This window comes from Scyliorhinus torazame, chromosome 12 (genome assembly GCF_047496885.1).
Source record: "Scyliorhinus torazame isolate Kashiwa2021f chromosome 12, sScyTor2.1, whole genome shotgun sequence".
NCBI classification, from domain to species: domain Eukaryota; kingdom Metazoa; phylum Chordata; class Chondrichthyes; order Carcharhiniformes; family Scyliorhinidae; genus Scyliorhinus; species Scyliorhinus torazame.
In genome coordinates this window covers 191673346-191817524 of record NC_092718.1, presented here as the reverse complement: position 1 = coordinate 191817524, position 144179 = coordinate 191673346, and the positions used below count along the sequence as shown (strand labels likewise).

The 144179-nt window shown below is 47.2% G+C and overlaps 4 protein-coding genes and 1 non-coding gene across 15 annotated transcripts in view; 1 reads left to right on the top strand and 4 right to left on the bottom strand.

Moving 5' to 3' along the window:
• mrm1 (mitochondrial rRNA methyltransferase 1 homolog (S. cerevisiae)) overlaps positions 1-4304 on the bottom strand; it is a 12726-nt gene extending 8422 nt beyond the window's left edge. The window contains exon 1 of one of the 3 annotated variants that reach the window (XM_072469563.1): positions 3735-4304. The gene's annotated coding sequence lies outside the window, so the exon portion shown is untranslated. The other 2 variants (XM_072469561.1, XM_072469562.1) reach the window with 2 other exon arrangements.
• Positions 4305-7578: 3274 nt separating this feature from the next.
• On the bottom strand, positions 7579-12864 carry rpl23a (ribosomal protein L23a). Its single transcript, XM_072469564.1, has 5 exons — positions 12762-12864; positions 11743-11923; positions 10579-10755; positions 8513-8582; positions 7579-7650 (listed from the first exon to the last, which is right to left on the bottom strand). Exons 1-5 carry the CDS (start codon positions 12784-12786, stop codon positions 7636-7638), a joined length of 468 nt encoding a protein of 155 aa, XP_072325665.1. The 5' UTR covers positions 12787-12864; the 3' UTR covers positions 7579-7635.
• On the bottom strand, positions 10903-10973 carry LOC140387588 (small nucleolar RNA Z17). Its single transcript, XR_011933921.1, has one exon. It is a non-coding gene; the product is annotated as a small nucleolar RNA Z17 (small nucleolar RNA).
• Positions 12865-24988: 12124 nt separating the features above from the next.
• On the top strand, positions 24989-106355 carry LOC140386824 (ras-related protein Rab-34-like). 3 transcript variants are annotated; one of them, XM_072469551.1, is made up of 12 exons: positions 24991-25644; positions 30943-31012; positions 39633-39724; positions 62000-62065; positions 62207-62308; positions 76048-76112; positions 79327-79378; positions 81501-81582; positions 90622-90712; positions 92767-92874; positions 93919-94009; positions 101603-106355. In XM_072469551.1, exons 2-11 carry the CDS (start codon positions 30959-30961, stop codon positions 93984-93986), a joined length of 780 nt encoding a protein of 259 aa, XP_072325652.1. In that variant the 5' UTR covers positions 24991-25644; positions 30943-30958; the 3' UTR covers positions 93987-94009; positions 101603-106355. The 3 variants fall into 3 exon arrangements, with proteins under 3 accessions (XP_072325653.1, XP_072325652.1, XP_072325651.1); XM_072469550.1 differs by lacking the exon at positions 101603-106355 and having other exon boundaries at positions 24992-25644; positions 93919-97713; XM_072469552.1 differs by lacking the exons at positions 62000-62065; positions 101603-106355 and having other exon boundaries at positions 24989-25644; positions 93919-97713.
• Positions 101436-132866, bottom strand: LOC140386826 (adenine phosphoribosyltransferase). 7 transcript variants are annotated; one of them, XM_072469558.1, is made up of 6 exons: positions 132785-132866; positions 124551-124674; positions 119461-119554; positions 109387-109533; positions 103779-103874; positions 101436-101615 (listed from the first exon to the last, which is right to left on the bottom strand). In XM_072469558.1, exons 2-6 carry the CDS (start codon positions 124671-124673, stop codon positions 101443-101445), a joined length of 633 nt encoding a protein of 210 aa, XP_072325659.1. In that variant the 5' UTR covers position 124674; positions 132785-132866; the 3' UTR covers positions 101436-101442. The 7 variants fall into 7 exon arrangements, with proteins under 7 accessions (XP_072325659.1, XP_072325660.1, XP_072325656.1 ...); XM_072469559.1 differs by lacking the exon at positions 132785-132866 and adding an exon at positions 132399-132545; XM_072469555.1 differs by lacking the exon at positions 132785-132866 and adding an exon at positions 132343-132462.
• Between the last annotated feature and the right edge of the window lie 11313 nt (positions 132867-144179).

Below are 144179 nucleotides of genomic sequence, written 5' to 3'. Positions count from 1 at the left end.
TGTGGCGACTAGCGGATTTTCACAGTAACTTCATTGCAGTGTTCATGTAAGCCTACCTGTAACACTATTAAAGCTTATTATTATTTGGGGCTGGCATTTCACGCTGCAGATAGGCAGATAGCACGAGTCGCGAAATTCCCTCGCTTGCCGCACCTCTCTTGGGAGAAAGTGCTCTGTGTCGAGGTAGGCTATTTAAAAAGCCCACTCACCTTGTGGTAAACAATAAGCTCCAATGACTTGGGTCCCAATTGTTTCCTTAAATTTTGGATCCACAGGCCCTCACCCCTTATTATCCATCTCATTGACACAGGTAGGCTTTTCTTGATACTTTTAAAGAGCTGGGAATTTAAATAACTTCACAGCTTGACTATTCTACAGAGCTTCTCTGCCCTACACGAGCACTTATGTCTACTCCAAAAAATTGTGAATTATGTACTACAGGATGAGGTACATGCAGCAGCAAAAATGGGGTCCGTTTGAACTCAACAGGACTTCCGAATCCAGGTCCCAGCCACCATTTTATAGGTCCGTAAAATACGGCCCTTTGTGTCCTCATGGCTTACTCTCCAACCTAATTTTCAATCTTCGGCAAACGTGGAAGAATTCAGTTATCACTGCTTCAGTCTGCTGCAGGAAGGTATGAGTGGAGGCTAGACCCTCACAATAGGGTATGGGATGATGAGGAAAAATATAAAAATTAAGTTGTGATAAAAAGAATTTTGACAGGTGGGTCAAGAACAGAAACAGTTAAGGTCAATTGCCTATTTGCTCTTTCAACCACAAAATGGACATGAAGGGAACCAGTGGGAAATATATAAAAGAGACTAACTTGAATTTTAGTGTACCAAGAGTGAATCTTGCATTCCAATTTCCATCACTGAAAGTACACAACACATTAACTTGGTGATCTAAGTGCTTAACTCTAATGGTAAACAATGGGCTCCAGTGCACATTTAAATTATACTGCAACTTCAACCAACAATATAATTTGGTGTCCAGGCTGATGAAATCGTGGAAACAGGCAAAGGTTTTTTTCATTAGAAGAAATTTGAAAAAGCATAACAAAGATTTAAACCCCAGTCCTTCATCAATGGAAATGCATCAGACCCAAGCAGCCTGGGGCTGGGTTTCAGCAGATTGGCTGACGCAGGGCAGTGACCATTGACGTTACTGAGATTCAAACAGGTGTTCTTTGTGATGGAGAAGATATGGGGTTAGAAGCTCAGCTCGGGCAGATCATGCCACAGAAATAGTGAACAGTCTGGTTCAGCCTGAGAGTGCTGAGGGAAAAGGAGGATGGAATTAGTGGCGAGGAAACAGGGTTCGGGAAGACAAGGAAGCTCAAACAGTGGTTTCAATCTTCCCAATGTTTGTAGAAATTCTGGCTCATCCAAAATTTGATGCTGGACAAATAATCTTTGACAGCAGAAGTACTGGGGGGGTTTTGAATGTTTCTAGAGCTGGGTGCCATCAGTATAAACGTGGAAACTGACCTCATGTTATTTGATGATGTCACCAAGGAATACTATATATATATATTTTTTTAATTTAAAGTACCAATTCATTTTTTTCCAATTAAGGGGCAATCTGCACGGCCAATCCATGAGACCCACGCAGACACAGGGAGAATATGCAAACTCCACACAGACAGTGACCCGGTTCCTCGTGAGGCAGCAGTGCTAACCATTACATCACCGTGCCGCCCCAAGAAATAGTAGATGGATAAGGAAAAATGAGATAGATTTGCGGGAGTCCAGAGGAAATAATGTGTGGGAAAGGCTTCGGAAATCAGAAGCACAAGGGGACTGAGGAGTCCTAGTTCAGGATTCTCTTAAGGCTATCATGCAGGTTCAGTTGGCAGTTAGGAAGGCAAATGCAATGTTAGCATTCATGTTGAGAGGGCTAGAATACAAAAGCAGAGATGCACTGTTGAGGCTATACAAGGCTCTGATCAGACCCCATTTGGAATATTGTGAGTAGTTTTGGGCCCCGTATCTACGGAAGGATGTGCTAGACTTGGAGAGGGTCCAGAGGCAATTCTCAAGAATTATCCCCGGAATGAAGGACTTATCATATGAGAGCCGTTGAGGACTCTGGGTCTGTACTTGATGGAGTTTAGAAGGATGAGGAGGGGGGTCTCATTAAAACATACAGAATCCTGTCAGGCCCAGATCAAGTGTACGTGGAGAGAATGTTTCCACTAGTAGGAGAAACTAGAACCGGAGGGCACAGCCTCAGACTGAAGGGACAATTCTTTAAAACAGAGATGAAGAGGAGTTTCTTCAGCCAGAGGGTGGTGAATCTGTGGAACTTTTGCCACAGAAAGGTTGTGGAGGCCAAGACATTGAGTGTCTTTAAGACAGAGATAGATAGGCTCTTGATTATTATGGGGATCGGGGTTTATAGTGAGGTGGGAGAATGGGGATGAGAAACCTATCAGAATGATTGAATGGCAGAGCAGACCCAATGGACCAAATGGCCTAAAATAGCCTAAGAATTCTCTTTTGACCAAATGGCCTAATTCTGTTCCTATGTCTTGTGGTCTTATGGAAGAAGCTATTGCAGGAGATTCTCAGACTAAAACTAGATGGGAAAACTGTAACCAAGAAAGGCCAGTCACACTGAGCTGGTCAACAAAGGATGCAATCTGGAGGTTAGTGTGATCAACCATTCCAAAATCTGAAGTGACTAAGAAGGATGAGGAGAGATAGTACATGCAGCACAGATATTATTTTTACTTTGATCAGGGTTGTTTCAGTGCTGTGACAGGGGCAGAAGCATAACTGGGGAGTTTCAAATAGAATTGCGGGAAAGATGGGTATGGATTTGGGAAATGTTTAGTTAAGAATTCTGAGGAGTAATAGGAGGTTGTGTAGGCGGGGGTGGGAGGGGTGGTCATTAGTACTTATCCAGAATCACAGGCTTGTTACAGCACGGGAGGCCATTTGGCCTGTCATGTCTGCACGGACTATCCAAATGGCCAATTGCCCTCGTAACCAGTAAGCTGCTTCCCCCCCTGCACATTCTTCCTCTCCAGTTAACGGCCTAATATTCTACTGGATGATCGATGGAACCGGCTTCCGCCACCCTCAGGCAGCACATGGACTCCAGATCCTAACCACGCTCTGCGTCTGAAAGCCTTTTTTTCAAATAAATTTTGAGTACCCAATTATTTTCTTCCCAATTGCCATGGGCAATTTAGCATGGCCCATCCATCTACCCTGCACATCTTTGGGTTGTGGGGGTGAGACCACGCAGACATGGGTAGAATGTACAAACTTCAGACAGAAATGACCTCGGGGCGAACCCGGGTCCTCGGTGACGCGAGGCAGCAGTGCTAACCACCGTGCCGCCCCCGTGAAAGCCTTTCTTCGTGCCACTGTCGCGTCTTTCCCCGAGTATCTCAAATCTGCGCCCTCTTGTTCTCGAGCACATATTCTACCCACCTACTCTGTCCAGACCCCTCATGATTTTGAACATCGAATTTTGGCTCACACATGACGTGAAGAATGGCTCTTTGGGCGGGGTGGCAAAGGACAGCTGGCATCTGCAGAACCCCCAAGGAACTGGGGGAGGGGGGGGTGGGGATAGAGAGTTGTTAGTGAGATTACCCACAATGAAAGGTGGGGGAGCAAATTATCGGTGTGCTTTTGATGATACACGGAGGCGGATACATCTGGTGGCGTGGGCAGCTGGATAAGCCGCAATATAAAAATTAAAAGGCCTGAACTTACTATTTAAAATGTTTTGAGTTTGGTGACAAGACTTGATGAGTTTGCTCATCCAGATTTCACTGGGGCCTCGGCTCGTCTCTGGCAACCGGCCGCACACTGACCCTCTGCTCAGAGAAACCACCACATCCCTCCCTCCATCCACCCCGTCCCTGGTCCGGAGGAGGCCTGGGCCCAGGACCCGGTTCCCCGGCAACGCTGCGCGATCGGAAACGGAAATCCCCCCTTCTCCCCCCGGTGCAACTCCGAACTCCTTCCGACCTGAGCTGCCTCAACTCTGACTCCCCTGAGGGCTGGAGGCGTCCTTCCCCTTCTTCAAAACTTTGTTTCGTTCGCCTTTCCGGTTCAAAATTTGAGTCCGCCACATCTCTTGAGGTGTTAAGAGTAAGATTTATTATTTTTGGGTTCCACATCCTCCTGGAACCGAGGCACAATCTGGCCCCTGTCCATCCCGTTTACCTCAATTCGGTTTCAGTACAGCGCCAAAGCAAATAATTATACCCCATCCCCCAGCATGTGTGCAGGTACTGCTGCAGGGAAATGAGTTAAAATCATGTCACAACTAATCACTAACCCCGGCTGGGATCCTACACTTTATCCATTGGCCTGCAGAGTGTGATACAATGTAAGCCTACTTGTGACAATAAAAAAGATTATCTGGCTTTCTTGCACTCGAAACGTTAATTGCTTCTTTCCACATTTGCTACCAAACCCGGAGTATTTCCAGCATTGTGTTATTTCAAATTTCCTGGGTTTTGCTTGTATGGGGGGGGGGGGGGGGGGCAGCACGGTTGCTTCACAGCTCCAGGGTCAAGTTCGATTCCCGGCTTGGGCATTGTCTGTGCGGTCTGCACATTCTCCGTGTCTGCGTGGATTTCCTCTGGGTTCATCCCAGTCCACAAATGTGCAGGTTAGGCGAATTGGCCATTCTAAATTGCCCTTGTGTCCAAAAAGTTTGGGTGAGGTGGAGGCATAGGCTTGGGTGCTCTTTCCAAGGACCAGTGCACTCAATGGGCTGAATGGCCTCCTTCTGCACTGTAAATTCTGATGTATCTGGTGATGACTGGCCTACTATTCCAGGTTCCATTAACAACCCAGCCCTGCATTGGTTTATTTAGTAGTATTGCACAACGGCTGGGTTTTTGGGCCTGCCAAGCTTGGGTATCAATCTCTAAGTCTCCCAAAGTCTTGTTTCGTTGGCTGGTACTCGAGATCTTGTGATAGGACATCACCCGGCCAAGATTTGTTCTCTGTGCCAAACAAGACATCCTTCAGCTCCTTATGTGCAGAACTGTCAGAGGTACACCCATGATAGGTTGTTGTAGGTTAGTTAGCCTCCCTGCAGCCACTTTCCCTCTATGTCACAAATGCACTTCATAGTCCCAAGATCTCTTATTTGAGCCAGAGGAAGTGCCAGCAATGCAAAGCTAGTTCTGGACCACAAAGAGGGAATTTTGGGCATGCCTACACAAATTTAACCACCTGCAGTCACTGGATAAATGCAAATTACTGCAGATGCTGGAATCTGAAACAAGAGAAAATGCTGGAAAATCTCAGCAGCATCTGTAGGGAGAGAAAAGAGCTAACGTTTCAAGTCCAATGACTGTCTCGAAACATTAGCTCTTTTCTCTCCCGACAGATGCTGCCAGACCTGCTGAGATTTTCCAGCATTTTCTCCTGCAGTCACTGGATCCTATATTCACTGAATCTCATACTAATATACAATGATTTGGACAGTTACCTCTTCAATCAGCATGTTCCACAACAATAACCTCCATTTACATTTCCTCCTTAAATCTCAATTTATTCTTCAAGATAATCCTTAAAACCCAATTTTAACCAACCGTTTGGACATTTGACATACTTCATATATGGCTTGCTGTCAAATTTTAATGCTCCTGTGATTCACACTGGGCTGCATTTTACAGGTACAAGTTGTAGAAAAAAAGCATGCCAAGGCACCAGACAAGGAATCATGTTATGTAGTGAAATGCAAATACTCCAGTCCATTTCAAATGAGTGGAACTATTAGACTGCACAAGTAGGTACAACCAATAGGCTTTCCTTTGTTCACTTATTACAATCAAGATAGTGGACCAATACTTTTTTCAATATAATCACCAAAGTAACCTCGACAATGTAATGTGTGTAATACAGAATGAAGTCCATATTAACCAAATTTTTTAAAAAATATTATCTTTGTCACAAGTACACTTATATTGACACTGCAATGAAGTTACTGTGAAAAGCCCCTCGTCACCACACTCCGGCACCTTTTCTGGTACAGAGGGAGAATTCAGAATATCCAATTCATCTAGCAGCACGTCTTTCTGGACTTGCGGGAGGAAAACAGAGTACCTGGAGGAAACCCAGACACAGGGAGTACGTGCAGACTCTGCAGTGACCCAAACCGGGTATTGAACCTGAAGCTGTGAAGCAACAGTGCTACCCACTGTGCTACCATGCCACCCGAGACCTTGATGGGTGGAGCTTTGCCATCTACTTTCCAATGTGATCCCATTTGAACTCCACCACTTTGTCAAGGACAACTGGGGATAGGCAATGGTTGCCCTTGCCAGTGATGCCCACAAAGTCTGTGACATCACATGATCTCATCCACACACTAATAGATGACTTATTTCCAGTCTCACGTGGCAGGCCTGTGGTTTCTTGTATGGATTTGATTAAATAAAGTCAAAGGGTCTTGTAAAGCTAAGGGTTCACTGCATGTTGAGAAGTTTCTGGTCGTCAAATATCTCAGTTCGTCCTCAGGTGAACTTTGAAAGCCGCTCTCTATATTCCGCAACAGATGATTCTGAAGCCTCAACCCTCTTCATTTGCCTCTCCCAGTCACAGTGAGGCCCCTTCCAAACCCCTTCATCTCACTCATTCCCTCGTCAAAGCTTGCAGATAGGGCTCCTCATCATTGCCAGTCAGCTGCGGGATCTCTTCGGCCAGCACCACTTGGATCCACACTGTCAGGGAAGACAAGCCACCTTCATGAGATAGGAGCTCAAGAGGCCAGAGCCTTTTCCAGCACTGGGGTCCAAAGCAACCTGAGCCAGCACAAAGTGACAACGGTTGCCATGGGCAGAATGTATCCATAACCACAGCCAACAGTATCTCCCGCCCACCGGCACATGGAGCTTGAAGCCAAGCAGCAGACTATGTTGGTTTAGGGTTGAATCACTCAGTCAGTAACAGGATCTTGGACTGGGACATATCATAGAGCCAATCTGCACCTGGAAGGAATTTTGCAGGCTGCACAAAGCCTCTAACCATCAGTGGATTATTAAAGAGGGGCCGACGTTGGGGGGGGGGGGGGGGGGGGGGGGGGGGAAAGATTTAAAGCCGAAAATTGAGACTTCTGCCAAATGGGGGAAATTTGTCAGCCCTTGAAATATCTTTAGATCAGTGTCCATTTAATAGAAATGAATTAAAGCTTGCTCATTTAAGTGTTTTAATGGAGTGGCTCAGGCACAACGTGTGGCAGAGGCAACAGAAGACATAGCGACACAGTGGGGCAGTGCATAAAAAGCCAGTGATGGATGAACTTGTTACAGGTGTTAAAAGTTGGGGACAGTTTCAATGAAACCTGGCAATAATAAATGAGCATGTCGGAATACTGACACCAGTTTTGGATAAACTAAGTCTGGTGGGAAACAGGAGCATCAGAATCATTCAACTTGGAAATAACAACATAACAGATAAAGATTCCAGCACAAGGCAGTCTGAGGTTACAGTAGTGATGCTGAGGATACGGAGATCGGGATATGGGATCGGAAGCTCAACCTTGAGGTAAAAAAATATGTTTAGTACTAAACCCAGTGTACACGAGCAAAATAACTCATCTTTCATTTTAAAACTTTATTGCAATATTTATACAGCTCTTCTTGAAATCAGTTTAGATGATGCCAATCTGCAAAACAAGAAAAGACCAGTGAGCAGAAATCTATCGAAGTCGGAGTAAATAAAATATACCATTTCACAATGGCCATGCAAGACAAACATCATCATCCCAGTACTTCTAAGGTGTATACCACAAATCCCATGCATATTAAGTTACCAATCATCAAAATGTCTCTGGGAGGCATTGATAAAAAGAACAGCAACTTTGCACAATCAAGGAGTGAACATCCCTCTGGAGAACAGTCACAAGTGCTGAACTTCTCACAGAAGATGCTGCTGATATACAGGAACAACGGCTGCAGCAGTGGAAAAGCTGAAAAAACAGGTTTAAAACCACGGAGGATGCTTTTAAGGGTTCCATTTCTGTTCAAAGGATTGGGAACAGAAGGGGCTCTTGAAGATGGAAGTTAACCGGAAGGCTTGCTGGTGATAATCTAAGATGGAAAATTCAGGCGGAGCGGAACAATTATTAAAAGGATTGAGTACAGCAGTTGGGAAATCATATTGCAGCTGTATAAAACCTTGGTTAGGCCACATCTTTTCATTAAAACAGTAAAAAATATATACAAGGCCAAACGGTACAAATACTAATTTTATGTTGGAGAAACAGGGTACCCTCCCCTCTGTACCAACGTATGGGGTAGGGTAGGATACTCTGATTATTAACCCAGTTCACAACACAGTTGTACTCCATCCTTGGAGAATACACATCAACTCAGCAAGTCCTCCAGTCAAGTCACCTGTTAACAAGGCTTCTGTGCGAATAGCCAATTGGCAAGGAGCACAGAGCTGTTGGTGCTCCGTGAACCTACCCACAAGTTAGTCAGCAGCTGAGAGTGTGAATAAAACTGTAAAAACATTCAAATTCTTACCTTATTAGCAACATCCAATGCATCATAGTCTGGGGCCAGACGGACGTAGGCTTTCTTCTCACCGTCGGGCCTAAAGAGAGACCAATCGTTTATAAACCAGAGACAAAAGCAGGAGATGAATGCATAGCCCAAAGTTTGTCATTGTGCATCAGCGGTTCCTTTGAATCAATTTCTTCACATTGATCAGGTGAAACAGTTTCATCATTTTGCACAATGACCCAATAGCATCTACTTCCAATTTCACAATTTTAACAGGATCACAATTCAGGTTTGGTCAAGTCATTGTGGCTTCAAATCTGGGCCTTTTTAGCATCTTGCAAAATGTAACCCTTCAATCAGAACTCCTCCTTCACCCCACCCCAAAATTGCATAATACTGGACATATTGTCTTTAAAAATACCATTTCACCAGTACTTCCCTGATGTTCACCAGCACCCCAAAATAAATAATGTTATTTAAACTTCATCAGACGGTCTTTAATATGGACAATTGTCAAAAAAAGACTAGCATAACCTAAAAAATGCTCTTGTAACTTGCAGTGAGAGTGCTGAAAAAGTGGATAACTATATATATTATATATGCAGCATGATCATCCACCCCCCTTTTGTAATTTGTTATCAAGTTGATGGACATATTTCTGAAGCTTTCTTCAGTATCAAGAAGCAAGTGAAATTAAACAGATACACCAGGAATAAGAAGTCATAAAAGTGATCTGCCTCCTCAGGTATCTATCTCATGGCACCATTTTGAAGGAGAGTTATCCCCTGCCTTGGCCCATATTTACCCCTCAACCAATGTCACTAAAAGGTAGCCCGTGTAGACAGTAATCTTTTAGAAATAACCAAATTGACAACACGGTGCACATAATAGAGGAAGTTAATGAGGTGTAACTATCTTTTAAATGCAGCACTAAATAGTTAGTAAATGCCCCTGGTAGACTAATTTTATTTGTGTAATATCAAGTTTTTCTAATATAAAAATTCCATGATTTAATATCAAATGTAATATTTCAGCTTGCTTATACCCCATTTTAATTTTACTCCGAGAAAGCAGGAATCTGAGCAGCAGAGACCACTCCATCAGAGAGCAGTTTTCTTAAAGGTCAGCAGCATGCTTCTGATTGCAAAGTATGAGCCTTTATTTCAATGCTCTGTGGGACCTTGCTGTGCGCACTACCGGTTTCCTACATTGTATTTAAATGCCATCTGTATAGTGCTAGCCTTACTTAATGGTCAAAAGCAATTAGATTCAGATTAAAATCTACTCATTTCTGCACATTGTAACACAAAGCAACACTTCTTTGACATTTGCACATACCTTCCAAGCATGCTGTCCAACTTTGTCTATTACTTTATGGATTACAATCTCCCAACATGAGAAACTTTTGCCAACAAAGTCCATTTCAAACCACCAGAGCTACCAATAATAATCCCGATAGCTGTTCAGCGACTTGGCTCACTCATTACTGTATATTAATTTACTGCGAAGAATTCTCTCAGGGACTTACTAAATATTTCTCACCAAACTGCCAACTAGCTTAGTGCTTCAGCTTAAATTGTTCACTATTTCCAACTGCACATTTTAAAGTTGAAATGGACATGGCATAAACATTTCATCAACCTATTTTACTAAAATCCTAGTGACAATACTAGCAAATATCCCAGTTAGGCAAACTACAAATGGAGGGTCAAGCAGAAAATCCACTAAATGCAGTGCTTAAATACTTTATTGTACGCATTGACTTGAGAATCATGTGTTTTGTCCCACTTTGCCAGGGCAGCACGGTAGCAGTGCTGCCTCACAGCGCCAGGGACCCAGGTGACTGTCCCGTGGACTTTGCACATTCTCCCAGTGTCCGTGTGGGTTTCCTCCCAGTCCAAAGATGTGTCGACTTGATGAGCCAAATGGCCGCCTCCTGCACTGTAAGGATTCTATGATTCTAATTTAAAGACCATTTCCCAAGGACCTATTGTTTAAGTTGGAGATGTTGGGCTATCTTTCACTTCTTTGAAAGCTTTCTGGGTATTTGAAACATTCAGTATTCAATTTCATATTCCATTGCTCACCTGATAAGAGTGTTGACTTTAGCTACATCGATATCGTACAGTTTCTTGACGGCTTGTTTTATCTGATGTTTATTGGCTTTGATGTCAACAATGAAAACTAAGGTATTGTTGTCCTCGATTTTCTTCATCGCAGACTCAGTGGTCAGAGGGAACTTAATGATAGCATAATGGTCCAATCTGTATAAGACATGTAGAAAAGCTTGAATTTTAATACCTGATACATTAGGCAGATAAAAGTTCTCTACTGGAAAAGGAGGACCCAACATTTCAAAAGAAATTACAGAGTGCCAATACCAAACTACATTAACTGTATCTGCAGATTAAGGTGCATCAGTATAAAATTATGATAATCATACATTCTCATGCTTTGATCGCTAAAATACATCATGTGCACCAGATTTCTGCAGATTCTTAACTCAGCAATTTGAATTAATACTCCCATAACTTTGCCATTTTCCCCTTCTGTTCAATGTCTACTTCGGTCTTCCAGCTTAAGTACTAACATGTTAGTGTGCACAAGTAGAATGAGAGTTGTAAAGCACTAACTGCTGATGCAAAATCAAGCCATCAACATCTTACCATGGAAACGTTAAAACGGTAAATTAGTCAAGTTTCTAATGGCTCAGTGAATGAATGTAGTTTAAGGAAAGGACAGTGTCAACAGTTTCATTTCCACCCCCCCCCCCCCCCCCCATTTTAACAGTAGACCCTGGATTTGTACTGAGTTAGGCAATCTTAACTTGAACACAATAATCAGCCCATGTATGCATAAAGAGGAACAAGAACCTTCCCCCATCTGGAACCCACATTAGAAAAGCCATAAAACGATGCACTACATCAGAGGCCGACAGAAAATTTCACAACACGTGGCTGAGGAGTCTATTCTTTGACATGATATACCTTGAACCAACATTTCTCTTGCATCTAATTTTTCCCAGTTTAGATGCAAGTGCATACCCCCCCTCTCCAGAGCATTCCTGACCTGCGTAGTATTTCCAGCTCTTACTTCACATTTCAAACATCTGTAAAATGTTGCTTTTCTCCAGACACTAAATTGCAACTTTTACTCTCTCTGCTTCAAAAAGTGCTCAAAAATATAAGCCCTCGCTACATTAAAAATGAACGAAAGTTTATTTTTAAATGCTCAGCGGTTTGAAAACATACTTGTTCCTCCTGGGAGCACTCTTTCTGGGGTACTTGGGTTGCCTCCTCAGTCGGAGTGTCTTTGGTCTCCTGAAGGTAGGCGTTGTCCTTATTTTCTTCTGCCTGTGACTATGAACTCCCTTCAAAATGGCCTTCTTTGCTTTTAAGGCCTTGGATTTAGCCTCTGTCTTGGCAGGGACAGCTAAAAGAGGAAATGCAATCTTTATTATACCTCCCATGCCTTGACTTTTTTCTTTCCCCCCCTCTCCCCCAGTAAGAACAGAACTATTCCCAAACTCAAAGTTCATTACATGAAAGTTGGCATTCACCACCTTAGTAAATCTTTTTAAAATAAGGGCACAGCTAACTCCGGAATAACCCATGTAAATGTCATTTTAACAAGGATGAGCAGCATGTTTTCAAAACTGCCAGGCGAGAGGACTGGCAACATGGGCTATGGACTGGCAGTCCCACTTTCCACGATTGTTGCTGTATAGGTTCACCGTGCCTCCTAAACCACAAGGAGGAATGGCACAACACATGACCACCAGATAATCCCAGCCAAAATAAAATTGCGTTCCTGTGGAACCTTTTTTAACTTGGAGAGTACCCAATTATTTTTTTCCACCAATTAAGTGTCAATTCACGTGGTCAATCCACCCAACCTGCACATCTTTGGTTTGTGGGGGGGGAAGAGACCCACGCAGACACGGGGATAATGTGCAAACTCCACACGGAATGAACCCGGTCGAGTGCGCCACCCAACCTGGATCCACGAGGTTTCAAACCTGCAGCAGCCGGGCGGAGCTTCAGGCGAGAGGCCCAGAAGCCATGGATCACAGACAATGGCTTGGCCCTCGGGGAGGCCCCGGCCTCAGCAGTACCTGGCCTCCCCCACCACGTAGCTGAGCGGCGGACGCATGCCTACCGCCCCGCAGCTTAAACAGCTCGGCAACTCGAACTCAACAGCCCAACCGCTTGTGAAGCGGCCGCCATCGGGTTTCTTGCCCGAGGTTCCAGATGCCGCCCGCGCACCTCACCTTCCTTCTTCGCCTTCGGAGCCATCTTACGGAAAGAGGGCGAGCGCGGGGCCGCCCGGACTGAAGTGCATGGAGCAGCGAGAGACCTCGCGAGAGTTCTGGAGTCTCCGCCCCCTTTCCGCGCAAGGACCCCTGGGGGTTGTAGTCCTGGTTCTGAGTTAGAGGGGTCGCTTGTGGCTTGCTGACTGAGCCACTTCTGTGGTTATATTACAATCCCTTCACAAGCCTCTCACACGTGCTCTGAAACATTTATCGAACATGATCAGAAGTGCTACTGTACAAATATATAATTATACATATGTATGTATGTTGGCACCCCACAACACAAAGATGTGCAGGGTAGGTAGATTGGCCACTCTTTTGAGGTCCACCAACAACACAGAATGAAAATGAATGAAAATCGCTTATTGTCACAAGTAGGCTTCAATGAAGTTACTGTGAAAAGCCCCTAATCGCCACATTCCGGCGCCTGTACGGGGAGGCTGTTACGGGAATTGAACCGTGCTGCTGGCCTGCCTTGGTCTGCTTTCAAAGCCAGCGATTTAGCCCTGTGCTAAACAGCCCAGAAAGGAAATAAACTCAGGGAAAAAGCAAAAAAGGGCTGCTCCTGTTAAGGGCACTGCCCGAAAATAACAAAGATCACCGGAAACTTAGAAACATCAAATAAGAGTGCAATTAAAGAGGTCAATAAAGCACACCAACCCCTGCGGTGCCCACTGGGCACGGAAGGCCTCAGTGGTGCCTGTGGACACCGCATGCTCCCTTTCTAGGGACACCCAGCCGCAAATGTAGCCGTGGAAGAGGGGCAGACAGTCTGGCCAGATGACCCCCTCAGTCGCCCGCTGCCTGGATCTATAAATGGCGCGCATCGCCAGGCCCAGGAGCAGGTTCACAAGGAGGTCCTCTACTTTCCCTGCCCCCATCCGTACCGGGTGCTCAGATCAGGAGTGTGGGGCTGAAGTGGTTCAATTCCCGTACCAGCCTCCCCGAACAGGCGCCGGAATGTGGCGACTCGGGACTTTTCACAGTAACTTCATTTGAAACCTACTTGTGACAATAAGCAACTTTCATTTCATTTCATTTCATTTCAAGTGCAAACAAAACTCCAGCAAAAGATTGGTTAGAAAACTTAAAAGGGAGTGCAGCCTATAACACGTAATGTAGACATGGTCAACGGACCCCACAAGGCCGCAAAAATTAGCAGATCCGGGTAAAAGACGGGCAGCGCCTGCAGAGGGTGACGAAGACCCTGCAGATCTATGAACAGGAGCTGGAAGTCATAATTCAGGCCGTGCACCTGGTTGAAGAAATGCGTCGCCAGGGCACACTGTCGTGGAGGGGGCTCAGCGTAAAGGTAGCGCTGCACGGTCTGAAGGTCGCCACCTGGGTGCAAAAGCACATCAGCGCCTGGCCGCCCTCCTAAAGCAGGAGACTCAGAACCTCAGCAGCAAACCAGTACAGTCTCTTGTCCCAGAAGAACTCGACATGCATTCTCTGTATCTTCGTGACAAAGTCAGGGGAGGGGTAAAAGTGACCAGCCAGTACCACAACATGGCGGCTTTCAGCTGTTTTTTGACGAGAACCCGACCCCTGTATGACAACACTCGGAGCAGTCCTGTCCAGCATCTCAAGCGAGCGGTGACCTTGCCCTCCATCTCCTGCCAGTTAGCCAGCCAGGATTCCTCAGCCAGGCAAAGGTGGACTCCCAACTAGAGGAGGCTGGTCCTGCTCCAGGCAAAAGGCCTAAGCTCCTCTGGGAGGGAATCCATTTGCCACGGACCGACCAGGAGTCCGGAACACTTGGCTCAGTTGATCCTGCCAGAGGACGCGGCGGAGTACGTAGTCGGGCACTCCCGCATCCTCCGCAGGTCAGCAGGGTCCTTGAATATGAGGAGCACGTCATCAACGTAAGCCGAGAGGACCACCCCAATTCCCGTCCCGCGCAGAAGCAGTCCCGACAACCTCTTCCACAGGAGGCACAGGAAAGGCTCCATGCAAATAGAATAAAGTTGGCCAGACAAAGGGTAGCATTCCTGACGCATTCCTCTCCCAAAGCAAAGGTGCGCCATCAGGAACCCGTTAACTTGAACGAGACACTCTGCGGCAGTGTACAGAAGTCGGATACAGGCGACAAATTGCGTCCCGTACCCAAATGCTTGCAGAGTCCCGAATAAATATTTGTGATCCACCCTGTCGAACCCCATCTCCTGATCAAGGGACAGGAAGGGGCTCGACATACCAGCCCTCTGGGAAAGATGGACCAGGTCCCGGACCAAATGGATGTTGTTGTGGATCGTGAGGCCCGGGTGTAGGACTGGTCAGGGTAGATCATGAGGTCCAGCACGGTGCCAAGGCGCAAACACATCTCCTTGGCGAAAATCTTGTAATCCGTGCTGAGGAGGGAGACCGGAAGCCAGTATTTAAGATGGCGGCGCTCCCCCCTCTTTGGCAGCAGGGAAATAGTGCCTCTTCGCCATGAGAGAGGCATCACCCCGGTCGCGATACTTTCCCCCAGGACCCCCGCATAGTCACTCCCCAGGACGTCTCAGAACGTCCTGAAGAACGCCACGGTCAGCCCGTCCAGCCCTGGGGTTTTGCCCCTGGACATGCTGTCGAGGGCAGCGGTCAGCTCCCCCAGACCTCTTGGGGTATCAAGCCTCCCGGCGCCCTCCGGGCTGACCTGCAACGGCGGCCACAAGCGGGTCCACACATGCGCGTGGCGTCCCACCTAGGCGTGGGCGCCGCCGACATGGGGGAGCCACACAGCGGGCCCGCACGGAGGGAGGTAGGTCCCTCCCAGATCGCGATGGCCCGCCGATCGGTGGCCCCCGATCGCAGGCCTGGCCACTGCTGAGGCGGCCCCCGGAGTCAGATTCCGCCCCCCCCCCCCCCCCCCCCGCCGCCCCCCCCCCCCACCAGGACCGTCACCGCGGCCGCGGGTCCCAGCTCCCGCCGGGTAGTACCACATGTAAACCACGCCGGCGAGAGTTCAGCCGATCGACCGCGGAAAATCGCCGTGGGGCTCTGTTCCAACTTTCCTGACCGGCACCGCGTCGATCACATGCGTGGGACTGGCGGGTCCGTGGACAATCACAGAAGCGCCGTCGTGCTGGATTTCTGGCGTGAACGGCTACTCTCCGCTCCAGTGCCGGGCGCAATTCCACCACGGAGGGTCGGAGAATCCCGCCCAGGGTGTGTTTGTGTTGTTTAATATATTCAACACACTTGTATATTAGTTTGATTACTGTACTGTTACTGGTGCCTTGTCTATACTATTGCTTCTGTACTACTTTAACACTGCAGAAATCTGTATTAGTAGTTGTTAGGCTATGAGAGGAGATCCGACAGCTTACATTTACCACTCTCAGATGGAAGGAGAATGTGATGGGCTTGCAATGTATTTTCTAGTAAATGATCGACCCTAATTAAGGCTGCGCTAGCTAATAAATGTTAGGGAACAAAGATTCGACCCTGCATGTAGAAGCTGAAATCTCTCGGTGGGCATAGTAATTTGGGAAAAACTGGAGATGGACTAATGCATTAAATCGACTGAAAGATAAGATGAAGAGAAATGGAGACCAGCTTAATTGAGAAACACAGAAAAGGGGCACGTTGTACCAGATCTGAGGAGCAAAATGCAAATGTACAGCGACTCAAGGTTAAACACCCCAAGACAATCACTAAATTATAAAAACCCTTTCCAAATCATGAAGGTCCAGCAGGTGGCACTCAAGTCATAAAATTTGATAGTAACTTTATCAGTGATGTCATTTAAATGTAAAAAAAGTCATAAGAAAAAGAGAATAGACATTAAAACAAGCAACATTTTATTTTATGTACCCCTTTTGTAGAGATCTACCATGCGGATTTAGTGGCACTTGCGACACTAAAACTCAGGAGAAATTTGAGTTAAAACTTCTCGGGTGCAAATAAGAATTGTTTATTGCCTCTATTTGATCACAATTGAGAATCACTTAAATCTTATTCTCTAATAAGTCCGGCTAGCAAAAATGACTTCTCGAGAAGCAACTTGTACACAATTTAACTTTCAGAATAATACAGAAATGGTTTCTTGCTTACGGCAAAACAGCTTGCATTTACTTCAAGAGTTAGAGTGGAAAAGTGAAAGTATAGAAGCAGCGAATAGTTTAGATCAAAGTATATATGATTCATGAATAAAGATGGCCGTACGGACCCTCACAGCTATACAAAATCATATCAGTCTTTAGCCATCTATCTACACCCCTATGTAATCCTAATTGGTTTGGGTTAGAATCAAATTAGTTTGATTTGACGGTTAGCTGTCAATCTTCAATGTGCAACATTAGTTTTAAATAATTCATGTCTGAATATTTGTGCATGTTATGGAATGCGATTCTGTGCTGTTATCGCGACTAGTTTAAACAGGTCTTCTGCTGACTTAGCTGTTAGCCACATTGTAGACAATAGCACCTTAATGTTGCTATGGTGCCTGCCCTGTCCTTGGATTGATATCTGGTACGGCTTGTGTTTTAATGTCATACTGTCTTGCAAATGTATTTGCTAACTCAGTGAAAGTGCTGTTTCAATCTATAATGGAATTATGTTGTGTCATGCTGTTTTGTGTCTCTGTTCTGATGAAGCTATATGTTTTTTAAATGATCTGAGGTTATGAGTGTTGAAATACTTAATTTAAAATGGGTATTTAAAACTGGGGCTTAATATTTAAGCTAAATAGCTATCTTTTACCTTCAGGTGTATTAGAAAATAGTTGGTTTCTACACCTTTATTGACTGTATGTTCTCACTGCTGATCGCCAAGAGATCAACAAGGTTTAAATCATGACCTGTTAAAGGGTATCACTTTAAAACAATAACTTCACATTCTAGAATACACAGACACAGCTCTCTGACTAGAGGTGGCTTTGATGAGATTGTGGCAATATGCATTTGCATCAAAAGGTAGGCTACACTCGACACCTTAGTTTCATATTTCCCCAGGGGATGTTTAAAATGAATTGTTACATGTGTGTTAATCAGAGGCAGAATTAAAATGAAACACTTTCTCCGCCGGTGGGATTCTACATTCCGCCGGGAGTGCCCCCAAGCCCACGGGTATCCTGGCGGCATGGGGTGGCCACAATGATAAATCACATTGGCAGATAGTGGGAACGGAGAATCCCACTGCCGGCAAATGTGGGCCTCTGAGAAACACGTGGCTGCCAGACTGGAGAATCCCATCCACCGTGCCTGGGCACAGGGCCCCGACTAATGGTGGGGGCGGGGGGAAACCTGTGATGGGCATAAAACAGGGAGTGAGGGAATAGAACTAAGAGCGAGGGGCAAAATTAGGAGGGGGCAAAACTGGGAGTGAGGAGGAGAAGCTGAGAGTGACGGGGTGAAGCTGGGAATGAGGAGGTGAACCTGGGAATGAGGGGGCAAAGCTAGGAGTGAGGGGGTGAAGCTGGGAGAGAGGAAGAGAAGCTAAGAGTGACGGGGTGAAGCTGGGAACGAGGGGGTGAATCTGGGAACGAGGGGGCAAAGCTAGGAGTGAGGGGGTGAAGCTGGGAGTGAGGAAGAGAAGCTAAGAGTGACGGGGTGAATCTGGGAATGAGGGGGCAAAGCAAGGAGTGAGGGGGTGAAGCTGGGAGTGAGGAGGAGAAGCGGAGAGTGAGAGGGCAAAGCTGGGAGGGGGGTAATGTTGAGAGGAGGGGCAAATCTGGGATATGGAGCAAAACTGGGATGGGGATAAAATCGGGAGCGAGGAGATAAAATTGGAAAAGGTCAGGCAAAATTGGGAGGGGGGAAAATTGGAAAGGCCAAATTGGAAGGGGGTAAAGCTGGAGGGGGGCGGGGGTAGCTGGAGGCAAAGCTGGAGGGTGGCCAAACTGGAGACAGGGCCAAACTGGAGAGGTGGGAAAAGCTGGAGCGGGGGAACAAAGCTGGAGAGGGGAGCAAAACCACAAGGTGTGTTTTTACAATTTAAAAAGCATTTAAGCAGTGATTAATTTGTGTATTTTTGTGGCTTGCGCCTTTGCATTCTTTGGGGCGAGGGTCGACAGGGTCAGGGGGTGCAACGCCATTGGTGGAGGAACATTCGGGAGGCTCCAGAAATTAAGTGATCGCAGGGCCACACAAAGTGTAAGTCCACCACGGTGTTAATAAACCAATGGGAGAGCAGGAATATTGGCTAATCACAGTTTGTGGCACATATCGGATGAAGTTTAATTCCTTTCTCCCAACAAAAACCAGGAAGTTAAAATTGGACATTCATCACTCTGTTTCTGCCTTCCTGGCTATTTTATCACTACTGTACACTTCAACAATTAAGGCACTTTTGTAAGGGACAATGAAAGGAGTCCACACCGAGTTGTAGAGAACACAAAACTGATTTTATTTAACACATTAACTATTATGTATAGCTCCAGTAGTTCCCTTCTGTGACTTCTCTAGTTGGTGCCTAATTTATATTATGGCGCATGAACTGTGTTCAGGTCCCCCACCCCCTTATTGGGGGAGCTCGTATTCTGCAAGCTCCACCGGGTAGTGGATCACCCATACCCCGTGAGACGGATGCGGGCTACAACAGGTGCCCACCTGATTCAGACAGGAGTCTCCTCACGCTATGCAAATTAGAGTCCAGTCATTCTGATGGAACCCCAAGGCCATTTCAGTGGCCTCACTGAGCACAGTGTCCACCATAAATGCCCTCCTCAATAGAAGCAGGTACAGCAGAGGCCAAGGCTCCAATAGACAAGTGAGAAACCAGGACCCTACAAAGAACATTGGGACCTTTCTCACCCAGGCTCATCCCCTTCTAAGGTATTGACACCATTCTAACCTCGCCTGCTGAAAATAGTTACCCAAGGACCAGCTTCTGGCCCACACTCCATATTTGTTTCAGGCAGTCAGCTCACTGTATCCGTATTAATGAGACTCTGCCATTAAGATTTACCTGTGCTCTTACAGCATCTCTTGCATGGCTGGGTGTGGTGCTGTTCCAGAGGTTTGGAATCAAGGCCTTCGGGCCTTATTAGACCTTCGAGAAAGGTGGAAACCAGCCTTCAAGAGATTCCACACAACTCCCACTCCACTCCTCTCTTCTATTTTTTCCTTCTTGCTTATCTCCTCCTGCCCCGCCATCCTCTGTGGCCTCACCCCACTTCCCTCCTGTTGAATAGGCCATCCTGCAATTAAGACTTTACACCACAAACTTTCTGAGAAATTAATGGTTCACAAAAGAAAGTGCAAAAAGGCAGGGTAAATTTCTAGCAAAGCGGAAGGGGAGAGTGGTGGTGAGAGGCGGGGAGAGGGAGGTGGGATGGGAGAGAGCGGGCAGGATGGGGGAGGGGGATAAAGGGCGGGATGGGGAGAGGGGGAGAGATGGATGAGAGGCAAGACAAAGAGACGGGGAGGACGGGGAAGAGGGGGCGGTAGGCAGGAGGGGGGAGGGGGGAGAGAGGCTGGAGGGAGAAGAGGAGGCAGGAGGGGGGAGAGTGGGTGTGGGGATGATGGAGGCAGGGGAGAGGGAGGCAGGAGGAAGGGACAGGGGGAGATGGAGGCAAGACATAAGAGTGAGGTGGGAAAAGAGGGAGGTGGGGGGGGGGTCAGGGGAACGGAATGGGGGGAAAGGGTGGGACTGGGTCACCACTCAGTTCACCACTCAGACTGCGTCGCTCTTGCCTTTCCTGTTGAGAGAGGCATTAATTTGTTTATTTAAATGGGTCAACAGTTCGGTAGAAACAGCAGATTGGGAATGGCAACCGACCGCACTTGGCAACGATAACCTCTAGACTGAAAAGGCGCTATACAAATGCAAGATGAGGCTGCTATGCCGAATAACAGGGGGGGGGGGGGGGGGGAGAACCTATTCGCACATGTTATATTCTTAGTAAAAAAATTGCTTATACAATTCTATTAAGATTTGGTAAATTACTATATGCCTCCCAATACCTGTGTTGAAGGATGTGCATCTCTCTCTCTGGCTGAAATTTTCAGTCCTTGCTGTGATTCCTGGGATCAAACAGGAGGGAGTCCGAGAACAGGGAATGGGAAACAGCTGTGACTCCAGCAGGGCGCTTTACGGGGATTTGGGAGTTTGGGATAAAGTCATTCCTGCACTCGAGAGAAAAAGAGAGAGAGAGAGAAAGGAAGATACCCGGCCACGTTGGGGAGAAGCTTCTTGTACAAGATTAAGCAGCTTCGCCCCTTGGATCTGCATTTAGCAACTGGCTCAGAAACCAGTGCGGAAGATTAGCAATGGGAAGTGGACAGGGAGTCTTCAGGAGGGATTCAGAGGCTTGAATTTTTTGGGAAATACCCAGGAGCTGGACAAGAGTAGAAATAGACAGGGCATCACATTTTAATGAGTAAAATATATTAAAATTTTAATATATGCTTAATTACCTGCATTTAATAAATGAATAAATACATGACCTTGAGGGAATGAAGAAATAAATATCAAAACTGATAATATTTTCTGCATTGTGACCTAGGAAGACAATATGTTCAGGAGCAGCAACAAAACTATTGTTTATGTACATGCTAAGTTTGTATATTTTACAGTTTGAAGTAATGCCTAGTCAATACACCTCGACATGTGTAACAAATGTGTTGCAGCACAGGAAGTTTTTAAAAAATAAATTTAGAGTACCCAATTCATTTTTTCCAATTCAGGGGCAATTTGGCATGGTCAATCCACCTAGCCTGCATATCTTTGGGTTGTGGGAGCGAAACCCACGCTTACACGGAGAGAATGTGCAAATTCGACACAGACAGTGACCCAGAACTGGGATCGAACCTAGGACCTCGGCACTATGAGGCAGCAGTGCTACTCACTGCGCCACCGTGCTGCCCCCGGCGCAGGAAGTTAAGTGTGATACAAACAATGTGAATGCCAGAGTCAAGGCTATTAAGATTGTAAGGGTCCTTCTCCTTTTTTTATTTTTGCCATTATTAGTTTTGACATATGGATGCTTAATGGACATGTAATGGATAATGGGCAGCACAGTAGCACAAGTGGCTAGCACTGTGTCTTCAAAGCACCAGGGTCCCAGGTTCGATACCCCGCTGGGTCACTGTCTGTGCAGAGTCTACACGTTCTCCCCGTGTCTGCGTGGGTTTCCTCTGGGTGCTCCGGTTTCCTCCCACAGTCCAAAGACGTGCCGGTTAGGTGGATTGGCCATGATAAATTGCCCATAGTGACCAAAGAAAAAAGATTAGGAGGGGTTATTGGGTTACGGGAATAGAGTGGAAGTGAGGGCTTAAGTGGGTCGGTGCAGACTCGATGGGCCGAATGGCCTACTTATGCACTGTATCTTCTATGTATCTTTAAGTCAGGCAGCAGTGAGAATCAGGAATTCAAGAAGTTACAACGTAGTATATGGTACTGCTAGCTTTGGACAGCAAGACCCGGACTTTGTGGCACCCGTGAGATGGGGTGGACTCAATTCGATTGGTTGGTTGGTAAGGCCATTTTCTTCCCTGTAACAAGTGGTGATTTGATCCTGCCTGGGTGGGCTGATATCCAGAGCCCTAAGGAAAGCAGAGTTGAAACCTGGAAACACAGGGACAAAGACCTGCTCCCTCTCTGTCTCTTCTCTATCTCTCTCTCTCCAGAAAGTCTGTGAGTTGATGTATTTCTGAACCTACAGAGAACCTGAATGAATCTACAGTGAATACCTCAAACGGAAAGCCTAGATTGAAGGAAGAAAAAACTGCATAGCTGTACACAGAATCTGCATGAATCTACAGTGAAAACCTCAAATTGAAAATCTGGATTGAAGCAAAGGTGCTAGAAACAACCGTCGGAAACAAAGACTCTTATCTTTTGACTTTCATCCTTATTATTTTCACCCCTCTCTCCCTCTTTGCATTTGTCTGCCTTGTGTGTGGCGGGGGGAGGCAAGATAAAGTGGCAGTTTAGGAATGAGATAATTAATCAGTTGTATTTGCTGTATATTTCATTTTAGTTCTTGTTATTAATAAACAATAACTGTGTTTATATCTACAAACCCGGTGACTGTAATTATTGGGCAGCCAAGGGCCGAAGGCTTTCGGTATTTTTTGAAGAATTATTGGTTAATTCACTTGTGTTGCGACTCCGGATCAAATGGGACTGGAATTAACCGCATGCCAGCCCAGGGTGTCGTAACAAGATGTGTGCACTAACATTTTTGAAGTAATTTTTTCATTGTGTATTCAATGAACATTATGGAATTTTGATAGGAAATACACTAGTAATAACCACTTGCAATTTAGAGAACTTTTACTGATTTTTTTTCCTCCATCAGTATCAATGTATGTTGTTTTTGTTTCTCTTCCCACATTTAGAGTTTCCATAGCAAATGTTTCCTGGAACAAGTTGCTAGACTGTCGACAGGGGCTTATAGCTTGAGGGGCGCCACTCCACATCAAGCGTGGCTGACCAGGAGTTTCAAAGTCTCACCTCTTGCCATTGGCGTGTGTTGAAGGATTTTGCAGATTGATACTCAACCTGTCTGGCTGCGTTATGAACCCTTCTTCTTTGGCCATCAAGTCCTGGGGTGGGACTCGAACCCAGAGCTCAGAAGCAAGGATGCTAACCACTGTGTGACAAGACCTCCACAATATATATAGTGATATTTATACATTACACACATGTGCAGGATAAAAACTAGTCATCTGGCCCCATTGGTCAATGGGATTGATTCTGCTCCACAAGAATCTCAATCAGCCTCAATCCTGATGTGGAGATGCTGGCGTTGGACTGGGGTGAGCACAGTGCGAAGTCTTACAACACCAGGTTAAATTCCAACAGGTTTGTTTCGATGTCACTAGCTTTCGGAGTGCTGCTCCTTCCTCAGGTGAGCCTCAATCCTGGCAGGGCGGCCTGGTAGCACAGCGGTCCGGGGTCCCAGGTTCGATTCCCAATTGGGTCGCTGTCTGTGTGGAGTTTGCACGTTCTCCCCATGTCTGCATGGGTTTCCCCTGGGTGCTCCGGTTTCCTCCCATAGTCCAAAGATTTGCAGATTAGGTAGATTGGACATGCTAAATTGCCCTTAGTGTCCAAAAAGGTTGGGTAAGGTTACTGGGATAGGGTGGAGGTGTGGTAGGGAGCTCTTTCCAAGGGCCGGTGCAGACTCAATGGCCCGAATGGCCTCCTTCTGCACTGTAAATGCTATGATTCTATGACCTTGCTTCATCTCATCCTACCATCATGTCTATCTATATCCCTTTGTCCCTCGTGTTTATCTAGCTTTCCTTTAAATACATCTGTGCCATTGGCTTCAACTGCTCTACTTCCTCAATTAGACTTCAGCCGGTAACTCGTTCGCAGGTATCTTTTATTCTGTAGAATACAACAGCTAACATTTTCTATCAAATTCCAGCCTGCAACTCACTCCCAGCTGTTCATTATCCCAGATATAAAACATCCAATCCTCACAATTGCACTCGATCATAAAATATCCCATGAGTTCATCCACTCTCGAATAGGCACCTGTTATATTCTGATTACCTATTGGTTTTACAGAGGAGTTTTCCCATTTCCTCCCAGCTAAACGCTTTTACACAATGCTTACAATGTCATGATATGCAGACATGCGGATAATGATATACAAACAGGCACAGATAGGCAGCTAATGAGCACAGAGAACAGGACATGACCAATGAGCAGGCAGGACACTCAGGGATGGTATCTCACTATAAAAGGCACGAGACACTCACACTCCGCCTCTTTCCACTGATGAACATCTACAGAGTGAATCAGGGTGTATGTACAGTATCACACCTCCAGCACGTGGCTAAGAGCTAGTCTGGTTCAGTCAGACAGAGTACCAACACTTAGATTAGCAGAGAGTCGAACTCATAGAGAACTGTGCTAACTGTGCTACTGGTTCAATAAATCAGATTGAACTAACTTCAAGGTCTGGGGTATCTTTTGGTTAAAGCTGCATCCAGTTGCAGCCTGTGTTATCCCAGAGTACATAACACGACACACAACGCTCTGTCCATTCTTCCAGTGGCAACGAGTTCCCCCTTTGTAAACTTGCATCTGGGTGGCTCTCTGTGTAGAGCTCGCCCCTGTGCACTGTGCAGCAATGATGAGGCTCAGACAGGAACATGCATTGTCATTTCAGAAACCACACAGACCAGTTTATCAACAGTGAAATGCCAGTTCTCCGGCATGGTTTGATTATACAATCAGTACTGGGTCAGTTGGAAACCTCCCCCGTTTCCCGGAACCTAGACATTGCTGTTGACAATACTCGCAAACCAGTCGTTCACCACTCAGACTGCGTCGCTCTTGCCTTTCCTGTTCAGAGAGGCATTAATTCATTTATTTAAACGGGTCAACAGTTCGGTAGAAACAGCAGATTTGGAATGGCAACTGACTGCACTTGGCAACGATAACCTCTAGACTGAAAAGGCGCTATACAAATGCAAGATGAGGCTGCTGATGCCGAATAGCTGAGGGGGGGAGGGGGGGGGGGGGTATCGCACATGTTATATTCTTAGGAAAAAAAAGTTTGCTTATACAATTCTATTAAGATTTGGGAAATTACTACACCTCCCAATACCTGTGTTGAAGGATGTGCATCTCGCTCTCTGGTTGAAGTATTCAGTCCTTGCTGTGATTCCTGGGATCAAGCAGGAGGGAGTCCTAGAACAGGGAATGGGAAACAGCTGCCGACTCCAGCAGGGCGCCTTGCGGGGATTTGGGAATTTGGGATAAAGTCATTCCTGCACTTGAGAGAGAGAGAGAGGGGGAGAAAGGAAGGATACCCGGCCACGTTGGGGAGAATCTTCTCGGACAAGATTAAGCAGCTTCGCCCCTTGGATCTGCATCCAGCAACCGGCTCGGAAACCAACAAAAAACAAGACACTCCTCGGGATCGAGTGTCAGTTTCACGCAAATTAACAAGGTAAAAAAAACAACTCTAAAAGAAACTTTCTTCCAGATTCCTCGTGTGCGCAGCTCGGTCTCTGCCTGGAATGCAGAGAGTAACGTTTATTCCACGATTAACTGCTCTGGAAGGAATTGGAACTGATCTGTGGACTGGATTTTCCTTCAGAAATCAACCTGGAGCAGCGGCTGTATTTATTTATTCAACATATTTTAAAACTTCAGTCAGGCGTCACTTGTAGAGGGAATAAAGGTATGAGGTTGATGTACCTATTTCCCATAAACTGACACAAAGTTGGGGGGGAAATCACAACTCAACGTTGTTATTTTATTTTTTTAAAAACAAAAACTCCACCTTGTTTTTAAACGTTGTTACTTTTTTGTGCTCCGCTGACGGAAGTCTAAAATCAAGAGGGGTGCACGACATTGCTAGAAACTGTAGCCACTTGCTTCCCGTGGGTGCAGTTTACCCCGCACAGACCCACTAACACAAACTTTGTCATAATCGCTCATTGTAACATTTACTTTGGGTTCCTTCCCAGTCTTGAGGAAGTCATATTTTGTAGTTTCCGGAGAGGAGCAGGGATGACGATTTGAGATTGGGCTCTCGTCCACAAGTCTGGAAACCTTTTTTCACTGGGAATATTCAGGAGAAGCGAGACAAAGGGAGGCGATCCGAGGGTGGGTGGGGGGGTGGAGGGAGAGAATGAGGAAATCTGGGGGTGGTGGGGGGCGGAGAATCAATTTAGACCTCAGGTCCCCTCCTGATAATACTGGATAGCAGATCTCAACCCCCCCAATTCTGACTCATTTCTTCCATTTTCCCCGGATAAAACTTCCCCAGGACTATTGGACACCAGTAGAGTGTGCACACAAGGCCACCAGTCTCTCGAAGTCCAAACTTAACAAGACCCTCTGGATAAACAGTTCATAGTTGTGGATTGTTCCATAGAATCTCTACGGTGTAGTAGGAGGCCATTCGGTCCATCGAGTCTGCACCGCCCCTCTGAAAAAGCACCATACCCCACTCCCCCGCACTAACCCCGTAACCCGACCTAACCTGCACGTCCCTGGACACTAAGGGCCAATTTTAGCAAGGCCAATCCACCTAACCTGCACATCTTTGGACTGTGGAGGGAAACCAGAGCACCCGGAGGAAACCCACGCACACACGGGGATAACGTGCAAACTCCACACAGTCGCCCGTATTGAACCCAGGTCCATGGTGCTGTGAGGCAACAGTGCTAACCACTGTGCTGCCGTGCTGTACCAGTGAGTTGAACATCCAATGTTGAACTGCGACCCCCTGTTATGGAAAGCAAGTGTGTCCCAACCTGGGGTGGGAGCTAGGCTGGGGAATGAAGATTATGGCATCCCCAATCCCGTGAGAAAAATAAGTTGAGTGGCTTTGGAGAGAAGGCACTGGTGCACGTACAGCTGCTTTTCCAGTTTGTGCACCCCTTTGGCATCTACTTCGGTTCCTTTGGCATCAGAGACTAACATCCGTCAGCATTCTTTAAAATAAATGAAACAGCAATGTGATAACCAGATAATCTGGTTGTTATGGTGATTGAGGGATAGATATTGGCCAGGAAACTGGGAGAAGTCCCCAACTCTTCTTCAAAATAGTGCCAACTATCTGGTGCTGAGCAGGAAGAAACCCAGCCCACAGTGTGATGCCACAGCTGCCACCAGTAAAAATGGCCACTGCCACCAGTAAAGATGTCAACTGCCACCATTAAAGATGGCCACCGTAAAGATGGCCACTGTCACCAGGAAAGATGGCCACTGCCACCATTAAAGATGGCCACCTTAAAGATAGCCACTGCCACCAGGAAATATGGTCACTGCCAGCAGGAATGATGCTATTGCCTGCAGGAAAGATGGCCACTGCCACCAGGAAAGATGGCCACTGCCACCATTAAAGATGGCCACCGTAAAGATGGCCACTGTCACCAGGAAAGATGGCCACTGCCACCATTAAAGATGGCCACCTTAAAGATAGCCACTGCCACCAGGAAAGATGGTCACTGTCAGCAGGAATGATGCTATTGCCTGCAGGAAAGATGGCCACTGCCACCATGAAAGATGGCCACTGCCACCATTAAAGATGGCCACTGTAAAGATGGCCACTGTCACCAGGAAAGATGGCCACTGCCACCATTAAAGATGGCCACCGTAAAGATGGCCACTGCCACCAGGAAAGATGGCCACTGTCACCAGGAAAGATGGCCACTGCCACCATTAAAGATGGCCACCGTAAAGATGGCCACTGCCACCAGGAAAGATGGCCACTGCCACCATTAAAGATGGCCACTGCCACCAGGAAAGATGGCCACTGCCACCAGGAAAGATAAGCACTGCCCCCAGTAAAAATTGCCACTGTTTTAGTAAAGATGGCTACTGCCATTAGTTAAGATGGCCACTGCCTTCGTGGACTCACTGGCAGGGGGCACCCTGCCCCCCATGCTAGCGCAGGCCACAATCTCACTGATACCCAAAAAAGTTAAAGACCTGACGGAATGTGGATCACACAGACCCATTTCACTGCTGAACGTGGATGCGAAAATATTCGCAAAGGTCCTGGCCAAAACATTGGAGGGCTGCGTACCAGAGGTGGTCGCAGAGGACTTTGTCAAGGGTAGGCAGCTCACAACGAATATCAGGTGGCTGCTGAATGTGATAATGACCCCCCCCCCCCCCCCGAACACCAGAGGTGATCGTCTCCGTGGACGCAGAAAAGGCCTTTGACAGAGTCGAATGGAAGTACCCCCTCGAGGTACTGGAACGGTTTGGACTAGGAGCGGGGTTCACCGCCTGGGTGAGGCTCCTGTACAATGCTCCCAAAGCGAGTGTCCGAACTAACACCACAAACTCTGAGTACTTCCAACTACAGAGAGGAACAAGTCAGGGCTGCCCCTTGTCCCCACTCTTGTTCACGCTAGCGATCGAACCCCTGCGGGACGCAAAAAAGCCGGAAGGGAATCCGGAGAGGACGCAGAGAGCACAGAGTCTCACTCTATGCAGGCGACCTGCTCCTCTATGTCTCGAAGCCACAGGAGGGACTGAAGACAATACTACAAACACTGAAAGAGTTTGGAACCTTCTTGGGCTACAAATGTAACCTGGGCAAAAGTGAGGCGTTCCCTGTGAACCCAAAAGGGGGAGGGACAGAGCTGAAGGGCTCCCATTTAAAACGGCCCAGAACAGATTCCGTTACCTGGGGATCCAAAAAGCCAGAGACTGGACACAGATCCACAAGTGGAACCTGACCAGCCTGGTGGAGGACGTAAGAAAAGACCTTCAACGGTGGGGCTCACTCCCACTCTCCCTGGTGGGGAGAGTGCAGACGATCAAGATGAAGGTACTGCCAAGGTTCCTCTTCCTGTTTAGATCCATTCCGATCTTCATCCCCAAGGCCTTTTTCCAAAACGTAGACAGTCTAATCATGGCGTTTGTGTGTGTGTGGGGGGGGGCGGGCGGGGGGGGGGGGGGGGGGGGGGGTGGTAAGAACCCGAGAATTCCCAAACAGACACTGCAAAGAAGAAAAGTCAGAGGGGGCCTGGCTCTACCGAACCTACAATACCACCACTGGGCAGCAACGGCAGAAAGAGTGAGGGGATGGGTACAATAACCCAACACAGATTGGGTACAAATGGAGGAGGCATCCTGTAAAGGAACGGCCCTCCGGGCCATGGCCACAGCAGCAGTCCCATCCCCCTCAACAAGATACACAACGAGCCCAGTGGTAGCGGCCACTCTGAGAACGTGGACCCAGCTGAGACAACACTTCGGGATAACCAAAATGTCCCTTATGGCCCCCATCTGCGGCAATCATAGATTCCCCCCAGCCATGCTAGACACCGCCTTCAAAAGCTGGAGGCGGGACGGGGGCACACTGACAGTCGGGGACTTCTACGTAGGACGCAGACTGGCGACACTGGACGAACTGATGAGGAAGTGGAAACTAGCAAAAGGACAGGAATTGAGACACCTCCAAATAAAACACTTCCTCCGCAAAGAGACCGTAGGGTACCCCGGGGCCCCAGAAACCACACTACTAGAGGACCTGATAGGCACAAGCAGCGAGAAGGGGGAGCTATGTGGGAAAATATACGGACAGCTACTGGACAGAGCCCGGACACCACTGGACGAGACCAGACAAAAATGGAAGGACGAACTGGGGACAGAGGTAGGATGGGGACTCTGGAGCGAAGCACTGAGCAGGGTGAACTCCACCTCCTCCTGCGCAAGGCTAAGCCTAATGCAGCTCAAAGTGGTGCACAGAGCGCACCTGACCAGAACCCGAATGAGCAGGTTCTTCCCGGAGGTGGAGGACAAATGTGAGCGGCGCCAGAGGGGCCCGGCCAACCCCACCCACATGTTTTGGGCTTGCCCCAAGCTTGCTGAGTTCTGGACTGCCTTCTCCGAGGCAATGTCCAAGGTTGTGGGGGTGAGGATGAAGCCATGCCCAATAGTGGCAATCTTCGGGGTATCGGAGCAGCCAGAGTTACACATGGGGAAGGGGGCCAATGCCCTTGCTTTCGCTTCCCTAATTGCACGCCGGAGAATCCTGCTCGGCTGGCGATCACCCAAAAGCTGCAGACTGGCTCACTGACCTCTCAGAATTTCTCCACCTGGCTATCCAAGGGTCAGAGGAAGGCTTCCTGGATACTTGGGGGCAGCTCATTGGCCTGTTCCAAATCCTGCAACGAGGAGTAAGCTTGGGAAAAAAAAAGATGGCCCCTGCCACGGGTGCACGGTGGCGCAGTGGTTAGCACTGCTGTCTCACAGCACCGAGGACCCGGGTTCGATCCTGGCCCCGGGTCACTGTCCATGTGGAGTTTGCACATTCTCCCCGTGTCTGCGTGGGTCTCACCCCCACAGCCCAAAGATGTGCAGGGTAGGTGGATTGGCCACACAAAATTGCCACTTAATTGGAAAAAAAAGAATTGGGCGGTCTAAATTAAATAAAAAGGATGGTCACTGCCGCCATTAAAGATAGTCATGGGGATTGATCTGCACATGAATTTCTTTTCAGGTCCCCTTGGTGAACCAGATTGACTGGTCTACTTGCCAATGATGCGCCCCATGCACTGTGGGCCTGATGATTCAGAAATTGGCTAATTAGGTTTGCACCAAAGAGTGAACTTCCATTGCCAGACGCATGCATCATTTCTCTCCAAAGAGAGATTAGTAATAGATACCAGAGAAACAATGAGTGCTTTAGCAGAAGATATACCTTACAAACCAGCATTGCGATGCGCTTTTCAATCAGCAAAAAGTCTTCATTTTTAATATCTCATTCCCTCTGCAGAGTGTAGCAGCCAACCATGAGTGTACTTCCACCAGTCAGAAGAGACCGAATCATACCAGATCTACCTTCGGTAAGTTGGACCTCTTGCTCTTGTTTGGACCAACTTTTTGCATTTTTTTCTCAGAACCATTTAGATTTAACAGAACACAACGTAACATATAGCTCACACCTTGTATACACGCAGGGCCGTAGGAATTAGTGATATGAGGATAATAGATAGCTTTCTGATTGGCTAAGCTGCAAATAACCAGATTGTAATATGAAGCAAAGATTCCTGAAATGTACCTTTATACAGATTAGACAACACAGTTTTGTCAGATTTATACAGCAGAGTTGACAGCCTCCCAGTTCATGCAGGAAAGGTGGGAGCTTAGTGATGTGAAATAACAGGGCAATAATGCTAACTGAGATCTGAGACCTTGACAGCAATCACTAGAAATATGTTGTAGGCCCTCGACTATCTGTGAGCTATACCACAATAGGTATACGAATGGAAGCTGGGGTTTGATGATACCATGAACAGGTGAGTGACTCACAATAGTTTATGTACAAACTGAACTTGTGAATATATAACACAGGAGCAGGGGGTGTGGTAGGGGCAGGGTCTGGGTGGCTGGTGTGGATCAGATTGGTGCTAGCACCATGGGTCTTGATCCCCATTCTGGCTGGGATGGACTTTGGGACCTGCTTCCTTGCCCTACCTGTGAAAGAGGTCATGGGGCTGTGGCGAGAACTGGAGACAAATTAATTCAAGTTTGAGAAAAAGATACTTTGGCCATGGCTTTCTGATGTAACACCAATAGTGTCACATCAGATCCAAATGGGTTGTTGCTGGTGTTATTACAAAAAATGTTATTTTCATCTCACGATAGCAATCACAATGGGAAACTGGAGTAAACGTAAGTAAGAATATTGAACAGACCATGTTGGAAAGTGAGTATGTAATGAATGTCTTTGTATGTGATGTCTGCTTGTACATGGCTGAGGGTGATAGCCATAGCTTGCAAAGATGTTCACTATCTATGCTGAAGGATGTATTTGGGTGAGGGATAGAAAGCTCCAAGAGGCGGTACTTTCAGGAGCGGAAGGGAGGAAAAAAAGAGAAATTGAAAACAGAAGAGGCAGATGAGCATGAGCTAAATCTAGCTTTGAAGAGCACTCCCAGTTTATATTTTCCTTCCTGCGTGTCACGTTTCACCACTCTGTTATGGACAGGGAGAGATGGTTCTCTTTTTTTTCACCACCTCTCAAACTGACCAGAGAACTAGTGTATATTTTTAGGGTGCTGCAAGTGTGACTTTAAAGTTATAACATTTACACAATGGTTTCAAAATTATGCTGTCAGTGCGAAAACGTGATGTGTTTGTCTGAATTTCTCCTTAGCCTGTTTAAAATAATTGGTTCCATCTCTGCCACAACAGTTTCAGATGACTGTGCCAGGCATTCATACAATTCTCCCTCACGAAAAGGGCCTTCTTTTTATTTATGCAGAAAAATGGAAATGTTTTTTTATAAAGTAAGAGGGAAATTAAAATGCCACAAGTCTCAGAATAGTGGGTGGCATGGTTGTGATTCCACCTGAAATGGCATCGATAATGCCTGAACATGAATTGGCTATAATGATCGGCAACATCATTTTTACTCCAGTCTCTGTACTAGCGAATTGCTTTTCCAAAATTACTCCAAGCTGTTACTCTTCGGAAAGTTTTTGAAAAGTTGTAACAAAGAGTCTTTTTTGAGATCCTGGTCTAGACTTGCCTTCCGACAAGAAAGCTGTCACTTACCGGAGGGTTAGTTCGTCTGCAGAACTTTAGCTGTCTAGTTAGATCCAAGGTTATTTATTAGTGTGTGGTCTTGGAGTTGCGTATTTCACTCTGAAGTCTACAGGCCAAAACCAGCTAAGCATTACCTGAATGTTTAATTATCCCAAAAAATGTATACCGAATAGAATGTGAATTCATCAGTCTGGAAATCACAGTTGGTTTCCTGCTTAGTGGTTACCCATGAGGCATTATAAGGGTTTTAGGAGAAATTTTGCCTGCCTGTGAACCTTTAACATAATCTTGAACTAGATATATAAAACTATGTGAGCCCTGCCCCCACCTACACAGCTGGCTGTTTTTCGGAGCACTGGATTGTTGAGCAGCATTCAGCTGGATTAAGAAGATATTTAAATGGTAGAGGAGAGCTCAGGCCAGAGGTTGGTGCCAAAAGTGTCAGGTAAAATGGGGGCTGTTTTAAAAAAATAAGCCATTAATTTTAACACCAAAATGCTGGATGTTCTCAACCATGAAATACAGGAAAGGAGTCCCTTAAGAGACTGAGGACACGGTTCTTGAAAAGGACCAATTCAGCGAACATGGGAGCTGATTGCAGTCAGAGTCAATGTTATATGCAGAATTCAATCCAGATGCAAACAGACCAGGAAGAAGGTGGTGAACCGGAAGAAAGCTCCAGAATGATTTTATGTCAGAAGCCTGTCCTTGACATGTATGCCCCTCATAATGTTTTGTATCGACAAATCCTTAATATTCGTGGAAGCTCAGACCCTTTGGTAGTTTTCCATCAAACAGCTGACTGAATGTTTACCGTGCATGGCCGGACTAAAAATCAGACGCATTCAGATGACAATCTATATGACTCAAGATTTAGTCTTGTTATCCTTGTTAGACAATCTTGCTGGGTGCGCTGTGGGACTCCCAGCTAAAGTCCTCCCAAACCTGGCAAAATGCAAAGGTGGCTTTGGATCCCCACACAGACAGTCAGCCAAGGCTGAAATTGAATCCGCGTTGTGGTGTTGGGTGTTCTAACACACAGAAGAGCCAACACAGTTGCATATGGTACAACACTTGTTTATTTAAACTCACTATTTACAACTTGGTCTTTGCACTCTGCACGTGGGGGGCTCCCTGCTTGTGGTGTTTCAACAGCTCTTTCATGCTTCCTTCTCCCCAGACCTACTGACCTCCAGGTGTCGTGCTCGTGCTTTTATGTGGTTGGTGTTCTTGTCTGTGATTGGTTGTGGTGTTGTGTACTCTGATTTGCCTGTTAGTGTGTCCATCATGATGTGTGTGTTTGAATATCATGACATCCCCCCTTTTTACAAAGATATGTGCCTACGTGGTAATAAATATGATCGTGACGTGAGTGCATCTAAGAGTGTGTGTGTGTCGTGTGCAGCATGTGTCTATGACGGAACTATGTACATGGGGCGATGTCGAGTGCGTCACATGAATCCAGTTGTACCATAACATAACAGAAATGCGAACGAGAGAAGAAGAAAAAAAATTTTGAACAGTTGTCCAGTCAGACGACATCTGGAACGATAAACAACAACAGGTTATCATGTAAAATTGTCCAACTTATTAAACATATGAACTGTATTATAAGTCCATTCTAATGGGTTTGCGACGAATTCGGGTTGACCGCCTTAAGGGTGGATCAAGAACCACCGGCTGCTGTGCAGGCATGGCCATGGGTGGCGATGGAAAGGGCGTGATGTGCGGCAGCTCCACAAAGTCATCCTCGGAAGCCTGTTGAGGATCTGGCGTGTTGTGTGGCTGTGAACGTGGAAGTCGGCGAAGGGCGCGCCGATTGCGGCGACGCACGGAACCATCCGGCATGCGAACCAGGAACGAGCGGGGAGCCACTTGTCGGAGGACTTCGGCCGGTGCTGACCAGCCACCATACGGTTGATGGACGCGTACTTTGTCTCCGGAGGACAGGGGGGGCAGGTCCGTCGCTCGTGTGTCGTACCGACCTTTCTGGCGATCACGCTGCAGTTGCATGTCCCGAAGAACCGCCTCATGGTCTGTTGTCGGTGCCAGGACGGAAGGTACCGTCGTCCTGAGGGAGCGACCCATTAGTAGCTGCGCTGGCGAGAGGCCCGTGGATAACGGGGCCGATCGATAGGCCAGCAAGGCAAGGTTAAAGTCCGATCCGGCATCAGCCGCCTTGCACAGGAGCCGCTTTGCGATGTGGACACCCTTTTCAGCCTTCCCGTTCGATTGTGGATGCAGAGGGCTGGATGTCACATGAGTGAAACCATATGCTGCGGCAAAGGACGACCATTCACGGCTGGCAAAACAAGGTCCATTGTCTGACATGACAGTCCTTGGAATGCCATGGCGAGCAAACGTTTCCTTGCAGGCCCCAATGACTGCGGACGACGTCAGATCATGGAGAGGCATGACTTCCGGGTAGTTTGAGAAGTAGTCTATAATAACAATGTAATCTCTGCCGAGCGCGTGAAATAGGTCAACACCCACCTTCGCCCAGGGGGACGTCACCATCTCGTGTGGTAGAAGTGTTTCCGGAGGTTGCGCCGGCTGAAACCTCTGACAGGTTGTGCAGTTGAGCACCATGTTGGCTATGTCTTCATTAATACCCGGCCAATATACCGCCGCCCGGGCCCTTCGTCTGCATTTTTCGACACCCAAGTGGCCTTCGTGTAGTTGACGAAGAATCATCTGGCGCACACTGTGTGGAATGACGATCCTATGCGATTTCATAAGGACCCCGTCTATATTGGTGAGATCATCTCGCACATTGTAAAACTGGGGGCACTGCCCTTTTAGCCACCCTTCCGTCATGTGGCGCATCACTCGCTGCAGCAGAGGGTCAGTCGCCGTCTCTGCGCGTATGTGGGCCAGACAAGGATCATCAGCTGGCATATTTGCTGCTGTCAGAGTCACGTGTGCCTCAATTTGACGCACGAACCCCTCCGCATCTGGTGGTGTGCTCACTGCTCGGGAAAGAGTGTCCGCCACTATGAGTTCCTTCCCCGGAGTGTAGATCAGTTCAAAATCGTACCTCCTGAGTTTGAGTAAGATGCGCTGGAGGCGAGGAGTCATGTCGTTCAGGTCTTTGTTAATGATGTTGACCAGGGGGCGGTGGTCAGTTTCGACCGTGAATCGTGGCAGGCCATACACATAGTCGTGGAACTTGTCCAGTCCAGTTAACAAGCCCAGGCATTCTTTTTCGATTTGCGCGTAGCGCTGTTCGGTAGGGGTCATGGCTCGTGAGGCATACGCAACCGGGGCCCATGATGACGTGCTGTCTTTTTGCAGGAGTACCGCTCCAATACCAGATTGGCTGGCGTCTGTTGAGATCTTTGTAGGGCGAGTCGCGTCAAAGAAGGCCAGCACTGGTGCCGTGACCAGTTTGTGCTTGAGCTCCTCCCATTCCTGCTGATGCGACTGGTGCCAGTTGAATTCCGTCGATTTTTTTACGAGATGGCGCATGTTTGTTGTATGAGAAGCCAGGTTGGGAATGAACTTCCCAAGGAAGTTGACCATGCCCAGGAATCTTAAGACAGCCTTCTTGTCAGCCGGTCGTGGCATGGCTGTGATGGCGCTAACCTTGTCTGCATCGGGACGGACCCCGGACCTTGAGATGTGGTCCCCGAGGAATTTCAGCTCCGTCTGGCCGAAAGCACACTTCGCACGGTTGAGACGCAGGCCATTTTGCCGTATGCGGGTGAAGACACGTCGAAGACGATGCATGTGTTCCTGCGGAGTGGTGGACCAAATGATGATATCGTCCACATATACACGTACCCCTTCGATGCCTTCCATCATCTGCTCCATAATGCGGTGGAATACTTCAGATGCCGAAATGATGCCGAATGGCATCCGGTTGTAGCAGAATCTGCCAAAAGGGGTGTTGAATGTGCATAGTCTTCGGCTGGCCGGGTCCAGTTGGATCTGCCAGAATCCTTTGGACGCATCCAATTTAGTGAATATGTTGGCTCGCGCCATCTCGCTGGTGAGGTCTTCTCGTTTTGGGATGGGATAGTGTTCCCGCATGATGTTGTTGTTCAGATCTTTTGGATCTATACATATACGGAGCTCGCCAGAGGGCTTCTTTACACAGACCATGGAGCTGACCCATGGCGTGGGCTCCGTGACCTTGGATAGGACCCCTTGGTCCTGAAGAATCTGCAGTTGTGCCTTGAGGCGGTCTTTGAGAGGCGCAGGAACCCTGCGAGGTGCGTGAACGACAGGGATGGCGTCCGGTCTGAGTCGAATCTTGTACGTGTGTGGCAATGTCCCCATGCCTTCAAAAACCTCCTGGTTGTGAGCGAGGAGGGAATGGAGATTCGCGTGGAACTCAGCATCCGGGAAGTCGGATATCTCATCTGGAGAGAGAGACATGATGCGCTGTACCAGGTGAAGGACCTTACACGCTTGTGCGCCCAGTAACGAGTCCTTTGATGAGCCCACAACTTCGAAGGGGAGTGTGGCCGTGTACCCCTTGTGAGTCACCTGTAGCTGGCAAGATCCTACGGACGGGATAACGTTCCCGTTATAGTCAACCATCTTAAGCCGGGATGGTGTGATGAGTGGTTTGACCTTCATGGCCTGGACTGCAGAGTAAGCAATCAGGTTGGCGGATGCGCCGGTGTCCAGACGGAAGGCGACGCGCGATCGGTTGACCGTCAGGGTGGCACACCACTCATCGTCTGGATTGATGGCATTGACCTTGTTGACATCAATGACGGCAACTCTGAAGTCATCCTGGTCATCTGCATCACTTAACTGGAAGTCTTGATGCGTGGGCTGGACGGTCCTGACTCGTGTGCGAGGTTGTCGAGGATGCGCCGGATCCATGGGTTGAGCCGCACGACAGCGGGCTGCGTAGTGGCCTATCATGGCACATCTGTTGCACTGTTGGTATTTTGCAGGACATTGCCCTTTTAAGTGTAGACCTCCACACTTGCTGCACGTCATGACGTCACGGCGTTCGTTGCGCCACTGCGCATGCGCAGTGCGATCTTGCGGTGGGCGCGCCTGCGCAGTGCGTCCCTCGTTGTGGCCGTTATTCTTGGCGCGCACCTGCGCGGGAGACCGCGAAAAGCGCGGGAAGCGGCCGCTGTCGTCCGGGCCGTGGGGCGGGAAGAAATCGACGGCCTGGATGCGTTCAACGTCGTGGGCGGCCTGGCTTGCCGATTCGACGGCTGGGGACCCCCTCCGTGCCAACTCGGACGCCTGGAATCGGGCAAAACGGCAGGTCGCATTTTCATGGAGGACACAGGCTTCCACAGCAGACGCTAAGGTGAGGCTCTTTATTTTAAGAAGCTGCTGGCGTAGGCCACTGGAGGCAACGCCAAAAACAATCTGGTCCCTGATCATGGACTCTGTGGTGGTGCCGTAACCGCAGGACTGCGCTAGAATCCGGAGGTGCGTCAAAAAGGGTTGAAAAAGCTCCTCCTTACCTTGCAGGCGTTGCTGAAAGATGTATCTTTCGAAAGTTTCGTTTACTTCAGTTTGAAAGTGCTGGTCCATTTTGAGGATGACCGTGTCATATTTGGCCTGGTTTTCGCCTTCCTCGAACACCAGTGAATTAAAGACATCATTTGGGTGGGGGCCTGCGTAGAAGAGGAGCATTGCAATCTTCGAATCATCCGAGACATTCTGTTTTTCGGTGGCACGGATGTACAGGTCAAATCGCTGCCTGTAGAGCTTCCAGTTGGTGCCTAGGTTCCCCGTGACTTGCATCGGCTGCGGTTTGCCGGTGTGGTCCATGTCCAGAATGGCAGGTTGGTAGGCAGGTATCGATCCACTCCTGTACCATGTGGTGTTGGGTGTTCTAACACACAGAAGAGCCAACACAGTTGCATATGGTACAACACTTGTTTATTTAAACTCACTATTTACAACTTGGTCTTTGCACTCTGCACGTGGGGGGCTCCCTGCTTGTGGTGTTTCAACAGCTCTTTCATGCTTCCTTCTCCCCAGACCTACTGACCTCCAGGTGTCGTGCTCGTGCTTTTTATGTGGTTGGTGTTCTTGTCTGTGATTGGTTGTGGTGTTGTGTACTCTGATTTGCCTGTTAGTGTGTCCATCATGATGTGTGTGTTTGAATATCATGACACGCGTCTCTGGTGCTGGAAGACTTCTTGCCGTGAGGCAGCAGTGTTAACAACTGTGCCACCCTGCCGCCCCCATGTTCGATAACTCGAACATTTTCAATGCTGAGATTGATAGGTTTTAATCAGTTGTGGAATTAAGGGTTATGGAGATAAGGCAAAAAAGTGGACTTAAGTGAGCCTTATTAAATGGTGGAGCAGGTTCAAAGGGCTGAATGGCCTACTCCTGTTCCCATTTCTTATGGTCTTATGGTCTGAAAAGCAGCACCGGCAGTGCAGCCCCCTCTCACTGCTGCACTAGAGTTGATATTTGTGATGAAGTTGAGGAGTGGCACTTGCGACCCGACGCTTGTGACTCAGAGCCGAGAGTGCTCCCAACCGAGCGACCAGGAGCAGAAAATAAATTGCAAATTGCGAATGGGAGGAAAATGATAACTTTCTCCCCATTTTGTCCCTTCTTGCCTGAAGGGGAAAGTATCTATGTTGCAGGTTAACCTTTTGGTGCCATGTACACGTGATCATTCTTCCCATGTGAGCGTAGATTGTGTGTGCCAGTTGTTTGCTCAATTAGATCGGGCTTAAACCTTATCCTATGTTCGCACATTGTCCACACACAAACACAAACCAACTGTCCAGCAGAAGCCACTGGATGGTGATTCAGAACAGAAACCCTGTATGTGTTCCTTTTTAGCCAAGGGGCATTGAACTGTTGCTCGCTTCAGCTGGACAACCTCAGTGCAGACTTGGGATTGAGTTTACTTAAAGTCTGCCTTCCATTTTCACGATATTAATGCGATTTGACACTTGTTTTTTTTTTCAGTGTTTCACAAAAGAAGCTGCTCTCCATACCAAGGACATATTTAATCCCAAAGTGAAACGTGCCTGTCAGGATGACCGGACAGGAACAGTTGGGTAAGCCTCCCCTGAGAATTTCCTCAGGGATATTAATTTTACATCATTGAAGGATACAGCCTGTGAACCTCAGAATGGAAACTAATTACAGCACTGAACTAGGTGGGAACAAATCTGGCTGACTCCAAGCCCTTAGCTTTGAATCTTTAGTAGATCTTCTGTGGCGTTACCCATCTTTTACAAAATCCAGAGGGTTCCGCCATTTTTAAGTATTAAGTAGTATTCTCCTGTCAAGGTGCTGCTGCCCCAACTAATTATTTTCAGTAAACACTTAGTGAGTTCATTCGGATGTTAGGATCACTGAGGGATTCCTCGTCACTTTGGTTGAGAATCAATGTTCCCCTTGGCTCCAAATGTTTTATCTCAGTAACGGATGTAAGCTGAACCAAAAAAAACAAGCATTTATTTCTGCATAATGGCAATAAAACCTGTACCAAAACGTCACCCTGTGACATATATAATTACAATTTGCCAGCATGCCTCACCCAGTCCATGTTTATCGCAATTACAGTGGACTCCTTTTAATTCACACCCGGTCATAAACCAGGTAAAGATCCATGCTTGAGTTCCTCAGGATAAAGGAGATTTGTTTTACATTTCCATATTTCCATTAATGAAGGCCCAAACCAAACTCAAGCTTTGAACAAATGTATTCCCAGGTCGTGGACACCACTGTCAAGATAGGTATTTATTCTCTTCACTAGTTGCTTGAATAGGCTACCTCAGGGCAGTTATGAATCAACCATGTTGGGGTGGATCTGGAGACATATAGAAGCCTGACTGGTTCAGGATGGTTGGGCTTTCCTTTGTTAAAGGGTAAGAGTGGACCAGTGAGGATTTCACAACAATCCAATAACTTGCTGGTCATTTTTGACTGATACCTGATATTTTCCTCACCAAATTTAAATTCTCAAACTGCCACGGTGGAATTTGTACTCATGAAACAAAGGTGGGCGGAAATCAATTGGGCCACTCAATGCCTATGTTTTGGATGCAACATGGCCTTCAAAGACCGTTAACTTTCGGGCGGAACAAGTGAGCACACTTTCAAGTGGAAGTGCACCTCCCAGCAAGTTGGGTAAGGACAAACAAGAGCAGGCGGCACTTACCCCCATCTGAATCAGACATTAGACTCTTTGCAGATGTAAAAGGGCACCTTTGTGACCACTGCAGCAACATTGGTTTGCCCTCGCAAAACCAAACCCCGCCCCCCCCCTCCCACCGAGCCTCGCATTCTTCCATCAAGTCTGCAATCCTGCCCCAGCCCTGTGTTGCCGCATTCAAGTTTGCTTTGTTGTGGGTCTGAGATTAGATTGTCCTTGGTCAAGATTGATAGGCACTGCTGGGGGCAAGGCTTTTGGTAAACCTGACCTTTCATTGAACATTCTACTAACTATACCCAGTACAAGACTTAGTATGAGGCTTCACTTCGAACTATTTCTCAGCGTACTATGTCATATGACCTTGCATCACTGAAGATGTATACCGACTATTTACGTATTTGACATGAAACATTCATACCACATCTCCCCCCCCAAAATCTCCCCTCTATTAAATATATTATTTACATTATCCTACATCTCCCCTCCCACACCCCAAAGTCTCTGCCTTCCACCCTGGTTCACTGAATTAAGAATTGTGATGGTTTCACCAATCTCCCAACCTGGTTCTCAGCCCTCCTGAAGAATGTACAGGATTCAGGTTCTCCCTTGAATTCAGTAGAGTAGTAATAATAATCTTTAGTGTGTGAATCATTAGACACTACTGGCTCTCTGTTCAGGATGCCTTCCTGACTGTCTGGGTAGATAGTCCATTCCATTGATGGCCTTCTTGGAGTTACAAGTGCGCTTTTGTTTCTTCTTACTATCCATCAGTCTTTACAAGATAAGATCTCGATTGTAGAGTTGTTTTTCCAAAAAATCTGGCCTTTGCGATTCTGGCCATGAATCCATACTGATTTCCCTGGCTGGAGTTCTGTTACAGTACGAAGTCTTACAACACCAGGTTAAAGTCCAACAGGTTTGTTTCGATGTCACTAGCTTTCGGAGCGCTGCTCCTTCCTCAGGTGAATGAAGAAATCTGTTCCAGAAACACATATATAGACAAATTCAAAGATGCCAAACAATGCTTGGAATGCGAGCATTAGCAGGTGATTAAATCTTTACAGATCCAGAGATGGGGTAACCCCAGGTTAAAGAGGTGTGAATTGTACCAAGCCAGGACAGTTGGTAGGATTTCGCAGGCCAGATGGTGGGGGATGAATGTAATGCGACATGAATCCCAGGTCCCGGTTGAGGCCGCACTCATGTGTGCGGAACTTGGCTATAAGTTTCTGTTCGGCGATTCTGCGTTGTCGCGGGTCCTGAAGGCCGCCTTGGAGAACGCTTACCCGGAGATCAGAGGCTGAATGCCCTTGACTGCTGAAGTGTTCCCCGACTGGAAGGGAACATTCCTGCCTGGTGATTGTTGCGCGATGTCCGTTCATTCGTTGTCGCAGCGTCTGCATGGTCTCGCCAATGTACCACGCTTCGGGACATCCTTTCCTGCAGCGTATGAGGTAGACAACGTTGGCCGAGTCGCACGAGTATGTACCGCGTACCTGGTGGGTGGTGTTCTCACGTGTAATAGTGGTATCCATGTCGATGATCTGGCACGTCTTGCAGAGATTGCCATGACAGGGTTGTGTGGTGTCGTGGTCACTGTTCTGAAGACTGGGTAGTTTGCTGCAAACAATGGTTCGTTTGAGGTTGCGCGGTTGTTTGAAGGCAAGTAGTGGGGGTGTGGGGATGACCTTGGCAAGATGTTCATCGTCATCAATGACGTGTTGAAGGCTGTGAAGAAGATGACGTAGTTTCTCCGCTCCGGGGACCCGCGACAACGCAGAATCGCCGAGCAGAAACTTATAGCCAAGTTCCGCACACATGAGTGCGGCCTCAACCGGGACCTGGGATTCATGTCGCATTACATTCATCCCCCACCATCTGGCCTGCGAAATCCTACCAACTGTCCTGGCTTGGTACAATTCACACCTCTTTAACCTGGGGTTACCCCATCTCTGGATCTGTAAAGATTTAATCACCTGCTAATGCTCGCATTCCAAGCATTGTTTGGCATCTTTGAATTTGTCTATATATGTGTTTCTGGAACAGATTTCTTCATTCACCTGAGGAAGGAGCAGCGCTCCGAAAGCTAGTGACATCGAAACAAACCTGTTGGACTTTAACCTGGTGTTGTAAGACTTCGTACTGTGCTCACCCCAGTCCAACGCCGGCATCTCCACATCATGGAGTTCTGTTAAGTGGAGCTGATTATAGTTTCTGTTGCTATTTGCATCATGCCTTCTTCCTTACTCGCTCTGTATCTGCTCCTTTGAGACATAGCATAAACATGTGTGAAGTAACAGGAAGTTGAGTCTGTAGTTATCTTTCCATTGGAAGTTCCGACAGGACCAAACCATTCTAGAGTGCTGTGGAATGGTAACTCAACAGTCCCGAGTTGGTGTCGTCATTTTTCTTCAACAAAGCCTTTGCCGTCCTTATTCCTCTTTCAGCTCTCCATTTGCCTTGGGTATCTGGGTGAACTAGTTGGGTGGACAAATGCATTGGCTTCTGTGAACTGCTTAAAACATTTGTTCGCAAACTGTGGGCCATCGTATGAACTGACTAAATCTGGAATGTCAAATGTGGCAAAAATTTAGTTTTAGTAATTTAATGGCTGTTTCTGAGGTTGGACTATGAACATGTTTAGCCTCATCCATCTGGAGTAACAGTCAACAACTAGGAGAAATGTGGTTCCACTTGAGCTCGAAAAGATCCATTCCGAAACATTCCCATGGTCTGGATGGAAACGAGGAGAGCACCATTCTTTCCTTTGCTTCTGGCAATGGATTGCGAGGTGATGCAACTTGAAATCATTTGATCTAAGAATTTTGAGATCCCTGGCTTTCAAACGGAATTTTGTGCTCGAACATGACGACGCTTTGTAATGCTTAGATGTCCCTTGTGTATTTTCTTAAAGATCTTGATTCTGAGCATTCTAGGTATGACCAATCTCTCATCATAAATCAGGAGGTGATCCACGACACTGGGATGCCTTCATTGCTGGAAGTATTGCTTCGGGATGAGGTTGTTTGGAATGTATTCTTGGCATCCTTTGTTTAAATTCATTTGCAGGATGTGGGCGTCGCTTATTAGACCAGCATCTATTGCCCATCCCTTGTCCTCCAGAAGGTGGTGGTGAGTTGCCTTCTTGAACGGCTGCTGTTCTTCAGTGTAGGTTGTAGCCATCTCAGATGGCCACCTGCAAAGGATCATGGGAATTATGGCCAACCCAGGACTCAGACACACTCAGAGCTTGTGTGTGTATTTGCAACCCAGATAGCTAGACGCGATCGAAACCCCCGCTCGTTTGCATTCTAATGGCCCATTTCCCCAGAACAAAAGGACTGTACTCAGGCAACCGATACAGATGCAGACTAACCGGCGCCACTCCCTTTGCTAATAAAGCCCAAACAGCCAAGGTCAATGACCGCTCAGGACATGCCTAGCCATCAAGGCACCCGCCCCTTTATTGGCCAAAATCGAAGGCAGTGATCGAAGCCTGTCGAATTATTGGGTCCAAAGCTAAGGACCGCCCCAAAGAGCGCGAAATCCCAGAGGGAAAAAAAGAGACATAGCCATGTGTTCGGTCTATCTTGGCCCCGGCCTATGCCTAAAACCAAGTGTAGCACTACGACCAGAAGACAAGTTCAAGACCAACGATCGCTACCAGAAGGATGAGCCCAGCAGAAGCGAAGCCACTTCTTCTACCCAGCCACGCAAGATCCGAACAAAGGCCTTGTTCATCTGCATAGAGCCGGTTGCCCTGAAGTTAAGTATAGGTTATTGTAGTTGTTTGGTGTAGTTTAACTTGTAGTGTTTTGTGTTGCATGTCGAAGTAATCCTTGTGTGTAAATAAACCATCTTTTATCATTAATAACTGCCATATCTAGTTAATTTGGCAACATTATTGGTGACTCCGGTGCCAATTGGCAATATTATTGGTGACGCTGGTGGGATAGTACTCCACTCATTAAAAAGAGCAACAAGTTACACCCACTATGCTGTTAGGGAGGGAGCTCTCAGATTTTGGCCCAGTGACAGTGAAGGACCGGCGATATATTTCCAAGTCAGGGCGGTGAGTGACTTGGAGGGGAACCTCCAAGTGGTGGGGTTCCCAGGTCTCTGCTGCTCTTGTCCTTCTAGATGGTAGTGGTCATGGGTTTGGAAGGTGTTGTCTAAGGAATGTTGGTGAGTTACTGCGGTGCATCAAGTAGATTGTATACAAGGCTGCCACTGTTCGTCGGTGGTGGATGGTTTGAATGTTTGTGGAAGGAGGAGCAATCATCTATTAATGTGGCTAGTTTAGTTCAGTTTCTGATCAATGGTAACTCCAAGTATGTTGAGTGTGGGGGATTCAGCAATGGTAATGACATTGAATATCAAGGGGCGATGGAGATCCTCTTTTGTAGGAGATGGTCATTGCCTGGCACTTGTGTGGCGCAAATTTAACTTGCCACTTGTCAGCCCAAGCCTGGATATTGTCCAGGTCTTGCTGCATTTGGACATGGACTGCTTCATTAGCTGAGGAGTCGCGAATGGTGCTGAACATTGTGCAGACATTTGTAAACATCTCCACTTCTGACCTTATGATGGAAGGCAGGTCATTAATAAAGCAGCTGAAGATGGTGGGGCCTAGGATACTACCTTGGAGAACTCCTGCAGTTATGACCTGGAGCTGAGATGATTGACCTCCAACCACCTCAACCATTTTCCTTTCTGCCAGGTATGACTGCAACCAGCGGAGAGTTTTCCCCCGATTCCCATTGATTCCAGCTTAGCTCGGGCTCCTTGATGCCTACTCGGTCAAATGCTGCCTTGATGTCAAGGGCAGTCACTCTCACCTCTGAGATTCAGCTCTTTTGTCCATATTTGAACCAAGGTTGTAATAAGGTCAGGAGCTGAGTGACCCTGGTGGAACCCAAACTGAGCGTCCGTGAGCTGGTTATTGCCGAGTAAGTGCCACTTGATAGCACTGTTGAGGAATCCTTCCGTCACTTTGCTGATGATGAAGAGAAGACTGGATCGCCATTGCCGCAGCCTGCAAGGCAGCCACCTTGCTGTGCACCCCACTGACCACCCACCTTGGCCTCTGGTTCTGCAGAGTGATGCCAGCCGTACGGTTTCCCCACCCCACAATCTCGGTACCCCAACCCCCATGCCACCAACCCCCCTCACCTTAACATAAGAACATAAGAACTAGGAACAGGAGTAGGCCATCTGGCCCCTCGAGCCTGCTCCTCCATTTAATGAGATCATGGCTGATCTTTGTGGACTCAGCTCCACTCTCTGGCCCGTACACCATATCCCCGAATCCCTTTATTCTTTAGAAAGGCATCTATCTTTTTCTTAAAAACGTTTAAAGAAGGAGCCTCAACTGCTTCACTGGGCAAGGAATTCCAGAGATTCCCAACCCTTTGGGTGAAGAAGTTCCTCCTACACTCCGTCCTAAATCTACCTCCCCTTATTTTGAGGCTACGCCCCCTAGTTTTGCTTTCCCCGACCAGTGGAAACAACCTGCCCGCATCTATCCTATCTATTCCCTTCATAATTTTATATGTCTCAATAAGATCCCCCCGCATCCTTCTAAACTCCAATGAGTACAGTCCCAGTCTACTCAACCTCTCGTCATAATCTAATCCCCTCAACTCTGGGATCAACCTAGTGAATCTCCTCTGCACTCCCTCCAGTGCCAATATGTCCTTTCTCAGGTAAGGAGACCAAAACTGAACACAATACTCCAGATGCGGCCTCACCAACACCCTATACAATTGCAGCATAACCTCACTAGTCTTGAACTCCATCCCTCTAGCAATGAAAGACAAAACTCGATTAGCCTTCTTAATCACCTGCTGCACCTGCACACCAACTTTTTGTGACTCATGCACCAGCACACCCAGGTCCCTCTGCACAGCAGCATGTTTTAACATCTTATCGTTTAAATAATAATCCATTCTGCTGTTATTCCTCCCAAAATGGATAGCCTCACACTTGGCAACATTGAATTCCATCTGCCAGACCCTAGCCCATTCACCTAACCTATCCAAATCCTTCTGCAGACTTCCGGTATCCTCTGCCTTGGGCCCGCACCGCACTCTCCACCCGCATCCAACCCTCCGTTATACCCGCCCCTCCCCATCGCCCCCCCCCCCCCCCCCCCCCCCCAAAACCTGCCGCCGCCTACCGACGAGGCTTCAGGCTGTCCACCCAGGGCAACAACCACTGTAGCCCATACTGGATGGGTGCTACGAAACATACCTCTGTCAAGGGCAGAGGCAACCATCAGTACCCTTGGCAGGGACAGGCACCAGGGCCAGAGGCCCTCACGGTGTCAGGCACTGATGGGGCCAGGGGTAGCCCGTTGGACATGGTTGGGCACAGGCATACGCACCTTACCAACATGTCGGCCTTTCACCTCCTCCAAATGACGGATATTAGAATTCAACCAGCATGGTGGCCTTGCTCCTAGCTGCCGCAGCCCTGTGGATGCCCTGCGGCTGTATGAGCTGGAGCTGCTCAAGGAGCAGGAATCTGCAGCAGCGAAGCCTGTAGCAGCGGAGCCCGCCCTAGAGGAATGGGAGGCAGCCGCTCGGGGTGTAGATCCAACCGCCCAACAGCTATTTCCAGTGGTTTGTAGTTAAGATCAGGCCCAAAATTTGAAGACTGCAGTAAGATCAGTGAAACACTGTAAATTGGGTTCTGCTTTGCCAACATTAAAGGACCTGACTTACTCTCAGGAGAGGTGAACCAGAATTGAGATTGCCATGGTATACTGATGATACCTCTAATACAGTTTTTCAAGGAGAACTTAGCAGACCCTTTTACATTGAATTGAATTGTTGGTTTCTGAAGTGCTGACTTACCGGTCCCGCAAAATGTACTCAAACCAACCATTGGGAAGACCTTGGGGAGGGGGTGGTGGAATCTTACACTTACAACGCCCCCCCCCCCCCCAACCTCCTCCCCCGGCTTGGCAATGAGTCATCCAGACACAAAACCTTAGCTCTGTTTGTCATGATATGCAGACATGCGGATAATGATATACAGGCAGGCAGCTAATGAACACAGAGAACAGCACATGACCAATGAGCAGGCAGGACACTCAGGGGTGATATCTCACTATAAAAGTCACACTCCGCCTCTTTCCACTGATGAGCATCTACAGAGTGAATCAGGGTGTATGTCCAGTATCACACCTCCAGCACGTGGCTAAGAGCTAGTCTGGTTCAGTCAGACAGAGTAACCACACTTAGGTTAGCAGAGAGTTGAACTCATAGAGAACTGTGCTAACTGTGCTACTGGTTCAATAAATCAGATTGAACTAACTTCAAGATCTGGAGTATATTTTGGTTAAAGCTGCATCCAGTTGCAGCCTGTGTTATCCCAGAGTACGTAATACAACATGCTACCAGGAGACTGCTTAATCTAGGTGGTTTACTTCAGTCCGTTCTGTGACAACCAGTGAATGTATCCAGACACCATGGGGAAGATTCAGGCTCCTCACCAGGTCAGGACCTCCGGCAATCTCAGTGCCAACTGGCGGACATTCAAGCAAATGTTTCTGCTGTACATCGAAGCTCCAGACCTCATGTGTGCGTCTGATGCAAGGAAGATCACGCTTCTCCTCTCAACAGCGGGTGATCAGGCCATCAAACTCTTCAACTCTTTTCACTTCATCGAAGGCCAGGACAAGACAAAGTTTCAGACCATCCTGGACAAGTTTGACAGTCACTGTGAAGTGGACACCAATGAAATCTTCGAGCGCTACATATTCAAACAACGTCTACAAGGTAAAGATGAATCTTTCAACTCCTTCTTAACTAACCTCCACCTGCTAGCGCTGTACTGTAACTTTGGTGATATTGCTGACTCCATGACCAGGGACCAAATTGTTTTTGGAGTTCACTCTGATCCTCTGAGAGAGCAGCTACAGAAAATCAAGCATATGACCCTGCCAGTCGCGATTGAAACATGCACAGTGCATGAGCACGCCAAAAATTGCTATGCCCAGTACAAATCGGCTGAAAATGAGAAACTTGCCCCCCACGAGGCAGAGAGTGTGCAGGCCATCTCCCGGATGCAGCGCCTCAGCATTGATGAAAGCGCCCATTTTGCGCGCTTTTCCCGGGGCCCCACGCATGCACGGTGCGAATGGGATAACGAAGCGGCCGACACCCGCACTGCGCATGTGCGACGACGCGCGGAGCGTCAGGACGCCGACGTCATGACGTGCTCAAACTGCGGCAACGCCCACTTAAAGAAACACTGCCCTGCAAGAGGCAGGTGCTGTTTAAACTGCGGGAAGCCTGGACACTATGCAGCCTTGTGCAGGTCTGCACCACCAGTCAGGGGCCAACTCTCCCAATTCCGACGACGGCGCGTTCAAAGTGTGCAACAACGATTACAGGATTCTGATCCTGGCAGCACAACGGATCCAGAGGAAGAATGCCTGGACTCCGCCTACTGTGTGGGCATCATTACCAAATGTGAATATGCCACAACCAACTCATCACAAATTCAATCCGTCCTCGCTGTGGATTCTGCAGACGAATGGCGTGCAGTGATGCAGGCCAACCACTGCTCCATCCAGTTTAAGCTGGACACAGGTGCTTCTGCCAACCTCCTCTCACAGGCAGATTTCAAATGCATCAAAAAGCCCCCCAAGGTCCTTCCAGCAGTCTGCAGGCTCCTGGACTACAATGGAAATGCCATTACGGCACTGGGATCCTGCCATCTACTCGTCTCCAACCGGAGCACCCATGCATGGTTATGTTTTGAAATTGTCAAGCCAGACAGGGCATCCCTACTTGGCGTGGATGCCTGCAAGCAGGTGAACCTCGCGCAGCGGGTTTACACAACGACATGCTCCCACGTGGATCTTCAGGCCGGCATTGACGACATCCTCGCTCAGTATCCGGATCTGTTCGACGAGATGGGCACGTTGCCATATCGATACAAGATTCTGCTACGACCTGATGCCAAGCCAGTGGTCCACACACCACGCCGGGTCCCGGCTCCGCTGAGGGAGCGCCTGAAGGCACAGCTCAAGGATCCTCAGCAACAGGGCATCATTTCCAAGATAACCGAACCGACTGACTGGGTCAGCTCGACGGTATGTGTTAGAAAGCCTTTGTGAGACCTACGCATCTGCATTGATCCCAAGGATCTCAATAAGAATATAATGCGTGAACACTACCCCATCCCGAAGTGGGAGGAACTCACCAGTGAGATGGCACACGTACGTTTTTTCACCAAGTTAGATGCGTCACATGGATTTTGGCAAATCCAGCTGGATGAGTCCAGCAGAAGGCTCTGCACCTTCAACACACCGTTTGGCAGATACTGCTATAATTGCATGCCGTTTGGCATTGTCTCGGCATCAGAGATCTTCCATCGCATCATGGAGCAGATGATGGTGGGCATTGAAGGGATTCGTGTGTATGTGGACAACATCATCATATGGTCCACGACCCCTGAAGAGCATGTTTCCCGTCTGCAGCAGGTATTCCGCCGTGTCCATGCCAATGGCCTGAAGCTGAACAGGTCCAAATGTTGCTTTGGCATGTCGACACTCAAGTTCCTGGGTGACCAGATCTCTCAGCAGGGCATGCGCCAGGACACAGACAAGGTCAAGGCCATCGAAGCCATGAACGTCTCTGAAGACAAGAAGGTGGTGCTGCGCTTCCCGGGCATGGTCAATTTTCTGGGCAAGTTCATCCCAAACCTGGCCTCACACACCATGGCCCTATGAAACCTGGTGAAACTGTCCACTGCCTTTGAGTGGAAGGCAGCACATCAGGCAGAGTGGTTGGAGCTGAAAGCCAAGCTCACCATTGCACTCGTCTTGGCATTTTTCGACCCAGACAGGGAGACGAAGATCTCGACAGTTACGAGCCAGGATGGCATCGGTGCAGTGCTGCTTCAACACGCTAAAACTTCATCCTGGGCACCGGTTGCTTACGCATCAAGGGCAATGACACCCACCGAACAAAGGTATGCACAAATCGAGAAGGAATGCCTGGGTCTTCTCACTGGCATTCTCAAGTTTCACGACTATGTCTACGGCCTGCTGACATTCACTGTCGCGACGGATCATAGGCCTCTGGTCCACATTATCCACAAGAACCTGAACGACATGACACCTCGGTTGCAGCGCAACCTCCTCAAACCCAGAAGGTACGACTTTGACTTAGTGTACACGCCTGGCGAGGAGCTCATCATCGCTGATGCATTGTCCCACTCCATCACATAGCCTAGTGAACCGTTGGAAATCATCCAGCAGATTGAATCACAGGTGCAGCTGTGTGCTAGCACCCTCCCGGCGTCTGATGAGAAGGTGGTTCGTATCTGTGAGGAGACAGCCAAAGACCCCCTCTTGCAGCGTGTCATGCACCACCTCGCCAATGGCTGGCAGAAAGGGCAGTGCTCTCAATGTTACAATGTAAAGGATGACCTGACGGTGATTGATGGTATCCTCCTCAAGCTGGACCGGATTGTCATTCCACTCAGTCTCCAGAGCTTGGTGTTCTGCCAAATCCATGAGGGACACCTGGGTGTCGAGAAGTGTAGACGCAGAGCCAGGCAGGCTGTCTACTGGCCTGGTATTAGCCAGGACATCTCGAACATGGTCCTCAACTGTGCGACCTGTGTCAACGCTTCCAGCCAGCGCAGAGCAAGGAGACGCTCCAGCAGCGTGAAATCGAGACCTCCCCATGGTCCAAGGTTGGCATCGATCTCTTTCGTGCGAATGGTCGTGACTACCTGTTGATTATTGACTATTTCTCCAATTACCCTGAAGTCGTGAAGCTCTCAGACCTCACATCTCGGACCGTCATCAAGGCCTGTAAGGAGACGTTCTCCAGGCATGGTATCCCACTCACTGTCATGAGTGACAATGGCCCGTGCTTCAACAGCCATGAGTGGTCTATGTTTGCCAAGTCATACCATTTCAAACATGTCACACCATCCGCAGTCCAATGGGAAGGTTGAAAAAGGGGTGCACATTGTGAAACAGCTCATCTGCACAGCCGCGGATTCTGCTTCTGGCATCTACCTCACGCTGCTTGCGTACAGGGCGACCCCCTGTCCACTGGCATGTCGCCGGCCCAACTCCTAATGAACAGGGACCTGCGGATGACACTTCCAGCCATACACTTGCCCAAACTGGATCACCTCGCGGTGCTGCAGAAGGTGCAGCAGCTCCGAAACCAGCAAAAGCAGGGCTATGATGCTCATGCCACCATTTTCCCATGTTATCCCCGGCAGACACTGTCAGGATTAAGATACCGGATGGTGGCTGGTCTGCTCCAGCTGTCGTTGTTCGACAGGCTGCACCCCGCTCGTATGTTGTACGTATGGCTGATGGTTCTGTTGTGCGATGAAACAGACGGGCACTGCGCAAAGTTGCCTGCCCGCAACCACTTTTGTCTCCGTTTCCGTCCGTTGTTTTGCCACCTCCTGATACCTCGAACTACGAGGACACCAGTCAGGCTTCCATCCCGCCTGTCAAGGTGCCATCGTCCCCACCACCACCTCTCCGGCGGTCGACAAGGATCAGACGCAAGCCCCAGAGACTGGACTTATGAACATTTATTTTGTTTGCTATGTTCTGTTTTCTCACATTAGACAGCTGTCTTCACATGTAAATACGTTCACATATGCCGCCGCTTGTAAATTTGTTAATATATGCCACCACATGTAAGTATGTTCCCATATGCCAACAAAAAAAAGGGGAGATGTCATGATATGCAGACATGCAGATAATGATATACAGACAGGCACAGACAGGCAGCTAATGAACAGAGAGATCAGCACATGACCAATGAGCAGGCAGGACACTCAGGGGTGGTATCTCACTATAAAAGGCACGAGGCACTCACACTCCGCCTCTTTCCACTGATGAACATCTACAGAGTGAGTCAGGGTGTATTTACAATATCACACCTCCAGCACGTGGCTAAGAGCTAGTCTGGTTCAGTCAGACAGAGTAACCACACTTAGGTTAGCAGAGAGTCGAACTCATAGAACACTGTGCTAACTTTGCTACTTTGTTCAATAAATCAGATTGAACTAACTTCAAGGTCTGGAGTATATTTTGGTTAAAGCTGCATCCAGTTGCAGCCTGTGTTATCCCAGAGTACAGAACACAACACCGTTCTCTCTCCACAGGTGCTGTCAGATCTGCTGAGATTGTCCAGCATTTGCTCTTTTTGTTTTACGAAGAGCTACAAGTCCTTTGACCTGTCCTGGCTGCTATTGTGTTCGAATCCCATCCCTCATGTTCAGGAAGGATTCCATCACAACAGCAGCAATAAAAGAAAATAACAGTACATGCCCCAACACATGTTCGCTTTAAAGACAGGAATCACAGCTTTTGTTCCTGATTACAGATCTTGCCCCGAGCCACAGTCTACCTGTGAAGTCTGTTGGTGGTATCTTGCTGTTCTAGCTGCAGAGGGAGGAAAATGGCCCTTTGAGATGCCTCTCTGAGCTGTGCAAATCCATCCGATTGAATTTCAAATGCTGCCACCAACTTCAACAGTTAGGTAAAAGCTGCAAAAAACATTTTTTTAATGTTCATTTGCTGCGCCTGCCAGACTTTTAGTTGAGGCAACAAAATGAAAAAGAGTTTGCTACAGTTTCCCATTGACATGTTTTAAACAGTTTCAAACATGCAGTCTGGACCTCCCATATATGTCATCCATTGGCAAGGTTTTTGAATTTGGGCCAAAGGAAACAGCTTGTGGCAAGTGGTAATGGCCAAGTTGGGCCAGTGGCTGGCTTGAAGACAGTGACGCTGACTGAGAGATTTTCTGAGGGAGTTAAATCTTCACCGGAAAAAGCTGAATGCCTATAAAGTTAAATCAGTAATGGACAGAGATCAGAAATGGCTTTTCTCACTGGGCCTCCTGTTCGTGAAATTGGGAACAATTCAGTGTTGAAGTGTTTTTATACTGAAAGAGGGATTTTTTTTTTGAGAAAGGCTGTGACAGAAATTCTTGGTTGTTTCCTACATCCTTCGACCGAAAGGCATTCACTTAATTGCCAGTGACTGAGGCGTGAAAAACAGCAGCAAAAGAACAAAGGAGAGTCCTGACTTATGACTGAAATTACACTGTTTTTGTTTTACGAAGAGCTACAAGTCCTTTGACCTGTCCTGGCTGCTATTGTGTTCGAATCCCATCCCTCATGTTCAGGAAGGATTCCATCACAACAGCAGCAATAAAAGAAAATAACAGTACATGCCCCAACACATGTTCGCTTTAAAGACAGGAATCACAGCTTTTGTTCCTGATTACAGATCTTGCCCCGAGCCACAGTCTACCTGTGAAGTCTGTTGGTGGTATCTTGCTGTTCTAGCTGCAGAGGGAGGAAAATGGCCCTTTGAGATGCCTCTCTGAGCTGTGCAAATCCATCTGATTGAATTTCAAATGCTGCCACCAACTTCAACAGTTAGGTAAAAGCTTTTTTCTGTCACAGCCTTTTTTTTGAGAAAGGCTGTGACAGAAATTCTTGGTTGTTTCCTATATCCTTCTACCGAAAGGCATTCACTTAATTGCCAGTGACTGAGGCGTGAAAAACAGCAGCAAAAGAACAAAGGAGTGTCCTGACTTATGACTGAAATTACAGTTTTCTAGTCGACAACTGTGTCATCATTTGATTCCATCAGTGGAGATTTTTTTAAACTTTCCAACCTAAGTGATCACGTGTCTACTGGAGTGAGCTAACTGATCAGGAATGTGGCAATGTTGGAGGTCCTGGCAACAGCTTTGAACAACTGAGAAGCAGGAATGTGTGGAGGGGCCTTTTATTACGAATTACTTGTACTCCACTGCCCAAGGGTTTGAGAACACTCGAGTGTGTGTCTCAGAAAAACTAAAATAAATTAGATATTATTGTGGGAGGCCAGTAACTCTTCATGACATCTTAACCCCGGTGACAGCTAGGAAGCCCCAAGAGTTAATATTTTGAGGTTTAGATTTCTCAACCCTTCCAGTGCACTCCCCTCCAAATCTGGCAAAAATATGGTGGACGGGGCAGAAGGTAGACCAGAAACTGGATAATCCAGGTCCCATCCCGTACTGGATGTTACCACCAAGCATTAGTATGTGTTAGGTCTCTTCGTTTCCACAGAGAGTTGAGCCCAGTTGTCAAGTTTCAGTGGCTTTATTCAGCACCCAAAGGTGCGGCACAGTTACACTTCTTCTATTCCCAAGGCAAGAGAGAGAGCTTTCACATCACTGGTCTTAACCCGATTGGTGCGTTTAAATTGCACTGTTAGGCCCCGATTGGTCTTCACTGGGGCTGGGGCTGAGGTTGTCCCTGATTGGTGTCAGGAGCGCATCCTCCGTGGTATGACATTAGATGTCGGTGTCACGTGGACCACGGGGCCGAAATTGGGAGGTGGCGCCGGCTATTTTTATTGGGCGCAGAAGAAAGGGGTGCCGGCAGCCATTCCATGGGAAGATGTTCCCCGACTTCCCGACTGAGGATCGGGGGCTGGCAGAGGAGGAGGTCAGCCAATATTGCCACCAACAAAGGTGGCGCTGGCGCTAACTGCGCATTCTCCATCTGTATGACCGATGATACAAATCGGACACGGACTCCCCCACAGTCTTGGTCTAGGATTTCATTGGCAGTGGGTAATATGACCAATGAAAAGAGGTTCAGGAGCCCATTTTCTAAGCCAAGTTTTGTTTAGAAGAGTGCAACTGACTATCGATAATTCAGTTTGTCTGCTACACAGCTCAGTAAACTAACTCAGGAAACTAACTCAGGGCATTGCAGATCCATGGTGATCTCGACCATCGGCTTAGGGCCTCCTCGTCCTGTAAAGCAAAGGTAGGGAACGCTCCTGGTATTCGCGTTGTATGTCGGATTTGAGTTCATACGCCAGAAATGAAGAGGACAAGAGAAGTGTCTTCCCAATGCCGGCCAGTCTCTCTGAAATATGCTCTGGATTTTTTATTACATTAAAACCACTGTAGACCGAGGCTGTTAAACTTTCAGCATCTTAGAAAAGAGTGAATAAACCAACACTGACATAGCAAACACGAGCAGCTGTTCACACTTGGTTTAGCCCAAGTAGCCATTTGCCCTGAGTGCATGTTTACACATGCCTGCGAGCAGGTGATGGGGGTGGGTGTTAATGTTCTAACAATACTTCAGGAATTTCCCCATCGAGCATTCTGCTTGTTTTAACTATTAACTGATGTCTGTATGTATGGCAGGCACCAGTTGCAGGTGAGAGAATTTTAAAGATCCAGCCCATGTGCAAAAATTTGCTGACAAAAGTTACCCTGAAATAGGCCCCTCTCTCCAGTGCTGTTGTTGCCCTATTGTTGATGGCAAGAATCTCAGCCACTGCTTTACAGCAGAAAGGAAGTTTCAACAACATAGGAATTCTCCCTGTGTATAACAGCTGGAATCCCTTTCATTAGTAACAATACTAAAGTATATTGACACTAAAAGGAGAGGGTAGCGGAAAGGGGAATGAGCGGGTAATGAAGGGAAGAGCAAAAGCAAAGATGAAGAACAATGAAGCTGTGGAAATGGAGAGAGAAGGAAATGAAGGCGAGAGAGAAAGGGAGTAAGGATAATGAAAGATATAGCATAATGAACAAGAGAGGGTAAGGAAGGAGAATGGAGGGCAAGGAGGGAGAGAGAGAGGGCAATGAAGGAGGGAAAGGAAGAGAGGGCAATGAAGGAGGGATAGGGAGAGAGGGAGGGCAATTAATGAAGGAGGGCAATAATGGTGGGAGGGAAAGGGATAGAAAGGGCAATGAAGGAAGGAAGGAAACAGTGAGGATAAGAGGATAATGAAGGACAGTATATTTAACAAGGGAGGGCAATGAAGGAGAGATTCGGGAAAGAGAGAAGGCAATGAAGGATAGAGGAAGAAAGGATAATGAAAGAGAGAGGAATGGAAGAGGCGATGAAGGGGATAAAGAGAGAAATGACTGGCAGTGCAGAAGAAAGAAGAGATGGTAATGAAGGCAAATATGTAGTGCAGAGGTAATTTCCCTTCAAGTGTCTGTATGTGTGAAGAACCTGTAGCAGACATGATGGGGGATTTTCTGCAGGCATTTGCCATGGGCAAAAATGGTGATGTTGGCGGAAAATCTGAAACCTGTTAAACAGAAAGGGTGGGAACCTCATTTAAGTCTATTTTAATAAATTTACATGTTCTTAAAAGGGCACTTGGTCCCCACACGTAAAGAATTCCGTCGGCGAGGTTTACAACAAGTATTTTAAAACGTGGAGCAGTCGAGGGGAAACTTCCGGGAGTGCATAGGTAAGTATAACGGGCAGGCCCTCTGGGAGGGGGGGGGGGGGTCCATTTGGTGGTGGAGGGGGGTGGGGGTGGGGGGGGGATGTTCCCCTTACATGTGTGCCGGGGGGCTGAGGGTGGTTTGCCCCGGCGCCTGTGAGTAGCGTCCCATTGTTTGCAGGAGGATGGGGGAGCGGAGTTTGCTCCAGTGCTCCGGGTGGGGGGGGGGGGGGGGGGGGGGGGGGGGGGAGAGCTCAAGAGGAGCTCTCCGTATCTGTGGGGGAGGAGGTGATTTGTTTTAGCACAGATCGGACGCCATCATCTCTGTGAAGCTGCCGTTGGCTCTATCAGTCCCCGCCCCACCAGTGTGACGGTGAGAATCACATCCCCAGATTATGTTTACCCCCAGTGCCCGAGAATCTGGAGAGAAAACTCGGCTGTGCAGCTGGAGAGCTACATGCTTTTCTCGCCTCGCCTCAGCCAACATCCCGCGCACAGCACCCAAAATCCTGCCTGATATCAGATCCATCAGTGATTTTTTTCTTCCCCCTATTTTACAGCATTTCAATTTAGCTTGTGTGGTTAAGTGGGTTACAAAATCCATACAGAATTTTGGGGCTGATTTTCCTGTTCAGAAGCCTGGGAAACGCTAAGTTCCGTGTGTGAGGGAGGTGAAAAAGAGGAGGAGACTCACGAAGGCTGGATGAGAAAGACATGCAGGAGGCACAACGCACCAGACATCTTTCACTAGCCAGCTGGTGATGAAAGAGGCTGGAGCACCCATTTTAAGAGATCCCAAAATGTGACAACAGTTGCACTTCCCTCCCCTCGGGTTGGAGCAAACAAAATGGAACCCCATTTTATGGAAAAGAACCATTGTGTTTCCAAAGCCCTGTAGTTATCACATAGGCTTTTTTCCCAACTCCCCAGAGGCCTTGAGGCCTTCTGGTTGCTATTCCTGTGCTGTAGTTGGACGTTTTCACAATTGGCGACCATTCATCGTCCTGTAGGTTTCTCATGCCTGTAGAAGAGGTTGTGGCCCCAATTTTAAGGTGAGACAGAGGAACTGGTGGTTAAAACGCAGAAAGCCCCAAAAATGTAGAGTCATTGACAATGTTAACGACAGGACCTCATTTAAATATTTTTGTAATAATTCAAGGATAGATGGCCACCAAGTTTCGTAACTAAACAAACTATTTCTTATATGGAATAAACTATGCGCAGAGTGCAGGAAATGTACTGCCGACTAGCTGGGAGAACCTGCCTTCAGCTCCAGGAATAGAGCTCTCCGAACCCGATTGGCCAGATCACATGCCCTCCCTCCCACCGCCTGAAACGGTGGCTCACTATTACAAATTTCTTCTTCCATTTTTCAACAGGAAGGCAACCAGATTAACAGGTTGGTGACTAGAGGAAATAGGAAGACAACCAAGTCCATGTCTAAAATACAACACATTGGTACACCACGTACAAGCTGTGGCTGCTGCATCATGGTGATTCAATCAAAAATGGCAGAGCATTCGCGTAGCACGCGAAGGGTTGTGGGATAAATGCCCACATTCTCCATTTTGATTTAGAATAATAATAATCTTTATTAGTGTCACAAATAGGCTTACATTAACACTGCACTGAAGTTACTGTGAAAATCCCCCTCGTCTCCATATTCCGGTACCTGCTCAAGCACACTGAGGGAGAATTCAGAATGCCCAATTCACCCAACATGAACGTCTTTCGGGATTTGTGGGAGGAAACCGGAGCAAACCCACGCAGACACGGGGAGAACGTGCAGACTCCACACAGACAGTGATCCAAGCCGGGAATCAAACCTGGGACCCTGGCGCTGTGAAGCAACAGTGCTACCCACTGTGCTACCATGCCGACATATCTGAACATTCCCATAATGTCACACCTATGTCTATAGTTTTCTCCAGCCCGACAACCCTCTGAGATACCTGCACTCATTTAGTTCTGTCCTCTTGAGCATCCCCAGTTTTAATCATCCTGTACAGTGTCTGTGCCTGCAGCTGCCTTAGACCTAAAATCTGCTTCCTCCCTAAACCTCTCTGCCTCTCCATCTCTTTTTTTCCCCTTGAAACCAATCTCTTTGACCAAGCTTTTGGTCATCTACCCTGGTATTTCCTAACGTGACTCGATGTCTAATTTTGCTCTATAGTGTTCCTGTAAAGTGCCTTGGGATATTTTATTATCTTAAAGGCACTATAAATTTATGTTGCTGTTGTTGAAAAATAGCACAAGTCTGGGACAAATCGAGAATAGTTAATGCTGTGTGAACTGACAATTGACAGATTCATACATCAGCCTGCTAGTTATGACAGGACAGTGTTTGAATCTTGGTAAAAGTCGGCAACTTCCATGTTAATCAGATCATTAGAGGTATAATTACAACGGTGATTACTAATTAGGAAATGAAAAATCATGTTCATATTTTGTAAATTACAGAAGTAACGCGCTAAATGCAGGAAGTATTGTTTACCAAGCTCCATTTGTAGAGAAATTGGTTTGGATTATACACACTGCGTCTATTTGCTCAACATTAAGGATCTTGCATTATGTTGTTGAAGTTTGATTAATGCTTGGTTGCTAAGATAGCTCTGTGTACATGCACTACTATTGATGACAAGCTGTAAATGTGCTACTGTTAGGTGTAGCTAGGTAACAGGGGCTTGGTAATGTAAGCCCAGGAGCTGCTGTCAAATTGGGCAAAGGTTAAAAATGAAGAGGCAAGTAAGTGCGTGTTATATTTTTGAAAAAAGAAACAAAAGTGATGGATGCATTTCTGACCCACAGGTCGCACACAGCTGACTGCACACTGAAAGTAAACATGCTGATCTTTACTGGGGCTGGCTACTTTTGCATCACAACTGGTTGTGTGAGACTTTGCACATCAGGTCCCTGTGCGACAACCACAGATCTCACCCAATAGGAAGACAGCTTTACCCGGGTTCGAATCCCGGCCCTGGGTCACTGTCCGTGTGGAGTTTGCACATTCTCCCCATGTCTGCGTGGGTTTCAACCCCACAACTCAAAGATGTGCAGGTTAGGTGGATTGGCCACGCTAAATTGCCCCTTAATTGGAAAAAAAATAATTAGGATCTCAAAATTTATTTTTTAAAAAAGGAAGACAGCTTTAGGCATTGAATCAGAGAACAATGACGTGTAGATTCCCGTGGTCAATTTTGTGACATTGTAATTTAATTTGTGTAGCTTTCACTCATTCGCTCTTTCTAATTGAGACGAGTTTCTGCAAAACTTTTATGATTTGCTGGGAATGTTAAACAGAAAGAAGGTGGCCATTAGAGCGGTTATTAAATGTTTCTTTTCATCTGTCCAGGAACTTTCCTGAGATCTTACTCCTGAGGTGGTGTCAAGTATATGCAATCAGCATTTATGTATTTCGTGTAAAAACTCAACATCTGCAATTTCCTCACTCTCATCAGAGAATATCCTCAGAAGAACTTACTTTCCAACCAGTTTGGTGGGCCCTGTCTTAGTAAATCACCAGGCCAGGCTTATTATTCATGGGCTGCTAATTTTTGGTAACCCATCCGGAACCAGCAGTAAACACTTCCAGATCATAAGCAGAATCTTCCAGCTGTGGAATGAAGCTCCTTCGATTCTGTCTCAGCTCCAGAAGAATACCACTTATCAGATCAGTGTGAGGTTTTCCATTTCTTAAGCCAACTATCCTTAGGACCTCTCCCAGTGAGACTAACAATGTTGTGGAATTTGGTATCAAATTATATTTGTTGTTGAGCTACATGAGCCTAGTTTCTAACAATGATTCATCACATATTTATGCAATTTAAAATAGAAGTTGGAGCTGCATGCGCCCCTGTGGAAAATTCTAGCAAACAGGTCAAAGTTCCCTGAACGTGCACAGAGAGAGATGATCAAATGCTGGCTTTTAATTTATATTTATTCTACCAGAGGTGAAAGACTTTTTTTGTGTGTGATTGCTCATTTATCTTATATAAAATATGAACTACAGGCTGTTGTTAAGAAATAAAAGCATTGGATATTGTGATTAATTCAGTGAAGGATGGAACTGGAGCCGTGTCTTTAGACACTTTTATTTACAGAGACACATATTACATATCTCATGATCTAATGACTGAAGTTTTTAGCCTGATCCTACATGTATGAATACAGGCGAATACCCAGTAACTGCTCACCACCTCTATTCAAGTAAGCACCCGATTAATAAACAGTTAACTTTTGGTGTCGGGGGCAGGGCTCAAGCAGTCCTTAGTCTTGCCCAAGGTTAAGTGAATAAATACACAGCATTGATGAATATAAATGCTGGTAAAAGGAAGGAGACATTTGTAACTTAATGCATTGTTTATGCTCTTAAATTATATATGCAAAATGTGCTGTATACCCTCTTAAACTATATATGCAAGGTCCACATTGACACTTTTAAGGCCTATCCTCAGACATACTCTCACATGGAGGCACTGAGGGCCACGTGTTTCCTCACAGGGAGAAAATGAGTGGTGCACCTTGGTTCATACATGCCTCATTCTACAAACTGGTCATAGGGCAGCATGGGTCCAGGCCTGCTTTCCCTTGGGGAATAAGAGTGGGCTGCAGAAGCAGATTGAAATCGCCTTCTGAATATTAATGAACACACTAATTAATGTGTTCACACAAAGTATTTGCGTCCACTAATTTAATGAAAACATTATTCCCTTATTTTGCAATGGATCACGACCTCAGTTAAAATAGCGAGTAAAGAAACTGCGTAAGAATGTGGTAAAGTGTTCCTTTCAAATATCGGCAGCCTTATGAGAGAGGAAAATTTGCTTCTGTCAAATATAAAAGAAATGAATAAATGCACTTTTCCCTCTTTTCTAAGAGATGTGCAAAATAAATCTATTTTAATTTTAGGTTGAAGATCTCCAAGATTATTGTAGTTGGGGACCTGTCAGTCGGAAAAACATGTTTAATCAACCGGTAAGTACAGTCCGAAATGGACATACACCTGCTAATGAAAAACACTGGTGAAGGTAGCAAAAGAGCCGGATGTGATATCCCGCATGGGAGTCTGAGATCACATGTATTTCACAACAACCTGTTCGTTCATTTGCCCTTCAGGTTCTGTAAGGACACCTTTGACAAGAATTACAAGGCGACAATCGGGGTGGATTTTGAGATGGAGAGGTTTGAAGTCCTAGGAGTTCCCTTCAGTTTGCAGCTGTAAGTCTCAAGCAAGAGAAGCCACCTGTGAATATTGAGCCATATCTTGTTTGATTGTTGCAAAGTATTTGTACTGGTCCACCGCACTTGGATTTAGTAACTCTTTACAAATATAAATGTTATGCCAGGAGAACATAGATGAGCTGGTGGAGTAGGGCAGACCCATGGCAGATGAAATTTAATGCAGAGAAGTGTTAAGTGCTTTAGAAGGAAGACTGAGAGGCAATATAAACTAAATGGTACAATTTTAAAGGGGATGTAGGAAGGGATACAACAGGGTGACCATACATAGATCTTTGAAGATGACGGAATAGATTGATAAGGCTCATTAGAAAAACATAGGGGATTCTTGGCTTTGCAAATAGATGCATAGTACAAAAGCAAGGAAGCTTTTCAGAACATTTCTAAGTCACGAGTTAGGTCTCCGTTGGAGTATGTGTCGAATTCTGGGCACCATAATTTAGGAAGGATGTCAGAGAGTTGGAGAGGATGCAGATGAGATTTACTAAAATATAATCAGGGATTAGAGACTTCAGTTATGTGGAAGGACGAGAGAAGTTGGGATCCTTCTCCTTCAGGCATAAAAGATTAAGGGGACATTTAATAAAGGTGGCCAAAATTATGATGGGCTTTGATAAGAGTTCAATGGGAGAATCTATCTCTACTGGCAGTAAGATCAATAACCAGAGGACAACAGATTTAAGGCAAGTGGTAAAAGAACCAAAGGCTTTGTCTTTGTACACAGAAGGTTGTTTTAATCTCGATTGCACTGCCTGAAAGAGTGGTAGAGGCAGATTCAACAGCAACTTTCAGAAAGGAATTGAATGAGCATTTGTAAAAGAAAAGAAATTGCAGCTTGGAGGATAGGGCAGGGGAATAGGTCTAATTGGATAGCTATTTCAAAGAGAGAGCACAATCACAATGGGCTGAATGGCCTCCTTGTGTACTCTATAATTCTACGAGTCATGCAGTCTGAATGCTCATAGGTGGATCATTGAGCAAAGTTGAGAGGCCCTGAGTTGAAATTCAGGCAGATTCAGACGCCCTGTCTAGGTAGATTCTGCCAGTAACATCAATTGGCGGGTAGTGGCAAAACACTGGACAGAAGGTGTGCATAACTAAAGCTGATCAGGGTCTGCAGTGAGCTGCGGGAAAGATTACAGCCCTCACTGCGCCTGCCTTCAAGGCTGAATGAAGCGTGCGATCGGGAAAGCAGAGGAGATAAGATGATTGTTTTTGACATGTCATATCTTCATCTCTGTCAAATCTGTTAGCAACAAACAATGGGCCGGTACCGGAGATTGGGCGGGGGCGGGAATCGGGCCGCGCCGGTTGGCGGGACCCCCCGCTCAATTCTCCGGCCCAGATGGGCCGAAGTCCCGCCCAGAAATTGACTGTCCCGCCGGCGTAAATCAAAGCTGGTATTTACCGGCGGGACCAGGCGGCGGTGGCGGGCACCGGAGTCCTGGGGGGAGCGCGGGGTGATCTGACCCCGGGGGGTGCCCCCAGGGTGGCCTGGCCTGCGATCGGGGCCCACCGATCCGCGGGCGGGCCTGTGCCGTGGGGGCACTCTTTCCCTTCCGCCTCCGCCACGGCCTCCACCATGGCGGAGGCGGAAGAGACTCTCCCTACTGCGCATGGGCGGGAAACTGTCGGCGGCCGCTGACGCTCCCGCACATGCACCGCATTTCCGCGCCAGCTGGTGGGACAACAAACGCCATTTCCGCCAGCTGGCGGGGCAACAAACGCCATTTCCGCCAGCTGGCGGGGCGGAAATCCCTGCGGCGCCGGCCTAGCCCCTCAATGTTGGGGCTCGGCCCCCAAAGATGCGGAGCATTCCGCACCTTTGGGCCGGCGCGATGCCCGTCTGATTGGCGCCGTTTTTGGCGCCAGTCGGCGGACATCGCGCCGTTGGGGGAGAATTTCGCCCACCGTCCATGTTCACGGCAGCATGGTAGCACAGTGCTTAGCACAGTTGCTTCACAGCTCCAGGGTTCCAGGTTCGATTCTGGCTTGGGTCACTGTCTGTGCGGAGTCTGCACATTCTCCCTGTGTCTGCATGGGTTTCCTCCGGGTGCTTTCCCACCCACAGTCCAAAGATGTGCAGGTTAGGTGGATTGGCTATGCTGAATTGCCTGCCATTAGTGTCGAAAAACAGTGAGGTGGGATTACGGGGATAGGGTGGAGGTGTGAGGATAGGGTGGAGGTATGGGCTTAGGTAGGGGCTCTTCCCAAGGGCCGGTGCAGAATCGATGAGCCGAATGGTCTCCTTCTGCACTGTAAATTCTATGATTCAGGGTTCAAGCCGGTTGGCCTTTGGTGTTGTGTTGCCTAATTGTTTGTGTAATCTATGGGCGGGATCATCCCTTCCCCCAGCCGCGCATTTCTTGATGGTGCGCTGCTCGCTAGTGGCAGATTCTCTACTCCCACCACTTCATAGATTATCATAGAAACCGGAGCACCCGGAGGAAACCCACGCACACACGGGGAGGATGTGCAGACTCCGCACAGACAGTGACCCAAGCCGGAATCGAACCTGGGACCCTGGAGCTGTGAAGCAATTGTGCTAACCACCATGCTACCGTGCTGCCCACTTGTCAATGGGATTTCCCATTGAAGCCATCCCCTGCCCACCAGGAAACCCACAGGTGGGCGTGCACTGCCAGTGGAAAAGGAGGATCCCAACAGCCGGAGAATTCCGGCCCATATCTGTATGGAATCTGACTCAGAGCTGCTCCTTGCGCCCAGCTGTTTGGGTAGCATCATAGGTTTTTGTGCTCATTGAGCTGGAAGACCAACAGTTTGGTCCTGGTCTTTGCAAGTTGGCTCACCTTAGCCAAGCCAGTGCCAGGGGTGCTGCAATCTCTCGAAGTCCCGACAATTAGAGAAAGGAAACGTGGCCTGAATTCCCAATCCTGAACGGTCCTCCTATTTTGAATCAAACAAAATAAACTAAATCAAGTGAACTGAAGGGCAACCTGATTGGTACTCAGTGATCCAAATAGTTCAGTGATCACGTGTCAGTGTTAGTAACCCCTGATCGGCGTTTCGTGATTCTGATTGGTATTTGTTGACCCATGATTTATATATCATGACTGCTAATAGTCAGTGACTGCAGATGAGTAATTGGTAATTCCAGTGACCTCTGATCAACACATACTGACGTCTAATTGGTGTTCATTGATCTCTGATTGGCACTCTGTGACAGCACATCAGTATTCAGTCATTTGCCTGTGCCAACTCTGCTGGAAGTGTTCTGTGAGGGCATAATGGTGTCAAAATTAGGTTCATCTGTGAGGCACCAGAGAGTGACATTACGCCAAAACTATATGTATGTAGGGTGGCAGATATGGTTAGAATTTCATAGAATTTACAGTGCAGAAGGAGGCCATTCGGCCCATCGAGTCTGCACCGGCTCTTGGAAAGAGCACCCTACCCAAGGTCAACACCTCCACCCTATCCCCATAACCCAGTAACCCCACCCAACACTAAGGGCAATTTTGGACACTAAGGGCAATTTATCATGGCCAATCCACCTAACCTGCACATCTTTGGACTGTGGGAGGAAACCGGAGCATCCGGAGGAAACCCACGCACAGACGGGGAGGATGTGCAGACTCCGCACAGACAGTGACCCAAGCCGGAATCGAACCTGGGACCCTGGAGCTGTGAAGCAATTGTGCTAACCACCATGCACTGCTGATTCACAGCGCCAGGGACTCGGGTTCAATTACTGCCTTGGGCAACCATCTGTGCGGAGTCTGCACGTTCTCACCCCGGCTGCATGGGTTTCCTCCAGGTGCTTCGGTTTCCTCCCACAGTCCAAAGATGTCCAGGTTAGGTGGATAGGCCATACGAAATTGCCCCTTAGTGTCCAAAGGTTAGATGGGGTTACGGGCAGGGTAGTGGGTATAGGTAGGGTGCTCTTTCAGAGGGTCGGTGCAGACCCAATGGGCTGAATGGCTTCCTTCTGCACTGTAGGGTTTCTGTGATTCTCTATAGTCCACTTGATTGATGAACCTAAGAGTACCATGTTGTATGGAACTAAACTCTAGCAAAAGAAGAAATATATTTAAAATGAAAGGTTTTTTATCTGAAAGCCATGAAGTAATTGGGTAGGCCTAAACTGCAATACCAAACATAAATGTTCCTAAAGTTTCAGTACTTGATCTAAAATCAGTCTCTTGCCCAGTCCTTCATAGGAGGTCTTGTGGTTCAATGGGTGGTGCCCTGCCTCTGAGCCAGGAGCTCTGGTTTCGAGTCACACCTCAAAACGTGATGGCCAAGAAAGGTGCGTTCATAACGTGGCCAAACAGGTTGAGTGTCAATCTGCAAAATCCTTCCAACACACGCCAATGGCTGACGGTAAGGACGGGAGAGACCCCTGGTGAGCCATTCCTGCTACGGCGGGGCGCCCCTCAAGCTAGCGACCTGTTTCAGGTAAAACCTCGCTATAAGAACAAATGAAAGTTTGCCTCGTACACCACTAGACGTGGGAAGAGTCACAACAAATGGCCAATCCTTCATGCAACACGAAATCGCAGTGCTGCTCGAATCCTATTTTTTAAAATGTCTTTGGGCTCTGGGTTTTACACTCCAGGGGCGAGATTCTCCGGCCCCCCACCGGGTCGGAGAATCGCCGTGGGCTGTCGTGAATCCCGCCCCCGCTGCCCGCCGAATTCTCCAAAGGGAGAAAAGTCGGCGGGGCGTCAATCGCACCGCACACCTCGGAGAATGGTACGGGTGGGCGCAAGGCAATGGATTTCGGGGCTGCCGATATTCTCCCGTCCGGATGGGCCGAAGTCCCGCCGACGTGATCATGGGTCACGTCGGCGTAAATCAAACCACCTATTAATTGGCGTCAATCAGTGCTCATGGTTGACGCCGACCAGCGTGGAGGTGGGTGACGGCCTGGGGGGTTGGCCGCTGGAGAGGCGATGGTGTGGCCGCAGTCTGTATGTGTGGGGGAGAGGTGTGTGTAGGGTTGTGTGTGCGGCGGGGGGGGGGGGGGGGGGGGGGTGTGGTTAGAGTGGGCTGAGCTCCGGGGGAGGCGGGTGAGTGCCGGGGACGGGAGGATGACTGCCAGGGAGGGGGAACGGGGGGTCCATGCCGGGGAGGGGGACGGGGGGTCTGTGCCGAGGAGTGGGGGGGGTCCGGGATGGGGGGGGGGGATCTGTGCCGGGGAGGGACGTGGGGGGGAGGGGGCCGTGCCAGGGAGGGGGGGTGCGAAGGAAAGTAAGTTGGTCCACCTGGCCAGGTGCCAGCCTCCAACAGTCGGACCCATGCGGTCCATGCCACCTGGCTGGGGGGGGAGGAGGGGGTATGGGCAATGAGGACATGTCGTCGTTCCCCCCGCACAGGCCGTCATGTTTTCAGATCATCCAGCGATGCTGGCCGCCGTGGCAGCAGCCGCTAATGTCCATGTTGCCCTGGATGAGGAGGAGGATGAGGAGCGTGCCAGAGAGGCGGCGCAGGCTGCCGCAGAGGGGCAGGCGGCAGCCGACCAGGCTGGGGGGACACCTGACCGACAGGACGAGGAGGGGGAGGAGGACGTCGCGGCCCCACGGCAAAGGAGGCACCCAAGGACGCCCCGTGTGTACCGGCCCCGGCTGTCATACCAGGACCTCACGGACCGGGAATGCAGTAGGAGACTCCGGATGAGCCGGGAAACTGTGGCACACATCTGCCACCTGCTGGCACACCTGTCACCGCGTGGTACTGGCGGGGGACACCCTCTCCCCATGTCCGTCAAGGTTACGGTGGCCCTGAACCTTTATGCAACGGGGTCATTCCAGGCACCGAGCGGGGATCTGTCCGGCATATCGCAGACATCGGTGCACCGGTGCATCCGGGCAGTGACAGACGCCCTATATGCCATTGCGCACCGCTACATCCGCTTCCCTGTGGACCGGGCCAGCCAAGATGCCCGGGCCGTGGGCTTCTCTGCCGTGGCCGGGTTCCCCATGGTCCAGGGCGTGATTGATGGGATGCACGTCGCCGTGCGGCCACCTGCAGATAACAGGGCCGTGTTCACCAATAGGAAGGTGACCTATTCGATGAACATACAGGTGGTCTGCGACCACCGCATGATGATCCTGCACGTCTGAGCCCGTTACCCGGGCAGTGTACACGACTCATACGTGTTGTCGCGGTCATACATCCCCGGCATGTACGAGGGACGCCATCTCCGGCTGAGGGGCTGGTTGCTGGGCGACAGGAGCTACCCATTGCGATCGTGGCTGATGACGCCTATACGGAGACCACGCAATGAGGCGGAGAACTGCTACAATGATGCCCATGTAGCGACAAGAGGAGTGATAGAGAGGTGCTTTGGCGTGCTGAAGATGCGTTTCAGGTGCCTGGACCTCTCTGGGCCAGTATCGGTCAGATAGGGTCGGCTGCATCATTGTGGTGTGCTGCGTCCTGCACAATATAGCACAGCAGAGGGGCGCTGTGCTGCAGGCAGAGGACGGCGGAGTGGAGGAGCAGCAGGAAGAGGCGCAGTCCTCCCCAGATGAGGAGGATGGGGGCAATGGTCAGGGCAGACGGGGTAGACACAGGCGGGTGGCTGTCCACCGTTACCGGCTGGCCCAGCGGGCACGGGGCAGACTGATAGCCGCCCGCTTCACTGACTAGATGGGCGTGGGAATCGGGTAGTATGGCCACAGACCGCACCCCCCCCACCCATCCACCCAGCCAGCACCCTCACCCCCCTCCCCAACCCCACCCACCCCACCCGCATGCACACCACCCCCCCATTGCCGATCCACCTGCGGCACAACGGCCGGGCTCACACAGTTGCCGGTGGACGCGTGTCTATTGCAGGCCATGGAGGATGATGACAACCCGCCCTGCGATGAGCTCCTGGCTGCACATCGTTGGACCATGTCTGACCCATGGCCACAGTACCACCATCCACCCGGAACATCCCTGCATGCGGCTGTGACACTGCAGCGCACTGTCCCGTCCTCTGCCCGGGGGATGTTGATGGCGGCCCAGGGGGAAGGGGGCAGACTCACCTGGGGCTGAGGTAAGACCACCCCTCACACACACACTTGCGCTCAACGTACATGACACCCCCCGCACGCTTTGGACAGAGCACAAAAACAGCTTCTGTAGGTGTAACATTGACTTTAATAACCAAAGGAGTTCATGCACGTGCCCTAGCCCCTAAAACTCATCTGTGCCCTGCAACCGTGCCAACTTACTCAGTGTCTAATTGTTTGGCCTTACGGGCCCTTTGACTACGCCTAGGTGGTTCCCCAGACGGTACAGCAGAACTGGAGGTGGACTCCTGTGATTCCTGCCGTCTGACACGGGATCCCTTTGGCGGCCGTTTCCTGGGGCGTCCTGGCCTAGATGTGCCAGGCTGCGGCCCGGGCGACTGGGATGGCGAGCTGCCAGCCTGTCCTGCCCGTTGCCCACCCGATGCACCTGGGATGGAAGGGGGGGAGCCCGAGGTGTTGAGGTGTTCCGGGACCTCCCCTACAATGGGACCCGGAACAAGCCCCAGCACCTCCTCCTCCCACGGGGTGCCCGATGGCCCCCAGGCCTCTACATGGGTGGGGGATGCGAACGGACTGGCCATCTGACGCCCCCCCGACATCTGGCGCTGCCAGTCCTGGAGGCCTGTGCTGGTATCGACAAGGGTCTGCAGGTTTGCAGCCATGGAGCTCAGGGAGTTGGCAATCCCTGTCTGTGACTGTGTGACGCCGGCTAGCACATGGGCAATGGCGCCGATGCCCTCAGCGATGGCCTGCTGAGACTGGGCCATGGCCTGCTGAGACTGGGCCATGGCCTGCAGACACTGTGCCACGGAGCTGAGCCCCTCTGCCATCTGCCGCTGGCGCTGGCTCATGGCCTCCTGTGAGACGGCAGCCATGTCCTGGGCCATAGACAGCGCCTGCACGGAAAACCCCAGGCCTCGCAAACCGTTCCCCGTGTCTGACACCATCGCACCCATTGCCTCCACCGCGGACGCCACCCGTGCGGTGTCGGCCTGGGTGGCACACATGACCGGCACCACTGCCAGCTCCTGGACGCGGGTGGACTCCTCCACCTGCGACTGCAGCCGTCACAAGCTGGCTGTCACCCTCTTCGCTCGTCTCAGGTTCGGTGGTTGCATTGGACCTATGGGTGGGTGTGGTAACTCCAGGAACCCGGGATCCATCTGGGCGGCAGATGTTCGCTTGCGCCGGGCTGCCCTCCGACCGCCCGGCCCCTCTGCTGCTCCTACCTCCACCTGCTGTACTGGGACGGCTGTGTTGTGCGCACCAGTGAATGTACCAGACGCCTCATCACTAAAGTGCCCAACCGAGGTGAGCATCTCTGCGATGGTGGAGGGTGTTGGTGACAGCAGTGGCGTTGTGTCGTGCGCATCGTCCGACTCTGAGTCCATGGCACTTTGGGGTGGCGGTTCGTCTCCGCCCATCCAATCTGTGTCACTGTCCTGTATTTCAGTTTCCTGGGTAGGGGTGTCCTGGGTAGGGGTGTCCTGGGTTGTGGTTTCGTGGCTCGGCTGTGACATGGGCCTGTGGCTGCCCCCCTTGTCGCTGGGTGGCACACGCCTGCGTCGCCGCACCCGCATGAGACGGGGCGCCGTCTCCCTGTTGCTCCAGGTCTCTCCGTCTCCGAGGGGCATCGTACGGGTGTCGCATGCCAGAAGGTCCGGGTCTCTCCGTCTCCCATGGTCTCCGAGGGGCATCATGCGGGCGGTCTGCATCTGCGGGGATGGGTGCCTCGACGTTTGCTCCTGCGATACACAATGAAGCATGCATGGTTAGGCACGCAGGCAGTGATCAGGTGATATGGGGGAGGGGGGATATGGGGGAGGGGGGATATGGGGATGGGCTGTCGGTGGCTCACTTGCTGGTGGGCCCCCGACCTCTGCATCAGCAACCTCCCGGTCCTCAGGTCCGCCAGCCAGTTCCAGGGCCCTTTCCTCGTGTTCGGTCAGTGGCCTCTCATCAGCGGGGCCTCCTCTAGTCCTCACATGCTCCCTATTGTTGTGTGCGCGCTGCTCCTGTGGGGGGTGGTGGCAGGGGTAAAAGGCAACAGTGTTAGACAGGTATATGAATGCACGCCATCGGTTGCGCGTGTATTGCAGAGGTTAAGGTTAGGGCTGGATTCACTTGGGGAAATGGGGGAAGGCGGATATGGGGAAGGGGGATATGGGGGAGGGGGGATATGGGGGATATGGGGATATAGGGGAGAGGGGATATGGGGAGGGGGGATATGGGGGAGGGGGTGGGGGGGGGGGGGGGCTCACCCTGTCTGCCCTGACGAGGTTGTTCGCCTTCTTGTGGCACTGGGTGCCTGTCCGTGGTGTCAGGGCCACAGCGCTGACGGCCTCTGCCACCTCTCTCCACAGACACCGGCTGTGGCGTGGGGCGACTCTGCAGCCGTGTCCGGGATACAGGGCCTCCCTCCTCTGCTCCACTGCGTCCAGGAGCGCCTCAATGTCGCGGGACTGGAACCTCGGGGCTGAGCAGCGGGCGGCCATCCGGTCAGGTCTTCTGGTCGGGTGGGGGAGCAGCGTGTCTTTTGAGCCGTCACGCCGTGCGGCGTGTCTGATGCCGCACGGCGTGAACCACGTGAGCCAGCGCGGATAGCGTCACGTCATTGCTAGCCCATTCCGGGCCAGAGACTTAGCGACGTTTGGGGCGGTGTGATGCAGGTGGGATTTGCGCCGTTTTTGACGACGGTCGGCGGACATCGCGCCGATAACGGAGAATTTCGCCCCAGGTTCCTGCCATTTAATTTAGTCATGGGGTGGAGGTAGCCCTGAGGTAGGAGATTTGGAGGCAGGAGGCAAGAAGAAATTCAAAAAGTTGTACCTTGGGTTGGCATCCCAACACATTCCTGCCTGCGCGTGCTTTTGCAAGCTAAACATGGCAGTGGTGTTAGTAACCCCTGATCAGCATTTAGTGATTCTGATTGATATTCGTTGACCCATGATCACGCCCATCAGTGGTGTGCAAATAATTAGGTTAATTTACATGCAATTTTGAACAGTTGAACAGAATAATCTTGAGAATGGTGCATGGGCCTCCCCTCTGGGTCGGCTCTCTGGGTAGGTGGAAGGAGGCAGCCTCACAGTCCGAGGTGAAGCTTTCGTAAAAGTTCAGGCTATGGAGGAACCTCCTTGTCGATCCATGTTTCGCCCTAGGCAGCACTGCCACTGGCCTCTCAGTGGGGGCTGTCTAACCCTAACACTTCACTGAAGACACTAATGATATCCTGCGCTCCTGCCTGAGGAACCTACCCACTGCTCTTAATTAGGTGGTGAACACCAAAGTGGCCTCCCAATTGGCCGTTTCTTGTCAGATTTCTCCTCTCAGGTACCATATGACCCTTTTTTTTAAAAAATATTTTTTATTAAGGTTTTTTAACAACACAACTTTTTTCCCCTTACAAACAATCACCCCCCCCCCCCCCCCCCCCCCCCGGTAACAAAATAGCGCAAATTCTCCCTGAGCAAGATATATACATGGCAAGATGGTATATTTACATAGCTTTATACACTGGCTCTTGGCCACGCGTACCGTTTCCCCACACCCTCCATGCTATCTCCCGCTCGTCCATCGCCTCAAACAGTCTCTCGTTGCCCCCCCCCCCCCAGGGTTGCTGCTGCAGCTGAATGACCTTCTTCTAACGCTCCGCGAGATATTCTAGGAACGGTTGCCACTGCCTGTAGAACCCCTGTGCAGACCCTCTCAATGCGAACTTAATTCTCTCCAATTTTATGAACCCCGCCATGTCATTAATCCAGGCCTCCAGGCTAGGGGGCTTCGCCTCCTTCCACAATAGCAAGACCCTTCGCCGGGCTACTAGGGACGCAAAGGCCAGAATTCCGGCCTCTTTCGCCTCCTGCACTCCCGGCTCATCCACCACTCCAAATATTGCGAGCCCCCAGCTTGGCTTGACCCGGACTTTCACCACCTGGGATATTACTCCCGCCACTCCTCTCCAGAACCCCTCCAATGCCGGGCATGACCAAAACATATGGACATGGTTCGCCGGGCTCCCTGAACATCTTTCACATCTATCCTCTACCCCAAAGACCCTACTCAGCCTCGCCCTCGTCAGATGCGCTCTGTGAACCACCTGAAACTGTATCAGACTGAGCCTGGCACACGAGGAGGAGGTATTAACCCTACCCAGGGCGTCGGCCCATAGCCCTTCCTCAATCTCCTCCCCCAGCTCCTCCTCCCATTTACCTTTCAGTTCTTCTACTAGCGCTTCCACCTCTTCTTTCATCTCTTGGTATATTTCCGACACCTTGCCCTCCCCGACCCATACCCCCGAGATCACCCTATCTTGAACTTCTTGTGCCAGGAGCAACGGAAATTCCCTCACCTGTCGCCTCACAAAAGCCCTCACCTGCATATATCTAAATGCATTTCCCGGGGGTAACTCAAATTTCTCCTCCAGTGTCCCAAGGCTCGCAAATGTCCCGTCAATGAACAGGTCCCCCATTCTTCTTATCCTCGCCCGATGCCAGCCTTGGAACCCCCCCGTCCATCTTCCCCGGGACAAACCGGTGGTTACCCCTGATCGGGGACCACACCGATGCTCCCATTGCACCCCTGTGTCTTCTCCACTGGCCCCAGATCTTTAGTGTTGCTGCCACCACCGAACTTGTGGTGTATTTTGTCGGCGAGAGCGGCAGCGGTGCCGTTACCAACGCCCCCAGGTTCGTTCCTTTACAGGACGCCATCTCCATCCTCTTCCATGTCGCCCCCTCTCCCTCCATAACCCACTTACGGACCATCGCCACATTTGCTGCCCAGTAGTAACTCTCTAGGTTTGGCAAAGCCAACCCTCCTCGGTCCCTGTTGCGTTCCAAGAACCCTCTCCTAACCCTCGGGGTCTTATTTGCCCACACATACCCCATGATACTCCTACCTACTCTCTTGAAAAAGCCCTTGGTGATCACGATGGGGAGGCACTGAAACACGAACAAAAACCTCGGAAGGACCACCATTTTGACCGACTGCACCCTACCCACCAACGAGAGCGGGAGCATGTCCCATCTTTTAAAATCCTCCTCCATTTGCTCCACCACCCTCGTCAAATTCAGTTTATGTAGGGCCCCCCAACTTCTGGCTATCTGGATCCCCAGATACCGAAAACTCCTCTCCGCCCTCCTCAGCGGTAGGTCCCCTATCCCTCTTTCTTGGTCCCCTGCCTGTAATACAAAAAGCTCACTCTTCTCTACATTAAGCTTGTAGCCCGAGAACTCTCCAAACTCCTTCAGAGTCTGCATGACCTCCACCATCCCCTCCATTGGGTCCGTCACGTATAGCAGCAGGTCATCAGCATATAGCGATACCCGATGCTCCTCTCCCCCGCGGACTATCCCCCTCCATTTCTGAGACTCCCTAAGTGATATGGCCAAGGGTTCGATCGCCAATGCAAACAAGAGGGGGGACAGAGGGCACCCCTGTCTCGTCCCTCGGTACAGCCGAAAGTACTCCGACCTCCGCCGGTTTGTCACTACGCTCGCCACCGGGGCGCTGTTCAGGAGCTTAACCCATCTAATAAACCCTCCCCCGAACCCAAACCTGCGCAATACCTCCCAGAGGTACTCCCACTCTACTCGGTCAAAGGCTTTTTCCGCGTCCATAGCTGCCACTATCTCCGCCTCTCCCTCCTCCGATGTCATCGGTACCTTATGACCCTTGAGAGGTCAGGACTCAGAAATGGACCGATGCCTGAAAATATTCAAAAAACAGATGATTCTGGCCATGGTGTACATCCCCAAACGATATAATTGCAAATCAGCCCGAATGACGGCCTCCAGTATACTGGTTCTTTTGGAACATTGAATAAAACTAGAGACTTTTCTGAATCTGGGGAAAGGGAGATCATGCGATTAGGAGAAAGCAGACTGAGGGTGTGGAAAAAGAGATAAATACTCTTTCCAGTCGGGAGTATGGAAGTAAGAAATACCTTGTCCCCAGAGAGACAAATGTATTGTGGAGAAAATATTTATTCCCTCAAAGCTGCTCTCAGGGCATTGCCACACCTGTGTCAGGTATGTTGGCATCCATGTTGAATGTAGCTGGGAGTGTCTGTGTAGAAGGGGTTGGATTTTATGGGGTGCTGTGGTTCTTGCACCCCTGGCTATTAAGTGTGGGGGTGCCTGAGCACGATCGCCCTCTAGAGGTAGGGGATCTCTGTTAAAAGGTCGGCCAGTAAAGCACCAACCAGAGAGGAACCCGGCAAGGATCTATCGGGCAGTGTATATACCATATTGTAAATAAAACTTTGTTCTTTATTTTACTGGGTACGGACTCACTGTGTCCTTATTGATGTAGTACAGGCTCGAAGGGCTGAATGGACTACTCCTGTTCCTATGTTCCTGGAGTACATAATTGTAGGAAAGGTCCAGCACGGAGTAATCCGCCTTTTACTTTCTATCCGCGAGGAGCTGAGGACACAGAGATATAATTGAAAAGAGAAAAGGCGAAGAGAGGCATTTGGGAGAGAAAAGGAGAGAGAAAAAGCGAAACAAAAAAAGCGAGGATGATACACACAATCTCATGTTGAAAGAGAGCCAGATAACCGGTTATATGAAGTGACAAATTTTTAAAACTTGTGTGCCTCACTGTGGGACATCAGTTAGTTTGTCATGCGTGAGGGATTAAGATTTTATGAAGGAACACTGAACTTCAATACAGGTGACTTTTTCCAATATAAATTACAATAATATTTCTGTGCATATTTCCTAACAGGTGGGACACGGCAGGACAGGAGAGATTCAAATGTATCGCATCCACATACTACAGGGGAGCACAAGGTACAAGTTTCAATCCTCAGGTATCTGTTAATAATGCTGTTTTATTGTCCAACACATAATGCAACGTCAGGGTAGCTTACTGAGGGAGTGCTGGTGTGGTGCCGGCCTGACCTGTCTGTTCAACTGAACGTAAAAGACGCGGCAGCTCTATTTAAAGAAAAGCTATCAGCTGATTTCCTGGCCAATGCCTGACGTCAGTAAAGCAAACTAATTATCTGCATTCACTTCCTTCGCTGGTTCTAAGATGTCGCAGAATAGCTGCTATGTTGCTTGTGGGGCATTAGTCACTGAACGTACAAGTAATTCATTCTGTGAAGCATCTTGAGACATTTCAACACAAGAAGAGGCTGCATATGTGTTTTTTTATTGCACATATTCTAATTTTGGTTTCGCATTTGACTATTTTGGGCAAGAGACCAGAGCACCCCATAAGTTTCACAATTCTGGGCCTAGTCAATGGGTCATGAGCTGCCCTACCATATCCGACCCTGAACACATGTCCTCCCCAGTTGAATCCCCGGGGGATTCACCCCAACGCTCCTTTCACCTCACCCCCATGGAACTCCTCTGACCCGTCCCCTCCCCCAGAACGTCCCCCCACCCCCATGCGGACTCCTCCACCTGAATCGCCCTAACACCCACCCATCCCCCGAATCTTATCCATTTACCATATAAATTTACCTTCTCAAAGACCCTTAAACATACCTGCGTTATGGCAGCTGGTGACAAAAAGGGTGTGTGGCTTCCTTTCCTTCGACAGAGTGCCCTTTGATGCGAGGCCTCAGGAGTGCGCTGCACTCCTCTGATCTCGCCCGGCCTAAGTTGGAAGGTGGGGTGAGGCACGATTTCAGGTAAGAAACAGGGGTCGGAGTGACAGTCGGATGCTGATTACCAGTCCGAGGAAGTTCAAGCCTCTTATGCCCATGAAACACCTGTCAGTTGGAAAGTTGTAATGCACCTCTGGAGCTTGGGAGTAATGAGACGGTCTTCCTACAAGACACTTCTACACACCTAGGCCACTCCCCCAGTCGGCAGTCGGACAGGAGGAAACAAAAAATCCCTTCATCTCCGTCTTAAAAGGGAGATCACTCATTTTAAACTGTGTCTCCTAGTTCTACTCTTCCCCACAAGAGGAAACTACCCCGAGTATCCACTCTGCCAAGTCCCCTCAGGGTCTTGTATTTTTCAATAGATCACCTATCATTCTTTTAAACTCCAATGCTAAAGGCCTGTTCAGCCTTTCTTCATCAGATAAGTCCTTCATTCCAGGGATGGATTGAGTGAACGTTCTCTGAACTGCTTCGAATGCGATTACATCATTTTTCAAAGAAGGAGACCAAAACTATACACAGTACTCCAGATGTGGGGTTGGACTTTACTTGCCCCCACCAGGTGTTTTTCGGCGGGGGTGGCATGTAAAATGGGTAGGTTTTTTAGACTTGTTATTAAGCCTATTGACATGAATAAATATGCTGCTGATTGCTGTAGGAGTGAGCAGGCCATTTTAAATTAATTTCAAACAGTACAATCTCCCATAAAATTCAGCTTCTGGTCTCATCAGTGCCCTGTACAAGCTGCAGTAAAACCTCCTTACTTTTATATTCCATTTCTCTGGCAAAAAACACCAAAATTCCATTTGCCTTCCTAACCACTTGCAGTGCCTGCATACGTACTTTTTTGTGATTCATTTACCAGGACTCCCAGATCCATCCGTACCACTGAGTTCTGCAATCTCTCTAGGTGGGATAACTGGGTTATGGGGATAGGGTGGAGGTGTGGGCTTAAGAAGGGTGCTCTTTCTAAGGTCTAGTGCTGGTTCAATGGGCCGAATGGCCTCCTTCTGAACTGTAAATTTTATGATTCTATGTTTCTCTCTGTTTATATAGTACACTGTTTCTTGATTCTTCCTGTTGTTATGGGTCAGGGTTTAGAGAATCCCAAAGTGTATCATGGAGTTCACCTGACCCACAACTTTTAGTAGATTGTGGTATGGGGAGTACACGTCTCACTCTACAGGTGTGGTACAGCAGAAATGTACCAATATTTTTAAAAACAAAACAAAGTTTATTCTATGAACTCAAGTTTACACAGAGGGTAGTGGGTGCCTGGAACTCGCTACCGGAGGAGGTGGTGGAAGCAGGGATGATAGTGACATTTAAGGGCATCATGACAAATACATGAATAGGATGGGAATAGAGGGATACGGACCCAGGGAGTGTAGAAGATTGTAGTTTAGTCGGGCAGCATGGTCGGCACGGGCTTGGAGGGCCGAAGGGCCTGTTCCTGTGCTGTACTTTTCTTTGTTCTTTGTTCTTTAACCTTTTTAAAACAAACAGTGAATATCTTAGCAACCATTAATTTAAAGATAACCCCAAAGAATACAACACTAAGTAATCTGTATGCTGTCCTTTTAACACCCAAAAGACTTAACAAACCTTTAAACAGAAGCACATCAGGGTTTAAATTCAATACTGAAAACATTTATAATTCTGAATTCACCAAATGCTTAAGAGATAGTCCTACATGGCAGAGAACAGCAGTACAGCTGCTTTGTCTGACTCCAGCTGCAACACACTGAAAAACAAAAACAAAAAGACAGACACACCCAAGCTTTTCTCAAAGTGAAACTAAAAAGCAGAACCAGAGCTTAGCTCCACCCACACTCTGACATCACTGCAGTAACATGAGCAGCTAACCATTTCTTAAAGCGACATTCGCATGACACTGTCAAAATGGGCAAGTGCACATTATACTCCATCTGACAATTTTTTCCCCACTCACAACTTATCCACATTCCCTTGCAGACTCTTTACCTCCTCTTGACATCTTATTTTCCAACAATGTTGGTGTCCTCAGCTACCATATAATTGGTGCTTTCACCCAAATCACTGATGTAGATTGTTATAAATAGACAAAGCTGAATTAGAAATATTTTTCAATTAGACTGCTATTTTTAGATCCCAACTAGAATCATAGAAAGGTTACAGCACAGGAGGAGGCCATTTGACCCATCTTGTCCATGCCAGCCCGAGGACACTCCGATGCCCTTTCTAATCCCACCTTCCTGCACCTGGTCTATAGCCCTGTTTCTTACAGCACTTAATAGAATTGTAGAAAAGTTACAGCACAGAATCTAGGTTATTTGTTTTAATATCTGCTAACCACTCCATTTGCAATTATAGAAAATAATATTTGTAATGTGTTATTTTTTCAGCAATAATAATTGTATTTGATGTCAATGACATAGCATCACTGGACCATGTAAAGTAAGTAACAAATTGAGGATTTTCCTTTACCTATCATTTTCATAAACTTTCAAAATGATCCATAAGACCATAAGACCATAGGAGCAGAATTAGGCCACTCGGCCCATCGAGTCTGCTCCGCCATTCAATCATGGCTGATATTTTCTCATCCCCATTCTCCTGCCTTCTCCCCATAACCCACACTATTACTTCTAATAAGTCTATCTTCCTTTCATATTTGGATTGTTGGACCTGTGATAATCAAAGGTCAGTCTGTTGCGCTTATTTTAATGGTAGTGAGGAAGACATTGTGATTTCCCAATCTCCACCAGATCGATAGGGTGGTACATAGCACCAGATGCTCAAGGCTCCTCCATGGGGAGGACGGTTATTATTGGTTGTATTGAAAATCACAATGCTTCAAAGGAATTCAATAGGCAGTAAATTGGTTTGGAACACCCCCGGACTTGTGAAAAGCTCTTGTACTGTTTTTACTTCAATACAAAGGGACAAAAGTAAATGCGAAAGCAGGAAAAAGGAAAGACAAAAAATAAATATTTTTCCCATTACTTCATGAAGAAGGGATTTTGTATGCAGTGATTGAGTTCTCTTTGTTCATAGGATCCAAGCTGGTTAATGAAACAGAAACCAAGACACAAAGCTTATTGCCGCGATTTAACCGAATTGCAATACAGTCCCATGTCTAGCTCTTTTAGCCAGGTGTTTCCCGGTGTCGCAGCATCGGGAAAGACCATGCTATTGAACGGGGCTCTGTTGCAATTCAGGGCCTCAGTTGAGAACGCCCTGCCGAGGCCGTACCTAGTCCTGTTTCCTGAATTGAGGAACTCTGCTTGCCAGAACCCCTCTGTGCAGGAGATCGGCGAGCTCTCGAGCCCCCCGTCGCAGCTCCATGACCCCCCAACTCACCTATAAGGGGGTCCTCGGGCCCCCCTCCCCGCACCACAGGCACAAGCACAATGCCAGCCTGGCACCTTGGCGCTGCCCACCTGACAGTGCCCCTACCTGTCTGGTAGTGCCAAGATGCGCAGGTGGCACCAGCAGTGCCTGGGTGCCACCATGCTCAGAAGCCAATCACCCTGGGGCCTCCGATCACCTGGGAGACCCCCCCCCCAAAGTGCCGTTCCACCCTGTCCCCATTTGTGGGGACCACTACTCAATGGCGCTTGCCTATGGTCTCCAAGGCGAAGGAGTTAGATCCCAATACCTCTGATAGATCAGGCAAGCTGCATATTGTAGTGAGACTAACTATCGGCCATCCATAATTACCTTTGAACCGAGTATTTTGCTAGACTATTTCAGGGGACAGTTAAGAGTCAACCACATTATTGTGAGTCTGGAGTTGCATGTAGGTCAGACCAGGTAAGGACAACATATTTCCTCCCTGAAGGGCCTTAGTGGGCCTAATGAATTTTTTCAACAACCCATCGTTTCATGGTCATTGTTAATGAGATTAGTATTTTGTTCCAGATTTATTAATTAATTGAATTTAAGGTGCAGCACGGTGGCTCAGTGGTTAGCACTGCAGTCTCACCTGGCACCGAGGTCCTAGATTCGATCCCGGCTCTGGGTCACTGTCCGTGTGGAGTTTGCACATTCTCACGTGCTTCCATGGGTTTCGCCCCTACAACACAAAGATGTGCAAGGTAGGTGGATTGAACACGCTAAGTTGCCCCTTACTTGGAAAAAATGAATTGGGTACTCTAAATTTATTTTTAAAAAATTAATTGAATTTAAATTCCTCCAGCTGCTGAAATTGGGGTTGGAATGTTAGTCAGGCCTCTGAACCTCTGTAATAAAGACAGAAGGTGCTGGAAAAACACTGCAGGTCTGGAGCATCTGTGGCGAGTGGAACAAAGTTAACATTTTGTACTGGACTGGTGATCCAGGAGAAGAGTAATATTGGATCCAAAAGGTTCGAATATTCAAAACATTTTTGGTCGAGCTGTTTCATGAAGAATGCCACATGGTTTCCACAGAAATAAATGATGCAACAAGATAGATATTTGAACACATCGAACTAGTTTTCATATTAATAGCTCAAGTTTAGCGATGAGGCAGAGTTATTTGTGGTTCTAACCTGTATCTTTTTAATAAGTGTCTCTGTGCTCTTTTTTCCCCTCAGACAATGGTTAAGAGATGCCCTTAAGGAAAATGATCCTACCTCGGTACTGCTGTTCTTAGTTGGAACTAAGAAAGACCTTAGTGTAAGTAGCAACTGCCTCTAATTAGCAGACAATTCATTCAAATTGAGAGGATTCCAGTGTTCTGAAACTCGCATTTTGAAAGTTAGGAGACAGACTTAAGAGCCCAGGAACAGGAGAAAACCATTCTGCTCCAGTCTACCTATTATTTGGCTCATGCCTGATCTGTCCTCCATTAGCCACCTTTCCTTGTCACCCTTGCTTAACCAACATCTATCAATCTCCCTCTTCAAACTTTCAGTTAACACAACACCCGCACAACTTTGGGGAAGAGAATTTTGCATTTTAGTTACGCTTGTGTGTCATTGGTCCTTCTAGTTTTCGATCCACAATTATTTTATACTACTTTTACATTTATGATTTTTGATCTTCTCATCCTGCCTTGCTTATTCAAAGTGGTACTTAAGGATTGGCTTCAGGAGTGTGTTAAGCTAGGAGGAGCAGGATTACTCTGTGAGGCCCCACCAGGAAATCCTCTGCCCCACACACCCTTTCCTCACAATCGGATCCTAGACCAGAATTGATTTGGTATTGTAAAACAAAACTTTATTATTAACACAGTATTAAAATCTTTAACTTTATGCCCGAAAATAGCTTTTAATTACCCTGGAACAATACTATTCAATACAGTAAATACAAAAAATAAATTTTGAAAAACATACAGCTCTCAATCCATCCCAATAACACAGAGTAATACTTGCTTTCTAGAATAGATCTGGCTCCTGTTAGAACCCCTGCAGACTCTGGCTGGATGACTTCATAAAAGCTGTTTCAACTGGTTTGTTTCAGCTTCCCCCTGTCCTCAGACAAGTGTATGCTGCTTTAAATACTATTTTTTTAAACTATCCGACTGTGAGAGCAAAAGACCTTTCTTGTGGTCTAAAGGGTTAGCCAGATCAGAACTCAACTGCAAAACAAGATTCTTTTAAAAACATGACTACTGCAGTCAAACACACTCTAACCGCAGGCTTTTAATCCTTAAATTGCCAAATGTTTATAATCCAATGTACCTAAAATCTTACTTTCGTCACAGTTCCATGGCCACTTACCTAAAGTGAGGAAACACGTCTACATGTTCCCAGGTACGGGATCTCGTCCACAAGATTTTAACAGCACCGGCAGTTGATGGCTTCTCCGCCACGTTAATTGGGAAGCCACAAAGGGGTATGCTAAAGAAAGTCGAATTTAGAATTGGCCAAATCTGCCAGTTGGTCTGACCACTCGATAGGTCTTTTTCCAGCCAGAGCAGTAAGATTGATCCCCCTTTGACACAATGGGCAGAATTCTCCGAACCCACCCATCGCAGGTTTGGTGGCGGGAGGGCTGGCACAGAGAATCTGTCAGGAGCCAAAAAGTTGGAAACCCGCCAGCATAAAATCATGTAACTCTTCCACTAGTAAGTCGGTCATCCCACTGGCAGGTGGCGCAAATTCCATTTGCATTTGTTTGCATATCATGAATGCTTATTAACACAGCTGCCCACTGGCATCCTGTCAGGCCTACCAATCCTATGTTGCGCTAGTTGAAAATCATGTTGCCGTCAAATCTGATTGATAAAGAGTGGTGTGCACAAGATGGTGCTCTGTTGGGATGAGACTTTGAGGTGAGTGCAACAAAGCCTATCTGCCATAGTGCTGCGCTGCTCCTGATGTGCTGTCCACCACTGTGCCAGGGCAGACAAGTTCCTGTCCACCATCTCCATGCCGAGCTGGACTTCATGAACAGCACCGTGCTCCGAGACACATGGACCATCCTGAGTCACCGTCTCGGTTCGCCGCCTGGGGTTGGGGAGCATAGGGGTCTCTCTCCCCCCCCCCCCCCCCCCCCCCCCCACTTAGTGCCACACACCAGTGTCTTTCTGCACAGCACTATGCAGTGGGACTCATGCAGCCTCTGCAACAAAGGTCCGAAGTCCAACCAGGGTGGAGTGCGAGTTGTGGTTGGGGGTGGGTGACCTGTGGCCTGATGAAGTCGAGGGAGACAATGTGGAAGGAGAGTTGTGCAATTGAGGGATAGAGTGAGGGCTCCTGATGGCAGGCAGAGGGGCAGGGAGTGGATGAAGAAGACAAACATAAGAACTAGTAACAGGTGTAGGCCATCTGGCCCCTCGACCCTGCTCCGCCATTCAAAGAGATCATGGCTGATCTTTTGTGGACTCAGCTGCACTTTCCCATACGAACATCATAACCCTTTATTCTTCAAAAAACATCTATCTTTATCTTAAAAGCATTTAATGCAGGAGCCTTAACTGCTTCACTGGGCAGGGAATTCCATAGATCCACAATCCTTTTGGTGAAGAAGTTCCTCCTAAGCTCAGTCCTAAATCTACTTCCCCTTATTTTGAGACTATGCCCCCTAGTTCTGCTTTCACCCACCAGTGGAAACAACCTGCCCGCGTCTATCCTATCTATTCCTTTCATAATTTTATATGTTTCTGTAAGATGCCCCCCCCCCCCCGCATTCTTCTAAATTCCAATGAGTACAGTCCCAGTCTACTCAACCTCTCCTCGTAATCCAACCCTTCAGCTCTGGCATTAACCCAGTGAATCTCCTCTGCACACCCTCCAGCACCAGTACGTCCTTTCTCAGGTAAGGAGACCAAAACTGAACACAATACTCCAGGTGTGGCCTCACTAATACCTTATACAATTGCAGCACAACCTCCCTAGTCTTAAACTCCATCCCTCTAATAATGAAGGATAAAACTCCATTCACCTTCTTAATCACCTGTTGCACCTGTAAACCAACCTTTTGCGACTCATGCACGAGCACACCCAGGTCCCCCTGCACAGCAGCATGTTTTAATATTTTATCATTTAAATAATAATCCCTATTGCTGTTATTCCTACCAAAATGGATACCCTCACATTTGTCAACATTGTATTCCATCTGCCAGACCCTAACCCATTCACTTAACCTATCCAAATCCCTCTGCAGACTTCCAGTATCCTCTGCATTTTTTGCTTTACCACTCATCTTGGTGTCGTCTGCAAACTTGGACACATTGCACTTGGTCCCCAACTCCAAATCATCTCTATTTTAAAAAATATTTTTTATTCTCCTCCTTTTTCACATTTTCTCCCAAATTTACACCCACCAACAATAAACAATAATCAGTAACAAATATGTCAATCCCCATATCAATAACAACAATCCTATGCTCCCACCAAACCCAAACATTAGCCCGCATGTTCACACAAACAAATGACAAAAAGGAATTAGGAATCACCCATAGTCGCCATTAACACACACAGCCCCCCTCCCCCCAACCTTCCCACCCACCTGCCCCAACTAATGTTCGATGTTATCCAGTTCTTGAAAGTGCATAATGAATAATGCCCATGAATTGTAGAACCCCTCCATCCTTCCCCTCAGTTCAAACTTAACCTTCTCAAGAGTCAAGAATTCCAACAAGTCTCCCCCGCCCCCCCCCCCCCCCCCCCCCACGCCAGTGCACAGGGTGGAGAGGATGCTCTCCATTCCATCAGGATCTGCCTTCGGGCAATCAACGAGGCGAAGGCTACAACATCTGCCTCCGCACCTGTTTCCAACTCTGGCTGGTCCGACACCCCGAATATGGCCTCCCGGGGGCCCGGGTCCAGTTTCACGTGCACCACTTTAGAAATTACCCTAAAAACCTCCTTCCAGTAATCCTCCATCTTTGGACAGGACCAAAACATATGAGCGTGATTAGCGGACCCTCCCCGCAACGTTCACACACATTGTCTACCCCTTCAAAGAATCGGCTCATCCTCGCCCTCGTGAGGTGTGCTCTATATACCACCTTCAGCTGTATCAGCCCCAACCTCGTGGAGGCATTCACTCTCCGGAGCACCTCACACCAGAACCCCTCCTCCATATCCTCTCCCACTCTTCCTCCCACTTTGCTTTGATCCCTTCCAGTGGTGCCTTCTCCTCTTCCAAAATAGCTCTGTAAATCGCCGACACTACCCCCTTTTCCAGTCCCCCTGTCATCAGCACCTCCTCCAGCAATGTGGAGGCCGGCTCCTCCGGGAAGTTCTGTATCTCCTTTCTGGCAAATCTCGAACCTGTATGTATCTAAACATTTCCCCCTGCTCCAGCCCATACTTCGCTTCCAGCTCCTTCAGACCTGCAAACCGACCCCTAAGAGACAAATCTTTTAGTGTCTTAATCTCCTTCTCCTCCCATTTCCGAAAATTTCCATCCCACTTCCCAGGCTCAAATCTGTGGTTCTCCCGAATTGGCATTTTCCTTGACCATGCTCCCAACCCGGTGTTGGCGAAACAGCCTCCAAATTCTCAATTAAGCTATTATTACCGGACACCCTGAGTATTTCCCCAGGGCCATCGGGAGCGGCGCTGTTGCTAGTGCTTTCAGCCCCGACCTCCTGCACAAACTCTCCTCCATCCTGACCCACTGGGAATCAACCCCTCTGACCCAGCTCCGCACCTTCTCCACATTCGCCGCCCAGTAGTAATACATCAGGTTCGGAAGACCCAAACCCCCTACCTGCCTTCCTGTAACAGCACCTTTCTAACTCTGGCCACCTTCCTTCCCCATATGAACAAAGTAATCCTTCCCTCAATCTCTCTGAAAAAAGCCTTTGGATGGAAAATCGGCAGGCATTGAAAAATAAACAGAAATCGCGGCAACACGTTAATTTTAACCGTCTGTACCCGACCCGCCAGTGACAGAGGGAGACCATCCCACCTCGCCAGATCCGCTTTCACTCTCTCCACCAAACTAGAAATGTTGTACCTGCGGAGCCCTCCCCACTCCCGGGCAACTTGCACCCCCAGGTACCTAAAGTAAGTCCCTGCCCTACAGAATGGCTGTCCCCCCACCCCGGCCAAGACACCACAAAATACTCACTCTTGTCTAGATTTAGTTTGTACCCCCAGAAAGACCCAAACACTCGAAGCAGCTCCAATATTCCCCCTATTGACACACTCGGTTCCAACACTTCCAACAGCAAGTCATCGGTATATAAGGACACCCTATGCTCTATCCCACCCCGCACTATTCCTTTCCAAACACCCAAACTTCTTAATGTGATGGCCTATGGCTCAATCGCGAGTGCAAACAGCAGGGGCGACATAGGACATCCCTGCCTAGTCCCACGGTGGAGAGAAAAGTATCTCGAGCTGATGTTGTTTCTGCGGAAACTCCAAATCATCTATGTAAATTGTGAACAATTGTGGGCCCAACACTGATCCCTGAGGGACACCACTAGCTACTGATTGCCAACCAGAGAAACACCCATTAATCCCCACTCTTTGCTTTCTATTAATTAACCAATCCTATATACATGCTACTACTTTACCCTTAACGCCATACATCTTTATCTAATGCAGCAACCTTTTGTGTGGCACCTTGTCAAAAGCTTTCTGGAAATCCAGATATACCACATCTATTGGCTCCCCATTGTCTACTGCACTGGTAATGTCCTCAAAAAATGCCACTAAATTAATTAGGCACAACCTGCCCTTCATGAACCCATGCTGCGTCCGTCCAAAGGGACAATTTCCATCCAGATGCCTCTATATTTCTTCTTTGATGCTAGATTCCTGCATCTTCCCTACTACCGAAGTTAAGGGAACTGGCCTATAATTACCCGCTTTCTGCCTACCTCCTTTTTTAAACAGTGGTGTCACGTTTGCTAATTTCCAATCCGCCGTGACCACCCCAGAGTCTAGTGAATTTTGGTAAATTATCACTAGTGCATTTGCAGTTTTCCTAGCCATCTCTTTTAGTACTCTGGGATGCATTCCATCAGGGCCAGGAGGCTTGTCTACCTTTAGCCCCATTAGCTTGTCCATCACTACCTCCTTACTAATAAAAATCGTCTCAAGGTCCTGACCTGTCATAGCCTCATTTCCATCAGTCACTGGCATGTTATTTGTGTCTTCCACTGTGAAGACAGACCCAAAAACCTGTTCAGTTCCTCAGCCATTTCCTCATCTCCCATTATTAAATCTCCCTTCTTATCCTCTAAAGGACCAATATTTACATTAGCCACTCTTTGTTGTTTTATCTATTTGTAGAAACGTTTACTGTCTGTTTTTATATTCTGAGCAAGTTTACTCTCATAATCTAACTTACTCTTCTTTATAGCTTTTTTAGTAGCTTTCTGTTGCTCCCTAAAGATTTCCCATCTAGTCTCTCATTAATCTTTGCCACTTTGTATGCTTTTTTCTTCAATTTGATACTCTCCCTTATTTCCTTAGATATCCACGGCCGATTTTCCCTCTTTCTACCGTCCTTCCTTTTTGTTGGTATAAACGTTTGCTGAGCACTGTGAAAAATCGCTTGGATGGTTCTCCACTGTTCCTCAATGAAAGGCAGAGGAAATACCAAGGGGAGAGAAGCTAGACCCCAACTAGGCTTGTTTGAAAAGCTCACAAACAAAGGGATACCACATTGTTTACTGGAAGGAGATGGGTGAAGACTCCAGGGGTAGTGGGTAGAGGTCCTGGAAGGGGCTGGTTTAGCACACTGGGCTAAATCGCTGGCTTTGAAAGCAGACCAAGGCAGGCCAGCAGCACGGTTCAATTCCCGTAACAGCCTTCCTGAACAGGCACCGGAATGTGGCGACTGGGGGCTTTTCACAGTAACTTCATTTGAAGCCTACTTGTGACAATAAGCGATTTTCATTCATTTTATTTTCATTTCATTTCAAAGTGGGGGCATGGGTGCTTTGCAGTTGATGGGCTCGGGGTGTTGGGGGGAGGGTGTTTGAATCGAGGAACAGACTTCTAGAGGCTGCTGACGTTTTCCCTCTGGGTTGCTGGCATCCTGCACAGTCTGGTGGAGACAGTTGGGCTGGAGAGAGTGATATGAGTGTGCTAGGCTGGTGTTTAAATATGCCGCTGGGACCATCTAACCCATCAGTTGAGGGTGGGCAGACTAATCAGCTGCCCGTCTGCCAGGAGAGTAGGAGGGGAACTCGCCTATGTAGAATTAATGAGGAGCTAAGTGCGGAATCTGGCATGGGATTTTGCTGTTCTGGTCGGCGGGATAGGCGCCGCTGATCTCAAAATTGGAGAGTTCCATCCTTTGTCTCGACTTGGCTGGAAATCGTGCAGTAGAATGTAGCTGTGTTCTGGTCATACCATTTACCCGATGTGTTTTTCCCTGTTCTTTACTGTTCTTATTTACTGTAATTATTTAGAAAAACATAGTTTGATTAAAGATAGTCAGCATGGCTTTGTGAGGGGCAGGTCATGCCTCACAAGCCTCATTCAATTCTTTGAGGATGTGACGAGACACATTGATGAAGGTCGGGCAGTGGATGTGATGTATATGGATTTCAGTAAGGCATTTGATAAGGTTCCCCATGGTAGGCTCATTCAGAAAGTTAGGGGGCATGGGATACAGGGAAATCTGGTTGTCTGGATACAGAATTGGCTGGCCGAAAGAAGACAGCGAGTGGTAGTGGATGGAAAGTATTCCGCCTGGAGGTCGGTGACCAGTGGTGTCCCGCAAGGATCTGTTCTGGGACCTCTGATCTTTGTGGTTTTTATAAATGTCTTGGATGAGGAAGTGGAAGGGTGGGTTAGTAAGTTTGCCGACGACACAAAGGTTGCGGGAGTTGTAGATAGTGTTGAGGGTTGTTGCAGGTTACAGCAGGACATTGACAGGATGCAGAGCTGGGCTGAGAAGTGGCAGATGGAGTTCAACCTTGATAAATGTGAAGTGATTCATTTTGGAAGGTCGAATTTGAATGCTGAATACAGGGTTAAAGGCAGGATTCTTGGAAGTGTTGAGGAACAGAGGGATCTTGGAGTCCACGTACATAGATCCCTCAAAGTTGCCACCCAGGTTGATCGGGTTGTTAAGAAGGCGTATGGTGTGTTGGCTTTCATTAACAGGGGGATTGAGTTTAAGAGCCGCGAGGTTTTGCTGCAGCTTTATAAAACTCTAGTTAGACCACACTTGGAATCATGGGCGGGATTCTCCCCTACCCGGCGAGGCGCGGGGTCCCGGCGGGACGGAGTGGCGTGAACCACTCCGGCATAGGGCCGCCCCAAAGGTGCGAATCCTCCACACCTTTAGGGGCTGGGCCCGCACCTTTAGGGGCTAGGCCTGCCCCAGAGTGGTTCGCGCCTCGCCGGCTGGCGTGGAAGGCCTTTGGCGCCTCGCCAGCCGGGGCCGAAGGGACTCGCCACGCATGCGCAGCGGGGGGGTTTCACCTATGCGTCGGCCATGGCGGAGGCTGATGGTCGGTGCGTAGGAAAAGAGTGCCCCCACGGTACTGGCCCGTCCGTGGATCGGTGGGCCAGGTCACCGTGGGGGCACCCCCCGGGGCCAGATTGCCCCGCGCCCCCCCCAGGACCCCGGAGCCCGCCCGTGCCGCCAGGTCTCGCCGGTAAGGGACCTGGTTCAATTTATACCGGCGGGACTGGCATAGAAGCAGCAGGACTTCGGCCCATCGCGGGCCGGAGAATTCGGCGGCCGGCGGGGTCGGGATTCACGCCGCCACCCGGCGATTCTCCGACCCGGCGGGGGGGTCGGAGAATCCCGCCCCATTGTGTGCAGTTCTGGTCACCTCATTATAGGAAGGACATGGATGCTTTGGAGATTTACCAGGATGCTGCCTGAACTGGAGGGCATGTCTTAAGAAGAAAGGTTGAGGGAGCTAGGGCTTTTTCTCACTGGAACGAAGAAGGCAGAGAGGTGACTTGATAGAGGTGTACAAGGTGATGAGAGGCATGGATAGAGTGGATAGCCAGAGAATTGCCCTCAGGGTGGAAATGGCTGTCACGAGGGGACATAATTTTAAAGTGATTGGAGGAAGGTATAGGGGAGATGTCAGAGGTAGGTTCTTTACACAGAGAGTGGTGGGTGTGTGGAATGCACTGCCAGCAGAGGTGGTGGAGTCAGAGTTATTAGGGACATTTAAGCGACTCTTAGACGGGCACATGGACAGCAGTAAATTGAAGGTGTGTAGGTTAGGTTGATCTTAGATTAGGATAAATGGTCGGCTCAACATTGTGGGCTGAAGGGCCTGTACTGTGCTGTACTGTTCTATGTTCTATGTTATATGTTCTATGTTTACAGTCAGCTGCTCAGTACAACTTGATAGAGAAAGATGCCGTCAAGGTTGCCAAGGAAATAAGAGCAGAATATTGGACATTGTCTTCTCTAACAGGTGAGTGGAAAATGAGTCCAGTTTCAAGGTGATAAAAAGCCATAGATCTGCAATCTATAATGTCTGATATCTTTATAAAATTGAAGTTCGGAGATTGTACTACTGGAGAAGCGACCATTTCCGAGGTGTTGGGGTAATTTAAATTTGTATGATGCTATGAGTGGGGTGATGTTGGACCTTCCACACGTCAGACACCCCTCAATTCTTCTTCCAAAGGAAATGAAAATTAAAAGACGTGCATCTTGGGTGATTGATTTGATGTGGCCTTTCCTACTCCATCAGCAAAATCACAGTCACACTCCTGTAATGATATGTATATGTGTAGATAACTAAAGAGTTAATTATAACATCTAATTGTAACACTACCATTGGAGGGCACCATTAGATCCCACTGTAAGTATCAGCACCCAGAGGATCTTGGTCTCTTTCAAACCAGGAGTGACTAGTTAGCAGTGGATTTGCACCCCCCCCCGCCCCACCCCATCTCCCCCAATATGTCCTTTGGTAAAGATGTTCGCTGAAAGTTTGCTCAGGGGGTCTCCCAACTGGCCGTTGTAACTTTGATGGACAATGAGAATCCGCTGAGGTATTTTCTGATGTTTATGTAACTTGTTTTTGTCGTCAAGGCTAAGACATGTTACCTACTGGACAATTCCAGTAGATGGTGCTCTCCAACTATTTTTCAACAAATTGTAAATCTGTTCCAGCTTGAAAATTCCAATGAGCCCAACATCTAAAATAATATGTACTAAAAACCTGAAGCAAGCAATTCATTTGACCAGGGTTTATATTATTAGCCAGCCGTAACTGAAATGAATTAAATCTAACATTTACAGATTCCCTTGCAAAACACAACATCTTCCTTAAAGAATCTAATTCCATTTTGTGATTATTACGAAATAAAAATTGTGTATCCTACTTTTTAGTCACTTCCTCTCTACTCTTCCTTAGTGTGTTGGTATTTAGTGTGTAACTAATGGACAGGAATTTATTGTGAGAGGCACTTTAGATATCATTGTTTTAGGGACCCTTGGGGGCTTTTCATTTTCTGTTTTTGTGCATGGGTCTTCCTGGCCCACACATTATTCCAACAAATAACCAATATCTATTAACCTTCCAATGGGACTTTTGAACTCTATATTGGGAGCTGTCAATGAACATTGGTCTTTCCTTATTTGCTGTACTTAGGGCCTAGCTTTCTCTACTTGGCAGTTCCCCACAATGATTGGGTTCCCACAACTCCATGACATTGACATGTTGGCACACTTCTGCACTGCTGTGATCTGAACAGCGGTTTCCAAAGTGGGGGTCATGACCCTCTCTTGGGTTGCGGGATTTTAAAAATGGGTCGGCAAAATTGATTTTTCCAAAGACACCCTGACCTTTTTTCTTATTTAGTTTTTTCCAATTGAAGAATACTTTAGCGTGGCCAATCAACCTTTGGGTTGTGGGGGTGAGACCCACCCAGACACGGCGAGAATGTGCAAACTCCACACGGACAGTGACCTGGGTCCTCGGTGCCTCGAGGCAGTAGTGCTTACCATTGCGCGACCGTGCCGCTCCCCCCCCAACCTTTTTTCTGTGGGTAAATGCAATACATATTGTCTCTTCAGTATGACCACAATAAACAGGTGCAATTGGCACCAATTTTCTTTCCCCTTCTGGTCAGTTGGTTCATGCTGTTTCTATGCTACACATGTAATGACAAGCTGCATGTCATCCGAAAGAGAGGGCCAGAGACACCAATAGCCGATAAACCTACTGGCAGGATCAGTCACCTGGACCTGCCAGATGTTAGCTGCTCCACCGAGTCCACAACAGGACAGAGCAGCACTAATGGTAGCAATGAACAGAGCGCCATGACCTCCGGTGAACAGCGTGAAAATTATTGGGCTGAGTGGGTGAACCATTTGGTTGAAGTGGGTCACCTGAAGAAAAGTTTGGAAACCACTGGTGTGGAAGATAAGTTGCACTTTAACACAATAAGCTTTGTCAGTGGAATATGCTGTGACCCTTCAATTGAATACTAAAATGTTTTTCTGTATTGGCATTAGGAGAGAATGTAAAGGAATTCTTCTTCAGGGTTGCATCATTGACCTTCGAAGCCAATGTACTGGCCGAACTAGAAAAGACTGGCCCCAGGAAGATTGGGGATGTTGTTCGTAAGTATAGCTGCTCATCAAATACAATATCACTCCCATTCATTGGTAACTATGGGTTGTAATGGCAGCAACAATGAAAAAGAGATTCCTGTGGCAATGTGGAGAAACTGGTTAAATATCTATTTTAAAAGATGAGATTGCTCTCCGCACAGTGAGTTCCTGATCTTGGCTGGGATGTGAGGCACGAAAGGCAAGGTGAGCAGCCAGAGCTCTGCACCTTCGAACAGACACTGATGCTTATCAATGATGGCAGCAGGTTACATAACTACCTTGTCAACTGGCAAATGGAAAGGTGTGCGGACAGGGAGAGAGGAAAAAGTAGAAAAAACATATTAAACCATCACATCAATGGAGGTGGGTGTGGGACCATTCCCCAAACATGCTTCTGTTAAGGGTAATCTTCAACTCTGGCTGGACAATGACTTAGATCACACCCCCTTTCTTGAAATACATACATATTTTATTTCAATAAATCTGCCAGCTTCTACAGGCACCCTGTCAACTTAACGTCAAAAGTGATGGAAATTAAAATTTACCTCAATGGGACCGTTATTTCTAGTAAAGACGCACCAATGTGTGTAGAGAACACCCACTGCCCACCCGTGGTTCAAGGGAGGCAGCGGGCAGTGTGGGAGGGACGCGATAGGATGTATGTCGCACATGTTTCACTCACTTGTACCTCAATTGCAATCGGCTTCCTACGTTTGACGTTGGAGTCCTGTTTACATATTACAAATGACATCCCAGTTGAAGCAAGTCAGGACTCCACTCAAGATGATAGCAGCCAAAATGCTTGGGTAATTGTGGTATTGGGTTACCCAGCGGCATTCCCATGCCTCATGGAGTTGCTTAAAATAGACCTTGGTGTAACTAGGCGAACAGAGAAAATCTGTTTGGGGGGGGGGGTAAACTCTGAAATTTATAAGTATCCTTTCTACTTTAATCTGAATAACATGCCTCTGAATTTATTTTTGTTACTATAAATCATGAGTTAAAATGTACAATCTTGTCAGATTATTTTACAAATACTTTCTTTCTCTGCAGGCATCAACAACAATGACAAAAACCCGTTCAAAAATGCAAAGAAATCGAAGTCTAACTGCTGTCAGTGACAGCCACACTGCCGACCTAAGAGGTTATCTGTTGCACTACATTTGTTTTTTAACCAAAGATTTCTCACGCCAACAAAATGTCACCAGCCACTCACTGATCGCCTTTGTAATGCAAAAACAATGCTAAAAGATGACTAAGAAATGCCAGCCAGGCAAATAGTTCAGCAAGGAACCCTGTCCGTTTGAGATTATCTCCCAAGAAATTGCTGTCATACCTTTTCCACATGTGCCAATCGCGCGTCGTGTTATAATTACCAATTGGAAATAATTAGCATTCCCATGTACCGAAGCTCACATTGATGCCAACTGGGTTGAACTCTGTTCGGACCAAACTAAGAAATCTCCACTCCAGAACAAAATTAAAGAGCAAGGTTCTGAAATAGAAGTTACGAGGCTAGTGTACATTTCAGTAGGTTTTCCTGGTTTAATACACGAGGCGCAACAAGTAGAGGAAAACCAGGCAGAAAGAATCACACATTCAAAAGGGAGCTTACTCAGTTGATTGTCCATTTGCAGCATTGGAGATAAAATTGGATAGGCTCCATTACATGATGTTCCCCACTTCTCCTTGTATTCGTCACATCAATAGCTACAAGTGCAGGACCAGAAAAGCCAGGCCTATTTTTGACACTATGTTAAAACTTGGTATGGTTGCAAATAGCATCAACGACATTCCCAATCCTGTAATTGAACCAACGTTTTGTGGTGTTTGTATGTATTCACTGCTAATGTGAGGAATTGCAGAGTTTGAGCATTGATGTGTTGAGGAGACACTCACTGTTCACATGTTGGGACATCACTTATATGTTTTTCAACACCAGAATCCCTTAATCCTGCCAGCATAACGAATCAAACCCAAAATGTAATTAGTTGTATGAATAATTTTGAGATGATTCAACTGCGTGATGATCGACACAAAAATGCAAGGCATTTCCTTTCTCTTTCATGTGTATGAGATGGCTTCTTGCGACGCTTGGCTTATAAATTAAGTCATAGTTTTAAAATATATCAAACTATGTAACAATGTCCCCTGCAGCAGACAGGAGGTACATTTTCTTGTTCTATCGGTCAGTGGACACTTATCCCTGGATTTCTAAGCACAGATGATATGGATCTCTGCCTCTTGATGTTGCTGCAGGATTCCTGGGAGTCACACAAATTGCAAAAAATAGACTCTTGTACAGGTGGGTAATGGGCATTTCTGAACCTTCCATCTTATTTCCTTGTTCCCTGGGGAGTTAGATGTCCATTTGAAGGGAGGGCTTAAAGAACCAAACCTTAAGGCCGAGTGTCTAATTGCTCTTCGATGGGTCAGAGAAGAGCAGGCAAACAGCTTTTAGATGAGACCTTTATCTCCCCAGGATGCCAGGCATCAGCTGGAAGCATCCTTGCAGCTTTTTTCAGGCTCTGCATTGAAGTAAGGCTGAATAGGCTGCTGCATCCAGAGATTGACATCAAATTATGGCCTTACTGAAATATAAAGCAATGGATTTCACTAGGTATGTTGCTGTGTCCGTCTGTCACCCGGGCAGAGGTACCAGGAAAATTGACACCATGGGCATTAGAGCATAGTAACGGGAGTAGGCCATTGAGCCCCTCAAATGTAAACCATTCACTTAGACCCTGCCTTATCTCTATCTACCCACTGAGGCTCCTTAACCTTTAATACCCTTACCTCTCAAAATTGTCTGTCGGTCTCAGATACTTAGAAAATTCACTGCACAGAATGAAGCCAAAACAAAACAGTGCGACGAAAACTCAGCAGGTCTGCAGGCATCTCTGGAGAGAGAAACAGAGTTAATGTTTCATGTCTAGTATGTCTCTTCTTCGCAATTCAAAGGAGAGTCATATTGGATTTGAATTAACGTTAACTTTGCTTCTCTCTCTCCACAGATGCTACCAGACCTGCTGAGCTTTCTTAGCACTCAGTTTTTATTTCAGATTACCTGCGTTTGAGTGTTTTACTTTTATAGAATGAAGCCATATGCCTGTGCCAGCTGAATTGTGGTAAACAATTCCCCAGATTCGCTACCCTCTGAGAGAAGAAATTCTTCCTCATCTCTGTCTTAAATGTGTTACCCCTTACGATAAGTTTACGTTCTCTGGCCCTAGTCTCTTCCACAAGGGGAAACAGCTTCTCAGCATCACCACCAGTCAGCTCCCTCTCAAAAGTGGAGAGCAGCCCTTGATCCTCAGGGACTATGGCAACTTTCATTGCTGGAGATATTGCTCAATGGTTTCCACTCACCAAGTTCTGGATTCTGTTCGTTTGTACATCCCAAGCTTTCAGTGACCTGCAGATTGACTCAGGGCGGCAACACGTTGGCAAAGTCAATTTTCTTTTCTTTTTGTTGTGTGGGATTTTTATATATGTCGCTGCCTTTTTTGGTTACGGCTTATTCTGGGACATGGAAGGTGCTCTATAAATGCTAGTTCTTTATTTCTTTGTTTGTATTTCAACCCCGTTCCTTTGTCGGTCCACTAGTACCCTGCTTCCAGACTCCCAGGCTCTTTTGGCCAATGTTTCTGACTCGCCCAATAGTTGCACTGTACCCTTTCCATATGAGGCTGAGATAGATCTAAACAGCAGAGTGAGGCTTCAACAGAGACATTGTGTGAGAAAAGTTAAAGAAAATTTATGTAACTCAAATTTTGTTGGTTTATAATATTAGTTGAGTAAAAACAAGTTATTTAGCTTCAAATTCAGAGGTACATTCCTATATTGAATCCCGGGTACCCCCTATACACGGAAACCTGCTTGTTGCAGCATATAATTAGTTATAACAAGAGGGGGTTGCATTTATTCATTTATGTTCGTATATGAAAACTGTGTTAATCCTTGTCCATGCAAAATTATGCAGGGGCAGATTTTAACTTAAGACGGGGTCAGAAAATAGCTTTCCCCCACCCCGTCTTCTAGACGCCATCTGATTTCACCTCTTCACAGACTTCCAGGGGAAAGATAATTAGATGGGCTATATGATGGGTAGTGGACCCCCCCCCCCCCCCCCCCCCCCCCCCACCCCTGGAAACAGTTGTATTTACCACATAGCCACTTCATCAAAGTGACCTAAACAGCCTTTCTTTGTAATTTGAGCATTTACAGTATCATTGTGGCTCAAGTTCTTTCTCCTGGTTATAAATAGTTTTGGGGGTTAAACACCGAGGCAAACATATTTTCTGATTAGCACCAGACAACTATCAACTTTCTGTCCATTTAGGAAGATTAATGTACAGGAATAATGAATAAAGCAGTGTGGAGAGTTTATTGATAATTCGAGTGGCACTTGTTTTAAAATTGCCACTGATAGAGAGAGGTTGAAATCATGCTATACGAGACCTGTAACAAATGCATTCAGAATGAGTTAAGGGCAATGGGGTTTCATACAAATATGGTAGTCATCACTAAGATTCAGGAGTATGGTTTAGATTTGTTTGTTGTTGTGAGAAAAGTAAGCCTTTGGGAATTCAATCCACCCATATGAAAACCAAAAGGTATTAGCCCAAAGTTCTGATCGTGAAAGGACAGTGTTTAGTTCTTTCTCAATCTTGTACAGTATCAAATGCAAGCAAAATTGGTTGCTCCACCTTAGGTATCATGGTTGATTAATCTTTTCCTGTGTGTGTGTGTGCATTCATCGTGGTGATCATAATCGCAGCTTTATGTTCATTTTTTCACTTTACAGTAGAATGATGCATGTTCCTGCAATAAAAATTGGAAAAGTTATCTGTTCTCGAGTGAAACTACTTTGTAGCTTGAAATCTATACAGTGTGGCAACTGTAACAGGTTTAGCGGCAGATGGAAACGGTGGGAGAGCGGATCATTATATGCTAAGCCTTGTCCAGCTGAGCAGTGGGGAAAGAGGTGAGACTTCAATCCAGGTATAGCCACAAAGTGCAGAGCGGGATCTCCAGTAGCTTCTTCAAAAAAATATCTCGTCTTGTGGGATGGAAGTGAGGCCAATGGGTAATGGAAAATGAACAGCGGAAGGGAAAACCTTTTTTAAAATGGCTCCATAGCTCTGGGTTCTCAAATGTTGCTGTGGCTCAAAGTGGTTTTACTTCAGGGAATGCCATAAAGCGCAGGCCAGTTCTATCATCAGCAGTCCTTGCAAAGGCAAAAGATGCAAGCTTCAACAACATCAGGGATCAACAATTTCCTGGATTTAATGAGTTATGATTGGATTAGCTGCCTTCTATTCTTGGAGCTGACCCGACAGACTCACAGGCAAGCCTTATTAACAGGATTTAGAGAGAGGTGGTGTCGTAGTGCTTTCATCCTTGGACCTAGGAATCCAGAGACCCCCCCCCGCCCCCGATTCTCTGGGCATCCGGGTTCAAATTCCAGCACAGCAGGTGGTGGAATTTAAATTCAGTTAATAATTGGGAATTAAAAGTCGAATGACCAGAAAACCATTGTCGATTGTTGTAAATCTCCCATCCTTACTTGGTCTGGCCTACATCGGACTACAGATCCACAGCAATGTGGTTCACTCTTAAAATATCCTCCAAAATGGCCTAGCAATCCTCTCAGTTATGAAGCCTACAAAAAAGAAATGAAACCAGACAGCCCACCCAGCATCAACCTTGGCACCGGAAACGACAACGGCAAACCCAGCCCTTTTGATCCTGCAAAGTCCTCACAGACTAGTCTAGCAACAGCCTGATACAGTCATAATCATAATAATAATCTTTATTGTCACAAGTAGGCTTACATTAGCACTGCAATGAAGTTACTGCGAAAAGCCCCTGGTCGCCACATTCCGGCGCCTGTTCGGGTACACAGAGGGAGAATTCAGAATGTCCAAATTACCCAAAAGCATGTCTTTCAGGACTTGTGGGAGGAAACCGGAGCACCCGGAGGAAACCCACGCTGACACAGGGAGAATGTGCAGACTCCACACAGACAGTGACCCAAGCCAGGAATCGAATCTGGAACCCTGGCGCTAACCACCGTGCTACTATCCCAGGCAACATTACCATCCTGGGTATGTCCGTCCTGTTGGCAGGTCAGACCCAGCAGTGGTGGCAGACAGGAGGGAGTTGCCGTGAGAGTCCTCAACATTGACTCTGGACCAGTGAAGTCCCATGGCATCAGGTCAAACATAGGCAACGAAACCTCCCACTGATTACCACGTACTGCACCCCCCCCCCCCCCCCCCAGTTGATGAATCCATACTCTTACATGTTGAACACCACTTAGAGGAAGCACTGAGGGCACCAAGGTGGATAAATGTAATCTGGGTGGTGGACATCAATGTCCATCATGAAGAGTGGCAAGGTAGTACCACCTTGGACAAGCTGTCCAGTTCCTAAAAGACATAGCTGCTAGACCGGGTGAGTGGCAGCTGGTGAGAAACCAACAAGAGGGAAAATATACTTGACCTCATCCTCACCAACCTGCCTGCTACAGATGCATCTGTCCATGATGGTAGGAATGATCACCACACAGTCCTTGTGGAGACAAAGTCCCTTCATAGATTGAAGATACCCTCCATTGAGTTGTGCGGCACTACCACTGTGCTCAGTGGGATAGATTTTGAACAGATCGAGAAGCTCAAAACTAGACAACCATGAGGGGCTGTGGCCGATCAGAAGTGGTGGACAATTAAACAACTAACTGGAAGAGGAGGCCCTATGAATATCCCCATCCTCAATAAGGGGGGAGCCCAGCACATGAGTGCAAAAGAAAAAGGATGAGGCATTTGCATCAATATTGAACCAGAAGTGCGAGTGGATGATCCATCTCGCCTCCTTCGGATGTCCCCAGCATCACAGATGCCTGTCTTCAGCCAATTCAATTCACTCCATGTGATATCAAGAAAAGGCTAAAGACACTGGATACTGCAAAGACTTCGGCCCTGAAAATATTTTGGCACTAGTACTGAAGATGTGTGCTCCAGAACTTGCCATGCCTCTAGCAAACAGTTCCAGTACAGCTCCAACACTGGCATCAACCTGCCAATGTGGAAAATTGCCCAGGTGTCTCCTGTACACAAAAAGCAGGAGAAATTGAACCCGCCCAATAACAGCCCATGAGCCTACTCTCAATCATTAGTGAAATGATGGAAGGGGTCATCAACAATATAATCAAGTGGTACTTGCTTAGCATAACCTATTCTCTGACGCTCAGTTTGTATTCCGCCCGGGTCACTGAGCTCCTGAATTCATTACAGCCTTGGTTCAAACATGGACAAAAGAGCTGAAATGCAGAGGTAAGTTGAGTCACAAATGGTGCTGAACATTGTGCAATTGTCAGCAAATATCTCCACTTCTGACCTTATGATGGAAGGAAGGTCTTGACAGAACAGCTGAAGATGGTTGGGCATAAGACATTTCCCTGAGGTACTCCTGCAGTGATGTCCTGGAGCTGAGATAACTGATTTGCAGAAACCTCAACCATCTTCCTTTGTACCAGGTACGACTCCAAGCCTTGATTCCCATTGACTCCATCGGTCAAATGCAACCTTGATTTGGAGCCATTGAGAACCTCACTGCCCATACTACACCCTTTCCATTTGAGTGATGAGATCATGGAGATGGATGTCACCGATGGCCAGATGCAGTTAAACTTGCATTCAGCAATTCGGCCCTCAGAAACAATTCTACTGGTCTCACAACAGGGACTGGCAGCCTACATTGGAGTGGGCCTCTATATCCTGAGCTCCTGCTTCAAGAACCCATCCAATATCCTTATTTGGGTGGCAAACATGGAGGTGACTCCTTAATTGGCCACCCCTAACTACCCCTGATGCAGATCTCTGAATTGTGAGAGATCAGGACCGGGAAATGGTCTTCGACACCTGTAAATCTTTGAGGAGGCAAAGATTTCATTCATAGGCACGTCATCATAAAACAAATAAAAGTGAAGAAAACATTTAAAGGTAGAATATGACTCTATGTGTATTGACCCAGCAAATCTATGCATTCATAATCAACAGCAAATGGATAAATGGTCAGATAATCTGATTCTGGTGTTCTTGGTTGAAGGAGTAATGATGGTCAGGATATTGGGAGAAATGGCTATTCTTCAAGAAGTGCCGTGGGATCTTTTACCGGATCTTTTATCGTTTAACAGCTCATTAGGACGATGGCGCCTTCACATCCAGCATCCCTTCAGCAATGCACTGAAGTGGAAATATGCATAAATTCGAGATAGGGCTTGGACCTCTGTCATTCCATGCTTTTCAGAGGCACTTACCTCTTGCTCCTGTGGTGTCTATTAAAGCCACCATAAGGGCAATACAGATAAATGCCTTTAGGTAAATTGAATCTCTGCTCTTTGAATTAAGGAATGGTGTAAGTAAGTGGAACACTTGGGAGGAATGACAAGTACATTTTGTATGTACTGGAGTTGAAATTGATACTGCCTCTCCTTAAGAAATTACATTTCATGGTAGTACACCTGTTGTACACCAATCAAGAAAAGAGAGACTTCAGGAGCCAAATGATGCTTCACTCAGATTTATTTTTCAAAACCGTATTTTTTGTCTCAAAGGCTTTAAAGGTCTCTAGGTATTTATTGTTAAATTGCGGCTGCAGGTGCTCGGGGACACAGGTCGAACATTTGTATTTTGCTTTAATTCGCTTTCCACCTTTGGTTTCCTCAATACAGATTGCAGCAATACCTATAAAGGGAACAAAGAATGTTACAAGACTTGCACAGAGAAGAAAGACAACATAGCTTATCTACACTGCCAAAAAGAGTTGGCAGTCCTACCTTCCCCTCCTCAGCCAAAGCCATGCATTTTATCCAGACAGAACACTGGTATGCTTTCTGCTGTTGTTCAGACAGGAACACCTATCCATTTAACTTCCTGTGGTTGTTTGAAGCTCAGCAGAATGAATCCCAGTTCCGTTGATAATTCTGTTCCACTAGATCATACTGATGAGCTAAAGTAGCCAGGTCACCAATTAACAACACTCTTGTATGCTGTGAACCTGCCAGGCTCAGGACATTGTGGCTGCCATAGCTGGTAGTCCTCTTTCCAACTTCAGGTATGCCAACACAATCTCAAAGTGACTCCATGTACTAGCTTTCCCTTCAAGAAGGATAATTGTGAGTTGATCAGCAGTCTGCATGGGGTACAATTATTAGTGATGTCCTGTGGGAATCCATGTTAGGACTATTGCTTTTCTGTTGAAGGATTTGGTGAACAGTTCTTAATTTTGCTGATTCCTCAATGATGTCTTCAGAAATTAATGTTAAATAGACTATCTCCTCATTGTTCTTTTAATTCTCCTTCTCCTGCGGTTTTATTTGCTTCTCTTAATCCTACATTTTACTTATTGTCACTCTGTGATTCCTAAATGCTAAGATTAAAAAGGAATGTGACGATTTACAAAATAGCTTTTTGGTAATCTTCAAGAACCTTGATACCCAGTTTGATAGAGTCCAGGTGTTTTAATAGTCCTCTTACGATCTTGGACCAGACCCTGACATGTTCTAGGATACTGGACAGAAACTCCAATATTTTATTTAATTTGCATGACTGAGGAAAGGATGCTTCGCTCCAGGAGTGATTCCGCGTACAAATAGGGAGATGGTGTATTAAAAGACACATTATTACTAACACAGTATTACTAATTCAATATCATAAAGACAATAGCTTACAATTTACAGTTAAACAATGTTTAACAATGCACTGAAACAATAACTCCTAACTGCTAGCTTTATCTCAGCTTAAACAACACCCACCTCAGGTCAAAAAACACTTTTGAATACAATTAACAGACCCAGGAATACTCGTATAACAGAGATGTCTTGGATACTCTGCTTTGAAAAAGTGATATCCTTCAGGAGCCAGCTTACTTGTCTGTCTCAGACTACTTGATTCACCTACCAGCCTTTGAAGAATGGCTCCAGCCTTGTTCACACAGGGCAAATCTTTAACTCACTGTTTTCAGAGAGGCTGCTTGTCTGTCCACATCCAAATCTAAAACTTAATTTCAAAACTGAAAAACAACACTCGACCGCTTCAGCCTCTGGCTCTTCCCATTAATGGCATCATCTTGCTAAGCTAAACACCATGTTTACTCCCCAGGGAGCCCTCTTTATATAAACAAAATTCCATTAGCCCAACTTTTACGATTCTTTAATTGCAACTCTGTCTCCAAAAAGCCTACTGCTTTTCAAACCAGGATTTTAAAAAACATGACTGCAGCAGTTACGTACTAACCTAGGCTTTTAACCCTTATTGCACCAATTCCATATAATGCAATATATCTGAACATCCTATATTCATCACAATATATTAAGGATTATTTTGTTCATACTCCCATCATTTTCTTTCCAGAAAGTACTGGAATCTACAATTGTGTGGGGAAATTGCCTTGTTTATTCAATATGTTATGTTGACAAATGAATTACTTAATATAGCACACTCCACAAACAAATTATGTACAAAATCGGTATTAGCTTGCAAAAAATGCTCCTGAAATGGATTTGAAAATCCGTTCATGATTCCGACTCATACAGATCAAAAACAATATGGACCAGACATTGCCTTCAACACAACAGAGTTTATGGAGTCTGAAAGAATCACATTGCCTGCTCAACAGTGTTACAGCACAATTTGAAGTTTACATGGCATTCAGGAAGGGAATGCTTGATTAATATTTTTTAAATCCTCTTTCAACAAGGTTGAACCAAATTGCCTTCACTCACATTTTTGACAGTGGTATTTGTTGTTCGATTAAAACACCAGAATAATACCACCGGAAGTTGAAAGGTGTGCTAGAGGTATTTTTATTACTGGCAGTGATCAATTGACATTATTTACTCTCCCTACCTGCTATAGTTCCACCTTGACCTTCAATGAGTGCAATCGCAGCCTCCATCGTGCCCCCAGTCTCAATCCACTGGTCCACCAGCAGGATTCGTAAACCTGAAATCACATTTTGAGGCATTTTTTTTTGGTAGAGAGTATATTATTGCCCCTGCTACTTCAGCAGTCACCACCCATTACTGAGAGTAGAAGCCACCCTGTAAAAATGCTTTGTAGTTAGTGTGATGAATGGATGATTTTAAGAATATTGGCTTCTAAATATCAGGAAAACTTAAGGGTTAAAACTCTGGGGTTATAGTGTGCTTGACTGCAGGGGTCATTTTTAAAAAAAAAGACCTGGGAAATTCTAGGAAACAGCAGGTGAATAGACCAGAGGAATGTGGTTTGACTGGGGAAGTCCCTGGAGAGTTAATGTGCTTTGCAGTCCGCAGAGATAATTTGATTTTCAACTTGGGGAGCTGAGGTTATTACTGGGTGGAGCCCAGGAATACAGAGAGGCAGTTTTGGAAAAGCTTTGGGAGAGAGAGGTGCTGAATTCTGATTGCCCGATCACAGTTCTCTCTTAGTAGGATAGTTATAAAAGAGTAATAATTTGTAAAGCAGAGCAGTCTTGTCTGAGGACAAGGACGAAGCTGAAATGCGCCAGGTGAACCAGCTTTTTGAAGATATTCAGCCAGAGTCTGAAGGGGTTCTAACAGAGGGGGAAATCTGTTTTATAAAGCAAGTACTACACTATGCTGTGCTAATTATAGGAAAGATTGAGAGCTGTCTGTTTATTTTCTTGTAGTTTAATGGGAAATTAAGTAGCAGTGCTAAGGGGTAATTGTAAGCTGTTCTTTTCAGTTGCAAAGGTAAAACGTTTAACATTGTATTCATAATAAAGTTTTGTTTTAGAAATACCAAAGCCCTATTTCTTCATGCAATCCCACACCGCAGTCTTATAAATGAACTAAAACGTTGGGGTTTCAGTCCAGTTTCCTAGCCACTGTTGGGGTCTGGTCTGGGATCGTAATAGTTAGCTAGTGAGAATTATGCAAGAGTAATTGTGGAATTTCTTTCAGTTTTCCATCTCCCTTGTGACTAATTATATATTCTTTGCTTGGCGCTTTTCCACAGTGCACACAATTGGTGCCAGTAACTCACAAACTGAACAATCACCTCAATCTAATGTCATGCCCAGTTAAGGCCTATCCGATTTATGACTCTAAATATGGACTGCATCAAAAATTGGCACAAAACAGGTTACAAAATGGGTGCCAATGGTCAGTGAACTTTTGAAATTTCTGCATTGGCTTAGAAATATATCAAGTCTCCGGAAAGCTCCACATTGAATAACCTTGGGTGAGGGCCTCCCCATTGAATGCACATACCCAGGAGGAGTTCATACCTGGAATGCACACCTACTATTGTTTGTGGTTTAGCCAAAACTGCAAGTCAATAAACTTCCAACAGGTCTCCAAGTTCAAAATTTAACAAAATAGACCTTCAGAAAACCACTTAACGACAAGTAGGTATGAGTGACCATCATCAATTTCCTATTATGTTGCAATGGCTTTGGATTTGGGATGATGATTTAGCTCAGTGGGCTGGAGAGCTGGTTTGTGATGCGGAACGAGACCCGCAGCGCTGGTTCAATCCCCGTACCGGCTGAGCTTATCCGTGAAGGCCCCGCCTTCTCAACCTTGCTCCTCGCCTGAGCTGTGGTGACCCTCAGGTTAAACCACCACCAGTCAGCTCTCCCCCTCAAAGCATGGGCAGCAGGGCAGCACAGGTGTTAGCACAGTTGCAACACAGCTCCAGGGACCCAGGTTCGGTTCCCGGCTTGGGTCACTCCCTGTGCGGAGTCTGCACGTCCTCCCCGTGTGTGCGTGGGTTTCCTCCGGGTGCTCCGGTTTCCTCCCACAGTCCAAAGATGTGCAGGTTAGGTGGATTGGCCATGATAAATTGCCCTTAGTGTCCAAAAAAAAAAAGGTCTGGTGGGGTTACTGGGATAGGGTGGAGGTGTGGGTTTAAGTAGGGTGCTCTTTCCAAGGGCTGGTGCAGACTCGATGGGCCGAATGGCGTCCTTCTGCACTGTAAATTGTATGTATGATTTTCAAACCACTCTGAGTTAACAACATCACTTGTTTCAGTTTTATCTCAAGGACCTAAGGTAACTAGTCAGTCTGCAAAGAACACCCACTGCAGAGTACCAGCTGCGAACAAGGCAGGAAAACCTAACCTTTTTAAACCCAAAGACTGTTACATTTAATATTCTTGCAGCTTGATTTCTATTCCAAGTCCACTTGTAAAGAAACCTTGGCCGGGATTCTCCGAGCTCGCGCCGAGTCGGAGAATCGCTGGGGCGGCGCGAGAATCCCGCCACCCCACTCCGACACCGGGACGCGATTCTCTGCTGACCGGAGAATCGCCCATCAGCCGTGCGCCGTGGTCCATGCGGTGCCGGTTGGAGGCCGCTGAAAAAGCACCCAGCGGCGTTTCTCCGGCGATCGATGGGCCGAAGTCCGCCGAATCCCGCCGACGTGGTTCTAATCTGATACCACCCAGCGGGAGCTTGGATTCGCGGCCATGGTGGCGGTCCTTGGGGGGGTGGAGGGAAACCGGACTCGGGGGGGGGGGGGGGGGGGGGGCCTCAGCGGTGGGCAGGCCCACGATCGGGGGCCACTGATCGGCAGGCCACCGCGATCGGAGGAGGATCTACCTTCCTCCGCGTGGCACATGGTCTCCATCCACCAAATCAGCGTCGCCCACGCCGAAGTGGGAAGCCGCGCGCATGCGCATACCCGTTTGCGCAGCCAGAGCTGCAGGAGCATGCCGGGGCTGTGCTAGCCCCATGGAGAACAGAGAATCACCCCGGACTTTCTAGGCAAAAGTCCGGAGTGATTCCAGCCCGATTTACGGTGGGCGTGGTGACTTAGTCCCCAAAAGGAAGAATCCCGCCCCTTTTCTTTTAATTTAGAGTATCCAGTTATTTTATTCCAATAAGGGGCAATTTAGCATAACCAGTCTACCTACCCTGCACATCTTTGGATGTGGGGGCAAGACCCGCACAGATACGGGAAGAGTGTGAAAACTCCACACGGGCAGTGACCCGAGGCCAGGATCGAACACGGGTCCTCAGTGCCATAGGCAGCAGTGCTAACCACTAGGCCACCGTGCCGCCCAACGTGTAAAGAAACTTGACCTTTTGACAGGGAAAAACTACAAGTGTCTAACTTGTGACCTGCGGAACGCCTATCTCTTCAAGGGAATCCAGCAATAATCCTGATATTTGATTTCAGCTTTTAATCCCATCTGGGCGCTCCTTTTGGAGTAAAAACGTCAACAGACAGAGCAGGATTAGGCCATTCAGCCCATCGATCTGCTCCGCTATTCAATCATGGATATGTTTCTCATCCCCATTCTCCTGCCTTCTCCCCATAATCCCTTATCCCCTTATTAATCATAAATCTATCTAGCTCTGCCTGAAGTCACTCAGTGATTCGGCCTCCACAGCCATCTGCAGCAAGGAGTTCCACAGATTCACCACCCTCTGGCTGAAGACATTCCTCCTCCTCTCTGTTTTAAAGCATAGCCCTTCAGGTTGAGGCTGTTCCCTCGGGTTCTAGGTTTTTCTGCTAGTGGAAACATCCTCTCCATGTCCACAGAGGAAGGCAGTGGCATAGTGGTATTGTCACTGGACTAGTAATCCAGAGACCCTGAGGACTCTGGGGTCCCAGGTTCAAATTCCACCACTGCAGATGGTGAAATTTGAATTCAATAAAAATCTGGAATTCTAGTCCAGTGATGACCATGAAACTATTGTCGATTGTTGTAAAAACCCATCTGGTTCACTAATGCCAGGGAAGGAAATCTACCATCCTTACCTGGTTTGGCCTATATGTGACTCCAGATGCACAGCACTGTGGTTGACTCTGAACTGCCCCTCAAGGGCAATAAGGGAAGGGCAATAGATGCTGGCACTGCCTGCGACACCCACAAACCATGAACGAATAAAACAAAACTCTGCAAGAGCTTATTTTCCTACAGTGAGCCAAATATGTGAATTATTCTTTTGTTCACAACTGGTAGAAGTGTGTCATCCTCTTGAACTATATCTTTCTTCTGTGAGTGCATATGAGTGAGTGATATGTGGCATTTAGCCCTTCGGGGTGAATGCATGAATAAATAATCCTCTTTATTTAAACCCATGAAAGCTTGCTGCTGTTGTTTTAATTATGATGTGGAGATGCCGGTGTTGGACTGGGTGGGCACAATAAGAAGTCTTACAACACCAGGTTAAAGTCCAACAGGTTTGTTTCGAATCACTAGCTTTCGGAGCACTGCTCCTTCCTCAGGTGAGTGAAGAGGTGGGTTCCACAACCACATATATAGACAAAGTCAATGATGCAAGATGATACTTTGAAGCACATTCAAATGAATTCTATTTTGAGGCAATTTATTCTTAAGGGTTTCGGCTTCACATACAAATCTGATGACCCAAGGCTGATTTCTAATTTGTACTTCAGATTTTGTTTAAATTAATTGGTTGATCAGCAGCTCATCAAAAGCCATTTGTAAACATTCACAAATAAGGGACTGGATTCTCCGCTGGCCGGATGCTCCGTTTTGCCGGCAGCCCGGGGGTTTCCCGACGGCGTGGGACTGCCCCACAATGGGAAACACCATTGTCCAGCCGGCATAACGGAGCATCCCGTCGGCGGGGTGAAACAGAAATGTGACATGGTGGGACGGAGAATCCAGCCCAAGGTTTTCTATTGACTAGAGCTGTGAATTCACAAATGTCAACTTGGGAATTACAATTTGGTGATAGTTCATCTTCAACAGTTTTTAGTTTGCCTTCTTAATAGTTGAAGAACATTACACTTGAACTGTGCAAAATCCCATCCGCCTGGCGGCAATTGGTCCAGGATATAACTGTGAGGTTTAAATTACATTACCCATTTCCTGTATTGAGATTGTGCCCAGTTTGTGAGTAGTGGGTACAGTGCGCTGGTGGCTATTTCACTGGGACCAGTAGAAATGTTTGGCCCGTAACCTGGGAAAAGTTAGTTCAAAACCCAAAATGGCAATTTGGAAATTTTAATTTGGTTTGAAACTCTGGAGTTAAAAGATGACATGACAAAGTTTTAAAATTTTCATTAAAACTGGCAATTGGTTGGGCGGCATGGTGGCGAAGTGGTTAGCACTGCTGCCTCACAACGCCGAGGTCCCAGGTTCGATCCCGGCCTTGGGTCACTGTCCGAATGGAGTTTGCACACTCTCCCCGTATCTGTGCGAGTTCACCCCCACAACCCAAAGATGTGCAGCGTAAGTGGATTGAGCATGCTAAATTGCCCCTTAATTGGAAAAACAATTGGATACTCTGAATTTATTTTTAGAAACTGGCAATCGGTTTGTTAATATCCTTGATGGAAAAAAACCTGAAGTTATTGGCCGGTCTGGCAGGTGCGTTACAACACCAACATGGTTGACTTTCTACTGTCCTGCAAAATGGCCGAGCAGGCCATTTACTTCAAGGCAACTGCAGATATGCAATATTTGCCAATCGTGTCAGCAGCACCCCCATCCCGACAATGAAACACAAAATGATATCTCATCAAACACCAACCTGTTTTAACCACATCAGTGCGCATTTCCAGCAATTTCTGTCGACCTGTGTAGTCAGAGTAGGCTTTGCCCTTTGTTTCTACGCAGCTATGTCCCTCTTTCCGGATTGTCATAAACCCTTTTCCAAGACGGTTAGCTATCGCTGCTCCTAAAATCGCAAAATATCAAGTTTGGATCTCATGAGTGTTTGGTAAAATTTAGTTTTTTTTTCCAGTTTATTACATGTGACAGTACAATCAGAAAAAGTAAGAAGGAAGCAATACACCCAGATAACATTGGCTCAATTCTACCCCCCCCCCCCTTTCCTGCACCTTGTGTATGTACAGTGGCTCAGCATTTGTCCCCCAGTTTTATTTATACTTTCCATTGGGGGGGGGGGGGGGGCGGGGAGTCCACAGCTTTAGGTGGTGCTGCTGATCGCCAGTCGAGCAGGATTCTTCGGCAGGCAATTAGGGAGGCAAAGGCAAGAGCGCTGTCGGCCCCCCACCCCATGAAAAGTTCTTGCTGCTCTGAGACCCCCAAGGACCGCCACTTTCGGGCACGGCTCCACCCTCAGCCCCATACCCTTGGACATTGCCTGAAAGAAGGCTGCCCAGAACTTTACAAGTCTGGGGCATGCCCAGAACATGTGAGTGTGGTTGATCGGGCTACCCTGGCACCGTTCACATTCTTCCTCCGAAAGAACTTGCTCATTCTGGTTCTGGTTAGGTGTGCTCTGTGCACCACCTTTAGCTGTATTACGCTCAGCTTTGTGCATGCAGAGGTAGAGTTTGCCCTGTTCAATGCTTCGATCCAGAGACCCCTCCCTATTTCTGTCCCTAGTTCTTCCTCCCACTTTTCTCTTGTCCAGAAGGATGCGTGTTTCCTCCAGTAGACGCCCATACAGTCCCCACAGTTACCTCCCCAATGTCATCCTCATCCAACAGTTGGTGGAATATTGAGTGTCCCAGCATCCATGGGTATGTTGCTATTTCCCTATGGAGGAGGTTTGTGACCTGGATGTACCTTAGGTCATTTCCCCATGGCAGCTGGAGTCTCTCTTAGTTCATCCAATGACGCTTAACTATCGTCCGTGTAGAAATCGCAGACTGTCAATGTCTCCCCGGTCCTGTCTCGACCTTTTAAAGATGGCATCCAGCACGGCTGCCGCAAACCATGGTGGACATTTCGGTCAGTTCAAAGTGCTGTCTCAGTTGGTTCCAGTCCGGAGTATGGCTACTACCACTGGGCTTGTTGAGTGTTTGGCTGGCGGGGATGGGAGTGCTGTTGTGGCAAGGGCTCAGAGGGATGTCCCTATGCAGGAACTCTCCTCCAACCTCACCCATTCTGCTTCAGGTTCCTTTATCCATCCCCTCATTCTCTCTGCTGTGGTCACCCAGTGGTAGTATTGTAGGTTTGGGTGGGCCAGGCTTCCCATGACTCTTTTTCTTTGTCGGACCCTGTTAGGGATCCTTGGGTTCTTCCCCCCTGACACCAATGCCATGATCAATTTATCAATTATGTTAAATAAGGCTTTGGAGATGTAGATCGGTATGGATCTGAACAGGAAGAGGAACCTGAGCAGCAAGTTTATCTTGATCATCTGCACCCTCCCCGCTGGGGAGAGTGGGAGTGTGTCCCACTTCTCCGGGTCCTTTTTAACTTCCTCCACCAGACTAGTCATGTTCCATTTGTGGATCCATGTCCAGTCGTGGGCAATTTGGATCCCCAAATAGCGGAATTTGCTTTGGGCTTGTTGGAACGGCAGCCCCTCCAGTTCTGCCCCTCTCCCTTTTGGGTTCACCGGGAAGATTTAATTCTTGCTCAGGTTGCGTTTGTCGCTCAAGAAGGCCCCAAATTCTTTCAGGAGCTTCATGATCCCCTCCATGCTGCCTTGTGGGTCCTCGACGTTCGGTAAGGTTTTAACTCAAATATTCTGCCTTCACTCCTCCTCAGTTGAAGGCATGGACTCCCAGATAGGCACAGTCCTAAAATATGGGTATTCTCCATATGAAGGCTAGAGTTATTGCATCCAACAAATTAACATTTGCCCTCATTCCTGTCAGTCCTCTAGCATAGTCAGTGGGGGTGATTTTAAGCCTGCGTTAACTGTGCCGACGTGGATGGAAAATGTGGAGAAAATCGGCAAACCCGGTTCTCTCCGGAGAGATCACATATCCCGATTTTCCACACTCCTCACCGGTGACGTCATGAGGTCCACGCACACCAAGGACGAGAACCTCATTTTAATGTTTTTGAATGCATTTCAATGTAATTACCCACCCTCCCCACCACATGATGCCCCTTCTCATTGAATATTTAAACCTCCCTGGCATGACATCACATGGGTGAGGTTTACAGCAGGTCTTTGAAGTTGTGAAGGGAATTTCCCTGCAGGGACGCAAAGGCAAATATAGTCCCTGGGGGGAGAGGGATATGCTTGGGCAGTGCCTGCAGTGCCACGGACAGACTCTATGGGGAGCCAGATGGGCGGAGGGGTTTTCCGCCATCTGTGGTTGGGGAGGAGCACCGAGGCTATTGAGAGGGGAACTTGCAGGCATGGTGTGGGGAGCGAGCAATAGAGGGGAGGAAACACCTGCAATACTTCCCTGGTTTGGGAGGGGGTGGAGACTGCTCGATGATTTTGTGGGGGGACCGCCGGGGACACCTCCCTAGTGGTGGGTGGGTGGGGGGTCATGGGGGTGAGGGTGGGGGGTGTGGTATCAGTTCTGATTTGGGTGCCCGCACAGTAGCACAGTGGTTAGCACTTGCTTCACAGCGCCAGGGTCCCACATTCAATTCCTGGCTTGGGTCACTGTCTGTGCGGAGTCTGCACCTGTCTACGCGGGTTTCCTCCGGGTGCTCCGGTTTCCTCCCACAAGTCCCGAAAGATGTGGTTGTTAGGTGAATTGGACATTCTGACTTCTCCCTCAGTGTACCTGAACAGGTGCCGGAGTGTGGCGACTAGGGGGTTTCCACAGTAACTTCATTGCAGTGTTAATGTAAGCCTACTTGTGACACTAATAAAGATTATTAAAGATGGCGCCTGATTCTTGGAGCCAGCCTTGCCGGCTCTCTGAGGTCCTGCCTCGCCAGACTGATGCCGTAAACCTCACCCACTCATGACTTTTACTCAGAGGCTCACGTTCTGTAGTGAAAACTGGTCTGTGCAGCTGGAGAGCTACATGCTGGTTTTCAGTCTTCGCCTGACACTTTGAACAAAATATGGTAAGTTTCCTCCCATCATCATTGCTTCCTCAAGTCACAGAACAGCAAATACTAGCTTCGCTGTCACCAGCAAGGAATCAATATGTTTGTGAGATCAGTGGCATTGAGGAATACTGAGAAAGAAAAGAATCTAAAAGTAAAAATGTTTGCCATTTCTTCAGGCACATTAATTTCAATTGTTAGTGGCTGAGAACTGCTAATTTTTGCCACACTGGCTGAGTACTAACTTAGGATAGAGATGGGGTGGAATTTTCATTGTCTACATGGTTCTGAATGGCAATATACAGGCCAGGTTACACTTGGCAAACAGGGAAGCACACCATTTAGTGAAGAAACAATACTTTTACTAATAATCCAGTCAGTATATAAAATTGCAATTCAAATCACTGTTGGAATATCCAGTTTGTATTCTAGCTAGTATTGTAGTTTCTATTCTCGGTAGTGTCATAATATACACCAGTATATCATGGTGCAGATACACACACACTGATGGACACACAGCAAGACCAATCAACACACACAACACCGCAGCCAATCACCAGTTAGAGCACACGCACTATAAATTTGTTGAATTGGTCTGGGTGAAAATAAAAAACAAGGGAAAGAACTCCCTGGTAGGAATAATTTGCAGGCTCCCAAGTAATATTTCCAAAGTGGGATACAGTATAAACCAAGAAATAATGACGACTTGTGAGAAGGGCACAACGATAATCATGGGTGATTTTAATATGCATATTGACTGGAATAACCAAGTTGGCAAGGGTAGCCTTGAGGGAGATTCCATAGAGTGCATGAGGGATTGTTTCTCATAGCTATATGTTATGCAGCCTACCAGAGAGCAGGCTATTTTAGATTTAGCATTATGCAATGAAGAATGGTTGATAAATAGTCTTGTCATTAAGGATCCTCATGGAAGGAGTGATCACAGCATGCTAGAATTTCAAATTAAGGTCGAGCAAGAGAAGAGTTTTAGTGTTCAGCAGAGGTAGTTATACAGGCTTGAGGAAAGAGTTGGCCCAAGTAGACTGGGCACAAGTAATTGAGGGTAGGTCAGTTGAGGAACAATGGCGGATGTTCAGGGAGGTATGGTGGCACAGTGGTTAGCAGTGCTTCCTCACAGCGCCAGGGACCCGGGCTCAATTCCAGCTTGGGTCGCTGTCTGTGTGGAGTTCGTACATTCTCCCCATGTCTGCGTTGGTTTCTTCCAGCTGCTCTTGTTTCCTCCCACTGTCTAAAGATATACGGGTTAGGTGGATTGGCCATGCAAATTGCCCCTTAGTGTCCAGGGATGTGCAGGTTAGGTTATGGGGTTATGGGGGTAGGAAGGGGTGGTTGGGTGAATGGATATGAGTTGGTGCAGACTCGATGGGCTGAATGGTATCCTTCTACACCGTAGGGATTCTATGATTGAATATCTCTCAATTAAAGTACATTCCTGAGAGAAAGAGGAATTGTAAAAGGGAGAAAAACGTTCCATGGCTAAACAAATAAGTCAAGGAAGACATAAAGGCAAAAACTAGGGCATAACACACTGCAAAAGCTTGTGGTAAGTAAGCTGGAGGATTGGGAGAACGTTAGGGGTCAGCAAAAAGCTACTAAAATTAGAATCAACAAAGCTAAGATGGACTACTAAAGGAAACAAGCAGAAAACATAAGCACTAGTACCAAAAGCTTCTACAAGTATATAAAGAGGAAGAGAATAGCAAAGGTAATTGTTGGTCCTTTAGAGGACGATACTGGTGAGTATATGGGAGTTGACAGCAGAGCCAGTGGATGCATTGGATATTTCAGAATTCCCTGGATTCTGGAAGAGTCCGGTCATACACGCTAATGTGATGATCCTATTCAGAAAGGGAGAGAGGCAAAAGGTAGGAAACTATAGATCAGCTAGCTTGATCTCTGTGTTGTAGTTGCTGGAATCAAACATTAAGGGGGAGATAACTGAACATTTGGAAAAACAAAGCTCAATCCATCAGTGTCAGCAGGTTTTATGAAGGGTAAGTCATGCTTGACAAACTTTCTTGAGTTCTTTGAGGACGTAACCATCAAGGTGGAGAATGGGGAACCTGTGGATGTGGTATCTAGATTTCCAGAAGGCATTTGACAAGGTGTCCCATAAAAGACTGACCAGAACATAGAACATAGAACATACAGTGCTGGCCAATCTACCTAACCTTCATGTCTTTGGACTGTGGGAGGAAACCGGAGCACCTGGAGGAAACCCACGCAGACACAGAGTTTGGGGGTACAACGCCAGATTGAATTAAGGATTGGCGAATTGACAGAAAGCAGAGTGTCAGAATAAATGGGTCCTTCTCTGGCTGGCGAGCTGTAAACTAACGGGGTGCCACAGGGGTCAGTCCTCGGACCTCAACTGGTTACAATCTATACAAATGATCTGCAAGCAGGGCAGAGTGTAACATAGCAGGGAAGAGGAGTTAAAGATTTTACAGATGGATATAGATAGGCTAAGAGATTGGTCCAAAATTTGGCAGATGGAGTTTAATGTGGATAAGTGTGAGGTTATCCATTTTGGCTGAAAAAATAAAAGGCAAATTAAATGAAAAGCATATTCAAAATGCATCTGGGCAGAGGGATCTTGGTGTCTTTTTTCATGAATCACAAAAAGTTGATATGCATACAGCATGTAATTAAAATGTCAAATGTAACGTTAGCGTTTATTTGCAAAAGGACTGGAGTATAAAAGTAGAGAAGTGTTGTTGCAATTGGTGTTGGTGAGACCACATCTGGAATATTGTGTCCAGTTTTGGTCTCCTTATTTGAGGAAGGATGTGGTGGCATTGGAGGCAGTTCAGAGGAGGTTCACCAGATTGATTCTGGCGATGAAAGAGTTGACGTATGAGGAGAGATTAAACAGTTTGGGCTTATACTCACTGGAGTTTAGAAGGATGAGAGGGGATCGGATCGAGGTATATAAAATACTGAAAGAGATTGGTAAAGTAAACAGAGACCAAATGTTCCCCCTTGTGGGGCAATCTAGAACAAGAGGTCACAGATATAGATTGAGAGGAGGTAGATTTAGAACTGAGATTAGGAGGAACTACTTCTCGGAGAGGGCGATGAATTTGTGGAACTCACTGCCCCATAGTGCAGTGGGATCTGAGTCATTAAATGGTTTCAAGAAGGAGATAGATTTATTTCTGATTTTTTAAAAAAAACAAGTTAAAGTTGAAATGAAATGAAAATCGCTTATTGTCACAAGTAGGCTTCAATGAAGTTACTGTGAAAAGCCCCTAGTCGCCACATTCCGGCGCCTGTTCGGGGAGGCTGGTACGGGAATTGAACCGTGCTGCTGGCCTGCCTGGGTCTGCTTTAAAAGCCAGCGATTTAGCCCATTGTGCTAAACCAGCCCCAGACTGGTATATGGGAAACAAGTAGGGAGGTGTTTTGAGACCAGGAAGAGATCAGCCATGACCTGATGGAACTGTAGACAGGCTCAAAGGGCTGAATTGCCAATTTCTGCTCCTAATTCCTATGTTCCTATATCCTGTGTCCCTATGGTCCAGATTGAAGTATTGATTGACAACAGTATACATTCAGAATCAGACCGATAGTTCTAAAGCCCCATCTTTCATCCATGTTCTCATGTTGCAAAGCTCCTTACATAGCATAGATGTTTGTAAAATAACCCTTTCAGTGTGAGGACAAGGCGAGTATAGTACATTTAGATGAACAACTTCCTGCAGGTCAAGGCCAAATTTTCATGCAAGGTTCTCCCAGAATGGACTCCAGGTCATACCACTTTAAGTATTTGGATGACCATATGTTTGAAATGTAGCTGCCCTCTTGCAAATAAATGACTTATAAGAATTTGAAATTAATATGATGTGAGAAAAAAACTTCTTAACACAAATGTTTTGGGTCTGGAATGCGCTGCCTGGAAGTGTAGTGGAGGGCGGTTCAATCGAGACATTCAAGAGAGAATCAGATAATTACTTGAATAGGAACAATATACAAGGGCATGGAGAATGGCACGAAGCCATGATGTTCGTTTGGAGAGCTGCTGCAGGAACAATGGGCCAAATGGCCTCCTTCTGTGCCATAACAATTCTGCAATTCTGTAATTGCTGGTGAAAATGGAACTATTTAATGGAAACAGGGAAAAATGGGAATCTTGGGGACATTCTATGTGCCTGGGATAGTGGTGAGATGCTCACTGGTCACCAATCCATGTCAAAACTTCAAGCCCATACTGCCCATTATGTTTGGACCATAGGAGTGAATGGATAGCCAATCTCAGACAACACACCTATATTGTTTTTGTATCTGATGGATGAACGTAGGTGAATCTTGGCACATTATTTAAATATGACTCTGATATATTGTTCAAATTGATTCAGGAATAATGTACTCAATTTGGAATAAAAAGAAAGTTTGAAAAACTAAGCCTGTGCTAAAAGACTAAACCCTCAAAGAATTTTAATATGTTTCCATCAAACAAATGCAGCAACTTTGTTATAACAGCGTGGCACAAATCTTTAATCCAACTTCTTTCAACGAGGGGAAAAGAAATCAGCAGGATTAAGCCACAGGAATGAGGACACATTTTATTCAAACAAATATTTAATATATCCTTTCAGAAATGTTTTATATAAGAACCCCTAGTATTTAAGTTAACCTCATCATGAGTAATGGTAACATTAATGAATCGGAGCTTTGCTCATTGGAATGGATGGCTCATCTTAATTTCTAACCAGCACTTGATAGCTTGGGCACAGTAATAGATGTAGAAATCTTATTACCAGATAATGTGACTGAAGATAATTCACTAGCTGGATGGAAGTCTAAAACTAACAATACAACCAAGGTGCTCAGCACACTCCTATGTAGACAGACGGCTCAAAGTAATCCTGGGCCAAGGTTCTACATTAGAGCAGGCTATCACCATAAAATCCTTTCAACCTCTTTCTCTTCCTTTAAGATTCTCATTAAAGCCTACCTTTCTGACTGAGCTATCGGTCATCTATTTTAAATGAAAAATTGAAAATGAAAATCGCTTATTGTCACAAGTAGGCGTCAAATGAAGTTACTGTGAAAAGCCCCTAGTCGCCACATTCCGGCGTCTGTTCGGGGAGGCTGGTACAGGAATTGAACTGTGCTGCTGACCTGCCTTGGTCTGCTTTAAAAGCCAGCTCTTTAGCCCTGTGCTAAACCAGTCCCAATATCTCCTTAAATGGCTCAATGTCACATTTTGTCTGCTAACACTCCAATGAAGCACCTTGGGACATTTTCCACGTTAATGGCACTATATAAATCTAACAAAGCAGCTCGCTCCTTTGGCACCCCGTCCACAGACATTCAATCCCTCCACCACCAACGCACAGTGTCAGTCGTGTGTACCAACTATTTTTTTAAAAATCGCTTATTGTCACATGTAGGCTTCAAATGAAGTTACTGTGAAAAGCCCCTAGTCGCCACATTCCGGCGCCTGTTCGGGGAGGCTGGTATAAGATGCGCTGCAGGAACAAAGCCGCCATCGACAGCACGTTCCAAATCCATGGCCATTATCATCTAGAAGGACAAGGGCAACAGATACCTCCGAACACCACCACCTAGAAGTTTCCCTCCAATTTACTCACCATCCTGACTTGGAAATATATTGCATCACCACCTTCTCAAGAGCAATTAAGGATGGGCAATAAATGCTGGCCTAGCCAGCGACGTCCACATCCCAAGAATGAATACATTTTTTAAAAAGTTGTTGTTAACTTAAAACCAATAAACCCGTGTACACCATAGATTATGGAAGCCAAATAACTGGGATACCGAGTAGCTCAGAGTTCAAATCCCACCATGCTATATTGTGAAATTTAATTCAATGTACCTGCTGATTTATGGGCTAACACAACAAATGATCATGAAAGCTATGGAAAGCCATTGGGTTGCCTTCTTGAACTGCTGCCGTTCATCTGGTGTACAGATAGCCAAAGTGTTATTAGGGAGGGAGTTCCAGGTTAGGTGGATTGGTTATGCTAAATTGCCCCTTAGTGTCCAAAGGTTAGGTGAGTTTACTGGGATAAGAGGGCGACGTGGGCCTCGATAGGGTGCTCTTTTGGAGCGGCGGTGCCGACTCGATGGGCCGAATGGCCTCCTCCTGTAAAGCAGGGATTCTTTAATTCTAAAACGCTGAACTTGTTCAGCAGCTGGAGAGGGAAAGAGAGTAACCATTCAGATCAACAAATTTCCTTCAGAATGAAGGACGAAAGCGAACAGATTGCTTTAAACAGTTGTTTGGCTGACTAATGTCCCGCGGCAAAGGGATCCTGCAACCTTTCCTGCTGTGAACAACCTATATGTGTTTACAACCCAATCTATGTAGTTGAACCTTAATACCCCCAGGATAATAAATACTGCCATGAATGGATGGATACAGCTTTCACACGTTCCTCCAAGAAAATAAATGTAAGGATGCAAACTTGCTGTGTCTCGAAGCAAATGCTACTATCAAAAGAAGGTATTTTAAGCTAAACGTTTTGTTATTGACTGCTAGGGATGTCTGTCACACTGGGGGTTCGGCCAACCAAGCTGTCAAACACTGGGGACTCCAGATTGGGTCTATCCTTAAAGTAGTGAGCAAACAACAAAACCCAGTATGGTTATTTATTATTCAACGAAAATAATCTTTGTTGAACATCTAACATTTCAGTCAATGATATCTAAGTGTTTCCATTGTTTCAAAGCTACTGAAATTTGTATTACTAAACTGAGTGATTGGCAACCAACCTGCTGTCAGCTCCACTATCTTAATGCTGAGACAATGCAGGATGTAACATTCCGAGGTGTTCTAAATTTAAAACAGTCCAGGCAATATAATTACATTGTTATAATCTCTATGTTACACATATACCTAATATGAAGCCCATGGCATCAATTCCAGCTATGATGTCAATGGTGTCATTCTGGAAAGGCTGGAGCAAGTCTTCAACGCAGTCCATAAAAGCCTTAAAAATAAATAAAAGATGAACCTTAAACCACTATGGTAGACATAAAATAAATGTGACATCAATATTGACCTTAATGTGGAACATTTTATGAACCTCAACTTACTTTGAAATGAAATGAAATGAAAATCGCTTATTGCCACAAGTAGGCTTCAAATGAAGTGACTGTGAAAAGCCCCTAGTCGCCACATTTCGGCGCCTTTTCGGGGAGGCTGGTACGGGAATTGAACCGTGCTGCTGGCCTGCCTTGGTCTGCTTTCAAAGCCAGTCATATTCTTCATTCTACAGCTTTGCTGTAGATAGGAATATAAGAACAACGATAGGACTTTTAGACCAATGATACTGCCCTGCCATGTAATCATCATGGGCCAATTTGTAGTTACCAAATGGAAACAAGGAACTAACTAATGATCAAAGGATGGAATTTGCATGAGAGAGCTCCAACTCATCCATCCTAACTTCAACAGAAGATGTGTAAAAACTCCAGAAAAACGGCATCATTGTCATTTTCCTTTTGCCGAAGTCACAACAGAGGAGTGGGAGACTGGAACCTATGTCTTCTGAATGGCATTGTCTCTGGCAATGACCGATCATTAAATTAAATATTGTAGGCGGTGGCATAGTGCTATTGTCACTGGACTCATAATTCAGAGGCCTAGAGTACTCTGGAGTCCCAGGTTCAAATCCCACCACTGCAGGTGGTGAAATTTGAATTCAATAAAAATCTGGAATTAAAAGTCTAATGATGACCATGAAACCATTGTCGGTTGTCGTAAAAACCCATCTGGTTCACTAATGTCCTTTAGGGAAGGAAATCTGCCATTCTTACCTGGTCTGGCCTACATGTGACTCCAGACCCACAGCAATGTGGTTGACTTGTAACTGCCCCTCAAGGGCAATTAGAGATGGGCAATAAATGCTGGCGCAGACTGCAATGTCATGTCCCATAAACACATTTTTTAAAAGGTGCTATAAAATAACCTTGTTTGGAAAAATTATGCTTAGTTTTGTCCTCATAGGAGGGAAAGAAAAATAAAAAGGATCTTAACGTCCAGCCCATTATTGTGAACTTTCTAGTGGCCCACTCAGAGTGAATTGGTGAGGTTTGGAATTACATTTCCTGCCTGCATTCTGGGCTGTCATTGATATATGAGATGAAGAACAGCTGGGAAGTGGGAGAAAATGGAAAGATTTTTAACCTGACTGAATAAAATCTCAGATGATTTGAGTATGTCCGTCCTTTAATTCGGGCAGCGTGAAGCCACCATCCAGGAGGGTTCCTGGCAGTCAACGGATTGTCAAGGAGGAGTGGGGCAGTGGACAGCTGTGTGGGATAGCACACATCAACTAAAGGCTCTCATGTGGGGCCTGGTTCCTGCTCCTCCTGTCCCAGAAGTACATCTTTTTTCAGGATTTAACATCTGCTTTGCTAATATTGCACAATGCCATGTGAGAGTACATTTAGGAAATTGGTGTTTATAAATGGGTGTGTATATAAATAGCTGTAGTGAGAGTACCTTTAAGAAATGGGTGTTTACTACTGCAGTGACATCAGAGAGTGGGTGGAGCTGGGCTGTCTGTCAGCTTTTTACTTTTGTTTTAGGCTGTTTGCTGCTGAGTGTGTTTTAGTTTTGTTTTCAGTGTTGGAGCTGAAGCCAGACAGAGGCAGGTGTACTGTTGATCTCTCTGCCATGAAAAGACTCTCTCTTGCTCATTTGGTGAATTCAGAATTTTAAATGTTCTCAGTAGTGAATGTAAACCTAATGTGCTTCTGTTCAAAGGTGTTTCTTTTGTCTTCTGGATGTTGTTTGTGAAGTTATCAAGGTTTACTTAGTGTTGTAGTCTTTGGGGGTTGTATTTGAATTAATGGTTGCTAAGATGTTCACTGTATGGTTTAAAAAGGTTAACTTGAGTTCTTAGAATAAACATTGTTTTGCTGTAAAAAATACTTTTCCATTTCTGCTGCACCACACCTGTACAGTGGGCCGTGTGCTCCCCATACCACAATCTATTAAAAGTTGTGGGTCAGGTGAACTCCATGATACACTTTGGGGTTCTCTAAACCCTGGCCCATAACAACAAGCACAGAATTCTTACAGCGCTGAAGGAGGCCATTCGGCCTGTCATGCTTGCACCGGCTTTCTGCATTAGAAACTTACCCAGTGTCACTTCCCCACCTTCTCCTCGTGGGCCTGCCCATTCTTCTTTTTCCCATAACAACCCAATTCCCTCGTGAATGACTTGATTAATCCTGTCTCCCCCACACTCTCAGGCAGTGCACTTCAGATCCTAAGCACTCACTGCATGAAAAAGTATTTCCTCATGGTGCCATTGCTTTTATTTTCCAAATTACCTAAAGTCTGTGACCTTCTCCGATCCTGCCACCAGTGGGTACACTTTTTCCTTCTCTACTCTGTCTAGGCCCCCCATGATTTAGAATACATCCATCAAATCTCCTCTCAATGTTTCTTTCTCCAAGGAAACCAGTCCCAACTTCTATCCATGTAAGTGAAGTTCCCTGGAACTATTCTCGGGAATCTTCTCTCTCTAAAATGCTTTCTGAGGTTTCTTAAAGTGCCCAGAACTGGATGCAATAATCCAGAGGTTGAACCAGTACTGTATACAAGTTTAAAATGACTTCCTTGCTTTTATATTCTCTATCCCTATTAATGAAACATGGGATGCTTATTACAAGGCTAGGCCCCTTTAGTTTTTGAAAGTATGGGCCAGGATTTGTATGATGACAGGATTTCCCTTCCCACCATCTGACAAGTGGGAAGAGAACACGTCCCCGCTGATTCTGCCTGCCCCGCAGTAATTTAGTGCTCCAACAAGTGTCAACTGGCTGGAGACGGGACACCCGCCCTGCACTCAGGAGGAAGTTCTGCCTCAGCGATCTGCCGGCCAATCGGATTGCCTAGTCTAGTCAGACACTCTAGTTCCTGTTGTGCCTGACGCTGTAGTGGACAGCATTGGGGCTGCAAACAGTCGAAGTACTGGGAGTCCAGGACCAAGGGTGGGTTAAGCTGGTGAAGCCCAGGAGATGGAGCAAGGGGAGTGGAGGCGTTGGTTGAGAGGTCGGAGGGGAAGCACCTGCATGGACTAAGTGTGGAGAACACCAGGAGGGAACAAAGCATTTTGGGAGGAGGGGGGAGTGGCTCCTCATGTTAAAAGGCAATTGCTGATGGAGGGAATGCCTTCCTACCTGAGGTCTGAACATGGCCCATTCTTGGGCCTCCCCTGTCTCTGAACTCCTCCCACCAACTTGATATTGAGGCTGAATGGAAAAAGGCTCTTCTGTGGTCAATAATTTCCATTTAAGGGTAGCGCGGTGGCAAAGTGGTTAGCACTTCTACCTCATGGCGCCGAGGTCCCAGGTTTGATCCTGGCTCTGGGTCACTGTCCATGTGGAGTTTGCACATTCTCCCCGTGTTTGCGTGGGTTTCACCCTTACAACCCAAAGATGTGCACGGTACGTGGCTTGGCCATGCAAAATTGCCCCTTAATTGGAAAAATTGAATTGGGTACTCTAAATTTTAATAAAATAATAAAAGTTTGCCATTTAAGGGCCTCAATTGGAGTAAGGATGGGTGAGCCCACAATTCTGTCGAGTGGCACTTTATCAAATGTCTTCTGGATTTCTATCTACACCATATCAACAACAGTACCTTCATGCGATGACTGGAAGACTTTAGGAATATTGGATTCGGGGTATTGGGCAATTTAAGGTTAAACACCTGGGGTTATAGTGTGTTTGACTACAGTGGTCATGTTTTTAAAAATTCTGTGTGTTTTTAGCAGCCAATGGTGAAATTGACAAGGAATGTGTTTTTCAGTCAAGGCTAATGAATTTTGGTTTAATTGGGGAAGTCCATGGGGAGTTAATGAACTTTGCAGCCTGCATAGATAATTTGTTTTTCAGCTGGGGAGATGAGGTCATTGCTGGGTGGAGCAAAGGAAGGCAGAGAGACATTTTGAGAAGCTGCGGAGAGAGGCAGTTTTGGAGAAAGCTATTGGAGAGACAGACGTTTCGTGAAAGGCATCTGGAAGTGAAGTCTGATCTGGCAAGCCTTATCTTTTTAGACCACACATAATGTTTTATTTCCCGCTAGGAGTGTTTAAAAACAAGAGTAATAATATTTTAAAAGCAGAGCAGTCTTGCCTAAAGACAAGGAAGAGCTGAAACAACCCAGTTGAAGCGGTATTTGAAGATATTCAGCCAGAGTCTGAAGGGGTTCTAACCAGAGCCAGAATCTGTTTTGTACCGCAAGTATTACTATATGCCTTGCTGATTTTTAAGCTGGATGGAGAGCTTTATGTTTCTTTTCTTATTATTTAATGCAAAATTGAGTGGTCGTGTTAAGGGGTAATTGAAAATTATTCTTTTTTGGGTGTGAAGTTAAAAGTTTAATATCGTTTTTATAGTAAAATTTTGTTTTAAAAATACCAAAGCCTTATTTTCTTCATGTAATAACTCCTGGAGTGAATCATTCTTTCTGCACAATCTTAAAATAAACTAAAATATTGGTGTTTCGGTCCAGTATCCGAGCCACTGTTGGGGTCTGGTCTAGGATCGTAATGCTCATCAACCTTCTCTAGTACATCATCAAAAAACTCCAGTAAGTTACAGAACCATGATTTGTCCTTATAGCCATACAGGTTTTCCTTAATTAATCCTCATTTGTCCAGTGACTATTAATTTTGTTGAAAATTGGTAGCCCGTCACTTCCTAGCTCCAGAGCGTTGTACCCGGGAAGGGATTACCCCAAAGATGCACTGGTGACTCCCCCAACAGAGGTCCCCATGCTAGGATTGCATGGCAGCTATAGGGAAATTTTCTTTGGGCAATTGCCCTGCAATGGGGTTCATCCGAAACTACAAACTTTGGGTGGTAACTCCTGTCACAGAAACAGTTGCTGAAAACATTAGAAGAATGAAAGCCACCTCTAACTTTTGGGTAACAACACTGATGCAGCAGACTGACAAATCTACTTACCTGTTGGTTACAGTATAGTCTGGATGGATCAAGCCAAGCATATTGTGGGCCCTTTACATTGGGTGCCATGAGAGCTAAATACCAACTTTTCCCGTGTTCTGGCGGGATGGTCAATGCTTCCATGCTAGATAAAAAATAATAAAACCAGGTGAAAGTGCAGCCAATGTACATAGAAAATACAGATCATTTTACCCAACAAGTCTATACCAGTGTGCTCCATATTAACTCCCTCCCATCTGGCTCTTCATTGAACCCTATTGACATATCAATTTATTCCTCTGAAATAAAATGTCACTTTTGGTTTATGGAAATTCCCAAAGTTACAGCACAGGAACAGGCCCTTTGGCCCTCCAAGCCTGTACCGGTCATGATACCATCCTTGGCCAAAACCCTCAGCACTTCCTTGTGCCGTATCCTTTATACCCATCCTATCCATGTATTTGTCGAGATGCATTTTGAATGGCGGTAATCTATCTGCTTCCACAACCTCCCCTGACAACACGTTCCAGGCACTCACTACTCTCTGTGTAAAAAACCTGCCTCGCACATCTCCTCTAAACTTTGACCCACCAACCTTAAACCTATGCCCCCTGGTGACTGACCCCTCAACCCTGGGAAAGAGTGCCTGCCCATCCACTCTATTCATGCCCCTCATAATCTTGTAGACCTCTAGCAGGTCACCCCTTAACCTCCGTCATTCTAATGAAAACAGTCCAAGTCTATTCAGTCTCTCTCCATAGCTAACACCCTCCAGACCAGGCAACATCCTGGTAAACCTCCTCTGCACTCTCTCCAAAGCCCCACATCCTTCTGGTAATGTGGCGGCCAGAATTGTACGCAATAGTCCAAGTGCAGCCTTACCAAGATTCTATACAACTGCAGCATGACTTGCCAGTTTTTATACTTGATGCCCCGTCCAATGAAGGAAAGCACCCAGTATGCTTTCTTGACTACCTTGTCCACTTGTGTTGTCACTTTCAAAGATCTGTGGCCCAGATCTCTCTGACTTGCTATAGTCTTTTTATTTTCATTTAGAGCACCCAATTCATTTTTTCCAATTAAGGGGCAATTTAGCCTGGTCAATCCACCTACCCTGCACATCTTTGGGTTGTGGGGGTGAAACCCACGCAAACACAGGGAGAATGTACAAACTCCACACGGATAGTGACCCAGAGCCAGGATCGAACCTGGGACCTCAGCGTCGTGAGGCAGCAGGGCTAACCCACTGCGCCACCGTGCTGCCAACTTTCTATATTCTTAAGAGCTTTGCCGTTTACGGCACCCCCCCCCCCTTTGTTAGACCTACCAAAATGCATTACCTCACATTTGTGTGGATTAAACTCCATTTGCCAGTCTCCAACTTATCTATGTCCCGCTGTATCTCTGACAATCCTCAACACTATCTGCCACTCCACCAACCTTGGTGTTGTCCGCGAACTTACTAATCAGACCAACTACATTTTCCACAAAATTGTTTCTGTATACTACAAACAACAGAGGCCCCAGCACAGATCCCTGTGGAACACCACTAGTCACAACCTTCCATTCAGAAAAACACTCTTCTACTGCTACCCTTTACCTTCTGTGACCGAGCCAGTTCTGTATCCATTTACCACCTCACCTCTGATTCCATTTGACTTCACCTTTTGTACCAGTCTGCCATGAGGCACCTTGTCAAAGGCTTTACTGAAGTCCATGTAAACAACATCCACCACCCTCCCCATATCAATCAACTTTGTCACCTCCTCAAAAAACTCAATCAAGTTACTGAGGCATGACCTCCCCTTCACAAAATCATGCTGTCTATCGCTAATGAGTACATTTGTTTCCAAATGGGTATAATTCCTGTCCCTGAAAATTCTCTCCAATAATTTACCAATGACAAACGTGAGGCTCACCAGCTTATAGTTTCCTGGCTTATCCCTGCTACCTTTCTTAACCAGCGGGACCACATTAACTATTCTCCAGTTCTCTGTGATCTCACCTGTAGCCAATGAGGATACAAAGATGTCAGTTAAGGCCCCAACAATTTCCTCCCTTGCTTTCCTCAGTATTCTGGGATAAATCCCATCCGGCCCAGGATTATCTACCTTAATGTCTTTTAAAAGACCCAATACCTCCTCCTTTTCGATGTCCACATGATCCAGACTATCCACATACCCTAACCAAGAACCATCTTCCACAAAGTCCTTCTTTAGTGAACACTGACGCAAAGTATTCATTTAATACCTCGCCCATTTCCTCTGGCTCAACTCATAGATTCCCCCCACTGTCCGTAAGTGGTCCAATCCTTTCCCTGGACACCCGCTTGTTTTTCACATGTGAAGAAAAAGCTTTGGGATTCACCTTAATTCTACTTGCCAAGGACTTTTCATGACCCCTCTTAACCCTCCTAATTTCCGGCTTAAGTACCTTCCTACTTTCTTTATACTCCTCAAGGGGTTTTGACTGTCCCCACCCTTCTAGACCATGCAAAAGCCTTCTTTTTCCTTTCTTTTCACGGTACCCCTCGTTATCCAAAGCTCTCTAAACTTCCCATACTTATCCTTCATTCTCTCAGGAATGTGACTTTCCTGAATCCTAATCAACTGTCGCTTGAAAGACTCCCACATGTCCGATGTTGATTTGCCCTCCAACAGCTGCACCCAATCCAAACTCTTCGATTCCTATCTAATCTTATCGTAATTTGCCTTTCCCCTGTTTAGCACCTTAACGCGAGGGTTGCTCTCATCCTCATCCAAAAGTATCCTAAAACCTACAGAATTGTGCTCACTACTCCCAAAATGGTCCCCTGCTGAAACCTCAACCACCTGTCCAGGTGTATTCCCCAATACCAGGTTCAGTACTGCCCCTTGCCTTGTTGGACTATCTACATATTGCATCAAGAAGCCTTCCTGGATACATCTTAGAAACGCTGAGCCTGGATACATCTTAGAAACATCCAAGCCCCTAGCACTAAGTGAGTCCCAGTCAATATAGGGAAAATTAAAATCCCCTACCACAACAATCCTGTTACTTTCGTACCTATCCAAAATTTCTCTACCTATCTGTTCCTCCATCTCTCGCTGGCAGATGGGGGGTTGTAATAAACCCCCAACATTGTGATTGCCCCCTTCCTGTTGCTGAGCTCTACCCAGATTGCCTCATTGTATGAGCCCTCTGGGGTGTCCTCCCGCAGTACAGCTGTAATATTCTCCTTAACCTGCAATGCTACTCTCCCACCCCTTTTACATCCCTCTCTATCTCTCCTGAAGCACCTAAATCCTTCAATGTTCAGCTGCCAATCCTGCCCTTCCTTTAACCACGCTTCTGTGATAGCCACAACATCATTGTTCCAAGTATTAATAAGTGCTCTAAGTTCATCTGCCTTACCTGCTATACTTATGGCGTTGAAACAAATACACTTCAAACCACACAATGTTTGAGCAGACAGGGTGATGTTGTTCTCTTATTTTTGTTCTTTATTTCCCCTTCAGTTATTACACCTTCTAAGCTAACGGTCTGGTTCCCACCCCCTGCCATACTAGTTTAAATCCTCCCGAGTGACTCAAGCAAACCTCCCAGACAGGATATTGGTGCCCCTCCAGTTCAGATGCAACCCGTCCTTGTACAGGTCACACCTGCTCCGGAAGAGATATCAGTGGTCCAGAAATCTGAAACCCTCCCTCCTACACCACCAGTTTAGCCACGTATTTAGCTGCACTATCCTCCTATTTCTAGCCTCACTGGCATGTGGCACAGGGAATTCTGAGATTATCCGAGCGGTACTGCTTTTTAGATTACTGCCTAACTCCCTGAACTCCTTCTGCAAGGCCTCATCGCTCTTCCTGTCTATGTCATGAGTACCTATGTGTATTACGACCACTGGCTGTTCACCCTCCCCCTTCAGGATGTCCTGTGTTCGTTCAGAGACATCCTTGACCCTGGCACGAGGGAGGCAACATACCATAACACATGGAATGTAAATCTTCAGTTCAACCACTAATTCCAATTGGCTCCTATTCTTCATGTCTGCATTCTGTCATAATTGCGGTAGTCTGAAGCATACCTTATTCTTCCTTCCCTTCCTCGGGAGCCACTACTCATGCTTCAATCTGTTTTCTTTCTTTCCCTTCAAGCACTGGAACTAGACCATCAGCTATTGTCTCTTTCTTCATGTCTGTTCTATGAAAAACACCCCCGATACTAATATTAATCACTTGTGAAACCAAACCTAGATATCGAGCAAAATAGTGGCCCTTACTTGGGCAAAAAGTAACGGCATCTGATCAACTCCTGTGCCTTGTTACTATTTTAGTCATGCCTGTGTCAAAAGTTGTAACCTAATCTAGGGTCAGCTGCAAAAATAGTTTAGCTCCACCCATGAAGCCTGAAATAGGCCTTCAGGCTGCAATCAAGACTGCCTTGGCTATTACAGATAATAGTGTAACATATACAACTTTAAAGAAAGAATGATGTACTATATCTTAATAGTGGACACAGCAGAGATGACCTATCCACTCTTTCTAACTATTTTGGATCTTATAAGATTTCAAACAGGTCCCAGCCTCAGCCAGTTTTAAGGGAAGCCCCCGGCAAAAACCCTAGGGTTACAAGGTGAGGGGTTTGAATTAGTCAGTATGCTGTGCTTGTATTTCCACTGGTGGAACCTAGACAATAATCACTTAGAAAACTGGACGCAGCACAATAGATTCATTCTATTTAATTGGTCAATATGAGGCCCCGCAGGGAAGCAGCAGGCTAACCTTTCAGATCATTTTAAAAGATGGTGGCCCGTGATGAAGGCGCGCACGCCAACTCTTTTAAATTTGAAATTAAAACAACAGAATCACACAGAATCGCAGAAATGTCACGGTGCATAAGGAGGACATTTGGCCCAGCAGGCCTCCAAACGAGCATCACGGCTTATTGCTATTCCCCTGCCTTTCCCCCCGCACTCTGAACATTGTTTCTGTTCAAAATAGCCCTCATAAATGCCTCAGATGAACATGCCTCCACCACATTTCCAGGCAGTGCGTTGCAGGGCGTTCCAGATCCCAACAACTCGCGATGAATAATTTTTTTCTCACATCATATTTGCTTCTTTTGCAAATCACTTTAATCTGTGCCCTCTCGTACATCATCCTTTTACGAGCAAAAACAGTTTCTCCCTGTCGACCTCTGTTCAGCCTTCTCATGATTTTGAATATCTCTACCCCGAGAAGGAATTCACACTACGGGGCGGCCTGCAGCTACAGCACAATTCTATCTCTAGTGCCAGCTCCCCCGCCTGTCAGAAGGCTGCCCCCAGGCAACTGCACTGTCCCTCAACACCTCAGGGGACCTGGGGGCCGATGGAAAATTCCAGTCAGCCTCCGACAATAGGCCTTAGTAGGCCAATAACTAACTGAATTGGCTACCCATGACTTGCAGGCAAGTAGCCCTTCCACCAACATCTGTGCCCATTCCTCCTCCAGGAAAGCGGCTTGAGGCAGAATGGTGGCATGAAAACGACGTGCTGGCTAGTTTATGCACCCGCCTGCCATGCCTGGTTTAATTGAAAACTAGTAAATCAGCTCTGGAATATGTTAGAATATTGAATTCAGTGTAAGATAATGTACAAAAAATTAAGTAAGAAGAGGGAAAGAAAGATGGAATTGAGAGAGGGTAAAAATAAAAATTCTTAGAAGTTATTTTAATTTTTTATTTTTACATCTCCGGATCACCAGCTGCCTCCTCCTGGTGACGTTGGAAGCGCTGACTGCCGCTGACTCCACTCCCAGATGCTGTTCAGGAGGACAGGCTTGAGTCTGTGGCCCGCCCTAGGGAAGAGGATGGCCCACTGCATCTCACTGACAAGGAGCTGTGGGTCCATCTCGGACTACCGACCTCAGAGGGCACGTCTTCTGTGAGCGATCTTGGTGGCTGCAATGAGCGTGAGCTAAGTGGAGTGCTTAAAAACAGCTACTGCTGGCAGGTTCTTTAAAACTAACTCTGGTCCCCAGCAGTTAGAATACCCGCTGGGGCCAGAGAATTTGCAACCGCAGAATGCTGGCCCATTTGTATATCCTGACATGCGAGACGTCACGATCTGGATCTCAACCTCACTGGGCATGATCAAGATCAGCATCATTTAAAAATGTCTGCGCCGCATTCTCCAGGGGTCCTCCCCAGTGAAGCCTCAACTGTGCACCATTTAGTACCGCTCCACATAAACGTGAACCAGTCGTAACCGCACCTAGGGGGTCTTCCAGGTCATCTAAGACCCCTAGGTGGTCAGGATCTGGGCAGATTTGGTACCTAGACACTGCCACCTTGGCATGCTGACACTGTCAGGGTTCCTGGGTCGCACTGCCAGGCTGGCATTGCCAAGGTGCCCAGGTGCCAAGTTGCCTATGCCAGGGGTCAGGCTCAGGGTGACTTGCCCTTCAGAGGTGGGGTGAAGGGGGGGTCGGAGGACCCAGAAGAGGTACCTTGAGTGCAGTGAGGGGGGGGGGGGGGGTCCAGGGGTCGCTGTGCGGATGTGGAGAGGGGCGGTCAAAGGATCGGGTCTACCTTTAAAAATGGTGGCCTGATCCACGAGTACTCTTCCTGCACCGGAAAGCTGAGCTCGTTAGTGCAGGAAATGATATAAGTGCGGCCTCGCTGTGGCTAAAAAAACCGCAAAATGTCGTTGAATAGCAAGGTGATTCTCAGCACTGCAGCTGTCAAGAAACACTCCGCTAAACGAGAACAAAAGCAGACTGATTTTTTTTCCCGTTATAGTGCACTCTTGGGGCGGGATTCTCCCTTCTGGGGACTAAGTCCCCACGCTGGCGGGAAAACCGGCACAAACCACTCCGGCATCAACAGCCCCCGAAAGTGCGGACTTCTCCGCATTTTCGGGGGCTAGGTGGACGCCGGAGTGGTTGGCGCCGCTCCAGCCGGCGCCGAAGGGCCAGCGCGTGTTCGCGAATGCGCGGAATGGCTGCCGTGATCTCACGCATGCGCGGAACGGCCGGCGTGATTCCGTGCATGTGCAGACCGGCCATCGTATTTTCGCGCCGACTCCCGGGCAATATGGCGGAGCCCTACAAGTCCCCCACGGAACAAGCCAGCCCGCAGATCGGTAGGCCCCGATCGCGGGCCAGGCCACCGTGGGGGCCCCCCCACCCGGGGTCGGACGCCCACCGCGCCCCCCCGAGGACCGCCCCCGCATACTCACCCGCCAGGTCCGCCGTGCGTGAGGTAAGTAATTTGGCCGGACTGGCCAAAAATGGACAACTGCTCGGACCATCGGGGCCCGGAGAATCGTCGGGGGGGGGCGCTGTCAACGGCCCCCGACCGGCGTGGCGGGTCGGAGAATCCCAGCCTTAGTCTCCCAAACGAAGAATCCTGCCCATGGTCTTTTGAGCCAGGGTTCCATTCTGGATTCTTCCCGTCCAGTTACAACATCGACTGGAATCGTAACAATAACTGACTCGCTGGACAAACACCTTGACAGCACAATACCAAAATGCCTGGAAAACAACATGAGAACCATTTCTTCGTGGGGGCTCTACTGAAACTCCAGTGGAGAAATTTTCCAGAACTTTCAGGCAGTGTTCGGAGGAAATGTTTACTTTCTCCAATAACTGCAGCATTTAATTTCAAAATATAACACCAGGACAATACAGCTTCCCACTCCCATCTCACTGAAACTCAAACAATGCCGAAAAGTAAATTCTATTTCTGGTTGACAGTGATGTACTTCCCAGCTCACTGTGTATCACTTTAAAATCCCATTATTGAACGAACAAAATGATGACAATGGTCTACCTTTCTGACCGTATACCTCAATTTGTATTTCTCCGTTGTTATAAACTTAATCCCAAGGAAACTGGCACTCACAGACTGGTGGTTATTTTGAGTTTCTTTGGTCAGCGTTTTTCAGTCCTCTGTTCCTGGACTTTGTTCAGCTCCCTGTTATATAGTACTAATCTGTGACGTCTTTCCATGGGGGTCAAGGTACTCTGACAAGCAAAACCTGCTTTGGATTACTTTTAACTATCTCGAATGATGTGGATCTGCAGTTTGCAAACTCCAGATCATGGATCATTGGGAAACCCTGGGGAAATGCATTGTCCTAATGTAAAGTCGTCATAGCCCCAGATGACCATAGGCTGCTTTTCCCTTTGTGGGGGAAGAGCTGGCTGGTGGTGATTTAACCTGAGGGTGGCCACATCTCAGGCGAGTGCTAAGGTCAAGATGGCAGGGTGTAGCGCACAATGACTTACGAGAGAGACGAGAAGTGATGAAGTCGATTCAGGCTTTATTAAGCGAGACTTATCCCCAGCAGCTCAGCAACAGAATGAAGCGGCGGGGAGAAGCTCGGGTTCTTATACTCCGCCTTCAGGGCGGAGCCAGGAGTCGGCAGCCAACCAGGACCCGGGATCTGTCAGCCAATAGCATCACGGCTTCACAGTCCCACATGACCCCTAATACATACCACCACACAGGGTATTCATGAATAACCCCAACCGGTATGGGAGTTGAACCCCCAGTGTGGGCCTCGCTCTGCATCCTGAACCAGCTATCAAACACACTGAGCTAAACTGGCTCCCTGTCCTAATATACACTGCCGATGGCTGTTCGCGAGCCTCTATTTTCAACAGAGCCCCCTTTGGGGCTGCCACTCTAACTTAATCTGTTAATTGGTAATTTGCCCATTTGTTTATTTGTTGCACAAAAGAATATAATTTCAACAGATTGGGATTCTAAACCTACCCTTTCCGATTTCATTACTAATGCAAGATATTATGTGCGGGTTTGAGTGTCTGGGTAATCAGTGCAAAGTCTCACTTGCACAGTGGTCTGCATCTCATTGCACAACATCGGTGGGCATGAAATTGTTAACCCTTTGTATTCCTTACAATATACATATTGTTACAAAAGCAATCACAAGGAGCTCAGTAGAAGAAAGAAAACATTGTCCACGGCCCTGCTGATTTGTCAATCCTGAATGAACTAAAATTCTTTTCAAAGTAAAACAAAGGCCTAATTTGTGAATTTAGAAGGAAAATCTAGCACCAGAGGACACTCTCCTGAAAGGACAACTGTGTCAGACAAGGTTGTTAAGGGAAGAAGGTTGCTGGGCAAGAGGCTGCAGCGGGGGAACAATATTGAGGCAGGAGGCTGCCATGTGGCAGAGGCTTTTACAATAGGGAAGAGGCAGCAAGAGCATGGCTGTCTAGCTGCAGAGGGCAGGGGGGAGAGAACCATAGTGGTTGAGGGGCAGGGAGTGGAGAAGCTATCATGGGAATAGGTGTCAAAGCAGGCGGCAGCTAAGTGGAAGAGGCTGCAGTTGGTGGGTGGGGGTTCACTGCAATGCAGGGGAGACTGCAGCAGGGACGAGTGCGGAGTGGGTGGGGGATTATACTGGGAACTTTACTGTCTCGCTACAGAAGAAACTTACCTTACTTGCTTGCGGATTCCCAAGTTAATAGTTGAGATAAAATACACTTCTCCCCCAAAATTGCCAGCAGGACTAAAACATTATCCTTTGTAAATATGAACGTACGAATTAGGAGCAGGAACGTCCACTCGGTCCCTCAAGTCTGCTCTGCCATTCAATACGATCACAGCTGGTGTTAGGATACCAGACCAGACTCCAATTTCTAATAGAATGCCGGAAGAGAAACCCTAAGCAATTTGTGAAACTGTGAGGAAAGAATACTTCACCCCAGGACTGATGACTCTGACCAATGGGTATCTTTTATGTTAAAACAAACTTTAATTTAAACACAGAATTATCCATATTAACATAAAATAAATAACGTAACAATTTACAGTTAAACAGTTCTTAAATAAAAGGAAAAACTTTAACTCTCTGTCTACACCTATATATTCCCACTAAGAAACCCAATACAGTTCAAAATCCACTGATAAATAGAGTTAGCAACCAGGGTTACTTGTTGTTCTCTGTGCAGACCTTCGGTGAGAGACGCTTTCAGGAACAACCTAAATGTTCATCTGCCTTGTCAGGCTCAAATCTCATGGCAAAACTGTCAAACCTACAGACAGGACTGGCTCTTCCAATAATTACATTATCTGTAAACCACTAGGTTGCCCCATCAACTGCTTAGCTAGGACTAAACACCACTTCCTCATAAATGATCTACACACAGGGAATCTCCTTTCTATGAACAATATTCCATAAGCCATCTCTCTGCAAACAAGTAAATGCTTAAAATCAATGATTACCTCACCTCTTACAGTACCTTAATTACAGTTTTAGTAGATAAACTGCCTCTTTGTATTTTAAACCAGGGGGTTTAATAACATTACCGCCACAAATTTAAAATATAATACATAACAATTTCTTAAAATTCATCACACCAGGCTGATTGCAATCTCAACCCCACATTCCTTTCACCCTCTTGTTAATCAAGAATGGCTTTAGCTTTACCTAAAAAATGTTCAAAGATTCTGCTTCCACTGCCTTTTGAAGAAGAGTGTTCCAGAGACTCACGGTCCTCTCAAATTCTCCTAATCTCTGTCTTAAATGAGCGACCCTTTATTTTTAAACAGTTCTAGGCTCTCCAACAAGAGGAAACATCTTCTCCACATCCACCCTGTCAATACCCCTCAGCATCTTAAAGGTTTCAATCAAGTCGCCTCTTGCTCTTCTACATTCTATTGGATACAAACCTAACCTCTCCAAACTTTCCTCAGTAGACCTGCCCATTCTGGTATTAGGCCAGTAAACCTTTGCTGAACTGCTTATAACACATTTACATCTTTCCTTAAATAAGGAGATCAATACTGTACACAATACATCAATCCTGATGTGGTCTCACAAATGCTCTGGGCACTGAAGCGTGGCCTCCCTAATTTGTAATCAATTCCCCTCACAATAAATGAAAGTATTCTATTAGCTTTCCTAATTACTTGCTGTACTTGTATACTAGTCTTTTGCGATTCATGCAAGAGTAATCTTCATGTAATTGGTTCAGGCAAGCATTGTTGAAATCTTTTCCAAGCTGTGCGCGATCGCTGTTGTAGAGGAGCACACCAAAACCAGAAAGCTAGGAAATCCCTTTGTCTCCAAGTAAATGGCGATGTCATCTTGAAATTCAGAAAGTCTTTAAAGCAGAACCTACACTTTTAATTTTTTAACCATCAATCAGAATTCCAATCATCCAGAATGATTTGGACTTGTCCAAGGGCTAAACCTAATGAAAAAAATGAGCATTCCAATGAAGAGAATTTCTTTTTTTTAAATTCAGAATACCCAATTATTATTTTCCAATTGAGGGGCACTTTAGCGTGGCCAATCCACCTAACCTGCATATCTTTGGGTTGTGGGGGTGAAACCCACACAGACACGGGGAGAATGTGCAAACTCCGCACGGACAGTGACCCAGGGCCGGGATTTGAACCCGGGTCCTCAGCGCCGTAGGCCCAATGCTAACCACTGCACCATGTGTCACCCTATCGATGAATAGAGTTTCTATACTACCAGAATACATAGAAAGTCAGAAAAAGTCCAGATTAATACCTTTTTATACTGGTTTGGTGAACCTGTGGATGAAGTAAGCCAATGTAATGTGTTAATGAATCCTCAACCAGCTTCAATGAAATCCTATCAACTGTCCTAGCTTGAGGCAATTCACACCTCTTTAACCTGCGATTATCCCTCTCTCCAGTCGCCCCGTCTGGACCTGCAAAGACTTAATTACCTGCAAAGATTTGCATTCAAAGTACCATCTTGCATCATTGGCTTTGTCTTTCTATGTGTTTGTGTACCCCACCTCTTCACTCATCTGATGAAGGAGCTATGCTCCAAAAGCTAGTGATTCCAAATAAACCTGTTGGGCTTTAATCTGGTGCTATAAGACTTCTTACTGTGCCCACCCAATCCAAATGCCAGCATCTCCACATCAATGAAATATTAAAAGCCTTTGACAAATATTTTAATCTTCAAGTTCTGGGGTACACACAAGGTAAAAGGAGGGATAGAAAACCCCCAGTAAAGCTATGAAAGTACAGCAAACATGACCATGCAAACCACATGAGGGCACCAGGGAGGCAAAGAACTTTCCGGAAGTCCGAACATAAACCTGGTTGGAAACCCCGACACATTACCCTAACTGCCACAGCAGGTGGCAGTGTGGGGCAAGCAGCTGACTGTGAATGAAGTTCATAATACACAAACACCACAAAGGGAAAATGTTTACATCAACGTTGAATTGGAAGATTTGGAACACAAATTTCAAGATGAGTATGTGCCTTCAAAAACTCATGACAAACTAAGTCTTCAATAAACAAAACTGATCACGGTCTGAACAAAGAAATTCCTGAGGCACCACAAAAGTAACTGGAGGAATTAACAACTCTGAATTCCATTGTTGGCAAATTGAAGTAAGAGTTGGGAAAACACAACCAGAAATACAGCCAGGCAGAACAGCAGGTAGAAAATGCATTCAAAGAAGTTGCAGCCTTGAAAGAACTGAAGAACCAATTGGCAGAGAAGATCAGGAATGTCTCATATTCCAGGAGGAAGCCAAGAAGTACAAGAAAGAGTCTGCAGAGCTGAAGAAAATGATTGGACATTTGGGAAAGCATTACATTTCAAAAGAGGTATATGAAGACATGAAAATGAAGAACCTAAAATGGCAAGAGCAAGTAGAACCTCTCATGCAGAGTCCCAGAAACAATTGGTCAAAGCACAATTACAGAATGTGAGCTTGACAGATAGTGCAGAGGAATTATTCTCGGCGAAAGAAAAACTGAACAGAGTAGAGAACCAACTTTCATGTACGAGAGATGATTTTGTAAAGGAAAAATGGGAAATGGTGACGACACTGGAATGTTGCTCACAGGATGTAGAACACTTGGAAAGGGGGCTTGAGATGCTTAACTGATGAACTTGTAGAAGCACATTCAACAAAGGTAGATCTTCAATTAAAATTTGATGAACTTCAGCTTCAGAAATCTCCAGCGATCACTGTGCAAAATTCCTGGAACAGGAGAAAGGATTGCTGATGCACCAGAACAGTTGCTTGACAGCAGAATTAACAACCAAAATGAACTTCTTGAACTTCGGTCCAATCTGAACAACATGAAGGGAGAATTTGGGAGAACAAATCCAGACTTTGAAAGCAGATAAGTGAAATTCTACAAAACAGATTGACAATCCAATGAGTGAATTAAAAGAGCCAAAAGAGCAGTCCGTTGCTATGGAAGAAAGATTCTGAACAGAACAGAATGCCCAGGTGAAGTTGTTAAAGTTAGTTCCACAGATAACTCTGAAACAAAGTCAACTCAACTTACCAGAGTAGTCGTTGAATTGAATGAAAAGATTCATTAGTTTGAAAAACAACTGGAAAACAAGAAATTATGCAAGGATTTGGATAAAGGTTTGAAACAAGTGGGAAGGAAGGTTCCATTTTTATTTATTTATTTTTTTTATTTTTTATTTTTTGGTAGATTGAAACAAACTTTATTACCAACACAGTATTAAAATATCTTTAACATCACAAAAGAAAAATAGTTTCCTTACCCCTTGAACAATGCTAATCAATGCAGTGGCACAATAACCCTTAACTGCTAACTTTATTCCCACTCAAACAACAAGAAAAAATCTCAGGTCCCAATTCACTTTCAAATACAGTTAGCTCTCAGGATTACCTGCTGTACAGAGATGTCTGGATACTCTGCTTTGAGGTCTTTTGACACTGCTAAAAGAAAGAGACCAGGATGTCTAGCTGAAGTCTTCAGAAACTGACTTCACTGTTTGACTTCCACTTCCAGAACCAAATGCATCCTGTCTGTCTCGACTCACTCTTGAAACTTCCTACCTTGTTCAGAGGCAAACCCTGCTTCTGGTCTGTCCCCAGACAAATCTTTACCTGAACTGCAGTGTGAGCAGATGCTTGACTTCTGCTCACATTCCAATCTAAGCACACGTTTTAGTGAGGATCTGAAGGAAATTATTATTTTTTAAAAAATATATATTTTATTGAAATTTTTCATTCACAATTTTTCCCCTTACACATCAAACAAAAAGAAAAGTTAACAGTACAAGTAACATGATAACTACAATCTAATAAAGAGTAACTAACTAACATGGTAAACTAACCAAATAACATAAAATGAAACTTCCCCCCCCCCCCCCCCCCCCCCCGCCCCCTCCCCCCTGGGTTGCTGCTGCTGGTCATCTATCTTCCCTCTAACGTTCCGCTAGGTAGTCGAGGAACGGTTGCCACCGTCTGGTGAACACTTGAGCCGAACCTCTTAGCGCAAACTTAATCTGCTCCAGTTTAATGAACCCCGCCATATCGTTTATCCAGGCCTCCAGTCCAGGGGCTTTCGCTTCCTTCCACATGAGTAAAATCCTACGCCGGGCTACTAGGGACGCAAAGGCCACGACATCGGCCACTTTCGCCTCCTGCACTCCCGGCTCATCCGCAACTTCAAATAAAGCTAACCCCCAGGCTGGTTTGACCCGGACCTTCACCACTTTCGAGATCACTCCCGTCACTCCCCTCCAATACCCCTCCAGTGCCGGGCACAGCCAGAACATATGCGTGTGGTTTGCCGGGCTTCCGCCGCACCTCCCACACTTGTCCTCCACTCCGAAGAACCTGCTCAACCTTGCTCCCATTATGTGTGCTCTATGCAGCACCTTAAATTGAATCAGGCTAAGCCTGGTACACGAGGAAGAGGAATTTACCCTGCTTAGGGCATCCGCCCACAGACCCTCCTCTATCTCCTCCCCGAGCTCTTCTTCCCATTTTCCTTTCAGTTCGCCCACCAGCTCCTCCCCCTCTTCTCTCATCTCTCGGTATATCTCTGACACCTTGCCCTCCCCGACCCACACCCCCGAGAGCATTCTATCCTGGATCCCCTGTGTCGGGAGCAATGGAAATTCCCTCGCCTGTTGTCTTGTGAACGCCCTCACCTGCATATACCTAAAGAAATTTCCCCGGGGCAGCTTATACTTTTCCTCCAACGCTCCCAAGCTCGCAAACGTCCCGTCTATAAATAAATCTCCCACCCTCCTAATTCCCAACTGGTGCCAGCTCTGGAATCCTCCATCCATTCTCCCTGGGGCAAATCTATGGGTGTTCCTAATTGGGGACCCCACCAGGGCTCCCAGCACACCTCTCTGTCGCCTCCATTGCCCCCAGATATTTAATGTTGCCGCCACCACTGGGTTTGTGGTACATTTTTTTGGTGAGAACGGTAGTGGCGCCGTCACCAGCGCCTCTAGACTCGTCCCTTTACAGGACTTCCTCTCTAATCTTTTCCACGCCGCTCCCTCTCCTTCTATCATCCATTTACGGATCATCGCCACATTGGCGGCCCAGTAGTAGTCGCCCAAATTCGGCAGCGCCAGTCCCCCTCTGTCTCTGCTACGTTGTAGGAACCCCCTCCTTACCCTCGGAACTTTCCCTGCCCACACGAAGCTAGTGATGCTCCTGTCTATTTTTTTAAAGAAGGCCTTAGTGATCAGTATAGGGAGACATTGGAATACAAATAGGAACCTCGGGTGGACCATCATCTTAATTGCCTGCACTCTGCCCGCCAGTGACAGTGGCTGCATGTCCCACCTCTTGAAATCCTCTTGCATTTGTTCCACCAATCGTGTCAGATTAAGTCTGTGCAAGGTTCCCCAGCTTCTGGCTATCTGAATCCCCAGGTATCGGAAGTTTCTTTCCACTCTCCTTAAAGGCAGGCCATCTATCCCTCTACTCTGGTCCCCAGGGTGTATCACAAAAAGTTCACTCTTTCCCATGTTAAGCCTATATCCCGAGAAATCTCCGAACTCCCTCAATGTCTGCATGACCTCTGTCATCCCCCCACTGGGTCCGTCACATACAGCAGTAGGTCATCTGCGTAGAGTGACACTCGGTGTTCTTCTCCCCCTCTAATCACCCCTCTCCATTTTCTGGAGTCTCTCAGCGCCATGGCCAGTGGTTCAATTGCCAACGCGAACAGTAATGGAGATAGCGGGCATCCCTGTCTTGTTCCCCTGTATAGTCGGAAATACTCCGATCTTTGCCGACCTGTGACCACACTTGCCGTTGGGGCCCCATAGAGGAGTTTGACTCAGCTAACAAACCCGGCCCCGAACCCGAACCTCCTCAGCACCTCCCATAGATACTCCCACTCCACCCTATCAAATGCCTTCTCTGCATCCATTGCCGCCACTATCTCTGCCTCCCCCTCTGCTGGGGGCATCATTATCACCCCTAATAGCCGTCGCACATTAACATTTAGTTGTCTCCCCTTTACGAATCCTGTCTGGTCTTCGTGCACCACCCCCGGGACACAGTCCTCTATCCTCGATGCCAGCACCTTTGCTAGCAATTTGGCGTCTACATTTAGTAGTGAGATAGGTCTATAGGACCCGCACTGCAGAGGATCTTTATCCCGCTTCAAAATTAGCGATATCGTCGCCTCCGACATTGTCGGGGGTAGAGTCCCCCCTTCCCTGGCCTCGTTAAAAGTCCTCACCAACAGCGGGGCCAGCAAGTCCACATATTTTCTATAAAATTCCACCGGGAACCCATCTGGTCCCGGGGCCTTCCCTGCCTGCATGTTCCCCAGCCCCTTGGTAACCTCGTCCACCCCAATTGGTGCCCCCAGGCCTTCCACCTCCTGCTCCTCCACCCTCGGGAACCTTAATTGGTCCAAAAACTGCCGCATCTCCTCTTTTCCCTCCGGGGGTTGGGACCTATAAAGTCTTTCGTGAAAGGTGTTAAACACCTCGTTTATCTTCGCTGCTCTCCGCACCGTAGCTCCCTTTTCGTCTCTAATTCCCCCTATCTCCCTCGCCGCTGTCCTCTTTCGCAGCTGATGGGCCAACAGGCGACTAGCCTTTTTCCCATATTTATATCTCATCCCCTGTGCCTTCCTCCACAGCACCTCCGCCCTCCTAGTGGTCAGCAGGTCGAACTCCGTCTGGAGTGGTCGTCTCTCCCAGTATAGTCCCTCCTCCGGAGCCTCCGCATATTCTTTATCCACCCTTAAAATCTCCCCCAGTAATCTTTCCCTTTCCTTGGCCTCTGTTTTCCCTTTGTGGGCCCTGATGGAGATCAGCTCTCCTCTGACCACCGCCTTTAGTGCTTCCCATACCACTCCCACTCGGACCTCCCCGTCGTCATTGGCCTCCAGGTATCTCTCGATACATCCCCGCACCCTTCCACAGACTCCCTCATCCGCCAGCAATCCCACATCTAATCGCCAGAGTGCACGCTGCTCCCTCTCCTCTCCTAGTTCCAGGTCCACCCAATGTGGGGCATGATCTGAGATAGCTATGGCTGAATACTCAGTTTCTTCCACCCTCGAGATCAACGACCTTCCCAGAACAAAAAAATCTATCCGGGAGTACACCTTGTGAACATGGGAGAAGAAGGAGAACTCCCTGGCCTTCGGTCTAACAAATCGCCATGGATCCACTCCCCCCATTTGGTCCATGAACCCCTTAAGCACCTTGGCCGCTGCCGGCCTTCTTCCGGTCTTAGATCTAGATCTATCTAACCCTGGGTCCAGCACGGTGTTGAAGTCTCCCCCCATTATCAAATTTCCTACCTCCAGGTCCGGGATACGTCCCAGCATCCGCTTCATGAATCCCGCATCATCCCAATTCGGGGCATATACGTTAACCAACACGACCTCCGTTCCCTCCAGCCTGCCACTCACCATCACATATCTGCCTCCACTATCTGCTACAATGCTCCTAGCTTCGAATGATACCCGTTTCCCCACCAGTATGGCCACCCCTCTATTCTTTGCATCCAGCCCTGAATGGAACACCTGTCCCACCCATCCTTTCCTTAACCTAACTTGGTCCGCCACCTTCAGGTGCGTCTCCTGGAGCATAGCCACGTCTGCCCTCAGTCCTTTCAAGTGCGTGAACACTCGGGCCCTTTTAATCGGTCCATTTAGACCTCTCACGTTCCACGTGATCAGCCGCACTGGGGGGCTACCTGCCCCCTTCCCGTGTCGACTAGCCATCACCCTCTCTAGGCCAGTCCCACGTCCCGATTCCGCGCTCCCACCCGTTTCCCAGGTGGCGCATTCCAGCCCCGACCACCCTTTCTTTAACCAGTTCCTCTTTGATTTCTGCAGCAGCAACACAGTTATCCTCCCCCCCTCTCCCCCCCCCCCCCCCCCCGCTAGATCCCCATCTAGCGTGATTGCTCCCCCCATATTACTTCCGCAAGTCAACTGACCCCGGCTTCTCCCGCTCACTCCTTGACCCCCCCGTGTGGGGAACTCCCATCTACCTTGCGCCTATCTTCCCGCCATCACCTTTCTGGCACGGGAACAAGGACAGTAGGCCCCGTATTCTCTGTAGTTGTCCCGCCTCTTGTGGCGCAGCTCCCTCTACCGTCCCACTCCCATTCCTCATCCCCCGCCTATGTCTCTTCTTTCCCCCCACCGGCGCCCACATTTCTTAGTGTCCCCCCCTTCCCAATTTACATCCCTATATACATCGACAGTGTCATTTCCCCTCTAAGATCAGTCCCTCAGTTCCGATCCAGTTTCTCGTCCTTAATAAAGGTCCATGCTTCTTCCGCCGTTTCGAAGTAGTGATGTCTCTCCTGGTACGTGACCCATAGTCGCGCCGGCTGCAGCATCCCGAACTTCACCTTCTTCTTGTGTAGCACCTCCTTGGCTCGATTAAAACTCGCCCTCCTTCTCGCCACCTCCGCACTCCAATCCTGGTACACCCGTACCACTGCATTCTCCCATCTACTACTCCGTACCTTTTTGGCCCATCTCAGAACCACTTCTCTATCATTAAAGCGGTGAAATCGCACGATTGTTGCCCTAGGTGGTTCTCCCGCCTTTGGTCTCCTCGCAGGGACCCGATGAGCCCCCTCCACTTCTAAGGGGCCCGAAGGGGCCTCAGCTCCCATCAGCGAGCTTAGCATCGTGCTCACGTAAGCCCCGCAGTCCGCTCCTTCCACTCCCTCAGGAAGACCCAGGATCCGAAGGTTCTTCCTTCGTGCTCTATTTTCTAGGGCCTCAATCCTTTCAATGCACTTTTTGTGGAGCGCCTCATGCGTCTGTGTTTTGACCACCAGGCCCAGGATCTCGTCTTCATTATCCGTCACCTTCTGCTCCACCACGCGGAGCTCCGTCTCCTGGGTCCTTTGTGCCTCCTTAAGCCCCTCAATTGCCTGTAGCATCGGGGTCAGCACCTCCTTCTTAAGTAGCTCCACACACCTTCTTAAGAATTTGTCTTGATCGGGCCCCCATGTCGCCTGGGCTTTTTCCGCCGCCAGCTTGCTTCTTTTTTCCTCCTGTCCCTTTCCTCGAGGATTCTTCGCGATGTAGCCACCGCCGCCGATATTTTTCTGTTTCGTTGGGGGGGACTCCCTGTTAACTCACCCCACACCGGGTTTCGTCCTGAAAAAATTTCCCGTTGGGGCTCTTAAAAGAGCCCGAAGGTCCGTTTGAGCTGGAGCCACCGAAACGTGGGGCTTAGCTGGTCATCGCTGCAACCGGAAGTCGAAGGTTTCATTTTTAAAATGTAAACTTCCACATACGTTGCCGCGATCCACATAACGGCGGAAGAAGTGAAGGAAACAACAAGAAGATTAATACAATGTTCATCCACCCTGCAAGAAATGAGTTAGGTTAGCAACCACCGACCAGAGCAACAGCCGAACT

What these genes read in the sequence shown, in the direction of transcription:
- rpl23a (XM_072469564.1), bottom strand. Translation starts at nt 12,786, where the DNA reads ATGGCTCCGAAGGCGAAGAAGGAAG. An exon ending in AGTGCTCCCAGGAGGAACAA is followed by an intron (nt 10,756 to 11,742) that starts GTATGTTTTCAA and finishes TGTCTTATACAG; the next exon opens with ATTGGACCATTATGCTATCA. An exon ending in AAAGTCAACACTCTTATCAG is followed by an intron (nt 8,583 to 10,578) that starts GTGAGCAATGGA and finishes GTCTCTCTTTAG; the next exon opens with GCCCGACGGTGAGAAGAAAG.
- LOC140386824 (XM_072469551.1), top strand. Translation starts at nt 30,959, where the DNA reads ATGAGTGTACTTCCACCAGTCAGAAGAGACCGAATCATACCAGATCTA. An exon ending in GACCGGACAGGAACAGTTGG is followed by an intron (nt 39,725 to 61,999) that starts GTAAGCCTCCCC and finishes TTTTAATTTTAG; the next exon opens with GTTGAAGATCTCCAAGATTA. An exon ending in GAAGATTGGGGATGTTGTTC is followed by an intron (nt 92,875 to 93,918) that starts GTAAGTATAGCT and finishes CTTTCTCTGCAG; the next exon opens with GCATCAACAACAATGACAAA.
- LOC140386826 (XM_072469553.1), bottom strand. Translation starts at nt 128,636, where the DNA reads ATGAGTAGTGGCTCCCGAGGAAGGGAAGGAAGAATAAG. An exon ending in TGCCATGGGCTTCATATTAG is followed by an intron (nt 109,534 to 119,460) that starts GTATATGTGTAA and finishes TTGCGATTTTAG; the next exon opens with GAGCAGCGATAGCTAACCGT. An exon ending in TCAAGGTGGAACTATAGCAG is followed by an intron (nt 101,616 to 103,778) that starts GTAGGGAGAGTA and finishes TTCCCTTTATAG; the next exon opens with GTATTGCTGCAATCTGTATT.